Source organism: Panthera onca, chromosome A3 (assembly GCF_046562875.1).
Source record: "Panthera onca isolate mPanOnc1 chromosome A3, mPanOnc1 haplotype 2, whole genome shotgun sequence".
NCBI lineage: Eukaryota > Metazoa > Chordata > Mammalia > Carnivora > Felidae > Panthera > Panthera onca.
Window position 1 is genome coordinate 108,763,698 of NC_138341.1, and position 121,896 is coordinate 108,885,593.

Below are 121,896 nucleotides of genomic sequence, written 5' to 3' on the forward strand. Positions count from 1 at the left end.
TAGATGCCTTAATGCCCCTTACCCATTTAGCCTATCCCCCCTCCCACAACCCCTCCAGTAACCCTCAGTTTGTTCTCCATATTTATGAGTCTCTTCTGTTTTGTCCCCCTCCCTGTTTTTATATTATTTTTGTTTCCCTTCCCTTATGTTCATCTGTTTTGTCGCTTAAAGTCCTCATATGAGTGAAGTCATTTGATTTTTGTCTTTCTCTGACTAATTTTACTTAGCCTAATACCCTCCAGTTCCATCCACGTCGCTGCAAATGGCAAGATTTCCTTCTTTGTGATTGCCGAGTAATACTCCATTGTATATATATACCACATCTTCTTTATCCACTCATCCATCGATGGACATTTGGGCTCTTTCCACACTTTGGCTATTGTTGATAGTGCTGCTATAAACTTGGGGGTGCATGTGTCCCTTCGAAACAGCACACCTGTATCCTGTGGATAAATGCCTACTAGTGCAATCGCTGGGTCGTAGGGTAGTTCTATTTTGAGTTTTTCGAGGAACCTCCATGCTGTTTTCCAAAGTGGCTGCACCAGCTTGCATTCCCATGATCGGCTCCTTTTAATGACAGCACAATATTCATCAGTGCGATTCTGTCATATTCAAGCATGCCTCCATTTGTGAGCATTTTCTGTATCCCCAGTTTCTTCTGGCAATAACCAACAACGTTGTGATAAACACCTCTGTTTTGTATGGACTGGTGGCTTTAGTTCATGGAACAGACTTCTAGGAGAGTGTTACTGGGTGAAAGCAGATGTATTTCAGTGAAGTGCATAACTCTTCAGGGCATGACTCAATGAATTTTTAAAGGATAAATACTTTTTAATTGTAATAGATGTTGCCAGATGGCTGTTTATAATGCACATGTCCACAGCAATGAGTGAAAGTGCCTTTTGCCCTCACATCCCTGCCAGTAATGGGTTTTTTTCCCAGTCCGATGGATACAAAGTGATACTTTTTACCTTAATTTGTATTTCCCTGGCTGCTGGTGAGTTTGAGCATCTTGTCACATGCAAATTGACCATCTAAATTTGCTGCTCTGTGAATCATCTCTTTAAATCATTGTCCAAAGCATAAGAGACTGTTAAAAACTGAGAACAAACTGAGGGTTGATGGGGGGTGGGAGGGAGGGGAGGGTGGGTGATGGGTATTGAGGAGGGCACCTTTTGGGATGAGCACTGGGTGTTGTATGGAAACCAATTTGACAGTAAATTTCATATATTAAAAAATAAAAAAATAAAAAAAATAAAAAATAAAAAATAAAAAAAATAAATCATTGTCCATTCTTTTCTGGTGAGTGCTTGATCTTTTCCTCGTGAATTGTAAGACCTCTTTGAATTTTAATGAATATTAATATTAAATATCATTATTGACATTTTTCCCAATCTATCATTTATCCACTAACATTTTTTGTGGTTCCTCCTTTCCATATTAGTCTGTTAACAGCAATTAAGGCGGGGGAGAAGAGGGATGTGGATAAAGATCTGAGAAAGAAGAAGGGAAGGGGCAAGTAAAAAGAAGGAAAAAAGACTGCGTTTGAAATAAACTTTGTACATTTATGTAAAATTATGTATACGTTTAAAGAAATTAAATACAGGGGCGCCTGGGTGGCTCAGTCGGTTGAGCGTCCGACTTCAGCTCAGGTCATGATCTCACGGTCTGTGAGTTCAAGCCCCGGTCGGTCTCTGTGCTGACAGCTCAGAGCCTGGAGCCTACTTCCGATTCTGCGTCTCCCTCTCTCTGACCCTCCCCTGCTCATGCTCTGTCTCTCTCTGTCTCAAAAATAAATAAAAACTTTTTTAAAAAATTTAAAAAAAAGAAATTAAATACAAAGGTAAAAAGACATGAGACTGTTTTTTTTTTTTTTCTTTTTAGAGAGAGAAAGAGAGAGAGCAAATGAGCATGAGTGGGGGAGAGGCAGGTGTGACCCAGGGATCCCTGACCCAGGGATCATGACCTGAGCCAAAATCAAGAGTTGGAAGCTCAATCAACTGAACCACCCACATGCCCCAGAGAGACTGCTTTACTTTTTAATTAAAATTTTTTATTTGAGATCATTGTGGATTCACATGCAGTTACAAAAAGTTCAATATACCCTTTTATCCTGTTTACCCCAATGATAACATTTGGCAAAACTATAGTAAAATGTCACAAGCAGGGGAGCCTGGGTGGGTCAGTCGCCTAAGTGTCTGACTTCGGCTCAGGTCATGATCTCGTGGTTTGTGGGTTTGAGCCCTGCATCAGGCTCTGTGCTGACAGCTCAGAGCCTGGAGCCTGCTTCGGATTCTGTGTCTCCCTCTCTCCCTGCCCCTCCCCGACTCACACTCCGTTTCTCTCTCTCAACAATAAATATTTTTTTTAAATGTATCACAACCAAGACATTGACATTGATACAGTCAAGATACAGAACGTTCCCATCACCTAGGATGTTACCCTTTTATTTTATTTTTTTAAATTTTTTTTTTTAATTTATTTTTGAGACAGAGAGAGACAGAGCATGAACGGGGGAGGGGCAGAGAGAGAGGGAGACACAGAATCTGAAACAGGCTCCAGGCTCTGAGCTGTCAGCACGGAGCCCGATGCGGGGCTCGAACCCACAGACTGTGAGGTCACGACCTGAGCCGAAGTCGGACGCTCAACCGACGGAGCCACCCAGGCGCCCCGGATGTTACCCTTTTAGAGTCACACCTGCTCCCCTCCCATCCTTATCCCTTCCTCGGCCCTTGGCAACCTCTCCATTTCCATAATTTTGTCCTTCCAAGAATGCTACGTAAATGGAATTATACCGTATAGGAAGCGGGGTTTACTTTAGGATTGCGGCGTTGTCTGGAGATTCCTCCAGATTGTTGCCTCTGCTGCCTGTCGACCCTTCTTAGAGCTCAGTAGCATTCCCCAACACGGATGCACCGTGGTTTAGTCAACCAGTGAAGGGCATCTGGGCTATTCCATTTTCAGAGTATTACAAGAACAGCTGCCAGGAACATTCATGAGCAGCTTCCTGTGTGAACACGTTTTCATTTCTCTGAGATAAATGTCCAGGAGTGCAATAGCTGGATGCTACAGTAATCGCATAGTTCTCGTAGTTTAAGAAACTACCACACTGTTTTCCAGGACGGCCATACCATTTTACATTCCCGGCAGCAGTGGAGGAACGATCTAATTTTCCTGAATTCTCAGCAGTATTTTGTGCCATCACAAATTATTTTAAGTATTCTGATAGGTGTATAGTGAAATCTCATTGTGGTTTAGGCATAATTTGGGAATAGGGATCCCAGGCTGTCGTTGACTCACGAATCTCCATCAACCCAGCCAGCCTCCCCGCTCTGCCCCGCATTCACAGGGTCCCTCACTCAGGCCAGAGACACACGGAGCTCTGTACATCATGGTGGCCAGGAATTGCAGGTGCCTGTCCTGACTCTCCCGGGGACTGGGGATGGGGAGGGGAGTGCCCTCACCTTTCAACACCTTCTTTCTCCTGCACACGTGGTGATGAGGTGGGTCACACTAGACTTAATTCCAGCCAAAAAGAGCTCCTTCAAGATTAAATAAAATGGAAATCCCAAAGACACGTTACACACTTCCCTGCTTTTAACATTTTATGGAAGACTCAGGATCGCTTTGTGTGCTCATCCATGCCACAAATATTTCTTTTATACAAAACTAAGGTCCTAGTGTGGAGCATAGTATAATGTAATGGTTAAGATTACACTGGAATGCCAAAAGGAAGCCAGTCTGCTTAGGTTGAAAGCCTCAATTCCAACCTTCCAGTATATTGCCTTGGACAAAGTACCTAACTTCTCAGTGTCTCCATTTCCCCGTGACTCACAGGATTGCCGCTGGCAGTAAGTTGGGACAATTCTTATGAATTTAGTGCAGTGCATGGCACGTAGTAAGACTCAATAAATGTTCACTATTATGATGACCATTTAAGGCCACTTCCTCTATGCAAAGCATGGCTCTTGTAGATTTATTTAAATCATCTCTCAATTCTCAGAGTGACCTCATGGAGTAAAGGGCAAATTTTCATAGAAGATGGAACTCAATCTTGGGGAGACCCTTCTATGTGCTGGACATTGTGTTAGGTGACGCAAAGAGGGAAAATTAGACACTCTCTCAGCATTGACAAGTTTGTGGAAGAGACAGTAAGAGAACAAAGCAGCGATCATCCGAGTGATGGACAAGTGTGTTTCCAGAGAACCGGTTCCAAACTAAGATTAGCCTGCTTGCAGATTGAAAATCAACACTTGCGAGACAAGCGATGGTGGAAAGAGCAGGGTTGCTTTATTCAGGAGGCCGGAAACCTGGGGAGATGCTGGACTGATGTCTCAAAGACCACCTTCCTCATCCAAGGGAAGCTGGAAGGTTTCAAAGGGGAAGGCGCAGGGAAAGGGCAGGGAGCTATGTGCAGAAGAAGCAAGTGCCCGGGTCGTTAGTCATATGCGGACATGACCCTGAACAGACTTGCTGGCATCCGTGGCAGCTGTTTTTGCATGCAGTCAGGCCTTATCTTCTGGGAACATTTGGTCCTTCGCTCCTCAAGGTCAGTGGGCTGCAAATCGCAGTAAGTTAGTTCTGCTACAGATCAAGGGACTTAGGTTAGCAATCGAGGAGAGCATAAACGTGACGCCAGTTAACCCTCGAGACTGGGTGCACTGCTGTTGCAGGTGTGGCAGTGAAAGCATAGAGCACCAAGTCTTTCGTGGGGTCATGGAGCCATGTGTCAACCGATCTATCCCTTCCTCCTCCTGCGATGGCCCCTCGTGGCACGTCTCCGGTTTCCACAGACTTGTGTTCCTGTTTCCGGCCCTTCCGTCGCGTCTCATGTCTAGTCGTCTCTCCTGTGACAATATCACAGTGCCTTAATGACTCCGACTCTTTAATAAGTCTTGACAGGCAGTAGAGCAGGACCTCCCCACCACCTTGCCCTTCCTCTGTCGAGAGTGTCTTAACTATGGTTGGCTCTTGACTCTTCCACGCAAATTTTCAAATCAGCTTTTTGGGTTCCAGGATGACTTTATTGGAATTTTGCATGGAATTACATGGTATCCATAGCTCCACTCTGGGGAAATGGACACATGTGTGGCATTGCATCTTCCTAGTCATAAACATATGCAATTATTTAAATATTCCTGAACATCTTTCAGTAAAATGTCATCATTTTTCCCATAATAAATCTTGCCTTGACAAATGAAAAATCTGAGTCTACACGGAAATCCTCCTTATCTTAATTTCCAAAATGCTCGCATAGTTAGCACTGATTTTCATTAGTAAATTGGGTGCTGCTAAAAACTCTCTAGAAGAGCTCTTCAGTCTAAGTTCTCATCAGTGAGGAGCAAAGATGGGGAGGTAACATCGTGCCCAGGAAGTTTTTAATCAGTTAATTTTCTCATCCGCTTTGTTCAAGGGGAAAAGAAAATGCTCACTGCTTAGGCAGTGCTCCAGGACTTAAATAGGTTTTCAAAAGTTATATCCTTTCACTTTTCCAACAGACTCTTATACTCCATGTACTTGGCACCATGCTGGAAACTACCGGGACGCAGGCGGGAAATATATCGTACTTGGTCCCTGTCCCCCAAGAATTTACAATGTCCCGAGAGACAACTCACCCCTGAGTTGTTCTAAACTCACAGCCCAGAGCTGCTTCCAGTTTGTTCTTCCCATTTAGCCCAAGGCAAAGTGATGATGATGCCTGAAAATATGGTTCTTCTTTATCCCCACCATATACATTGAAAAAACACTATTGTCATTTGCACCCCTTTTTCTTATTTTAGAGAGAAAGAGAAGGGGAGAGGGGCAAAGGGGGAGAGAAAGAGAGAGAATCTCAAACAGGCTCCAGGCTCAGTGCAGAGCCTGACAAGGGGCTCGATCCCACAACCCTGGGATCATGACCTGAGCCAAAATCAAGAGCCAGGGGCGCCTGGGTGGCTCAGTCGGTTAAGCGTCCGACTTCAGCTCAGGTCATGATCTCACGGTCCGTGGGTTCGAGCCCCGCGTCAGGCTCTGTGCTGACAGCTCAGAGCCTGGAGCCTGTTTCAGATTCTGTGTCTCCTTCTCTCTGTGACCCTCCCCCGTTCATGCTCTGTCTCTCTCTGTCTCAAAAATAAATAAAACGTTAAAAAAAATTTTTTTAAAGAAAAAATCAAGAGCCAGACGCTCCACTGACTAAGCCACCCAGGCGTCCCTGCACCCTTTTTTAAACGGAGCTAATGGTTTCCCTTTTCAGTCCACCTCTCCTTCGTAGGGAAGGAGCTGAGGGCCTCCTCAATTCACTGATTGAATTTTTTTCTTAGCATGTGTGTTTCTTGTATGATGGCAGGTAGTATTTCTATCATACACCTTTATCTCTAATTGGGGAACAAAAGATTTTGCTTGCTGTTAAAGGAACTTTATATTAGCATCTAAGGAGATATCTTTCAGAGGAGGAAGTTTAACAAAGGGGCAGAGAGAACTTGAAATCTAGTGGCCATCTACAGCCCTGAAGAGAGGAAGACTGAAGTTCCTCCATTTGCACTGATGAAATTATGAGCCCAGAGTATGGGGTAAAGGAGAAGAGGCACATGTCCCCCCACCTGCAACTTTGCAAAGGAAAAATAATTTGAGGGGCGCCTGGGTGGCTCACTGGTTAAGCATTCGACTTCAGCTCGGGTCATGATCTCGAAGTTCACAAATTCAAGCCCCGCATCGGGCTCTGTGCTGACAGCTCCGAGCTTGGATCAGATTCTATACCTCCTTCCGTCTCTGCCCCTTCCCTGCTCTCTCTCTCTCTCAAAAATAAATAAAACATTAAAAAAATAATTTGAAACTATGAGATATGATTAAAGCGACAAAAAGTGTATCACACACACATTTCGTAGGCAGGTAAGTTGTGACACATAAGTTATATTTCCATTCTGTAACAATACAGAAATTGTAAATCTTTCCTCAAGGTAAAAAAGAAAACGGAAGAGCCCTTTGGTATGACTCAGCCACCTACATCATTCAGATTATGCCATCTCTACATCCCGGCACCAGCTTACGTCTTCACGTTGACATGTGTGCAGCTCTCCATTGCCAGGCTCCCACATTTCGTATTTCCCTTCAGTCACTAAATATTTAAGGCATGTTCGGTCGTGGGTTCTTTCTAGCACTGCAATGTCCAATACAGTAGCCATTAGCCATATGTGACCATTTAAATTTTAATTAAACAGAATGTTTAAATGTTTATTTTTTCTTTATTTTGAGAGAGAGAGAGAGGGAGAGAGAGGATGAATGGGGGAAAGGCAGAGAGAATCCCAAGCAGGTTCCGTGCCATCAGCGTGGAGCCCAACGTGGGGCTCCATCTCACAAACCATGACATCGTGACCTGAACCGAAATCAAGGGTCAGATACTTAATGAACTGAGTCACCCAGGCACCCCTCAATTAAACAAAATTTTAAATCCAGTTCCTCGGGGGGCGCCTGGATAGCTCAGTTTGTTAAGCATCTAACTCGTGCTGTGAGATGGGGCCCTGCATTAGGCTCTGAGCTGAGGGTAGAGCCTGTTTGGGATTCTCCCTCCTCTTTCTCTCTCTTTCTCTCTCTCTCTCTCTCTCTCTCTCTCTCTCTCTGCCCCTCCCCCACTTGCACATGCATGCACACACTTTCTCTCTCTTTCTCAAAATAAATTAATTAATTTAAACAATTCCATTCCTCAGTCACCATAACTACATTTCAAGTGCTCAGTAGCTACATATGGCTAGTGGCTACTGTATCAGACAGCATAGACCTAGAACATTCCTTCATTATGGAAAGCTCTATAGTGTTGTTCTTAATAATTGGAAGAGTTTGAAAATCAGATTAAAACCAAACTCATTCTCTTTCCTCCCAGACTCCTCTCCTCTTTTCTCTCTCCCTCCTCTTCTACCACAGCCTATTCTTACATCTGGTTCAGAATTCCTGGAAGAGACTGGGCAGAAATCTCCAGGATTTGTGAATATTAATAAATTCCTGAACTTTCCAGCAATGACCCCAAAGTTGTTATACATCAGTAAAAATACAGGAACTGTAACAAAAAAAAAATTTTTAAGAATGAACTAAACAGGAAATAAATACTTAATAAATATTTTAGAAATTTAGTAATAGGTCAGGAGCCTGGGTGGTTCAGTTGGTTGAGCGTCAGACTTCAGCTCAGGTCATGATCTCATGGTTCGTGGGTTCAAGCCCAGCATCAGGCTCTCTGCTGTCAGCACAGAGCCTGCTTCAAATCCTGTCTCCCTCTCTCTCGGCCCCTCCCCTGCAGGTGGTCTCTCTCAAAAATAAATAAAAAACATGAAAAAAAAGAAGTGTATCCATAGGCCAATTGTTTATTATAATGAATAGTTCTGATTAAAATATTTGTATTAGTAGTACTTTGAATTATACATAACTCAATTCACTTTAATTTTTTTAAATGTTGACTCAACATTTTGTGTAACATAATTTGAAGGTAAGTCTGTTTCTTTTATTTTGTAATTTTTTTTTAAGTTTACTTATTTATTTTGAGAGAGTGAGCGAGAGCTGGGTAGGGGCAGAGAGAGAGACGGGAAGAGAGAGAATCCCAAGCAGGTTCCAGGCTCTGAGCTGTCAGTACACCGTCTGATGCAGGGCCCGAACCCATGAACCTTTAGATCATGACCTGAGCCGAAGTCAGACACTTAACTGACTGAGCCATCCAGACTCCTGTCCTCGCCTCCCCGGCCCCCGAGACCTTCTTTGTTAGGTCTGTTTCTTTTAACACTTGCTTTTGATATATCTTGTAATTGAAAAATATTCCTCATAAGAAGTAAATGTAGTAAGGACATCATTGGGTATGCTCTCCTAAATTGTGATACTTCTTTTTCTCTCTTCCACCAACAATTATGCAAAGACTCTTGTTGACATGTAGACAGTAAATCACTATGTTCCCTGATGTTTTTGCAGACTAATCAGAGGGTGCCATATTCTTATATAATAACAAAGTATTTCATTTCAAAACCTACTGAAATACTTCATTTGGAAGATCTTAAACAGCCCAACCATTCTGTTCCCAAGTTTTTCCCCCAATTTTTTATTGTGGTAAAAAACACATAACATGAAATTTACCATGTTAACCGTTCTTAAGTATATTATTCAGGAGTATTAAGTTTATTCACATTGTTGTGAATGGATCTCCAGAATTTTTTATCTTGTAGATATGAAACTCTATACTCATTAACTCTTCTTTTCCCCTCTCCCCTACTCCTGGGAATGACCTTTCTACTTTCTGTCTCTGAATTTGACTACTCTAGATACCCCATGTAAGTAAAATCATGCAGTATTTGTCTTTTATGACTTGCATAAAGTCCTCAAGGTATATCCTTGTTGTAGCATGTGATAGGATTTATTTCCTTTAAAAAAAATTTTTTTGTTATTGTTTATTTTTGAGAGAGAGACAGAGAGACAGAATGTGAGCGGGGAGGGACAGAGTGAGAGGGAGACACAGGATCCAAAGCAGGCTCCAGGCTCTGAACTGTCAGAACAGAGCCCGATGTGAGTCTCGAACTCACAAACCATGAGATCATGACCTAAGCCAAAGTCAGACGCTTAACCAGCTGAACCATCCAGGTGTCCCAGGATTTCTTTCCTTCCTAAGACTGAATAATGTGTGTGTGTGTGTGTGTGTGTGTGTGTGTGTGTGTATGTGTGTGTATCTCACATTTTGTTTATCCATTCAATTGTCATTGGATGTTTGGGTTGCTTCTGTCTCTTACTATTGTGAACAGTGCTGCTGTGAACATGAGTGTGCAAATATCTCTTCAAGATTCTGATTTCAATTATTCTAGATATATACACTCAGAAATGGGGTTGCTACCTCATATGATAGTTCTGTGTTTAATTTTCCGAGGTATCTCCAGACTGTTCTCCATAGCAGTGGGACTAGCTTACAATCGCATCCACTGTGCACTAGGGTTCTAATTTTTCCACATCCTCACCAACACTTACTACTTTCTAGTGTTGTTTTTCATAGTGGACATCTGAATGGGGGTGAGGTGATACTTCATTGTGGTTTTGATTCATGTTTCTCTGATGATTTGTGATATTGGCATCTTTTAATATGCCTGTTGACCATCTCTATATTATCTTTAGAGAAATATTTATTCTCAGTTGGCTGATTTGAATTTTTGTTGTTGAGTTGGAAGCGTTCTTTATATATTCTGAATATTAGCCCCTTATCAAGTATATGTTTTGCATATATTTCCTCTCATTCCATAGGCTGCCTTTTCAGTCTGTTGACTGTGTCCTTTGATGCACAAAAGTTTTTAAGGTTGATGTAGTCACATTTGTCTATTTTTGCTTCTGTTGTCTGTGTTTTTGGTGTCATAACCAAGAAATAATTGCCAATCTCATGAGCTTTTCATCTATGTTTTCTTCCAGGAGTTTTACAGTTTTTGGTCTTAAATTTAGATATTTAATCAATTTTGAGTTAATTTTTGTCTATGGTGTAAGCCAAAGTCCAACTTTATACTTTTACATGTGGATATCCAGTTTTCCCGACACCATTTGTTGCAAAGACTGTCTTTCCCCCATTGAGTGGTCCTGGCATCTTCGTTGAACATCATTTGACCATATACACAAAGGCTTATTTCTTGGCTTTCTATTCTATTCCATTCTTCTATTTGTGTTAATGCCGATACTACACTGTTTTGATTATTGTAGCTTTGTAATGTGTTTTGAAATCAAGAAGTGTGAGTCCTCCAACTTTGTTCCTTTTCAAAATTGTTTCGGCTATGCTGAGTTTCTTGAGATTCTATATGAATTTAGAATGTATTTTTCTATTTCTATGAGAAATGTCATTGGGATTTTGATAGGGAGTGCACTGAATTTGTAGGTTGCTTTGGGTAGAATTGATATCTTAACAATGTCAAGTCTTCTATACATGAATACAAGATCTTTTTCCACTTATTCATCTTCTTTAATTTTTTTCAATAAGTTTTATGGGGCACCTGGGTGGCTCAGTTAAGTGTCCAACTCTTGGTTTCAGCTCAGGTCATGATCTCATGGTTTGTGAGCTCGAGCCCCGTGTTGGACTCTGTACTCCAGTGCAGAGTCTGCCTGGGATTCTCTCTCTCCCTTTGTCTCTACCCCTCCCCTGCTCTCTCTCTGTCTAAAAAATAAATAAATTGTAAAAAATAAAAAATAATAATGTGTTGTAGTCTTCAGGATAGGAGGCTTTCACCTCCTTGGTTAAGTTTATTCCTAAGTATTTTCTTCTTTTTATTGCTATTGTAAATGAAATTATTTTCTCAATTTCCTTTTTGGGTTGGTCAATTGTTTTTCCCCCAATTTTAAAAAGTAAGGCAGGAAGTAGACGACCCACTTGTTTTTCTTTGATCAGTAAAATATAAACTTTCAAAATGTTCTCTCCATATATTTTATTCCAAAAAAATATTTGCTTTCTTTCTCAATGCTGAACCATCATTTTCACCTTGGTGGTAGATGTTTTGTTTTGTTTTGTTTTGTTTTTTTACTAATTTTGTTTATTATAAAATTTTTATTACGAACATTTTCAAACATACGGAAAAATAGAAAAAAATAGTGTAATGACCTCCCATATGTGCATTACCTAAACTTAACCATTCTTAACATTTTGCCAGATTTGCTTCCTATTTTTTGCCAAAGCATTTATAATAAATTACAGACATGACATTTTACTTCATAACACTTTCATATTTCTATTTTCTAAAAATAAGGACTTTTCTTCCATAACCCTATACCACTCTACCTAACAAAATGAACAATAATTCTTTCATGTCACCTGGTACCCGATCCGTATTCAGATCTCTCCAATTGTTGCCATAACGTCTTTTGCAGCTGGTCCATCTGAGCCAAGATCCACACAAGGACCACACATTGCATTTGGTTAGTAGGTCTCTCAAGTCCCTCTTAATCCAAAGACAGCTGGACAGCACTAGGTTCAGGAATGTGTCTGGACAAGGCTGTTAGTCTGGAGAAGCAAAGGGGACACAGAAGGCTGTGTTCATGGCGGAGGGTATTGGGACCTATAATAATATTTCATATCATAAACTCCAAGAGTGATGAAGTGCCTCTGGCTCCAGTGCAAAATTATGGAAGTCTGGAGCCAAAGAGGCTTCCAGAAGGTCTGTTGGAATCCTTACTTGATCAGATTCTGTCATCTGACAATGTGTATCTCTGGGAGAAGATTTCGTGCACAATTTTACTTCTCTGTACGGCTCAGTTAATGTTTCTAATCTCTTTGCAGTGAATTCTGACGACACCAACTTCTTTCCCCATCCACGAGATAAGCGAGTCTTGCTGATTTACTCTTGTCCTTCTGCCAGTCTGACCCTCCACCATCACTTGTCAATGCTATCGATAGTTACTTGTCTTCCCAGAATAGGCTCCCAAATTTGAAACACTCGCCTTGTTTTAGAGGAAAACTGTGTAACTTTTAAATTAGATGCCCTTTAACAAACGTTTCCACCAGATAACCCATGAATTCTCGTGTGGTCAAATGATTTTTATGCCCATCCTCTTAGAAACTTCCTTATTCAGCAAGCTATGTCAGTGGAGCACTTCTGATTTCCACCTCTTTGCTGCAATACCTGGACTCTGAAACAATGGTGGATGTGTTTTTTATGGGATGTTCAAGACCCTCACACCAAAATCCTTTCTGATCCCTTCTTAAAACAAAGCAGACGATCCTTGCTGGCTACAGGTTTTTTGGGCTTTCCTTTTCATCAAACACTGGTTTTATTCAAAAACTCATTGCTGCTGAGGCTCTGTCTAGTCCATCTTTTCTTTCATGGCTCATTAAAAACATCTCTTGCATTTTATTACTGCCAGAACCTAACAAGCACTATATACCCTGGGACACGTTAGGAAGAGCTCTCTGTACTTGTACCAAACTGCACTGCCAACTTCCCACCTGAGCCCTTTGTTTTCACATTCTCCAAATCTCCAGACGCATTTTCTAGGTGTCCTCCATTGATTTTCTGACCAAGGACCGCACCGTAATTTTGCTACCATCTTGTTTTTGTTTATTCTTTCAATCGTTTTTATTCCAGGAGGATGAGACGTTTTACACAACGGCATGGAGCCTGCCATCTTTACACTCCTAGATGGGAAATATTAAAAGTGATAGAAAATATTAAAAGTGGCTTTCCATTTGTCAGGAAGTTTCACAATATTTTGTCGAGTTCTGAACCCCGTTGCCCATGATTTCAAAAACAAAGCAATGAAAAAGTGGAGAGCTTTGGATTAGGACACACCCTACTCCAGTGTTACTTCATCCTAATTACAACGACCCTATTTCCATGTAAGGCCATCTTCTGAGGTCTCAGGGGTTATGATTTCAACATATTTCGGGGGGGGGGGCACAATCCAACCCACCACAGAGCTCTAAATAGATGTTAGAGGAATGACTACAGACCCTCCCAGCACTAACAGCCTATGTATCTAAAAATGAGATGAACAAGGGGCACCTGGGCGGCTCAGTCAGTTAAGCATCCAACTTCAGCTCTGGTCACGATCTCATGGTTCATGAGTTTGAGCCCCACATCGGGCTCCATGATGACAGTATGGAGCCTGCTTGGGATTCTCTCTCTCTCTCCCCTTCTTTCTCTCTGCCCCTCCCCCCCTCACGTGCACACATGCTCTCTCCCTCTCTCTCGAAATAAATAAACCAAAAAAAAAAATGAGATGATCAATGGGAAGTGCTGTCCAAGCAAGAAGCACCAGTTGGGAGAGTGATGACCACGCTTTGTGATGGTTGGTGTGGACGATGCCAACCAGAGACATCATTCTGATCTCTGCCTCTGCCATCAGATCTGGCTTTATTTGGATCTAGCCAGATTGCGTTCTGGCTGCTGTTAAATCAAAATGTGTAATTGCACGTGCTAGCCATAAGGGTGCTCTATTCAGGGATATTTCCTCCCACCTGTAGAAATAATCGATGTTCCTAATAAGAGTCAAGTGACCCTGCATGGTCAGGGAGTATCTTCTGAATCATCAAAGAACAACTAAATTGTCTTCTGAAGAATGTTCCTGTTAAATGCATTTGAGTGCTTTCTTTGAAATTCAGTCTCAAGATAAGTCCCTTAAAAGCAGAGGTTGAGGGGCGCCTGGATGGCTCAGTTGGCTAAGAGTCTGCCTCTTGGTTTTGGTTCAAGTGTGATCTCACCCTCAGATCGAGCCCTGTGTGAAGTCTGCTTAGGATTCTCTCTCTCTCTCTCTCTCTCTCTCTCTCCTCTCCCTGGCCCCTCCCCTGCTCTCACGCATGCAGGCACTCTTTCAAAAAATAAAATAAAATAAAATAATAAAATAAAATAAAATAAAATAAAATAACAGAGGCTAAGACAGGATTCAGGTGCACGTGATTTATTGAGGGTGAATGGAGAAGAGGAGTAAGAGAAGAAGGAGGGGGCAGGGGAAGGAGCTGAGCAGGGATGTGGTCTCAGCTGGAGTCTAGCGTCAGCCTGGTCCACAGAGAGCTCTAGAGTGTGAATGCACCACGTGATCAGTCCCACCTTAAGGCAAGGGGACTGGCCTTTTGTACCCCTTATCAGTCGTCATTTGCTGTGGGCTGCCGGAGGGGGGGGGGGTGCGTAACTTCTCCCAAGGGAGTTCCCAGACAAGGAAAATTCTGTGCAGGAGGGGGCGACTGTGAGCCACTATCTGCCAACAGTCGCAGCAAACGAGAGATGGGTACACCGGCTGGTAAAGGCTGTCTGGCATTTCTGTACACTCGGTGATGTGTATATGGGCTACAGTCACTATTGTGGGGTGAACTGTGTTACCACCACCACCACCAAATTCATATGTTGAGGTCCTAGGTTCCAGTACCTCAGAATGGAATTGTATTTGGAGATAGGGTATTTGCAAAAAGTCAGCTTAAATGAGGTCTTTAGGTGGGCCTTAATCCAATACGACTGGTGTCGTTGTAAGAGGAGATTAGGACTAGACACTCACGGATGAAAGGCAATGTGAAGACACAGGGAGAGTCTGCAAGCCAAGGACAGAGGCCTCAGGATAATTATACTCTGGTGACGCTTTGACCTTGGACTTCTGGCCTCCAGAACTGTGAAAACACAAATTTCTGTCAGTTAAGCCACCCAGTCTGTGGTACTTTGCGATGGCAAACAAATAGTCTTATATGGCAAAAACAGTCACTCATTTATCTTCGCCAGCTCCAAAGGCCAGGATGTTGGATTCGCTTGGAAATCTCCTCTCCCAATCCTGCTAGAAACCCCTACCATAGTGTTTCATTATTCCCAGTGCCCCGAGGCCACCAATAAAGACAACTTCATCTAACGGCTCTACCTCTGTGGAAACATACTTACATTCAGGCATCTCCTCCGTGTATTTTCCCACACCCGTAAAAGTGGTTTCTACAGCCAGCAAGCAGGCTTTGTTTTGCTAAAAAATTATAAATGTGAGAGTTCCCGCATTAGGGTGGTTTGAATAACAGTGGGAGAGAAAAGCTATTAGACCAGGCACGCTCTCTGTCTTCTGTTCTGTAATGGTGTCAGGGGATATTAAAACGTCCTTGATAGACAAAGGCTTTATAACAACACCATCTTACCCAAAGGCTTATGGGTGGCTGAATTATGATGGAGAAGTTACTCAAATAGCCATCAATCTCTGCTGTGTTGTCTGGGAGAAAACATTTAGTGCTCTGATTTTACCATCTTCTCCTAAAACTTTTTGGTAAGGATTGCTGCCGGCCTGGGTATATGTCACTATTTGGAAATAAAGCTACTTCCTAATTACCTTTTCCATAAGAGGACAATGGCTAAGGAAACTGAAATTCCCACAAAAGCAATTTTGGTTCCTTCCCTCTCCCTTCCTCACACCCTTAAAGCAAATAACAATGTTGGCTCCCCGGAGTTTCTTCAGTCTTTCTTTCCTCTGTCCGTTGACTGGTGGAAATACTGATGAAGAGGTGAAGTGGCAGGCTCGAGGAGGCAGGAAAGAGAGATGCATATCACGGACGAGATCCTTCAATTCTCACTCTACCCTAGAGCTGAGCTTCAGAGCTCTGTTAGGGCCAGTGGCTCAATGACTCTGGCATTCGGCCCCAGAAGCACCAGCCAGCCTTCCTGACCTCTTGGTGCTGTTCATGGGTCCTTGGACGAAGCTGTCTGAGGCGGCTGCCCCCTACTACCCAGATGTAACCTCCAGAGCCACTTAGAATCTTCTCCTGTAACTCGGTGGGGATGGGGGGTGGTGATTTTGCTCCCCAGGGGACATGTGACAATGTGTGTAGGCATTACTGGTTGTCACACTGTGGGGATCGGGGGATTGCTATTAGTATCTAGTGTATAGAGGGCAGGGGTGCTGTTAAATATCCTATAATGCACAGGACATCCCCCCCTCCCCCACCATCCAACACGCACCTAAAAAACAATTATCTGGACCAAAATGTCAATAACGCTAAGTTTGAGAAACCCTGTTCTAACTATTTTTCATCAGAACCCCCACCCCCGCTCCAGCCTTTCATCCTGCCTTGACCTACGTCACCCATCTATGCATCTATCATTCAGCCTATAAACATTCACCATGAGCCTTGTCTCAGCCTGGAACTGTACCATTTGCTTTCAAACACACATGGAACAGGAATGATAAAGATTTAAACTATAGATTGGCAGCTAATAAGGGCAATCATTCAGATGGTGATTTTACTTGAAGATATGGAGAAATGTGGCCTGTGATAGATGGGCTGGGCCAGTGGGATGGCTGCTCAGCGTGGTGTTGGCAGGGCTCCCTCGTGCACTAGAGTCAACTCATGGCCGATGACCTCACTCGCACATCTGCCGGGTGTCTGCCTGTTGGCAGGGACAATAACAGTCTGTTTATCATCCTGCAGTGGGCTCATTCACAGAGCAGTAGTAGGGTTCCCAAGAGCACCATGAAAGGGCAAGCTCCACTGTGCTAGCACATTCCAAGCCTCTGTTTGCAACACAGAGCAAGTCACATGGCCCTGCACCAATTTCCAGGAGTGAAAAATAAACTCCACCTCTTGATGGAAGAAACCAACAAGTCACATCTCCTAGGGGTGTGGATACAAGGAGAGGAAGACCTGGAGCTATTTTGCAATCAGTTTTGCAATGAGAGTGACTCCTTAATCTTTCTTTCTGGTTCCTCTCCATGGCCAGATACTGAATTCTTCCCCTTGGCTTTGGCTAATGACCATTTCTCATTTTCACTTTACTGAATCCTCACCCCAACCCCATGCGGGTTGGCCAGGCAGGTTCAGTTTTCCTTGTCGCTGTTTTTACTTTATACGTGCAAACCTTGAGTCCTTGCAAGACAGAGTTCTAGCCTAGGTCAAAAGCTAGTAAGTGACAGAAGTAGACCATAATAATGACCATCATGTGTTGACTGACCACCAGATGTCAGGCGATGGACTTTCTTAATCCTCACAATAACCCTTTCACGGATCCTATTTTACAGATGGGCAAAGTGAAGGTCAGAGAAGTTAAGTAATTTGCCCAAAGTCACACAGCACATAGGGTTGAAACTCTAACCTAGGACTTAAATCCAGATTTTTCTGCTGCCAAGTTGTATCTCCATGTAACAGGGTCGTTATAAAAACAGCCTGAGCCCTTGCTGAAGCAGCAGGTAACCTCACCTCTGTAGTAAAACAGGGCAATACTATAGTTAGCTGGGGTCATCTCTGTCCTAAAATCAATTTCCCCACCATCTAAGCTGATACACAGGACAATGAAGAGCTTATAACCACGGTCAACGATGTGGTCTGATGAGACTTCTACGGGATGTCGCTGTTTCTTCATGGTGACAGAGGCCCCATGGGTGAGGAGCCTGTGCTCACTCAGGTCTATTGACCTTTTTTGTTTTTGTTTTTTTTTTAAGTTTATTTATTTATTTTGAGAGAGAGAGCGCGCACACACGCATGGGGGAGAGGTAGAAAGAAAGAGGGAGAGAGAGAATCCCAAGCAGGCTCTGCAGTGTCAGCACAGAGCCTGATGCGGGCGGGGTTCAAATCCATGAACCACGAGATCATGACCTGAGCTGAAGTCAAGAGTTAGACGCTTAACTGACTGAGCCACCCAGGTGCCCCTCAGGTCTACTGACGTTTGACCAGCACGCCAGCCCAGGTAAACCCTGTTAGTATGAATGACAGCGCCACACCTGAGGTTGGAAGGCAACCGCGAGGTGTAGTTCTGCTCAAACTATCTGCATTAACAGGATCAAAGACAATATTCTTTTTCTTGATATATTTTTCTCCTTGCAAAAAGAATATGGTCAACATAAAACACTGTGAAAACGCCAATAGTATCTTTCCCCAAATTCCAAACCACCCCTCCTTCCAATGTACCCATTATGAATACAGTCTTGTCTACTCTCCCTGTGGGTCTGTATATGTGATTTATGTGTGTAAGTAACTTACATGTACAATATAAGCATGTGTCTTGTGTATGGGGGTAATTTACAAATGTACCTATAATTTTTATTTGCCTGTGCAATTTATCAAAATGAGGAGTTCCTGTACATTCTGCCTTGTAGTTTGTAATCTGTTGTGAGCACTTACCCTTGTATGTCAATATTCTTTAGAACATGACTATAAGGGCTATGACATGTCATCACACCTTGATCATCTATCTAGCTGGATCCCGGGGTTGGATGTCTAGAGGGACAGACTTATACCCAGTTGAGTTTTGGGATTTTGGGCCCCTTATCATTGAGGCAAAGAGGTCTGGGGTGACCAAATGGAGACGAGGATGAGAAAATAGGCAAAAGCCTCTCTCCACGCCTCCTTCTCCCACAACCCCACACAGGGGCCCACAGTCCTTGAGCTCATTAGAAATGCCTGGGGGAAGCACAAGTGATAGAAGCACATTACATCTCTCAGGGCTCCGTGAAGCATGATGTTGCGTGGGATTGTGGAAGGCATTATTTATTTTCAAATGCACCTTGCCTCCAGGAGGCAGCCCATTCAGTATTTCCAGTGTGTCCATGGTGCTAGTCTAGTTAAGGACTTGGAGGTTAACGTTTGTATGCTAGATATTCAAGAGAAATTATCGGCTCAAGCGTATGCTTGAGGCTGGTTGGCAATTTGAGGCTGTATGCCAATTTTAAAAATAATAATACCCAGAGTCCTCATCGTTCCTCTTTAGAGAGATTCCAGGAAGAAGGAACATTATTTTCTTGTACAATTTGTCTGTATCTCTGCTGGTTATTCATGTGACCAACAGAGACTATGTCTTAACCCTGAACGCTCTGTGAACAAACAGGACTTTCCATCTGTGGCTTTAAGCCTCCTTGGTGTACCTGGACCTCACTTTTTCTCATAGTGCCAGATGTAACGAGGAAAATATATTGTTTTAAACTGCTTGCAGTGTGAGCAACAGCCAACACTCAGAAGTAAGCAAAATGTGCAGGGCGAGACCTCCTCCTTTGTTTAGCCAAGACTCTCGATAGGTAGGGTTACTAGAGGAAGTAAAGATCCCTTGGGCATAGCTTGGGTGAGAGAGAGAAGGATAAAGAACAGTTAAATCGCTCTGCATAATAATTTGGGATGTGTCTGCTGGGGCCTGGAGAAAAGGGGTGAGATCGTAGAAGGGAAAGTGAGACCAGAGGGGTCCTAGCAATATGGTGGGAGGGAGGGACCCTAGTGGGAGGATGAGGCCAGTACTGCCATCAATCCCAGAGAAAGGGGGACCCATGGAGGCAGCAGGTGCATTGGGTCACTGAACAGAAGTCAGGGAGCAGCATCTTAGGTGGTTCCCCAGAAGCTGACCTGAGACAGGATTTGAGTGCAACCAGACAATTAGGGAGGTGATCCCTGAAATGCTGGTAAGGGGAGTAGGGTGAGAGATAAAGGGATGGCAGGAAGTGGCAACAAGCAGGACATCACTCTGGGCAGGTGGGGCTCAGTCTTGCCGGGCAGCTCTGGCAGACAGCACAGAACACACCTGAGTTAGCCCACCGCTGGGGCAAAGGGGCTGGATTGTTTATCTACCAACCCCTCCACATCACCCGCTGATAGGCCCCTCCCCGGGATGCTTACTCCCCAGAATTCCAGCCTCCTCAGTGCGGAGAGGGAAGCCTTGGGCAGGAAGGTACAGGGGCTCGCAGTGGAATGAGGTCTACATGTCCTCGAATGGTGAGTGCCAAGAGCTGGCCGGTCACTGGTGAGGTCTGCTGTCGGCAGCCAAGACTGGGACTCACCGGAAGGACTCATGAATTACCCTGCTACTACAGTTTGGTTGAAGGCTGGCCACATGAAGGTAGAAATGGCATAAATAAATAAAATTAAAAATCTAATATTCGGGAGCCCCAGGGTCATCCAGTTCAAACCCATTATTTTACAGGCAGCCATAGCCCAGAGGATTTCAGGGCATCTTTGTCTATACAGCCAGATAGAAGCAGGGGATTAGGAGGGGAAGGCCAAAACATTTAACCTTTCACACCCCTGGGAATCCAGGAAGGAAGTGATCCAAGTGGCCAGGTGAGATGGTTGCTGATAAATTCATAGAACAAACACTGCTAGGTTCCCAATGTTCACATCTAATCTGTATTGCAGGGAACTTACCATGGCCCAGCACTGTTCTAGAAGATTAGGACACAACAGGGAACAAAGGGGCAAAATTTTGGCCCTCAGGAATCTCACCCTTGAGAGGGAGAGATAGACAATAAACAAATAAGTAAAATACGTAGTATGTTGGTGACAAGCATATGGGGAAAAAAAGTCATGAATGGGGAAGGAGGTTATCTGGGGTGTAGGTGTGTGTGCTGTTAGATGAGTGGCCTGATGAAAACCCACTAAGGAGGAGACATTCGTGTAAAGATCTGAAGGAGCTATGTGGACATCTGCGGTAAGGGCAATCCAAAACAGAGGGAACAGTAGGGGCACCTGGGTGGCTCAGTCAGTTAAGTGACTGACTTCGGCTCAGGTCATGATCTCACGGTTCGTGAATTCGAGCCCCGCATCAGGCTCTGTGCTGATAGCTAGGCCTGGAGCCTGCTTTGGATTCTATGTCTCCTTCTCTCTCTGTTCCTTCGCCACTCACTGTCTCTCAAAAATAAATAAACATTAAAAAAATTTTAAAAACAAAACAGAGGGAACAGCAAGTGCAAAGGCCCTGAGGTGGGCTGTGCTTTCCCAAGGGGCCAGTGTGGTTGGTACAGATCATAAGGGCTCTGTCTTTTACTGAGTGAGAAGAAAGTTCCTGTAGACTTCTGGGCAGAGGAGGGAGAGGATCTGAGTGGGCTGGATCACTCTGGAAGCTGTGTTGATACTAGAGTGAAGGAAGGGACAGAGAAAGAGAGACCAGTACCAGTTAGGAGGGTGGCTAATCTAGGTATGACATGACAGTGACCCACTCCAAGGTGATAGGAAGGGGCAAGAAGTGATTGGATGCAAAGTGCATCATTTTTAAGGGAAAGTATAAGTAAAATACACATTTGTGCCAGAAGTGACGTCCCAGATATCCATGCCATACAAACCTAAGAGGCCAGGAAGAAGGCCAGACGTGGACACTGCCTGTGTGCGGTATGGGCTTAGAGAGGCGAAGGGTGGCATCCAGTGACTTGGCCAGCACCCCCCTCCTTCCTCCTTGTTCCTTTCCTTATGGCAAAGACCCTCTTTGAACTTTCCCTACTTTCCCCATGGAAGGTCTGTCCCATAAGGGGCCCAAAGCAGGAGTTCGGGCTGCAACTTTCCTATTTCATTATTTAAGGTAACTAACTCACTCTTGTCACCAGATATTGAATTGCAGGGGACTCTGAAGTCAGCATGGTCTTGTTACTGCCACACACCTCCTGAAACTGGTTAATATTGTGGACTTTGTGAGGCCCAAACTGGTAGGCTCCTGTGTTTCTTTCTGCCCTTTTTTGGAAAGTGGGGGTGAGTGGTTATTTGGTATGTGTTAACGTTTGTTTGTTTGTTTAGAGAGCGAGCATGAAGCCGGGGAGGGGTGGGGAGAGAGAGAATCCCAAGCAGGCTGCACACCCATGCAGGGCTCGATCTCACTACCATGAGCCAAAATCAAGAGTTGGACGCTTAACCAACTGAGCTACCTACCCAGCCTTCCCTTGCTACTGTTTGGAAGTAAAAGCTGTTCTTAAAGACAGCTGATATGACTTTCCACTTACCCCTTTTCAAGTTAAATGTCCTCAGAAGGGTCGGTGTGCGTTTGGACTGATGTAGGAAGAAACGTGGCAGCTCCCCGAACTAATTATGACTCGTCTTCACGTCCACACAGAACATCAATACTGTGCCTTCATCATGCCCAACAGTTGACTTAATGACACATCCTGGATATAAATCATTGTTTTCTAAACTCACTTTTCCCAGATAGTACTTCCATTAACGTTGACTCATATGGCAAATTTGTATAAATTAGAACAAGATACATCCTCCAGGCAGGTTGCAGATTCCTTGTGTCCAGATGTATCCGGACTGGATACAACTCCTTACTGGATATTGGAGACTAGGTGAGTGTAGCTGTTATGCATTTTGGCCCCCCTCACCCAGCACCCTTGTGCAGCAGGGGTCCGCCCTACAGTATCCAGACTGAGCCCATGTGAGCGAGGCCTCCAAACGTCAAAGCCAGCTAATTACCTAGGTATTATATGCATGAATTCCTGGAAAAGATCTGCCATGACCAGCCCATACTTAATGCCAGTTGCATGGGCTCCATGCAAGCTGGCTATTTTAAAGAACAAAATCGTTGGAGGAAGTATCAAACATGGGTGGAATATTTTGGGATGGAACTATCATGGAAATTATTTTGCTGTTGCTTATAATTTGTTGTGAGGTTCTCCAACTATGGAAGTGCCACAGGCGCCCATGGCATCCTTTGTGTTATGCTTGGGAAGACTGTCTGCCTGCCCTCCCGGCCAGGGCTTGAGGTCCAACAGCCAGCTTTTCCCTGAAAGCTGCAGCAGCCGAGGACATCAGTGCCCACCCATGTCCCCTTGGCCCTCACCGTCCCCAAGCGTGCAATGGCTCCCGATAGCAAGTGCTGGGGACTCATCGCCTGAGAGGTCCCTCTGGCTGCAGAAATGTTCTTGGTCCACTGCACCACGGGTACGGTCTGCTGGAGGATTTGATGTCCCCCGAAGCTCTCCTCGACTGGTGACAAAGCAGGTTGGAGGCCCTTCCTCACCTCTTGGGGGTGACAACTCTGAAGAATGTGCTTTTCATAGTGTCACAAGTTCCTGCAGGGGGACTGAGCCCCAGATGCCCCTGGCAGGAGCTTCTCATTAATACACATCTCTCGGTCTGTTCTCCACACCACCCTGCAGGCTCGTCCTGAACGTACTTCCAAACAACCTCCTTGTCTCGGGGTCTGCTCCTGGAGAAGCCCAGTTGCAAGCAGCTGTTTAAAGGACTAAGTATATTGATTCTTCCTTCAGCTCTTCTAATTCTTTCAGACTCCAGTGTAGACGGGGAGTAATTTTCACAGAGGAATTGAACGTACACAATGACAGTCAAATCAATCCCGCTCAGTGGGCAGAATAAGAACCGCTGTTATTTCTGCAAACCTAAATATGCTGACGCCCGCAAAATACCAGAAAGAGAGAGGCTGTCAAAACAAAGATAACAGATACGAACGCACCAAAGCAGTCAGCCCTGGCTAGCGCCATCGACTCCCAGGTGAACGCGACTTCACCATGAGAAGTCCCGATTTGGAAAGTGTTTCAGGTGTTTCTCCTCGGAAACATCCTTCACAACCTTTACCCAGTTATGTTCCCACTCCCTCGGATCTCTCCCCATCTCCGTAACCACCTCTGTCCTATACTAAGTAGTGAGACTCTTACCAGGAAACAGTGGGACCCCGTCCACAATTACGGACAAGCCCATCCTTTCCCTGCTGCACTAACCTTGGTCGTAAACCAAGTGGTCATATATGTGCAGGTCTGTTTCCCTGCTCTTAATTCTTTCCCTTTATTCACCAGTTTCTACCTAGGCTGCTAGTTGGTTCGTCTTCATGCGTCGTCAGGTATTTATTCAGATATAAAAAATTGGTACAGTTTATTTAGAAAAGGCAGGATGAATGCTTGATTTTGCCCCTTTGTTTATAAGTTTCATTTATTTTTAATTTTTTAAAAAATGTGTTTATTTATGGGGCGCCTGGGTGGCTCAGTCAGTTAAGTGGTCAACTTGGCCTCAGATCATGATCTCAAAGGTTCATGAGTTCAAGCCCCGCATCGGGCTCTGTGCTGACAGCTCAGAGCCTGGAGCCTGCTTCAGATTCTGTGTCTCCCTCTCTCTCTGCCCCTCTCCCACTCTCTCTCAAACATAAATAAACATTTAAAAAATGTTTTTAAATGTTTTTATTTATTTTTCAGAGAGAGGCAGACAGAGAGGGAGATGCAGAACCCAAAGCAGGCTGCAGGCTCTGAGCAGTCAGCACAGAGCCCGAGGCGAGGCTCGAACTCATGAATCGTGAGATCATAATCTGTGCCGAACTCAGACGCTTAACCGACTGAGCCACCCAGGCACCACTGTTTATAAGTTTTAGAAATAGTTTTAATTTACCAGCATCCTTCAGTGGTGATCCATTGACTTTAAGTATCATCCAGAATTCATGTATTTAAACCTAATTGATACATTTCAGTCAATTGCAGTTATTAATCCCAACCGATGTTCAGAATGTCCTATCTTTGGGAGACTTTTCTTGTTGAGTCATTTGGACGTGGCCCTATTGTTTTTTATAGCTTCCTTGCTCTCTAATACGTTTGCAGCAATAGGTAATGGGCAGGTAGGGAGCCCTTGGGCAGCTTAAAATCTCACAAGCCTGACTGGGGGCTATGGGGAGTTCAGTGTGAGCAGCCATTTACATACAACAGGTATGTTAGAGAGAGGGCGGCCCAGACCCAACACTAACTCCTCCACTCCCATAGGGTCGTCTCCAGGGTGATATGAAAAGGCCAAGCATACAGATCAGGAAGCAAGGGGGGGGTGGGGAGGGAAACACTAAAATAACAATAGCTAATATTTATGAAAATTTACTGTGTGCCAGAAGCTGGTCTAAGGTCTCTCCAAGTCCTAACTCATTTAACCTTCATAACGACACCGCGGGGTGGGCACTGTCGTTACCCCCATTTTACAGATAAGGAAACGGAAGCACAGAAAGGTTAAATAACTAGGTGGAAGCTACCAGGTCATATCAGGTCATGCCAGAAAATGATGGAGCCAGGAGACAAAGTCAGGGGCACTCTCCCAACCAAATGGAAGAGAAGACCAGCACTCCTCCTTTGTGGATCATTAAGGATTCTGTGGAGGGAGGGTGGGGGGTTGCAGCACACATGGGAATCTGCGCAGTCAGCATCCAATGAGAGTTTTCGACCTAACTGACCTTGGGATGCCCAAGGTAAGTGATCCAGCCGCTAACCTCAGTTCCCCCTGCCTCCCTCCCCAGCAGTGTCCCTCCTAGTCTGTGCACCAGCCTCAGTGTCTGGCCCTGCTCCCACCTTCCCTGGAGCATGGTGCTAGCTCCTTCCTTCCCCAGCATCCCCCAGAAATTCACTTCTCAGACCAAGGTGGGAATAGCACAAATAAGTTTCTGATGGGGGATTAGGAGGTGCTTTGCACATTTCCTCGAGAATCGCTATTTTGTAGAGGAGGAAGCTGAGTGGTTGAGTGTTTTGTTCAAGCCATGAAGCTAGCGACCTCTGGACCAGATTTCTGCTCAGTTCTATCTCTCACACCACAGCCCTGTGCCTCACTTGTGCCCCACGGCTGCCCTCTGCTGGGCTCATGAGAGCACCTCCCTGATGTGCTGTAACCACGTGTTACCTATGCTTCCAGAACACGGTGTCCAGAGTGATCCCACCTGAGGAGGACCTGGGGGGGGGGGTGGGGGGAGGGGGGCGGGGAACAGGGATGATATTTCTCATTCTCAAAGCCACTGGCAACGCTCCTCAAATCGCATCAGTAGAAACTATATTATTTTGCTATGAAGAACAGTATTAGGATAATTGGTGACGTTTGAATAAGGTTACATACGAGTAAAGGGACATCACGTCTATAACTTTCAAGCAATTTGGAAAAGTGTGTGTGCGGAGAGAGAGAGAGAGAATACTTGGGAAAATGTTAGCATTTGGGGGATTTGGGGGAAGTATGTAGGGAATTCTTTACTATTCTTACTCTTCTGTTCGTCTGAAATTATTTCAAATAAACTGTACTTTCAGGAAGCCACCCACCACAGCTCCCCTGAGAGTAGTCTCTAGCTACTGATGGAGTCTGTAGGAGACTACAAATTTCTGAGCCACGGGGCTCCCTCCTCGGCCCTTCTTCATGACAATAAGCACAACCACCACGGTAGGTCCGGAGTACAGGGACCCTTGAGAGGAGGAAGAAGCTACCTCTTGGGCAGTAGCTACTAGGGGTCTTCACTTCCCACAGGACCCCATGTGCAGCCCTACTAAGGCACATGCGAATTTGTCACTGTAGGCAACGAGGGGAGACCCTCAAAAAGGATAAGCCTGTGTGTGTCCGGATACCGGTCAGCATAGTGAAGGGGCCAGAAGGCATTTCTCGTGAGGTAGAATGAAGGGCATAAGATGGGGCGCTTGGGAAGAGTAGAGCTGGGTGACAAGGAAAGGAGCTACCTGGGGGCACATAGGGAACACTATGGATCTCTGTCCAGCAAAATAGAAGCAGAATCAGTCTGTGAGATGTGAGAAGACACTATGAGCACTGAGTGGAGGTGCTGGGAGGCACAGGTCACTCTACACCGGGGCCATGGTGCAGAATGCCATCCAATGATTAATCCAGAAAGCTCACTTCAGGGCACCCTGGGGTGCCCACTGGGGACGCTCCCCCAAGAAGGTGCTGACCATCTACAGGGGGAGGGGGTGTCTGAGAGGGGATGTACTCATTGCAGGGAGTACCAACCACTGCTTCTCAACCTTGGCCGTACATTGGAATCACCCGGGAATTTCTTTAAACCACCCATGCCTGAGTCCCACCCCCAGAGATTCTGATGTAATTGGTCCAAGGTGTTGCCTGGGCATTGAGTTTTTGTTTTTTGTTTTTTAAGTTCCGCAGGTGATTCTAATGTACAGGCAAGCTTGAGAATCACTGGTTTAGAAGGCACTACCTTCCAAGGCTCTTTGAATCTCAGAGAAATCAGGACCACATGAACAAGATCAGAGAGCCCATCTTTGCTGTAGGAATAACAGCTTCAATCACCTCAAAGAGAAATCAGAATGAACCCTGAACCTAGTCTCTGATGGATGTGCATCTGAGCCTGAAAATGCGCTTAGGTGTCTTGTTAAAGTTGAGAAGAGACATTAAGGGAAGGGCGGCATGGTTTTATTGCATTTGAGAGCAACCTGGGTTTGGGTTGATTTTGGAACTGGTACTGTCTTCTGGCAAATATGGGGAAGTAATGGCTTGTGGTTATGTCACCGTGAGGCCATCAGTCCATTCTCTGGGGCTTTCTACTCCAACTGCCAGTCCTCTGAACATCCAAATATGGAAGTCACTCTGGGTTTGTTTCCCTCTGCCACCTTCCCCCGGGAGACCAAAAAGGTAATGGCACCCTTCCTTCTCAAGGAAGGGGCACCCAAGCCTACAAAATTCTGGCCCCCTTCTCCAGAAGGAAGTTAGCAGCCACGGCTGCTGTGGCTGTCGGGTGGGAGTGGGACCACCTGAAGACAAACTCCATCTAGGCCTTTGTCCCATCCGAATAGCTGGATGGTCTGAGGCTCCCTGAGAAAGGAGACACTGTCTCATTGAAGGGATGAGGGGAGAGGCCCTAGGTGAAAAGCAGATCCCCAAGTCCAGAACAACGAACAGAGGGCTTAGCTTTGGACTTCAGCTCTTCCCCATCAATGGTCTCATCCTGGCTCCTGGCGCAGAATATTATCTACATCTTGGCCACCCCCCTGGACTGGACAACCCCACATGGGTATTTCACAGGCACATCAGTCCTATTGTGTCCAAAACCAAATGCCTGATCTTCCCTCTCTGCTCCACCCCCCAACCCAAATCTGTTCTCCCTCAGCCTTCTTCAGCCCCCCAAAATGGCAACACCATCCTTCTGGTTGCCCAGGTCAACAGCGTCATAGCCACACTTCACTCCTCTCTTCTCTCCCATGCCACATAGAATCCTTCAGTCCCACGACACCACCCACACTGAGCCACCATCTCCTGCCTGGACTGCCACTGGGTCCCCCTCTCTGGTCGTCCTCCTTCCAACCCCTCTGAAATCTGTTCTCAGCACAGCAGCTGAATGACTTTGAAAACATCCGATCAAGTTACTCCTTGGCTCCAAGCCCTCCAACAACTTCTCATCTCTCACAGAGTAAAAGCCCATGGCCTTGGCCTCCATAATTACCCCCTATCTCTGGACCTCATTTCCCACCACCACCCCCTCCCCATTCACCCTGCTCCACCCCCACTGCAGTTCCTCGAGGACGCGTTGCTGTGCACCTGCCCAAACACATCCCCCACACCCTTCAGTGCATCCAGTTGCCCAAACATCCCTTTGGTAGCAAGGTCTTCCCGAGGGCCCTATTTAAAGCTGTAATCTCTCCCCACCAGCCCTCCCCTCTCCTGGCTATGTTTTCTCCAACTAACATACTACCTTTTCCAGGTGTCTGCCACCCACTCCTAAAATGAACTCCACAAGGACAGGGACTTTGTTGGCTCTGTGGCTGCATCCCCAGTGTCCGGACAGGCCAACCACAGAGCAGATATCCCATGAGCGTGTGCTGAATGCGTGGAGATCATCAAGACCAGAGCACAGGGGCTCTGAGGTCGAAGGACACCAGGTGCAGACAACTGCAGGGGGTGTCATGGGGGATGGGCCCTGATACCACTGACTGGGGACCTCCTCAGAGCAAGCAGAAGGACCTCGTGGGCCTGGACGACAAGAGCCTTCAGCACATAGATTGGGGACCGGGGGCCCCACCATTTCTCCAGCACCACATGAGCCTTGGCTCCCAGTACAACAGGGGGGCAGGCAGCCAGGGAAAACAACCAACGCTGGGCTTCTCAATAACCTTGGAAACCCACAGCTTGCAGTGAGATTTTGTTGGATTAAGAAAGGTAAGTAAATACGGGCTATTTTGCACCTTGACTATTGGGCAGCAGTTCCTACCAGAAGATCCCCACTGAGGGTCCCTGTGGGCAAGAAAGGCAGAGGCCCCTTGCAAAATGCAAACACTGATGGTCCCTCCCGCGGGGCCGAGGTGCTAGCCTGGGGGTGGGGGGCGCTGGCCCACGTGCTCCCAGGGCTGCAGACTCGGGGTGTCCTCCACCCTCCCACCAGGCCGACAGTCTTGCTGAGACAGCAGAATCTTAGGGTGGGACGGTAAGTAGGGGTTAGGCAGGCAGGGGTAGCCGGGGGAGGAGGAAAAGAAATCTGGCAGAGGATACAGCATGGAGGCAAGGAAGTGAGTGCCTGGGACAAAGCGGGGACATGCACGGAGCACGGTTATGAGAGAGCAGGGCCCAGGTGTGGGGTCAGAGGGCATGGCCTTGGGAACACACCAACAAGCCTCAACTTGGACCTAAGGCCGCAGGAAAGCACCCACCTGAGAAAGCTTGTCCCTGCCGGAGTGGGCTGGTAGAGCCTGACTGGTGGAGGTGGCCAGACTGCAGGAAGCTGGCTGGCAGGCAGGGTGGAGGTAGGATGGGCAGCTGTGGTTACTGAAAACAGAACACTAGTTACCGGCTGGGGAACAGAACACTGGACTGGGGCAGGTGTGGGAAAGGGGCCAGGGTCTGGGTTTGGTCGTGCGAAGTCCACATGAAGGGGCCTCACAGCCCATGTGGGCTAGCGATGTGGACTTGGGAATTGTGGAGATGAGTGTGGTAATGGGAGCCGTGGGAGTGGGGGAGAATACCCAGGACGGAGTTCAGTTGGAGGGGAAGAGGGCCTGGGGCAGAATGCCACCATCTGAGGGACGGGCAGAAGCAGGTACTCAGAAAAGTGGCTGAGGAGGGGCACCTGGGTGGCTCGGTTGGTTAGGCGACTGACTCTTGGTTTCGGCTCAGTCATAACCCCCACAGTTCATGGGATCATGCCCCGCGTTGGGCTCTGCGCCGACAAGCCCGTTTGGGATTCTCTCTCACCTTCTCTTTTTGCCTCTCCCCTGTTCACTGTTTCTCTCTCGAAATAAACAAACATTAAAAAAAAAAAAAAAAAGGTGGCGTGGAGGAGAAGCTGAGGAAGCCCGAGGAAAGCCAGGAGAGCAGGTTGTGAAGGCCAAGGGCAGAGTGTCTCTAGAAGCAGGCAGTTGTTGGCAGCATCCTGGGAAGGGACGCTGGTTCCACACAACCAGCCCCCCCAAGCTCGAGCCAAGTGCATCCGCCCCTGCTGCACCCCTGGTCTTCAACAGGCACTCCTCCCCCAACAGAAACCACAAGTGACACAGAATTTAATAGATGTTTATTTGTGTAACAGGAACACTCAGGTATATAAATAAGGTAAATACTTCCCAATGGACAATATATCATGTTGTGGAACCGTGCTGGAAAAGAATCTACGTGTATTGTTCAACAGGGATCAGACAGCACGCGGAGAAAGGTCAGCGGTGGCTAACACACATGGACTGTGAACCACTAAGTTGGGTAAAGGGCACGGCGGCAGCACATGGGCTCACACCTATTGGGGGAGGCCCTAGGACTGTCGGGTGGGCTCCACACACGCCCAAGAGCTGCTCCAAGGTCACCCGTGTTTGAGGTCAAGAAAACCGAATGTCAATACCCTGTATATCCATGCAAGAATACCAAATCTCACCCACACAAGAGGAGAGGCAGAGAAAGTGACCCTGAGGGGGCAGGGTATATATGGGCTAACCTCTGCGTGGCTCAGACACAGGCAGTGATAGGCAACATGTGACTGCCTGGCACTCCCCAAGGGAGGCCACTTCTGTTTGGGGGAACTTTACCCTTAAACAGATCCTCAGAATAGACAGAATTGAGGAGGAGGCCCATAGCTGTGCCCAACTCACCCAACGGCACAGGGCTCCCAGGGCTTCAACAGAGGGGACTCTTTCCTCTACCACTTTGATCTCCCCCTCCTCTCCTGGAAAGTATAAACATCAATAAAAATTAAAATTTGGTATCAGCATCAGCTCCAGAAGGTAGTCCACAATCCATGAGCTTTGCCTCTCCCCGGATGGGCTTCTGAGCCCTGTTCCTGACCCCTGCACCCACAAAACACACAGCCGGCCTCTGTCAGTCTGCCCTCAGCTGCAGGACTCCTGGCCTCTCCTTGGCTCCTGTGGTCTCTCGGCTGTCCTCTGGCTGGACAACAGCAGCTCTCTGTGTCCTGTCCCTCACCTGTTGTCTTGGCTCCAAGTCCTCTAGTTTTATTGGCCCTGATGTCTGCTCAGCTCTTCCCCTTTCTAACCAGTCCCCAGGCACCCAGCTAGTGTGACTTAAGGCAGGAACACGGTGCTCTGTGTATGGAGGATTTAAACGAAACAGCACACGAAGGGCGTCTTTTAAGAACAGGTATGCACGTTCTGCCCGCTAGAACTCCCTTCCTATTCTGGCGTTTCTAGGCACAAAGGCGGCAAGCCCAGTACATGAACCTAATGGAGATGTGAAATAGACGTGTTCCAGGAGCCAAGGACAAAGACAGTGATGCGGACGATATCAGATACAATTTCTCCCGGAACAGAATCACCAGGGGACTAAGCCCAGCTAATCCGTCTGAGCGCTACATATAGGTAAAGCCCCCAGGAGGCTGTAAGGAGCTAGGCCCTGCCTAATGCCTGGAGACCGACACAGAGGCATCTTCAGCCTAATGTCCAGAGGGCCCTTCTCCCCAGTTTAGACCCCACTTCTCTACAGAAAAAAGCAGCCTGGGTCCATCCAATGCAACAATGAGGGAGGAAGTGCCAGGTCTGGCAAACACAGGTCCGGGAGGGCGTGAGGGCAAGCCAGGATCAGCAGCTGTCACAGCAGCTGCTTACTAAACACTTCCACAACCTTGTTCTCCTGATTCCTGTCATAATCACTCCTTCTTTGGGTAACTGAAGGGGAGAGGCCATTATTTAAATACAACGGGCCTTTGAGTCTGGTCTCCATTCCCCTCCAACACCCAGGAAACAGACAAAGGTCAATTGGTAGTCCTGTTACCATCATTCCCTTGGCTCGAGAATTTCACAGATCCTTGATCCTTCAGGCCTTCACAGATCCTCCAGGGCCTTCACAGATCCTTCACAGATCCTTCAGGGCCCAGAAGAGACCTTTCACTCACCACCACTTGGTCCAAACTGCAGCACCCTCTGTAGATTAGGCCATCAGGCCCTCCCTCAACAAGGGAAACCTAGTCAGGCAGTGGGAGTGGCAAATCTCTTCAAAAACTGGAAACTGGTCAACTGGAGATCGATCGAGGGAAAGGGAAGTTTGTTTTCACCAAGACAAGGACAGAATAACGAGACTGCCCAAGAATTAGCCCCTCTCTGCAGGGAGTGGGAGGTCTGTTCTGGCTGCTGTCACAGCTCCTGTTGCAGACAAGCACAGTGAGTGTGTCCACGCTTATTTTCTTGTGATGTGTCTAGACAGCCACCTGGACATCCTCCTCTAGCCTTTCCTCCCCACCCTGACTTTGGAGGAACAGGAACCCTGGGACCAGGTGAAACCAAACCCCTCCCCACTCCACCCTTACTCAGCACATCATCACAATGCGCAAGCAAGGCGGGCACAGACGGCTACTCCGAAAGACTGACAGTGCCTAAGATATGATGAGCACAGGAAGAGGTTCCAGCAAGGACGGATCACATCTGGCAGAGAAACAAAATTCTACTTGCCTAGAAACTGACCTAAGGCAGGCTCCTTATGGAGCAAGGCCATTGTTAATTTTCCAAGCAGTGCCGCTCTTTGCCCTGAGCCATTCACATCCTCCCCTGCCCACCGCCATCAACATCCAGGGTGCTTCTGAGCCTGCTGGGACCTCACGGACACACTGAAGATCTGAATTCAAGGATCCATTCGGATCAGCCTCTGGCCAACTCAGCAACTCGCTTAGACTCAAATCACAGGGTCTGTTTAATCGCCTTTAAAATATATCATACAGGAAGATTCCAAAAATATGAATCAAGTTACAGGAGAAGAAGCCCACTGGGGAAAAATAAATACCATAAGAGTGACTTCAAAGTCCACCTGGGCAAAGTTAAATGTTACATTTCACCCCTTCTACAAGTAAAAGAGACACTAATTTCAAACATACACTGTAGAATTAGAAACCCAGAAAACACTATGGAAAACACTAAGAGTAATATGTTTTAAATATGATTACACAATAGCTACTAATATGCTCAGAACATGAAACAGGCAAATAATAATAAACATAAACAGGACCCAGGCTGCCGTGGACTTTCCCCGTGCTGAGGGCAGTTAGGGGTGGCAGTTAGGTGCGCCCGCTCGTAAAGGGGAAAGACCCAGGTGTCCCGTGAGCGGTCACAAGTAGGGCTCACAGGGAGGCGGCTCAGGCCCGGCCCTCTGCAGATGCGCCCTGCTCTCCTTGACAGCGTGTCCGTCAGCTCCCTGGGGAAGCTCCAACTTGGTGCACAGGCTGACCTCCTCGGCTTGAGGAACGAATATTCCAGAATTCTTGGAATTTCAGGCACACCTACACCACTTTCACAAAAGCAAGTGGAACTAGGGCTGATTCCTGTCCTGGCAAGCTGGAGTGAGGTCTGCCTCTGCCCCACGACCCTGGGGAAGCGCTCCACGTGCTCTTGCCCTCAGCGTCCTCACAGGCAAGGCGCTCAGGACTCTTGCCCGAGGTCCCTCAGGAGGCTGCTGTGAGAACCTATAAGATTCAGAGCAGAAAACAAAAACCTTGGGGCACCTGGGCGGTTCAGTCGGTTGAGCATCTGACTTTGGCTCAGGTTGTGATCTCATGGTTTGTGAGTTTGAGCCCTGCATCAGGCTCTGTGCTGACACCTCGGAGCCTGGAGCCTGCTTTCGATTCTGTCTCCCTCTCTCTCTCTGCCCCTCCCCTGCTCATGCTCTGTTTCTCTCTCTTTCTCTCTCTCAAAAATAAATAAACATTAAGAAAGAAAGAAAGAAAGAAAGAAAGAAAGAAAGAAAGAAGAAAAGAAAAGAAAAGAAAAATCTTGACATCAGGACTGCATGATATTTATGAAGCAAAACAAGTAGGAAACACATCCACACACAGAAGTAAGAAACTGAAGTCACAAGGGAGAGCATACAGTTTCAGCCACATTTTATTTCTCACACAAAAAATGGATCTGAAGCAAGTTATACCATTCATTAAGAATGCACAGGTATATGTTAAAATAGTCTTTTGAATCTCGTCTGTACAGTGAAATATCTTCAATAAATGGGAGAAAGAAAAACAATGTGCATATATATAGATATAGATAAATACACACAAGGTGGTGTCGCTTTCCCAGCTACTAGGCTAGGAAGCTCCTCTTACTTGACCTGAAAGCACGTGGGGAAATCAGAAGATAAAACCCGAGCTGACCCTCTGGGCTTCTTGCTGAGAGCTCTCATGAGCACCCAGCTTCAGCTTCCTGGGATGCCAGGACCCTCCCCACTTGGTGACCACTTCCACAAAGGAATGTGCCAGTCACCTCGATCCCAAAGATGGCCTTATTCAGGAGTTGCTAGGCCCCAGCCACCAAGCACCCCGCCATATGCCCACAATAAGGCAACAGAGACTACCCCTTCTGTCTCTGGTCTCAGGAACCAAGTTCATTCTTCAATGTGAAAACTGGACTTGTTACTAATTACCTCCACTAAGATTTGTGGGTGAGATACTGACTCATCTCAAGGACCAGCATTTAGAAATGGCCTGAAAGCTGTTGCTTTTTGGGTGCCCAGGACATCACTCGATACCCATAAGTAGCCTCTGGTGACAAGAACTTGCTCAGCCAGAAATCACAGAATACTGGACTTAGGAGAGAGCTCCGAAAACGAGGCCCCGGAGAGTGCTATGTCCTGCCCAGGGTCACAGAGCCACAACAGAAACCCCAAGCAAAAACACATTTTGTTTTTAAGGGGGCCTTGGACCTTTAAAAGAAAAGCCATGTGCTGAAACAGAAGTACACGCTCAGAAGAAAAAGTCACGTAGTGACTGAGAGCTGCAATGTTGAGGGAGGCCTGCCCTGTGCTGCACATGGCAGCCATCTGGGCGGACTGTGAGCTTTCAGGGAAGCAGGAGGGCTGATTTAAACAGAAACAGAATGAACCGGCCGCAGACCAAGGTGCTGAAGCGGGTCTCTGCACTGCATTTGGCAATGAGAACAGCCGTGGCACAGAATAAGCAAACACATTTGGGCACCAAGTTCTCTCTCCCATTCTCCCCTGCTTGCTGTCCTAACAAAGAACTTGTCTTCCCAAAGTCAACCTCACTCCTATAATCAGGCAGGGGAAAAAAAAATAAATCACAGTTTAAAAGGAAAAAGATCCCTCAACGAAATACACACTACATTTAAACTGGTCACATTATATTAAAAAAAAAAAAAAAAAATGTGCACTGAATCTTCAGAAGAGTCAAACCTCTAATCGGATTAGGTTTCCAGAGCTGTAAGCAGGATTCTGTGGTTTCAGTGGAGAAGTCATGGTACAACTGAAATCACCGCAAGGGATAAGTGATTTTTAAACCACACACACACACAGATACACATTTGCCTTAAGAGTAGTATATACACAACACAGCAGCTACGTGGGTGGTCGGTCAGGCTAAGGGTGCGTGAACAGGAAGCCCCCCTGCTCCCTAACAGGAAAGCCCCCAGAAAGGATTCAGCAGCAACAAGTCTACAGCCCAAACGTGAACAGCATCGTCCCTGAACAGACACAGCTAGTCGGAGCCACCAGAGCCTACAGCCTGTGGGAGAGGGCTCAGTTACAGTACATTCTACTGCGTACACTTGAGATATTACAGTGTATTTTTTCAGACTATTATAAATAATTTCTCGTGCTTTCTGGAAAAAAAAAAAATCAAACGAAGCCTTCTTTCATTCAGTCTGTGATGAAGTAAGGTGAATCCTTCTCGTAAAGCACAGCTCAGGCTCCCCAGGGCTTTGTGGGCAGGATGCTCCTCTGATTAATAAGCTTGTGTCCCTCCAGCCTACAGAAGGCAACCGTCCCATCACTCCAGCGCAGGTGTTTTCAAGACGCCCATGTGAAAGCTCTTGGGTAGCAAAGGCATCCAAGCTATGCACCTCTTCCCTGCTGGGGGGGGGCAGCTACAAGGCAGGCAGGGGGTCCTCTGAACCGGTCAGACACAGACGAACGTCTCCACTCTCTGATGGAGCACCGAAACAGAAGCTCTGGCTTGGGAGCTAGAAGTACCCAGTAGACCCACCCCAGGTGGGCACAACACTGCCTTCCAGGTTAAAACTTTTGTATAAAAGACCCAAATGGTCTTACCCTTGTGACTTCTTTCCAACTCAAAGCTATGGTTTACCCACAACCCAAATCATAAGCACATAGACTGTATATATACAGATTGTTTTTAAATCCCACAAATAAAAAACACTCTACAAAAAAACAAAAAAAAACCAAAAACAAAACACCAGTGAGTTGAAGCCTTGTCATAGTCTGAGACACACCAGTGGGGCTTGCCTTGGGGCCCTGCCCCTCGCTCTGCTCACTCTTGCTCTCTCGGCCCTGGGGCCCCTACTCATCCTCCGTGCCGGCTGTCAGCATCCCCTTGTCAGCCAGGTGAGATCTGAGGGTGTTGAAGATGTGCAGTTGTTGATCTGGACGCAAGGTCAGGAACTGCTGAATGAGCTTGCTTGGGTTCGGGCCCCTGGAGGAGAACGTGAGGAAACAGCTCTGAGTGGGGGGACTCAGCAGCTTCTAGGGCCTGATTATACAAATAGCTGCTGTTCCCTGTGGATTCTCTACTCATGGAGGGCAGGGGGCCTCAAAGAATCCATTAAGAGCAGCAACTGAAAACTGCATTCATATTTGGGATGCTTTTCACTTCAACTGAGGTGTAGTAGCTAAAATCCCAGATGTTCACCACACTCAAAAATCCAACAACTGGCTTCAGATGGAAAGGCATCGTACCTGATAAAACTGGCAATGTACACGTTGACAAAGGTGGCCATCAGATACTGGCAGTCAAAGCGATCCATGATGCCGCCATGGCCGGGAATAGTATTGGCAAAGTCCTGTTAGAGGCAGGGGAAGGACTGGTAAGCATGGGCTAGGCCAAGATCAAACCCTGCCCTGTGGTCCCACCTCAGTGTCCAGCTACTATCCTGAGTAGCTGAGGGCAACAGAAAGTAAGAAGTATGGACCCAAATGCTGAGGGTATGATACCAACAATCTTACTATAAAATGTTTCTTTTGAAGAAAGATACAAGGTATATTAACAAATAAACTGAAAATCCAACTACAGTTGACTCTTGAACAACAGGGGTCTGAACTACAAGGGTCCACTTACACATCATTTTCTTCAGTAAATATAGTACAGGAATATAAATGTATTCTCTCTTCCTTACGATTTTCTTAATCACATTTTCTTTTCTCTGGCTTGCTTTATTGTACGAATACAGTATATAATACATATAACATACAAAACAGGTGTGAATCAACCAATAATTCTTCTGGTCAACAGTTACATGTGAGTTTTCTAGTACATGGGAGGATGTGGTAGGGGGGAATGTCAGTGCCTCTAACCCCTGCATTATTCAAGGGTCAAAACTATACTGAATTTTCTTGGAAAGCAATGTATTTTTATTTAACCTACCTAAATCTCATGCACGAGTGAAGGAAAGCACACATTAACAGTCAGGGTTTATAGCCTGGTATTTTGAAGGGGCGGTGGTTGATGGGGTGGGACAGGAGACTGGGCTGGGAGACAGAAGAATAGGGAAGACGATTTTCCTACTTTGATTTTAAAGGCTCGTTTGAATCCACTTGCAAAGAATCCTCCAAAGGGGCCGATGAGCGAGGCAAAAGTGGACAGGGCGATGCTGTGGATCTGGAAGGGGTACATCCAGACTGTTGTCTGAGAAGAACAAGGGAAAATCAGTCAAGATGCCTTGTTGACATAAATAACTCTTTATCAAATGAACTATATTTTCCCTCCAAAATCAAAATGAGTAAGAAAAGTGGATTTTGTGTTTGTAAATCTCGAATATTTGACTTAATGGAGGACATTAAGTATCATACATTCAGTCTGTTGCAATATGTTTTGGCTGACATATGCGGAGAAAGTCCGGCCTTACACAAATTAGGTAGTTGAAAAAAAGGAAGAGTAGGGGCGCCTGGGTGGCTCAGTTGGTTGAGCGTCCAACTTTGGCTCAGGTCATGATCTCACAGTTTGTGAGTTTGAACCCCATGTCAGGCTCTGTGCTGACAGCTCAGAGCCTGGAGCCTGCTTCGGATTCTGTCTCCCTCTCTCTCTGCCCTCCCCCACTCTCTCTCTCTCTCTCTCTCTCTCTCAAAAATAAAGACATTAAATTTTTTTTTAAATAAGAAAAAAAAAGGAAAAAAGGAAGAGTATTTTAGCACTGTCTTTCAGATGCTTATGGGTATTCTCCTCTGATACTGCACCAAAACTTGACAAATGGTAGTTTCTTAAAAATTTGTCGAATTTGAGATCCAGGAATGAAATTTTTGTACTCTTAGCATTAGAATCCATTGGTCTGTCTTGAACTTTGAATGGACCTTTTACCCACACGTGACTGCTATAATACCATGCACTGACTATTTAGGAAATAATAGTTCACTAAGTTATGTAAATCTTCCAAATGTGGACACATTTTGCTATATATAATGTCAAAACATCATTATGTTAAAGTCATCATATGTTAAAATCACTATAAAAATCTTACAAAGAATCACCACAACTCTCATCAGCAAAGCTATGAAGTGTTAAGAGCTCTGGTGGAAACCCTATTACACTTTCCAAAATACTAATTTTCACTTGGCAGGTGAATTTTATCATTGGTAACAATCACCGTTAGGTGTTTTCCTTCGAGTGACAGACTCACTTTCGTCATCTTCAAGGAAAATGTTTGTCAAATACACAGGTCTCAAAAACCATAGCTTGTCGGACTTTTCAAGTAAAAATGATGTCCCTATAAAACAGCAGCTAGTTGAGCTCATATCTCAAACAGGCGCACGCGTGCTTTCCTTTAGGTAAACGCTGTACTTCAGTACTTACCAGAAATCTTTTATGCATCCTTTTCATACACAAGAGTATTAGAAAGATATGTATTCAAGGGTCAGGATTTAATAAAATGAATAGTTTTACTGTTTCATCAAAGACACTCTTCGGAGGAACTCTCTTATTCTCACTGCGTGTGTGTGGCACGAAGAATCCAATGACTCGGTCCAGTTCGGGGCCAGAGCCCCCACTCATACTAATGCACCAGGCGAGTTTACCCATCACTGCTTGTGTACCCTACCATTCACAGCAAATTTCAACAACGTAAACAGGCAAATAATGTCATTATATTGTTATGGAAATAATCGTGACTTCACGGGCCCCCTGAAAGGATCTCAGGGTCCCCCAAGGATCCACAGAGCACAGTTTGAGAACCACTGGTCTAAATGAATAGAAGTCAGATGAAGTGTCTCCTTCTGCTTTCAGCCTGAACTGACCTGAACAATTCTCTGTCCTGGGGCTTGCAGCGTTGTGGAGGGAGGAAGCTAGGTTGTTGTTGTTGCTGTTGTTGTTGTTGTTGTTTTGAGGGAGTGGTCACTATCTAACCAGGGATAGCTTGCCCCATGTGAATGGCACGTACCAAGCCAATGACCGACCGGATCACCTCAGGAATGTTGTACTCCTGCAGACGGAAGAGGTCCGAGGGCTCACAGTCCACAGTGAAGCTGTTGGTGTCATTGTTGTACTCCACGGGGCAGACAAAGCATCTGTACCCGGACATCACATAGGACAGCTGAGGATGAAGAGCAGAGACGGGCAGAGGAGACCAGTCCCAGTCATCCTGCCTGGGTGGCAGACACGGGGCCTGGCTGTGTCCCTCACAGCGCCTAGCCTGCTCGCTGCAAGCTGTGCACTAAATCAGAGGTTCATATTTCCCCACGTGAGTATTTTGCCAGAATCTGGGAAAAAATTTTAAAAGAGGTTCACGGCCTGCTGAGGCTTCACACATACTTACCCCAACATCCAGGCCAAAATCCAGGACAGACCTGAAGGAATCTGGGCAAAGAACTACAAGAAGATTCCCCCCATTCAGGGAAGCTACGGTCCCTTTTTCTCAGCATCTCTTAATTTAATTCAAACGGGAGGCAGGTTGGCAGGGAGCGATATAGTGAGAGACAGCCAGTCCAGAGGAAAAAGGAAGAAGAATAATGAAGTAAGGGAATCAGTACTGGAGGATGGCTGGACACCTCTGAAGAAAGGAGAGAGGCTGGCCTGATGGTCAGAAGCAGGGAATGCTCCAGAAAGGGTGGGAAGATCAACCACCCACAGGCAGGGCACAAATGGGAGAGAACCTTGGCCAGAGTGGCATGGCTCGCCTCACCTCCTACTCTTAGCCGCCAATCACTTGATCTTGAAATATCAAGTGACAAGAACACTACCTGCTGAGTGTCACCGTGCCTTGACATGGGGGGAGTACAGGTTCACACGGCCCTGCTCAACTGCCGAGACCCTGTTTGGAATCTGGCAGATAAAGGACAGCTGGCTCTGCCCGGGCCACTTACGGAGCATGCCAGGCTCATGCCCCTTGCAGGGCAAGGTTACCATTCAGTGGGACAGGGTCCTTGGCCTCGGGAGACAAGCTCTCTAGCCCTGGACAAGCTTTGAAGGTGGGCTGAGGTCTCTGTGCCCTCTCCCACCCAGCGGGAAACCACCACCTACCAGAAGGCCAAACACCACTGTAGCAAAGAAGCCCCCAATGAAGCCTTCCCAGGTCTTCTTCGGGGACAGCTACGGACAGAGAGCAAATCTTAACAAAGGTCATTTTGATAACTGGCTTTGGAACAATGATTACTTGTTTAAAACCTCCCTACTGTTAAAACAAACAAACAAAAAATAAACAAAAAAACCTTCATTCTGTTAACCACTTCCCTTTCTAAAAATAACCCCAAGCTTGGTTTCCTTGTTCCCAGCCTGATATCCCTCAGTTTCCTTTCTGTCCCAATTAGTCACTCAAATAATTTAATTATATTATAAAATAGTATACTAATTAAATAACAACACTCAAATTCAGATCAGAGCCCCCAAAGTGTGCCTGTATAGTCTATACAATTATCTTCTCTAGGAACTTGTTCTTCCTTTCTGAATAGTTGTCAAATGTCTTAGTCTGGCTTTTCTCTTGAGACTAAACTATTGCAAGACTTTCTCCAAGATGACACGAAGAAATACACGCTAGTGAGATTTCTTCTGTGCCAAGCTGATCCTCACCATTGCCTCACAGTGGTGTTTCATGTTAGGGTGACCCACTTACCTTAATGAGTGGGGTCCGACCAAAGAAGAAGCCAAACATGTAGGCCATAATGTCATTACAGATGACGCAAGAGATGGGGACAATGAACCTAGGGAATAAACCAAAGTAGAAATCAACCTCCTAAGATGACAATACCTCAGATGTCTATAAAACACTGCCATTCATCACTTCTGGCACCAAAATAACCCCTAAGTACTTGTTCTCCACTAACTAATAAGCTAAAAGAAATTAAACAGCAGATAAGCCATACCTAGTACCTGGCACACAGCAGACATTCAAGTGTTTACTGAACGACTCCCGAGTAAACGGAGGTGGTGTTCTCTAAAATGCCATTTGTTCTTTTTATCCTTACAAAGTAATATAGGCACACAATACTACAAATTTAAACTGTAAAGAAAAGAAAGTTTTCCTTGTTTCTCCCATCCCTATCTCCATTCCCCAAAATAACTGCTTTTAATGACTTCTGACTTCTCTTCTTCTAGAGGTCATCTCCATAATTCTATGCAATATGTTTCATAATTTACCTATTTTTTTTTTTAACTATTTATGACCAGCTCTGATGAGGCCTACATTTCCTAGTGCTCGGCTGAGTGCACAACCACACCCCATATAGCTGGCTACCTTCTCGACAGCTGCCCCCCCTCCCACCAGCCCCACCATGAAACAGGAGGCTGTTCCCACACTTGTAACATCTTTCTGCCCTCCTCACTCTCCACTCTCTGGCCAGCACTTTTTTAAAATTTCCCCTATTTAAATTTCTGAATTTCACATACAGAAATCTCTGACTTCCTGGCCCCTAAACTACAGGCAGTATTTTCTGACTTCCTGTTTGTTAAGGGAGCATCTGTATCCTCTCAACACCACGCGATATTATTTACTTCGTCGAGGCTTCTAGCACATATTCTCTGCTCAACATATTTTCTACATCTACAATTAAATCTTGTAGTTTGAGTGTGAAAACCAACAACCAGAGATTTTAATATAATTCACTGTAGAACCGAGTGGCACGTTTGGCCCTAAAGATAAGGACTTATCGGGGCGCCTGGGTGGCGCAGTCGGTTAAGCGTCCGACTTCAGCCAGGTCACGATCTCGCGGTCTGTGAGTTCGAGCCCCGCGTCAGGCTCTGGGCTGATGGCTCGGAGCCTGGAGCCTGTTTCCGATTCTGTGTCTCCCTCTCTCTCTGCCCCTCCCCCGTTCATGCTCTGTCTCTCTCTGTCCCAAAAATAAATAAAAAACGTTGAAAAAAAAAAAAATTTTTAAAAAAGATAAGGACTTATCGTGAGCCATTCCTCGAAATTACCTGAAACTCTGAAATGGAAAGATTGTGTGTCTCCCCAGGCCATTGCTATCATTGTTTTAAACGTAATAATGCCTAAGGCTGCCAATTATCTGAGCTAGTCTCTGGTCTAAGCATTTACATATATTTACTAACTTGGAGGTGGGTACTATTATACCCTCATTCTGAGATCTGGAAACAGACACAGTCTGGGATCTTAACCACAACTCCTCAACACTTCTAATATAAACTAGGATATGCCTTACCTTTTCACTAAGATCATCCAGTTTCCTTAGCCAGCCTGCAGACTTCTATAAATGCTGATAGATTTCCTGCTGAAACCACTGCATTTCTGGAATAATGTCTACTAAGTAACAACTATATCATTCTTTTGACACATTGCCAGATTCTATGTGCTAATAGTTTATTTATAACGGCTTATCTGTAATCATTAAAGAAATCAGCTTAACATTCTTTCTACCTCCCCATGCTTATTAGCTTTAGTATGAAGGGTTAGATAAAACTCTGAGATTATCATTGGTTGTTTTTTTTTTCCTTCCAGGTGTGGATTCTTAGGCAATCAAAAGTTCTTCTATAGTTATTGATCTTTTCAGGTTTTCTTCTTCATGACTTTTGGTAGCTTCCATTTTGCCAAATCATGCAAGTTTCCTTTTGTTTTCAAACCTGTTGCTATACAATTGCATTATCTTTTATTCTTTAAATATCCATGTATAGGGGCACCTGGGTGGCTCAGTTGGTTGAGTGTCTAACTCTTGATTTTGGCTCAGGTCATGATCTCATGATTTGTGGGTTCAAGCCTGGCGTTGGGCTCTGTACTGACAGTGTGGAACCTGCTTGGGATTCTCTCTCTCTCCCTCTCTCTTTCTCTCTCTCTGCCCCTCCCCTACTCATGTGCACTCCGTCTCAAAATAAATAAACTTTAAAAAAGAAAACTTTTAAAAATTAATTAATTAATTTAAAATATCCATATGCTAACAAGCACATGTCTAATGTCTACAACATTAGTTTTGGGGGAACCTGAGTGGTTCCGTCGGTTGAGCGTCTGACTTCAGCTCAGGTCATGATCTCACAGCTCATGAATTTGAGCCCCGCATTGGGCTCTGTGCTGGCAGCTTGGAGCCTAGAGCCTGCTTCAGATTCTGTCTCCATCTCTCTCTGCTCTCCCCTGCTTGCACTTGCTCTCTCTCTCTCAAATGTAAATAAACATTAAAAAAAAATTTTTTTTAAATAGAACATTAGTTCTCAAAACATAGATCCTGACCAACAGTATCAGCATCACCTGGGAGTGTATTAGAAATCAAATTCTTAGTACTGAATCTACTGAAGTAGAAACTCAGAAGTGAGGCCCAGTGATCTGTGCTGTACCCAGCCCAGCAGGGGATTCTGATGCAGTTCAAGGTGAGAACCCCTGGCTTAGACTGTAAGCGGGGGTTCTCAGCCTACCTGTACATGAGAAAACCCACAAAATAAAAGGGAAAACCTCCCTCACTGACATCACTCACCAGATCATTCCTTCAAACAGGTTGTGGATAACAAGGTGTGACTGGGTTACAACAATCAGTAATGTTACATGTGTCCAGCCAAACTGCAAAAGAAGATATAGATTACATTTTACCTGTATGTTTACCTTGAAAGGAACTTCAAATAACTGCCAGTAACAAATAGAAAACTGCCAGCAACAATAACAGAAACACGTAGAAAAAATGTCTGCTTCTGTACCCGTCTTATTGGAAGTAAAAAGATACAGAACAGGCATTTGGGAGTAACTTTGTCCCCCAGCTACAATCCCCACCAAAAGTAGAAACCACAGGGCCCACTTAGTGAGCAAGTCTTTCTACGCTCCAAAAGCCTGGGTATGTCTCATTTTCTCAATAAGTGTTTACTAGGTGCTTGGGACATTCAGTGAGGGGATGTTTTCAAGTTGAGGGAGCGATGTAGCTGGTAGGATATTCGTGAGCATTGCCTGAAGCTTCACCCTGAGCCTTACTTGGAGGCCACCTTCAGGTCCTGGTGGAGAGGTTGCTTGGGGTGTATTAAGTAACAGTGATTGGGTCTAGGTAGAAGCAGAGCCACCTAACTTAAATGGGGACACTCCTTCGTGCTCTAGGTTCTAGATGCAAACACAACAGCCTGCATTCCAGACTGTTGATTTGTCACAGAAAGCATAAAAGGCCTGCCGAGTTTCTGCAGAACTTCCCTTAAGCCAAGAATTCTGACACACATATACATTTTCCTTACCATGTAGAACTGCAGTCGATAATGCTTCTTGACCAGACTCAGTACAAACATGCAGAATCCTAGTTTGAGGAGCAGGAAGAGAAGAAGGGGCAAAATGAATCACACTCTGCATTATCTTTGTCCTAGTCATTTCCTTTAGACGCATGAAGTGGTCCTCTGGCCAATCCCCTGGCAGCGGTTAACCCGGGTACAACTCCAAAGCCAAGGGGGATAATCCTAGTCATTCCAATGACAGCAGGGATAATGGACTCCCTCAAGACAGTCAGAGGAAGGCAATATTTTTAAATCTTGCAGACTACACTCAATTTAGAACACTGTTCACCAGATAGGAATGTTTTGATCCTAGAGCAAGGGTCAACAAACAAAGGTCAAGCCAGCTGCTTGTTTTTACAAATCAAATTTTTTTGGAACACAGTCATGCCCATTTGTTTACATGTCGTCTGGGCTTCTCCTTTCATGCTCAAGGCCAGAACAGAGGAGGTGCAATGAAGACCCTTTGGCCTCCAAAGCCTAAAATATTATCTGGACCTTTAAGAAAAGGTTTGCTGAAGGGAGCCTGGGTGGCTCAGTCGGTTAAGCGTCTGATTTCGGCTCAGGTCATGATCTCACAGCTTGTGGGTTCGAGCCCCTCGTTGGGCTCGGTGCTGACAGCTTGGAGCCTGGAACCTGTTTCAGATTCTGTGTCTCCCTCTCTCTCTCTCTGCCCCTCCCCCACTCACGCTCGCTCGCTCTCTCTCTCTCAAAAATAAATAAATATTAAAACAAATTTTTTTTTTAAAAAAGAGAAAAAATTTGCTGACTCCTCCTGTCCAAAGTTATAGGTCTGGCTAAGGGAGACCCACCTGGTGTGGAGTCAAGGCCACCCCTGCATCTCTCACACTGACCCAAATGGTGGCAAAAGAGTCTGCAGCTGCCCTCCCCCTCCTCCTTCAGGAAGGAAAGAGACTTTTACCCACGAGAGTGCTGGGCCCCTCAAACACAGCCCTGCCCAGAAGAAAGCATGTGGCTATTCTAGACCCCTGACCTGGCTCTGTGAGGGGTCACTCTCAGGGTCTGAGGCATGCTCTCTGACTGTGCTCAATCCCAGCAGACCTCTTGGCAGTGGATTTTCTATTTTACAGCCAGGTGTCATTCACAGAGACAAGTATTGCTATAAGCTGATCAAAAATAGATCAGACGGAAATTTAGGTCAGAACAAATTTCTCATGTGCCTCAAACTGGCTTTGAGGGCAACTATGAAAAAACAGGAGCATGAACACTTAACACTCAGATAAGACTGAGGTTAGATGGACACAGTGTTTGACTGTTTGTCAACTTCTAATGTATCTGACTAAACCCTCACAGTACCCCTGCTGTTTTAGCTCCAGATTATGAAAGGGATTCAAAGATTAAGCTCCCAGCTCCTATGAAGTCACAGAGTCTTTTTAAACCCAGGTCGGTAAAATTTCCACTACACTGCAATGTCCCCCATGCGGCCACGCCCCTAGCGATAGCCGCTTGTTTTTATACCCAACTTCCTGGACAGTTTTTGTTTTGATCACACCGCAGAATCTCTGCCAACAAGAGAGTCAGGACAGGACCGTGTTATGCTGTCCTCTGACGGAGGCTGGGACACAAGGTCAGATGGCACAGACTGAAGTCCCCACAACTACACAAGGCCCTCGGTCCCATTTCTTAGGCAAGAGCTGCTACAGGGCCCTCAGCTCTGCTGCCCTGAACAGAGTTAACACCATCGAAACTGCGTGAACCAAGAAATTCCCCAACCTCTCCTCCACGGACATACAAACACAAGACAAACACAAGAACCGGTAAACCACTGAATGCCTACCTATTAGATAGAGAGTAAAGGAAATGAACCGGTGGTATTTACTGAGAATCCGCAAAGGCTCCTCTCTCTGGACCAGAGTGAAGAAGTAATCCGTCACGGTTTCACCATAGAAGAAATAATTTACACACAGTAGAAAGTACCTGTAAAGGAAGACAGGTCACTGCTGTGAGGGGCACATGTGTCCGCTCCTTTACAGTGAGGCCGTGAAAAAGTTCCCAGGATCAGAGCGGCAGTCCACCTGCCCCTCGAGACCCTGGTGGCAGCTTGCAGAGGGACAAGCAGACCAGGGTTCCCTGTTTACTGGTGACCCTGTAGGTGAGAAGTTTATCTGGGAATTTGTGGCAGCTTTCACTCCCTCTCCATGTATCACAAATTGGGGGCTCAGTTTTTGCTCCTTTTGTCCAGTTTCCACGCCTAATGTAAGAACACTCAAACCATAACACGACCTTCCAGAGTGTGCCTCAGCCTGCCTCCCCATCCTATTTCCACTCTTCCAGGAACCCTGTGCACCTATCACAATGGTTGACTCTGGCTTTGCCACCGTCTGCTTTGTTCCTGTCTTTCCCAGCCTGGAATATCCTCTTTGCTTACCCATTTTTTTCACTTGTTGCTCAAATACCATTTTCTTCATAAAACCTTTATATAACCTAACATGTATCTGTCTCCCCCACATTTATTTCCATAGTATATAGTATTTCATCATTTCACTAAGCAATTAATTACGCTCTGTCTCAGAACCTTCCTCTGGCCCCTGGTTGGGCTCTGAGCCTGCTTGGGATTCTCTCTCCTTCTCTCTCTGCCCCTCCCCCACTCGTGTGCACATGTGTGTAAGCTCTATCTCAGAATAAATAAAGATTTAAAAAAATATATGCTAGTCTAAAAGTGGGGGGGTCACTGTGCAAAGTCTGACGGATCCAAATACCAAGGCCAACGTGTTCATGGATACAGCCAGTGCGGAAGTTTCCAGATCCCAGGTAACTATTATAAACACTCCTCATAGGCCAACCACATAAAATACCTGGGTCTCAAAGGTACTGTGTGAGCTGGTGGCCATCCCTCCCCGCCCACCCAACCACCATGCCTGTAAATACCCACTACAAAACACTTTTCATCCAAATCTGTGGGGCCCCTGTGGGGCTAGACGGCTTACCAGCTGAGGGTTCTAAACCAGGGCAGGTCATAGGAGTGGTAGACGTTGTAGCCAATAGTGATAATCTCATGGAAACACTTAATCTGAACACACATCACCTGCAAGACACAAAAGAATCCAAATACTTGCTGATTCCCCAGTTCTTACCATCTTTGGAAACAGAAACCCACACACAGGTCATGGGCCTTCAAGAAAAACTATCATATTTAAGAATGTCAGTCCTACAGGGCGCCTGGGTGGCTCAGTCAGTTAAGCGTGCGACTTTGGCTCAGGTCATGATCTCGCGGTCTGTGAGTTCAAGCCCTGCATCAGGCTCTGTGCTGACAGCTCAGAGCCTGGAGCCTGCTTCGGATTCTGTGTCTCCCTCCCTCTCTGCCTGTCCCCCACTCATGCTCTCTCTGTCAAAAATAAATAAACATTAAAAAAATTTTTTTTAAAAAGAATGTCAGGACTCCGCTCTCCTCCTCACTCTCACTCACACCGCAGGACTTGGCAATGTAGTCCTTTATGTCACACAGAGTAGATGCAATAGAAACAAACCCCTGAAGCTTCAATTAACTTTTTATTGTTGCACCTCCCTGGATTCAATCCCTTCCCTTTGACTTTGAATAGGAATACCTGAAAAGCCCCAACTGCTTTGCTCAGCAGTCAGCTGCTAGTCATCTGACCCTGTCCATGACAGTGGGAAGACTGCAAGAGCAGTGCTGTGGACTGGGATTTTTAAATGAAAGTCCTAAGCCCCAGAGTGAGGCCTTAGGAAAACCAGAAACAAACCCGAGAGTCACAGAGAGTCACAGCTGGGGTCACAGTTTCATCAAATGGCTGAAATAATATCATCAAATTTTTAAGTGAAGGGAGATCTTTAACCACATACTACTGGCCTATCCCACTGCCCCTCTGGTTGGCTCCTGACAGGGGAGAAGTCACAGATACTGGAAGGCAGATGTGGTCTGAGGAGCCAGGCCCGCTGCTGATTCCCAGAACCAACCACAAACCCCATACTCAAGATTAAATTAGACAAAATTAAAACAGCATGCAAATGGCACTTACAATGATCATTAAAACCATTGGTCCCAAGTAAATGATGATGAAGAAAAATGCAATCATGGCCAAAGTCAGGATGCCTCTCACCCACCAGTTCTTCCATCTAAGTTAGAGAAGACAGAAAGGAGAAAACATGTTAGGAGCCCAGAAAGAAGCAAAGCACAAACCCAAGGGGGAGGGCTCTTTCTGGCAGGAGAGGTCAATCCCTTCTAGGAACACCTCCTTCACCTTGACAGAGGTACTAGCCACAGGCTGGCAGAAGCAGGGCCAATAGAGCCATCACCTCACTGCCACCAGACTCAGCAGGTGCTCACGGCCTACAGAAAAATACACCCAGCTTCTATCTTAACGAAGGAATCAGGCAAAAATCCTGAGGGAAATGTGGTGCCTACTTCTGTATCTACTTGGATGGCTTCTATCCAAAGAAAAAACTCCATATTTATCCTGCAGCACAATCCTACATCACTCTGCCCCTGCATCATTATGGTGATAACAATATTAACCAGTGATTAATAGCTATCACAAATATGCATCTGGCACACTTATAAGGATTTTGCATATATTAATTCATTTAACACTCAACACTACTAGCCTTTACAGTGGAAGAATTGGACAAATCATATAGTTGTGATGTGGTTAAACGGATATCTGAATCCTGGGAGTGTAGCTCTAGAACCCATGCCCTTGACCACAACAGAACCTTTCAAAGAGAGACGTGCATGGGACACACACATAGAAACACTTTTAGATAATGTCTTGGGGTCTTAGTTTGTGTTTTTAGTCTACACACATAGCTGGTGTTGGAGGACCAGAGTCTCAAGGGACCAACACTTTAACCCTGGATTCACTCAAGTTGAGATTTCTTAATTCTTCCAGAAGAATCTCAGGAATGTCCACAATGGATGTGTGGGAGAGGGAAAACTAAACTTTGACCATGAAACTTGGGTTCCTCTGTGGAAAGCAGTCTGCCCATCAGTCACAAAGCCCTACACATGCTACGTCAGCAATCTTGCCCACCACCACCCCTTTGTTTTTTGGGGTTTTTTCCATCTTATTTTATATTTTATTTTTTATTTTTTACAGTTTACATTCAAATTAGTTAGCATATAGTGCAACAATTTCAGGAGTAGATTCCTTAGTGCCCCTTACCCATTTAGCCCATCCCCCCCCACAACCCCTCCAGCAACCCTCAGTTTGTTCTCCATATTTATGAGTTTCTTCTGTTTTGTCCCCCTCCCTGTTTTTATATTATTTTTGTTTCCCTTCCCTTTTGTTCATCTGTTTTGTCTCTTAAAGTCCTCATATAAGTGAAGTCATATGATTTTTGTCTTTCTCTAATTTTACTTAGCCTAATACCCTCCAGTTCCATCCACGTCGTTGCAAATGGCAAGATTTCATTCTTTTTGATTGCCGAGTAACACTCCATGGTATATATATACCACATCTTCTTTATCCATTCATCCATCGATGGACATTTGGGCTCTTTCCATACTTTGGCTATTGTTGATAGTGCTGCTATAAACATGGGGGTTCATGTGTCCCTTCGAAACAGCACAGCTGTATCCCTTGGATAATGCCTAGCAGTGCAATTGCTGGGTCGTAGGGTAGTTCTATTTTTAGCTTTTTGAGGACCCTCCATACTGTTTTCCAGAGTGGCTGCACCAGATTGCATTCCCACCACCACCACCCCTTTGTCCACACTTTCCTCCTCCTTGGGCTACTGCACCTCCCAGCCCAACCTGCAGCACCCTTCAAGGGCCAGATGTAGTTGCTGTTAAGCCCTAGATTACACTCAGTGGAGCCCTGAGCAGAAGCAGGGAGACTGTGGCCAATGCAAGTGAACAGGCCCACCCTGCACATTTTAACATTAGTGGGTTCGTGCCACAGGACTGCAGGCTGTCTGAGGGCTCCGGGTCTTCCACGGCACTTGGACCCGATGCGAAGCCCCCATGGGCATCTGCAACATTAAGCCAGGTTACCTTGAAGACAAGTTGGAAAGGGCCCTGTTGAGGACCTCTGGGGTATCGTCTGCAGAGGTGGATAAAGGAACAGCTTCCACTCGGCTCTCAGTGTCCGATGCAGTCTCTCCATCTACCTTTACTTCTGACTCCGATTCCTACATGGCAGAAAAACAGATGAAAGGTTAGAAAAAGAAAAAAAATGCCTAGTAGCACGCCGAGAAGTACATGCATATCATAGGAGATCTGTGGGAAAAGACCCCCAACAGGGCTCAGGGACATAGCACAGTCAGGTGACAGAACAGATGGGACTCACAGTGATCCCAACACTGTTCCGGCATGTGCTGAGGTGGCCGTCTCTGCTGGAAGTAAGGCATGCGTCTGCACCACGGGGTGGGGGATGAGTGACAGCCACAACCTGCTCAATTTCCCTTGCCTTACTGGGGGCAGGGGAGGGAACAGTCCAGAACAGGGAGAAAGGGGTTCTTTTGCATCCACAGAAGGCAAACGGGAGTCAGGCCTGAATTTCATCAGGACCTCATTCCTGACCCTGCCCTTAATGCCAGGCTCATTACCTATAAGGGCTCGGCTGCTGGCACCCAGGAAAACATATCCACCTCTGAAAACCCCTCTCCCCCAACACCTGAATCATGCAGGGAACAGTCCCTGCTCTGCCACAACATGCCGTGAACTCTCAGAGCCACCGGAGTGGCCCCAGAACCAGGCTCTCTCAGAGAAAGGCTGGATGCGCAGGCTGTTGCTCCCCGCTGGACTCCCCAAAGTCCACAATGTTACTTCCAGACTTCACAAGAGCACCCCAAGAGGCGGCCAGCCCCAACGAGTGTAGAGGCCGCACAGTATTGCTCACCAGGACGGGCATGTTGCTGTCTTTTCCCTGTCACCCGGTCCTGGGCATCAGCAGACCCTGCGATGTCACTCACAGAGTTGCCATCCAGGCTCCGGCCAAGTCAGGCAGTCACCCTGCTCGCCAGCCCCTGTGAGGGGACCAGAGCCATGCCAGCAATAGGCTCTCTATCCGAAGTACCAAGGAGCAGGCTGCTCTGAATCCTAGGGACCCTACTGCTACTCAGAGCATTTCTCTCTTACAGAAATTTAGAATCATTGCCGTGAGGAGAGGCGGAAGAGAAATCAAATCACTTAGAATTAGACAGAGTCTAACAACACTGCTCCGTATTTGCAGGGCCCTCAACAGTTGTAAGAATGTTTCCCATACCTGCGAACCTCAGAGTTCTGGAAGGAAGGGAAAGGAGACAGGAAGATCCCTACTTACAAATGAAGAAACAGGAGCTCTGAGAAGTCCAATGGCTGGCCCCAAATCCCCTATTAATCCTGGTCTTCTGACTTCTAGGTGTTCATCCCACTAGACTTCCTTTTATTTAAGTATCTTGGAATCCATTTTTTTCCTGACACCCGACACTTTATGGGTGAGGAGCCTTGGTTTGGGGATGGGGGGAACTGGGATGGACAAGAATCACCCATCTCAGGGGATTTTCCTGGACAAAAAATTTTTAACTTAAAAAAAAAAAAAAAAGACAGCTGACTTTGGTAAAGGACGTAGAGATGGTCTCCTCAGTAGGATGTGAGGGACAGAGCCACAGCTTCTGACGACAGGGTCACTGTTCCTTACTCTGCCACAGCTGAGCCTGGTGGCACTCAGTAAGTCACACTGGTGCCTCTGTACTTCAGTGTCCTCACCTTATAAAAGGGGGCCAGGAAAGGTCCTCCTTGTGAGGGTTCCCTAAAGAGATCCAGACAAACTCCACCCAGGGCTATGTCCTATTCCACCATCTGAGGTTCCGAAACAGGGCAGTGCCTCCGGGATTACCCCTCTCCAGTTAGACTGAAGACCGAGGCATTCAGAAAAGCTTCCCATTCTTTATGTTAACATTAACACCCACGTCCCAGCAGCAACCATCAATGATACGAAGTAACATCTAGATCTGACCCCCAAGCCCAGGAGCTTCAGCACGTGACCACCTGGGCTCTACAAAGGCCTCCCACAGATGCTCACCAGGAGCATCCAGAAGCCACGGGGACTGAGCTGGAGCCCAGCATGGGAAAGGGCATGTATCCAGGCACAAGCGCATGTGCAAACACACATGCCCCAGCACAAGGCTATTTTTAACTTATCCATCCTGTTGTCAAGGAGATTCACAAAGGCTGCTGGTCTCCCCAGGCGAGGAAGGGCAGGAAGGAGCTTAGGCAGAGCCTCTGCAGGGGAGGGTAGAGAGACTTGGGTGCCGAGTCTCTCTGGACCTTCCATGCCCTTTTATGAGCATCAGCCCAGCACTGTGTACTGCAATATAGCCCTGACTCCCCTCCTTCCTTGCTAGAAGGGGTGAGGTGCAGAGAGATACCCTGAGATGGGAAGTAGAACAGGAGATAGCTGTTAACTGTCAGGACAAAAAGGGCAAATCCTGTGCAAGGGGCAAGGGCACAACCCAGAAAGACACGGACAGAGAGGGAGCAAGAGAGCCGGCTCTGTGGGCTCCTGAACCCTAGTCCCCATCCCACCCACTCCCTGAGGTATAGATGTCACAAGAGAGCAGGCCAAGGGAACAGAAGCTTAAGACAACTTGGAAGTTACAGTGTTCTGGCTCCTCCCCACCCCATGGGCAAAAGCCTTTTGCTTGAACCGCTAAGACCACCTCTTTGGCTGCTTATACCTCTAAGTCAAAGAAGCCCAGTGCTGGTGGTGGCTCCCATAGTGGACAGGGAGGCCGAGGAGGCAGGAACCTGGAGCTCGAGTTCTTGCCCAGGAGAAAAGTGGCACATGTTGGACCAAGAGTCAGAGGTGCTGAGAGGTACACTGCCTTGCTCCTCCAGGGGATGGCAAGATAGGCAGATGGAGAGGAAGACTTTCTGCAGGAGGAGGCGGCAGCCAGTCAGGGAGAAGGGGCCCAGGACCTAGCTGCGATGCTCATTACACTCCTCAGATCTCTGGTATTCCAGTGGAGAGAGGATCCCTTATCCTGAACAACTTAGAATGATCAAATGTCATACCGATGAAAGTCATGAAAACTATAAAGGGACTGAAGAGCAACACCACCCCCACCCCGCCCCACAGTATCCTGACCATGGCTTACAGGACAGGAGCACAAGAACCTTAAACACCTAACTCAGGCGACCTGGGTACCCTGGCCGAGGAGGGTAGAGTGGAAAGCACAAGAGCCATCAGGCCGTGCTGGGGCCTGTGTGTGACCAATTACGTGAGCTCAGCACCAGCCTGCCTTGTTTCCTCTTTCGCACCCTCCACTCATCCAATTAGGCGGCCCCTCAACTCAAAAATGATCCACTTCCCAAAGCTACCGTGTTAGGGGGTGGCCTGGCACACGGAGGCAGCAGTACATACTAGTGCTCTCTGAAGTGGGATGTGTGCGACACAATCCACTGAAGCGTGAGAAGAAATATTAGGACTTCCTTCTATCTCCTTTGTATTTTTCTTTCTTGTGCATGCTTTATGATGGACCCAGCAGCACACGTATGTAACTCAGTAAGTCCGTGCAAGCTGGCACACGTGGCTAAAACCTCACACACTGTCAGACAAAAGTGTCTCAGCGGCCACAGGCTCGTTTCCCACTGTGCTGAGCAGTGCCTGGATCATAGCAGGCACCCAAAGATTTGTTGACCCAATGAGCTAATGAAGTCTACTTGACCCACCACAGGCCAAGGCATCCGGACTGCACTGAGAGTGTGCAAGAACCCCCCTGCCTCCCAATGGCCCTCACAGCAGGACCAGACTTGCCCAGTCCCATTCTGGCCTTCTCCCTGCAAGGAGGGCAGCAGGGGGAGACCGCTTTGTTGCTTCAGACTGTCTCAGCCTAGCTCCCAGGCGGCCTCTCCTTCCTTTTCAACCCAAGGGCCCAGAACAAAGGCTAAGTGGAGGATAGCCTATCTCTCCAATTTGATCTCAATCAACAGCCATCCTCCACAGTCCCTTAGCCATTCCCCAAGGGGCCTTTGATGCTGAGGTAAACAGGAAGCAAAAGAATGTTTCAAAAGGAAAGAAAAAAGCTCCCTCCTAGGCCCTTCTGATTCACTTAGACCCTGAAGGGAAAGCAGAAAGTCTGTCTAATGACGGACAGAGGTAATGTCCTGGGTACCAAGGGCTCAGCTAAGACCTGTTGACATTTTTGGAGAAATAGACGCTCAAAAGGCTTCCCTACCAGCCTTCCAGCACCCACAACTGCTCAAAAGCAACCCCAGCCCTGACCTAAGGCTCAAAACAGCACAGCACAGAACCTTCTTTCAACAAAGGACAAGGCAGTGAGGGAGGGCCTATGGGGAGCTGTGGGGTGGGAGGTGAAGCTCCTTGGGGCGGAGGCCTGGTGTTTCCTGGCCTGGGGAAGGACCAGCACTCAAAACACTCATTCTCATTGTTATTCTCTAAGTAGACAACCCTACCTCTTCCCACTCCCTCCTAATTCCCAGTATTTCCTGAAGGCCTGCCTTGGGCTTACAAAAGCTTACTAGGCAGTGTCCTTTTGAGGCTCCTTTTTGGTGGTCAGTTAGTGTCAGTGCCCACCCTCTGACGTTGCTATTCCTCAAGACTCCACAGTGACACCCACAAGTGGTGATGGTCAGAGCTTGACCAAAAAAAAAAAAAGTGTGGCTGTGGCCAAGCTAAACAGGAGCCCTTGGCATTGTATCGACCAGGCTCCAGGCAGAGGGTAGTCACCCCACCTCATACCCCATTTCTTTACCAGATGCCAACTCGGGTTTGTACCTTGCTAAAGAAAATATATTAATATTCTGTTCACATTTGCCCATGAGGAGCAAAAAACTAAGGAAAGAAAATAAGTGGTACCATCCACTAGGCCCTTTCTCCTCTCTTTCATTTTCAGAGAAATTTCATTAAAAGGTAGTGCTCAGTGCACTGGCTGGTTATGCTTCCAACAACCCTGCCCTTTCCACTGGCAATGCATTCAGATTCATAAGTTTCATTTACTAGGTGACTCCAAACTCACACAAACTATGTTTTGCACTACTTTAGATGCAAATCGCAAACCTTGCCCTAGAAGAAAGTCATCAGGCTGAGCCTAACTTTTCTGCTAAATATTGGGCTTGCCATCGTTTTCAACCCTGTGGCAGCTGCCAGGGCAATCCACTCCCCCACTTACAGACCCATCCCCGGGGAAAGAAACTATCAGAGACAGGTTATCCTTAATATCAGAGACCTAAGTGTCCCTCTCACTGAGAAAGCCAAGTAGCTGTGGGGGGGTGGGGGTGGGGGGGTGGGGGGTGGGGAGGTGTTAGGAAAAGCAAATATTTCTAGCTTTTTCTAATGTTAATCCTATTTGACAAGTTCAATTGTTTGAACAAAAGATCAAGAAAGAGAAGTCCTACTCTGCAAGTTCACGATCATCCCCAATATGGCTATCCCCTGTCCTCCAAAAGCCTATCAATAATATGATCTACAGGGGCGCCTGGGTGGCTCAGTCGGTTGGGCGGCCGACTTCGGCTCAGGTCATGATCTCGCGGTCCGTGAGTTCGAGCCCCGCATCAGGCTCTGTGCTGACAGCTCAGAGCCTGGAGCCTGTTTCAGATTCTGTGTCTCCCTCTCGCTGACCCTCCCCTGTTCATGCTCTGTCTCTGTCTCAAAAATAAATAAAACGTTAAAAAAATTAAAAAAAAAAATAATAATAATATGATCTACAGAAAATGCATTCAGCTACTCCAGATGGACTGCTTCACCTAAACTACCTCTACAGGTGACTGCACCCCAGACCAAAGACCTCAGAGAAAGGACATGGAACAACGTGTATGTGAGAGACTCAGCTTTTTAAAACCTGACTCTGGCTATGAACCATTTCACCTCCAGACAACACTTCTTACAAGGAGCTCCAGGGACCTTTGCAGAGAACACATCCCTTGAAGGACAGTCGTTCCCAGGACAGCTGCACACACGCCCAAGTATGCAACATCCCTTTTGCTACGGCCTCCTCTGAGACCTCACACCACTGACCTCTCTCCCTCCCTCTTGAGTCCTCTCCTCCCCCTCATCACAGGCCCTTACTTACAACCAGGTGAGCAGGCTCAACAATAAAAAGCTTTTGACAGCTCATCCACCCAATGCACTCTTTCCTAGTTCACAAATGAACCTTTGGCAAGAGCTGCGGACACCCCATCCCCCTCTCTGACCGCATGATTCTTCAACCATGGCAAGCCACCTGTCTTGCCTGCCCAGCCACTCTGCTGAAGCGCTCTCCCCTCACCAATGACCTAATCACTAAACCCTGCACTCTCTGTCCTCTGCCCAGTCCCTCCCTTCCATCAGCGAATGCAAGAGACACACCCCTTCTTTGCTTCCAGCACATCCTTCCTGTTTCTCAGCTGCCTCTCTAGCCAGGCTTCCTTTAGGCAGTCTTCTCCTTGGCAGCTTCCTCTTCCTGGCTCTTAATTTGGGGGTTCTGCCAGGTTTCTTCTGAGGCTCTCATTCTTGTACTACCCACTCTCCATGAGTAGCCTCGTTCACTCTGATGCCTCCAACTGCCTCTCCTTGGGCTTCACATTCATTCATCCAAATGTACTAGATGTCTCCCCTTGGATGTCCCCACCACACCTAAAATCCTCCACGTGTCCAAAGCCAAACTACTTCCTTTCTCCTGAATTCTCAAGTGAGAAATGCGACCTTCATCCTTCATGGCTCCCCCCTCAGCCCCTAGAACTATCTATCACCCAGTCTGTTAATGCCAGCTCCAAAAAGGCTTTCTGCTGCATCTACTTCCTGTTGAAAGGAACAGCTTTGAATCCAAATGACAGCCCTGCCTTAGTTTAAAGCTAGGTTCTCTCTTCTGCTTATTATGGATCTTTGATAAGAAATACAATTGCTGAGAAGTCTGTTTTGCTTGCTGTTTGCTATGAGCATTGTGAGACCTTTCCTGATTGTAACCCACTGCAGAATGGGCTGTAAAACTTCCTAAATGTAGTCTGATATGTAATGGAATGAGTGATTGTATACAAACTAACCGGCATTTCTCGCTTCTGTAAACCTGCCTGCTTAGCACATTCCTCACCTACCCCCTTCCCCCTTTCTTCCTCCTGCCACAAGTAAAAAACCTCCCCTGTGCTATTTGTCTCTGTCTATAAAAACGCTATACCAACCCTATTCGTGGCCTCTTGTGTCACCGGCGACGAGTGCGCAGAGGACCAGGTTCGAACTTGCAATAAACGACCCTTGCCGCTTGGCTTTGACTTACGACTCTGGTGGTCTTTTGTGGGAGGTTTTGGAACTTCAGGCATTACACTGTCGCCTCTGGCACTCCCTTAATTCAAGCCAGTACCATCTCTGCTGAGTACCTGCAGCAGCTCAACTGGCCACCTCACCCTCAGTCTTTAGTCCACTCCTACCTCCCCTCTACTCTTTACGCTGCACCAAGAAAATCTGATCATGTCGCTCCCTATTGTGAACTCCCTCTGGAGCACCGGTATAAATGGAGCAATTGCCACTTCTGGTAATCTAAAGGATAGACTGAACTATGGAACAGATCTACACTTTTTTGAGATGGTTGTACCAGCCACTTTGAGATCCGGGTCTTATCCACCCTTCCAGCCTCATTCCTTGCGGCCATTCTGAAGTACAGTCAGCTGTACTTTGTCACCTTTACGTCTTTTGTTCATTCTGCTCCTACCCAGAGCAGTCTACAAATCACTTCTATGGACACCTATTTCTCTTCTTTTTGGTCAATTATAACTTAGCCTTTGAATCTCGGCTAAGAGATCCCTTTCTCTCCAAACCTTCCCTAACTGCCTATGTGCCCCAGTGGCCCCCTGTCATTTCTCAAGAGCACACCATACAGCGTGGTCTCCTGTGGACTTCCTCAACACAGTATCCCAATATCTGGCATGGGGCCCGCAACAGAGAAGACAGTAAGCAGGTCTTACCACATCTGCATAAGGTGTCAGAGAGGATCTGGGGTTTACTGAATTGGCAAATAGCTGGGTGACTCAGCAACTCATTTCCTGTGCTCTTAACAAGCACTACATGAAGTATCACCGGGTTGTAGCCCCACTGTCCATCTTCTCTTCTTTCCTAAGACATTGTAACAGAGGCCCTGATTTTTAGCTGGGCTTAGAACCAGGACTACATTTTCCAATTCTGGCCAATGAGTCATTAGCAGTTGTGTGCACTTCTACTATTCTTCCTTCATGCTGGCTAGAATACAGACAGGCTAGGGGCGCCTGCGTGGCTCAGTCGGTCAAACGTCCCACTTCAGCTCAGGTCATGATCTTGCACTGCTGGGTTCGAGCTCCTCATCAGGCTCTGTGCTGACAGCTCGGAGCCTGAAGCCTGCTTCAGATTCTGTGTCTCCCTCTCTCTGTGCCACTCCCTTATTCACGATCTGTCTCTCTCTCTCAAAAAAAAAGTTTTTGTGTTTTTTTTTTTTAATTTTTTTTTAACATTTATTTATTTTTGAGACAGAGAGAGACAGAGCATGAACGGGGGAGAGTCAGAGAGAGAGGGAGACACAGAATCTGAAACAGGCTCCAGGCTCTGAGCGGTCAGCACAGAGCCCAATGCAGGGCTCGAACTCACGGACCACGAGATCATGACCTGAGCCGAAGTCGGACGCTTAACCGACCGAGCCACCCAGGCGCCCCCCCAAAAAAAAAAAAGTTTTTTTAATTAAATTAAATTTTTAAAAAAAAAGGTCACCGCTGAACTGCAAGTGACGTTGAGATATCCAGTACCTCAGCAGAGAAAAGCAACACGGCCTCAATTTCTAACACATGAAGTAAATAGCTTCTATGCTGCCAAATTGGATGGACTTTCCAGTATTAATCTTGCTGTACCTCTTGGCAATATTAAATATTAGATCTAGTTGACCATTTCCTCCTTGAAACATTTCTCTCTTAGCTTCCACGATCATTACCTTCTGGGTTCTCATTCCATCTGACTGGCTGCTCTTTCTCAGTCTCTGTGCTATTTTCCCTCCACATGACCTCTAAATGTTGGACCAATTCTGGTCCAATTCTAGACCCATTACATTCTCTCCCTAAATATTACCACCCAACCCCTTAGCTTTAATTACTAATTCCATGCCAAACATTCTGACATTTATATTGCCAACCTCAACCCCTCCCCCACTGCCAGACCCAACTATTGTTTCCAAATACTTCATGGCATTTCCACCAAAAAGTTCTCATAAGCATCTCAAACGTAACTAGCTGAACAGAACTACAGATGTTGTCCTCAAAACTGTTGATCCTGAGGCCTCACCTTGCTGACAAGTTGATGACACCACAATCTGTATCCTGCATAAGCCAGAAACTTGGGAGTCATGCTTAATTTCTCTCTCCTCAGCCTCCCCAACTGAACACAGCAGTTGGCTCCCTCTGAAAATCCATTCCACTCCTCCTCGATGGCACACAGTAGCCTGTACAAGCTAATTATTTTAATTGCACCCCCCCCTTTTCACAGTGACAGGTTCCTGAAGAGGCATTTTTACCCCCAGCCTAAGCCATGGCTATTTTATTAGAGTGGGCACTTGGCCTCAGATGGTACAGTCGAATTATAGCTCCAGAATCTGGTAAGAAGACCATGGAGAGCCACTTGAGCTTTCTTTCCCTCCCTAGCCTGAGGAAAAAGGAAATCAGGTGCTACCAGCACTGGCTTGCATCTCCGTGAGAGCCTTGGGATGACCATACACCTGAAAGGCACAGAGAAGCGAGGACAGAGAATGATTTAAGCTAATGAATTTCATGATTATTTGCAACTGAAAGACAATGAACCCAAATCCTGCTGACTCCACAGCCAAAACAGATCTCAAATCTATCCTTCATATCTCAGCAGTCACTCAGAGCCAGGGATCTTTCTAAGTAAGATGCCTATCAGTTTGCGAAAACTAATGAAAGGAAACCTTGTTCACAAGGAAGTCAGGAGGCCAGGAGAAGCTCTCATGCGCTACCACTCCTGGTCAAGGGCAGACCCAATAAGAAGAGACTACTTTGCAAGTCAGCAAGTCAAATCACTACTACTTTACTACCTCAGCAGGAGGAAAAAAGGTTCTCTTCCTCCCCGGCAACAGCCCAGCCAATGAGAAAAAGTCCCAACTCAGTCAATGAAAAGCCACCATATTTTGAATCCCCAGTTTACTCCAATGGCCTTTTTGTTTGTAACAGCCTTCCCACCTTCCCTCCATCTCCTCTATAAGAGACCATTCCTCTGGTTTGTTCTGTGGACTTGTCTGTGGTTTTGCCAGTAGCTTGCTTATGTCTGACTGCATGTCTCTGTTATTCCCAAGTAAACCCATTTCTACTGGTAAAATGACTTTTATTTTTAATGTTAACATTACTTGGTGGTAAGAAGTGGGATCCAGAAAAGATCCCCCAAAACTCCAAGGCTGGTGGGTAGAAGATGCCGGTACCCACAGAGCCAAAGGGGCTCGCTGCTCTCTTGCTGACTCTGGAGTGTGAAGGTAAGTTTTTCCTAGATTTCAAGCTCCACTTTGTGTCCAAGCTCTCCAGGCTTTATTTGAGATCAGTTTTAAGGCCTGTTTCTTATGAGAATACTCTTTTGGCCTTCAGTCTGACTCCTTTTCAGAGTCAGACTTCTTGTTGGAACTGTGCTGGCCTCTGGTCTGATTCCTTCTGGAACAAAGCTGTTCCTGTTGAAACTGTGCTTTTAGGAATTTTTTTCTGTGCTCTAGAGAAAAACCTCTAAGAAATGGGATTCCAGTCATCAAAATGCTTTGAGGGTGCCCCCTTTCTGGGACCCCAGTGAGTTTCATATTTAAAAACTATGGTCCCTGCATATGCACATTTATAACCAAATGGACTGACTTAATGGGAAGTAATTTAGGGCACCAATGGCCACTATGAGGAACTTCCAATCTCCCCAAACTCGTTTTTCTTGAATTAAACTAGAAAACTGTGGCTCCCTGGCACAAAAACAGACACTCAGATCAATGGAACAGAATAGAGAACCCAGAAATGGACCCACAAACATATGGCCAACTAATCTTTGACAAAGCAGGAAAGAATATCCAATGGAATAAAGACAGTCTCTTCAGCAAGTGGTGCTGGGAAAACTGGACAGCAACATGCAGAAAAATGAACCTGGACCACTTTCTTATACACAAAAATAAACCCCAAATGGATGAAAGACCTAAAAGTAAGACAAGAAGCTATCAAAATCCTCGAGGAGAAAGCAGGCAAAAACCTCTTTGACCTTGGCCACAGCAACTTCTTACTCAACACGTCTCTGGAGACAAGGGAAAGAAAAGCAAAAGTGAACTCATCAAGATAAAAAGCTTCTGCACAGCAAAGGAAACAATCAGCAAAACTAAAAGGCCACCGACAGAATGGGAAAAGATCTTTGCAAACGACCTATCAGATAAAGGGTTAGTATCCAAAATCTATAAAGAACTTATCAGACTCAACATGCAAAAAACAAATAATCCAGTGAAGAAATGGGCAAAAGACATGAATAGACACTTCTCCAAGGAAGACATCCAGATGGCCAACCGGAACATGAAAAAATGCTCAACATCACTCATCATCAGGGAAATACAAATCAAAACAACAATGAGATACCAACTCACACCTGTCAAAATGCTAACATTAACAACTCAAGCAACAACAGATGTTGGCAAGGATGTGGAGAAAGAGGATCTCTTTTGCACTGCTGGTGGGAATGCAAACTGATACAACCACTCTGGAAAACAGTATGGAGGTTCCTCAAAAAAACTGAAAATATAACTACCCTACGACCCAGCCATTGCACTACTAGTTATTTATCCAAGAGATACAAGTGTGCTGTTTCGAAGGGGCACATGAACCCCCATGTTTATAGCAGCACTATCAACAATAACCAAAGTATGGAAAGAGCCCAAATGTCCATCGATGGATGAATGGATAAAGAAGATGTGGTGTGTGTGTGTGTGTGTGTGTGTGTGTGTGTGTGTACACATACATATATACACACACACACATACATACATATACACACAATGGAGTATTACTCGGCAATCAAAAAGAATGAAATCTTGCCATTTGCAACTACGTGGATGGAACTAGAGGGTATTATGCTAAGCGAAATTAGTCAGAGAAAGACAAATATCATATGACTTCACTCATATGAGGACTTTAAGAGACAAAACAGATGAACATAAGGGAAGGGAAGCAAAAGTAATATAAAAACAGGGAGGGGGACAAAACAGAAGAAACTCTTAAATATGGAGAACAGAGGGTTACTGGAGGGGTTGTGGGACGGGGGGTGGGCTAAATGGGTAAGGGACATTAAGGAATCTACTCTTGAAATCACTGTTGCACTATATGCTAACTTGGATGTAAATTAAAAAAATAAAATAAAATTTAAAAATCTTTTAAAAAAGATATTCAGATATTAAAAAAAGAAGAAAACAGTGGCTCCTTAGAGACAGAACTCAATGGGATGCTTATTTTATTTTATTTTATTTTTATTTTTAAGTAGGCTTCATACCCAGCACAGAGCCTAACATGGGGCTTGAACTCATGACTCTGAGGTCAAGACTGGAGCTGAGATCAAGAGTGGGATGCTTAATCGACTGAGCTACCCAGGCACCCTGGGATGCCTATTTTAATTGGCATCCCCCAAGCATTTTCAAGATTCTTGAGATCTCCAAACATTTTCAAGATTCTAAGTTTGCCTTTCTGCAAAAACACTATTTCTAAATTAACTGAGGCAACCAAATCATCTAAAGAAGTCAAAATGATTTCTGAGGCTTCTTTTTCTAACTAAATGGACCAACTTAAAAGTAATTTAGAACTTCAATGGCCATCATCTTTCAATCTCCCTAAGCTTACTTTCTCAAAACTGAATTGGATAGCCATGGCTCTAAAATTGTCAAAACTGAATAGGCTTTTGGGATTTTGAAGCTTCCAAACATTACCAGGAGTCCCAAATTGCTGCTCTGCAAAATACAATTTCTAGACTAGTGGAAGAAAGCAAAGGGGGTGGAGGGGAAGGGCTTCTGTGGCTTCCTTTTTCCCTTCCTGTCTTTTGTGTCTCAGGATGTGTCTTATGTTCAGTCCCTACCTTCTCTATATCACCCCCCTCCCATACTAACCCTTTTACTGAACTTCCCTGAACTTCTCCCCACTCCCTCCTTTCCTGAACCTAATAAAACCTGCTTCTTTAAAGTTAGGTCTTCTTGCTTTGGATTCTGTGTTTTCCCCTTGCTGCCCTTCCCATGCTTATACTCTGTCTCTGTCTCTCTCAAAAATAAATAAACATTAAAAAAATTAAAATTTAAAAAACAGGGCACCTGGGTGGCTCAGTTGGTTGAGTGCCTGACTTTGGCTCAGGTCATGATCTTACCCTTGGTGAGTTCAAGCCCCACACGGGGCTCTGTGCTAACAGCTCAGAGCCTGGAGCCTCCTTCGAATTCTGTGTCTTCCCCTCTCTCTGCCCCTCTCTCACTCACACTCTGTCTCTCAAAAATAAACAAACATTAAAAAAGATTAAAATTTAAAGTTAAGTCTTCTGAAGATCTGAATAAACCCCAGATTTCTTATGCTGCCTGGACCAAGGCCAAACTGCAAGCCAGAGTTAGAGTTTCCTAAAGTGACTCAGGACCCATGTTTGCTAGAGAATTTAACATAGTTACTCCAACTTACCACCCTGCTTTCTCAGATTTGTATCAGTCAGGCCATGTGCTTGTTGGTGAGAACCAGGCCTAATGTGGGATGAAACTAACCCCATGAGAACATCCTAAAGGATTTAGAGAAATAAACCCCTAACTTTTGGCAAGATGCTAGAACAGTCACTGGAAATCTTCACTGGGAAATTACAGTAGCTTTTTCCAAGCCTGCTGATTGAGGAACAAAACTCAGGCTTGCACACAAAAGCCTGATGAACCTATTCATGACCATTATAATCAGCTTGTCTATAAAGAAGATTCTGGTCTTCCTTTAGAGGCTGAATCCACCTGTGTAGTTTAACTCTGTTTACTGAGATCTTTTAGTTAAAGGACCAGCATGAAATGGGAAATTGTGTCCACTCCAGAATTAGCTAGCTTGGCAAACCAGCTCTCTCACACGCTAGAGGAGTCACCTCAAAGAATAACCACTAGGGGCGCCTGGGTGGCTCAGTCGGTTAAGCGTCCGACTTCAGCTCAGGTCACGATCTCGCAGTCTGTGAATTCGAGCCCCGCGTCGGGCTCTGGGCTGATGGCTCAGAGCCTGGAGCCTGCTTCCAATTCTGTGTCTCCCTCTCTCTCTGCCCCTCCCCCATTCATGCTCTGTCTCTCTCTGTCTCAAAAATAAATAAACGTTAAAAAAATTAAAAAAAAATAACCACTAATTTTCTCAATTTTCTTTTTTTTTAATGTTTTTTTTTTTATGTTTTTATTTATTTTTGAGACAGAGAGAGACAGAGCATGAGCAGGGGAGGGGCAGAGAGAGAGAGGGAGACAGAGAATCTGAAGCAGGCTCCAGGCTCTGAGCTGTCAGCACAGAGCCAGACGCGGGGCTCAAACTCACAAAGTGTGAGATCATGACCTGAGCTGAAGCTGGATGTTTAACCGACTGAGCCACCCAGGTGCCCCGTCTCAATTTTCTACTCTGGCAAATGAAGGGCCTAACAGACCAAAACCCCCTGGCTTTCTGCTATCACTGCAAAGGGCCAGGGCACTGGAAAAAAGATCGTTACAAATGTAAGCATTTCAGAAGCCTTCAGCCCTCTAGCCAGCTTTTCCAATGTCTTCTTAATTCCCAGTGACGGGGCTCTGAGGACCTACAGGGGCTCCTCCCAGTCCTCCCTCTTTTTTTTCCCCCCCCCAGTTCTCCCTCTTAATCAGCTTGGAAAAACCACTCTCCAGACTAAGAATGAATCTCTTTGTCTTAGTGACCCCAGAGCTGCATTCTCGGGGCTCAACAGCACTGCTATAAAGTAGGTCCTGTCTCACAGCATGAAAACAGTTCAAATAGTGGGGGTCTCTCATAAACCTCAACAGGTCCCTGTCTCTGCACCTGTTCCCGTTTAGGCCCTTTGAGATTCCCATCCTTTTTTCCTTAATTTCTCTACCCCATTCATTTACTAGGCCAAGATTTCTTAGGAAAGTATCATGCCAGAATTTCTCCCAAAAGAAAAATAATTCTAGAATCAAAATCACCACGAGGCATCTATGTGGCTCAGTAGGTTAAGGAACTGACTCTTGATTTCAACTCAGGTCATGATCTCATGGTCTGTGGGACTGAGCCCCACATTGGGGTCTGCACTGATAGCATGGAGCCTGCCTGGGTGTCTGTCTGTCTGTCTGTCTGTCTCTCTCTCTCTCTCTCTCCGCCTCTCACCCTCTCATACTCTCTCTCTTTAAAAATAAATAAACTTAAAAACAAATTGCCAACCAGGTGAATTAAATGACCCTTCAACATCTTTTATTTGCTCCATCCCTAATGTCACTATAAAGGAGTCTGGGAACGCTGAGCACTTATCCCTATTGGATCAGTAGGGATAGATTCCTTTATGGGCAGATTCCTCAACTGATACTGGCAAAATTCACAGTGCACCTCCCATCAATATTCAAACAGATCCCTCGACACCTCTCCCCAAAAGTATATTAAAAAGAGAAACCCTTTAAGGCATCAAGCCCATAATACGGCACCATGGACTCAGGGCCTTATTATCCCCTGCACTAGTCCCTGTGATACCCCAATTTTATCTGTGAGAAGACCCAGTAGCCAAGAATGGAGGTTAGTCCAGGACCTCAGAGCAATAAATAACAACATTATCCCTCGGTGCCCTGTTGTTCCTAACCCCCACACACTGACATCTGTTTACACTGAAAGCAAATTCTTTACTATAACTGTTCTATACAGTGCATTTTTAGTCTCCAGTTGATAAGGACAGCCAGTATCTTCTTGTTTTCATTTGGGAAGAACAGTACTATACCTGAACAGTAATGCTCCAGGGTTATACAGATAATCCTTCTTAACTTTTTACAAACCTTAAAAACTGATTTGGAAGATATAAAGTTTTCTGCAAGCTCTGGTTGGTTACAACATGTACATGACTTGCTTCTCTGCTCCCTTTCTCAAACCTCTTCACAGGAGACAGCATTCACCTGTTCAAACTTTTGGCCTTAGGGGCACCTGGCTGGCTCAGTCGGTGGAGCATGTGGCTCTTGATCTCGGGGTTGTGTTCAAGCCCCACACTAGGTGTAGCAATTACTTAAAAATAATAATGTCTTTTAAAAAATACAAAAAAAAACACAACACTTTGGCCTTAAAGAGACATAAAGTCTCTCTCTCTTTTTTTTTTTTTTTTTTTTCGGTTTGCTCAAACTCCAGTTCCATTCCAAAACTACATTTTGCATTCAGATGAAACTCCTCATGACTGCTTAACACTGACAGATTTACCTTTTGATTTCCGTGAAATTTACAGGAAACTCCTCTAACCGATGCAAATTTTTCATGGCTTGCTGATAGTTCTTATTTATAGGGTGAAAATGGTAAATCCTGTGCTGGGAATGCTAGTGCGACTCCTTCTGAAGCCACTGAAACAGCGCCTTCACCTTTAGCTACTTTAGCCCAAAGGGCAGAGTTATAAACCCTTACTTGAGCTTATGCCTTAGCCCAAGGTAAAACAGTAAATGTTTATATTGATAGTTGCTATGCCTTTGGGGTAACTCGTGACTTTGGAATGTTACGGAAATAACTAGGTGTCCCTACCTGCAATGGGGACAAAATCAAGTATGGTTCCTATGTCCAAAATTTATCAGATGCCATACTTCTGCTGGTTGCTCTGGCTACTGTTAAGATTACCGTGCATTCCAGATTCACTCCCTGAAGGCCAAATTAAACACCTTGCTGGTATTTCCACCAAAAACACTGTTCTCAAGGAAACTAATGGCCTAACCTCTGTCATGTTCCAAAAGGATGTTCTCCCAAACGATAATTTGGGAAAAGTGACCGGAGATACCCAACAATTGGCCCCAGAGAGGGGAAAAACAATATTGGAAATCTAATAATTGTTGGCTCAATACAAAGAGAACCCTGGTTTGGACAAAATAATCATCCATCCCTACCAGCAATTCTCAAATTCCTACTACTTACCACTGTACATGCCTTAAACCATTAGTCTACTGACAAAATGATCTCATTCAAGAGCCAGTATGTTTTGATAATATTGATAAATATGTTCGGGTCATGGTTTGTATGTTTTTCACTGGGCACGCAAACTAATCACAGTGATTTCCTGTACTTCTTCTGGAGCCCCAAGGAAGAAGGCATGACTTTGTCCATGGGACTTCCATCTGCTGGGAAATCTTGCAATCATGTGAAGCCTCAAAACAAAAGTAATGTGAAAGACAGCAACCAAGGCTTGGTGACATCTGAGACCCCAGATTAAATTAGACCTGAAGCTAGAATTCCCTTGGTCTTTAAGTTTACATGAGCCAATGGATTCCTTTTTCCATTTTAATCAAATTTGAGCAGCTTCCTGCATTTATAACTAAAACCATCTTAGTGTTCTTCCCCTCCGATCACACCTTTTCTGTTCTTCCTCCCCACACTTCCTAAATGCGGGTTGTATTTCTACACCATATCCTTAATGATCACTCCACTGCCATCAGCCTCTCTTCTATGGACTCATCCTCCATAACACTAGTTGTGTCCCCTCCCCCAAGCTACAGCACTACACTTCAGCCTTCATGTCTGACCAGCACCCCAAACTCAATAGGTCCAAACTTATCACCTCCTTTCCAACCCACACAAGCTCTTCTGTCTTCCTTCAATACCCTAATCAACCTGAGATGTACTCCATGGGAAGCACATCCTCATCACTGTCTCCAACCCCCTGGTGAAAACTACAGACCCCAAATGGTGTCACTTACACCAAGTTCCCATACCAGAGCTTAATACCTAATCTAATTGCAGTTTCAACCTCCCCCAGAAATGTAGTCTTAACTGTGCAGTCAGGAAGTTCTGGTCAGTGGCAGTAAGTATGCCACATGGCCCTCTTCATCCCCCAAATGAAGAAAAGTAATCTGCATGAGAAGACCTTCAGCTTCTCCCCACTTGCCTGGAACAATCCTTTTCTTTAGCTAGTAACTTTCTCCCCCGCACCCCTTCCCAAAAAAAACCTTCCATTCTATACAACTCCTCAGAGCTCCCCTCTATTTGCTAGATGGGATGCTGCCTGATTCATGAATCATTTAAGAAAAGCCAATTCAGTCTTTAAAATTCACTTAGTTGAACTGTTGTTGTGTAACAACCCCCACCCACCCTTCACCTCATCAATTCTCAAACCGTGTGACCTTCTCACTTACAGGGTCTTCCCTTATTCCCATTCCCACTGCTAGTACCCTTGCTGAAGTCTGCACGTCAACCTCTCTCTACTATGCTGGTCTCTCAATTGCTTTCTCCACCAATTCCTCCTTTCTCTAATTTATTCTGCACACACTCCCAGATTAATATTCATGAAGCACAGTTCTGATCACACCCCGCCTCCACTCATCTTTGCCTAGTGAATTAAAGACCAACTGCCTCCCTTTCCGGGGCCTCCACACTGCACACACCACATGCTCCCACCAAACACAACTAACTACACTTTGGCCCTGATTACATCCCACTCTTCCTTCTTTCCCTCGCTCCTTGCCTTTTCTCCTCCCTGCTCATCCCTTAAATCCCATCTTAGAAGCCACCGAGACTCCAGGAAGGTCTTCCCTGATTCTCATCTGTAGTAGGAATAAAAAAATGCTCCCTCCCTCAATATAAATTGACTTCCTAGGAACCTGTGGATATTACCTTACGTTGCAGAAGAGTAAATATTCCCTCATATGGCAAACGGCGTGACTGAATTAAGGATCTTGAAAGGAGGTGTATTCTGGCCCCTAAATGCAGTCACTTGTACCCTTATAAGAGGGGGGCAGAGAAAAATCTGAGAGAGGAGGGGCAATGTGGCCAAAAGCCAAGGAACGCCAATAGTCACCAGAAGCAGGGCAGAGGCAAGGCACAGGATCCCCCCTAGATCTGAAAGGGGTGCAGGCCAGCCAACACTTTCATTTCAGCCTGCTGGCCTCCAGAAGTGAGAGAATAAACTTCTGTTGTTTCAGATCACCCAGTTTGTGGTAATTTGTTAGAAGAGCCCCAGGAAATAAACAGCCCATCCTTCCCACCAGCTTTATCTCCTACAAATAAAGTTCCCACAGGATGTTACTTACACCTCTCTCACACCATTTGTTGCCCAAGTGTATTTATGTCAAGAGGGAACTTTCCATAATCTGATTTGATTTCGAACTCCTGAAAAATCAGGACTGCACTATTCATCTTTATCTTGAATGCTCCTTGCCTTGAATTTGGTAAAAGCTACATAAGTGTTTTTTTAAAAACTCACTGAATTTTAATCAAATTCATCAATCTTTATCTACAAAGCCTAGAATCATGGCAGGCCAGCATTTCTTTGGGGAAGACCACCCTAGAGCTACAGCGCTACAAATCCAACTGGTGACTAAAAGGGTTGCATTTTCACCCTTCCCAAAGGTTAAAATGACTGGAAGGCCCCAGGAGGCGCCCATAAAACCCAGGGTGGCAATGAGCTATATTTCCAGACAGTCATAATGTTGCCAGGAATAATGAATAAATGGGCAGAGTAAAACCTTTTAGGGCCCTGAATGGTTCAGACCTGCCCTACAAAAGGTAGGTCTGTGCACATTTCCCTTGAACAATGGGAAATGCTCCAGGAAGAGTAAGAACACATTTGTCCTTTGAGCTGATCGGACTAATTAGTGGAAGGGCCCTTCCAACACTAACACTTCAAAATGCTACCCTCCTATTAAAAAAATACCCACTTTGTTCTTCATAACACTACTACCACCTGAAATTATTACACATTTGTCTGCCTCCGCTGGAGCACAAACTCCAGGTAGAAGGGACTTTGGGGGGCGCCTGGGGGGCTCAATCGATTAAGCCTCCGACTTCAGCTCAGGTCACGATCTCATGGTTCATGGGTTCGAGCCTTTCATAGGGCTCTCTGCTCTCAGCACAGAGCCTGCTTCAAATCCTGTCTCCCTCTCTCTCTGCCCTTCCCCCATTCACTCTCCCCCCAAAAAAACAAAAGTTAAAATAAACATTAAAAAAAAAGAAGGGACATTGGTTATTCACTGCTACATCCCCATGGCCTACAACACTGTCTGATATATCTGAGGTCCCCAGCACAGGTTTCTTCAGAAAGGGAGGAAGAGTGGGAAGATGACAAGTTAAGGAACAATTAAACAGTTCTCCGTTTCTGACTCTGTAGGTTAAAACAGCAAGCATAACTTCTCACATAACCAGCCGCTCTGCACGAAATGGTCCCGTCTCACTGTGTTCCCCCAGATTTGCACATTCCCTAAGTAGAAGGAATGGGAAATTTTTAAGAATGTCCTAAGGATGAGGCATCAAACATCCAAGAGAATAAAGGTGGTAGGAGAATGAGAAAATAATCTCCAGCAGCTACTGACTGCTTTCCTGTCCAGCAATCTTGCAAAAGGGAAATACCTGCTTCCTGCAGCTCGGGCTTCTAGAAGCTAAGCCCCTGTCCAACTGGTTGTTGCCCCAGACAGATGCAACAACCAAGAAAATCACTCACCATCTTTGCAACAGGTGCAGCTGTGATGGCCACTCCAGTCTCTGCACTGTGGACAGGCTGGCTCTTGTGCCCACCCAATTCTGTCTCAGCTGACAGTTGAGGTTTGATGAAAAAACTCTAACACCTCAGTAATCTGGCATTAAGGAGAAATCTGCGAATCCACAGTGAAACTTCTCAATAACCAAAATGTACCTACTTCATCAACAAAAAATGGCTTTTTATGTTCAGGATTGTAAATCTTCTACCCAAAGATTATTATGCACTTCTGCAACGAGGACACTTATTTAACAGGGCATCATTCTAGGTTTCCTTCGTTAAAAAAAAAAAAAAAAAAAAAAAAATTCAGCTGAGTAAATTTTAAAGCTCTCATTGGCTTTTTTGAATGATTCTTGAATAGGGCGGCATCCCTCTAGAAGACAGAAAGGAGCTCTGACTAGCTGTACAAAATGAAAGACTTTTATAGGCAGAAGGGAGTAGGAATAAGGAAGTCCCGCTAGGCCCAAGCAGATTGGTTACTGTGAGGTCGTTTTCCTTTAGGGGACAACAGGGGTCTATAAGGCAGATTACCTAACCGGTGCTATCAGATGAGTTCTGACTGGTTTAAGATTCCATTTCTGCCAGAGCCAAAACTAAGTTTCAGTTTGGTGATGTAATGCTTAGCAAAAGTGACTCCATTTTTGGGCCAGCTATGTTGTTTTCAACACCTGAAATCTCTACTGTTCTTTTGGCTGGGCAGGACTCAGGGGCTAGTGAATAAAGATGCCGCGTGCCCCAATAGTACAGACCCTGTGCTTCGTGCTTAAGTTTGAATCCCAGAGTATCCTCCCTCATTATCAGGCCACTGGCTAGCTGCAGACCTGTCTTGAGAGAGTTTCCAAGCTGCCTCTCTCCCAGAGAACTCTATCAAGGATGGAGAACTCAGATGGCCCAGGTTCTTAGAACTAGGCCTGACCTGAGAATGGACACAGGGCGTGAGTAATTCACAGCTCAAGAGGGTCCTCAGGCTCAGTGCCCAATCAAGGACTTCTAGGCACGCGCTGTTAGACACCAGCCCCTGCTGCTCTCAGAGCATTTACTCCAAGAGGTCGTGGCTGGGAGCAATAATCTCTCAATCAGAAAGGCTTGAGAATGACAGGACCACATGACACTTAGGCCCTGCAGGTAGGCTTCCTGCAGCCTGAGGGAGACATGGGGTGAGAAGAATTATCTATCTGTAGGCTTCTACACAGAGAGAAGGAAATGCAGGTCAGCACAGTGCTTTGTGGCAGGTGACAGGGAGGAGCTGTCTACACCTAGTCCAATTCATCTGTCATACCTGCATGCTATTATACACCAGCAGAGTTTCATTCTATTAGGGGGAGGCAGAGGATGAAAGCCATGACAGCCTCCAAACCACACAACCTCCAAAACAGTGAGCAAATGTATACCATTCATATTCACAAAAACATTTGCGGTACTTAAGAATACTGGAATTCACTAAGGCTACATTAATAATGAATATCAATCCTGTAAACACAAGTAAGAGGGAGTGATAAACTAGACAAAAACAAAAAGGCTGCAACCGACTTTCCAAAGAAACAAGTCTATCTCAAGAAGAGATCTCAGAGGCATGGGGAAAGGGGGAACCAGTATATGCTGTGTGATCTTAGAAGAAATAACGTCACCTTCTGGGCCTCAGCTTTTTCACCTATAAGAAAGAAACAATTCTTGTCTCAGGGGTATTGAGGAGATAAAATAAGGTAGGTGTTTTTCAGACTGTGGATTGAAACTTACTGGGTCTTAAAATCAGTTCAGTGGATCACAACTAGCAAAAAATAAAATCAAATATGGCACCAGAAGTCAAGCTACTCCTAAAAGGGGTACACGTCATGTTAACATAATGTGGCACTTCAGTATTAGAAATAAATCCTGACATGCCAATATTTTCTTTTTGCTCTACAACAACTCTAGTCACTACGCTCAACAAATTCTTCCTGCAACCAGAGCCCTGGTTCTCACTGCCTGGCCAGTTGCTAATCTTCACAGCTGACTTAACACCACTCCACCTTCTGACAACCATATGTGCTAGGGACAGCTAAGTCTGACAGCAACCAAGGAGCTTATGACCAAGTCGGCAGGAGAGCTGTGCCTTTACTGAATCTCATGGGACCTGCACAAATCTAAGACAAGGAGTCCAACTCCAGAGACTTTCTTTGCTGATGAGACAGCACCTACCCAGAATTTGAACAATCTCCATAGGAGACTGGAGAAGGAAGGAAGATGAAGAAATGGGGTGCAGGAATAGAGAGGGTGCCACAGAGGAGCTGGGGCTGAGGTGGGCATCAGGGGATGAGGGCTCTATGCCACGCGTGCTTCACATTGCTCGAGCCTCCTTGCAGCCTGCAGAGCCTGTGCTGAGATGCCCCTGTTTCCAGCATGCAGGCCCCAAGGAACTCTGGGGCCACTGCCCCCACTTCCTCTCTCCAAGACTGTTGCAGAGTGAGGCAAGTACTCTCCCACCCCCATGGGGCCCTGTTGGCCAACGCTGAGACACTCACAGGTCTTCCTGTGTTAGGGCCAATTTGGCCAAACGACGGAAGAAAATGACTGGGGAGACCAGGAAGCCAGGAAGGCAGAATGGCAAAACAAAGTGCATGGAACTCAGATTCAGCCTCCCTGGGTTCAAATTCTCACTGAATTTCAGGCCTTTTAGCTCATCCCTGTAAAATCGGAGTCAATACTTTTTTTTTTTTTTTTTTTAAGTTTATTTATTTATTTTGAGAGAGGGAGAGAGAGTACGTGTGTGTGAGCAGGGGAGGGGCAGAGAGAGTGGGAGAGAGAGAGTCCCAAGCAGGCTCCATGCTGTCAGTACAGAGCCGGACGCAGGGCTTGATTCCACGAACTGTGAGATCATGACCTGAGCCGAAATCAAGAATCAGACACTTAACCAACTGAGCCACCCAGGCATCCTGCAACCAATACTTATAATCCAGGAAGCCTGCCTTTAGATATACATACAAGTGGCCAGCTGGTGGCTGCATGATCAGTCAGGCCGTATAATAACATCACAGCCCTACTGAACAGCGCCCCCTGGCCCTCAAATACCTGCCAGGTGATCACTGCACCATGTCTATGAAAAACAAATCATCATTGTAAAAAAAAAAAAATCCTTTAGGAACAATATCACTTTGGCTCTTTCAGCTCCCTTAACTATTAAAAAAAAAAAACTCTTATAATACGGCCATGCCAACAGAAAAAAATCAGGAGAGACAATTTGCCAAATACAAATAACCTGTATACTTATTTAACCTCACTAATAATCAATGACATAAAAAAGAAAGTGGCCATAGAAGCCATCTTCTCACATCAGGGTGAATAAATAGATAAAGAGAATATTCACTGTGAACGAGGCTTGGAGAAAACCAGTACACTCACATAGGGCTCACACAAATATAGATTAGTACCACCTTTCTGAAAGGCAATTTGGAAAGACGTATTAAGAGCCTTTAAATGATTCACATCTCCTCTGATCTAGCCATTCCTTGATGAGAAATATATCCAAAATGAGTATCTGGAGAAATGTATCATTTACATGAGGATGTGCATCACACCATTATAAGAAGAAACAATTTATATGATCTACTTAACAAAAATAGGGAAAAACACCAAGCAGCCATAGAAAAAAGATCAGCAGGACGTGATAAAAATGTTCGCAGCAGCTACATTCTGGGTAGTAAAATTAAAGGTAATTTAAATTTTTTAATACTTTCTCATCACCTCCACATTTTCCACCAAACAAGTATTGCTTCCGTAATTTAAAAAAAGTACTAAATGGATACATCTAAGCCTCTCAATTCCTCTGTGCTGACATCTCTACTGGCTTCCCCCTAAACTCTCTGGTCTGGCCCTCAAGGCCTTCCCATTGGGACCCCTGACTCATTCTTGGTGCATCTTTCCAGACACATTCCTGCTCCTCCAGCTCAAATGTCACCACCCCACAAGACTTTCCTCCACCCCCGCCCAGGCAGTGCTGAACACTTCAGAATGATGAGCGAGCCCTAGAATCCCACACAGATGACCATAGGAGGCAACATAAGATTCTTCAAAAGTAACCAAAACAACCAGCCCCTGAGGTCAGATTCCACAACCACATCACCTATACTGAACTCATCAAAGCTAAGAGAGATCTGTGATGAATGAAGATGGACATCCCAGGCCAAATTTCCCTGGAAAAAAGGGGAGCCCTGAAAAATCTCAAACCATCCTGGTTTCCCATCCCCTTTTTGGTCCCCTGGACACTAAAAGTCTTTGTTTTCAACTTCAAATAGTGGCTCATTCTCGTACTTTGGACATTTTTTTTTTAAATCTTATTAATACAGTATTTATTTGTCTTTCTTCTGTCAAACCCTGAGCCAACCACTTTCCACAGGCTGCCTGGGGAGGTATAGGAAAAGGAACATACAGGGCAGATGAGACTCAGGAGAAAGATCTATGGGAGGTGGAGACGGCTACTTCACATGGCAAAGGAGGTGAGAAAGGCCACCATCAGGAAAAAGAGCCCCTTGGCCTCCAAGAAGGCAAAGCCCAGGACGACACAGAAGAAGAGCTGTTGCTTCAGAGAAGGGTTCCTGACATAACCAACGATGGAAGTACCAAACACTGTCCCAATTCCAGCCCCAGAGCCAGCCACCCCTCCTGCGGCAGCCCCAGCCCCAATGAACTTGGCTACTGTGTGGACGTCCCTTGAAATGGCACTGGTTTGGAAGATGTGGCTGGAATAAGTAAGGCATGGGACTGCCAAAGCTGATAAGGCTCTCAACTTTCAGTGGTTTTAACACCGCTGCTCAACAGCTGAGAAGTGCTCCTGACAAAGAAGGGGTGGAGACAAACTCTGCCCAGGTGTACATTTTCAGGGGACGAGGGGCTGTGGCAGGAGAGCTGTGCCCAGTGCAGAGAAGACAGAGAGCTCCTATTTTAGATACTTTAAGACCAATGAGAAATGTAAGAGTCGTGTTAGAATGCCAAACCCAACACTCCAGATAATTCTTCCTGAGATCCAGGAAACAGGATGTCTAATCATTTCTCCTAGGACTCAAGCAAGACCCTCAAGCAGAACGATGAGATGCCACCTGTCTGATAAAAAGCCTCTAGGAAAGGCGAATATCTCTGGAAGAAATGGCCCTTTGTCAGAAGTGCTCAAAATAGCTACTCTGCCATGGCGTGTTTTCAGCAGACCACTATGTGAAAACTGAAAATTCTCTGTACAGAGAACTCTATGGAACAGACAGAAGATAGAAATGGCAACTGTTCTGGAAAACTGAGAGTCCGGCTGACATCCCTGTAAGAAAACAAAGCCCATGTGGCTCTTGTTCGCCCAACACTATAGGAGATGACAGACATCAGTCTCAACACAGCACAGAGCAGATTGTAGTGGGAGATTCTATTTAAACTAGCCAGTGAAGAAGGTCCTTGGGCTTCTACAACTACCCTCATACTCAGAGTAGGATGGGACACTATACACCTACAGTGGAAGGGAACAGAAAAGATTCATGATTTATGCCTTTGGAGGTAAGCCCCTGGAAAAAAACTGGCTAGAGGCAATCAGAATGCAGGCTGGCTGGTCAGTCCCCCTGAGCCTGCTTACACATGCGACATAATGGGACCCTTTCTCAACTGATTATGTTTCCACCAATGACCTCTTATTTAGAAGACTATTATTATTTTGAAGACTGAACTTATTAGTAACTGATTCATTTCTCCAAAGAAAACTGCCATGTCGCACTAAGACCCTAACCATGGCATGCTTGTTAGGCCCTTCAGGTAGCAAGACAGCCCTGCCAGGATTTCCAGCAATTGACTGTTCCAACATCTAGGGAACATACATTTCCGCTGCAATGGTGGAAAGAGGCTACATGTGCGATAATCATTTTTCTCTGAAACCATCTTGTTAAAGCAGCACCACCGCTGGCTATCTTGAACAGGTACAATTTCATAAGAATTAAGATCATCATTTTAGGGGCACCTGGCTGGCTCAGTCGGTAGAGCATGCAACTCTTGATCTGGGGTCGTGAGGTCAAGCCTCACGTTGAGGAGAGAGATAACTTAAAAAAAGAACAAGAAGATTGTCATTTTAGGTAACATTTACTGCTCTTCCCTAGAGAGAGATCACAAGATATAAATTAGAGGAGGGATATGAAACTGAGAGCCTGTTTTTTTTCCTCTACCTTTAGAAAAAATGTTGCTGGACATAGTTGGGAACTACTGGGATGCAGGGAGTTTTCTGGATATTACTCTTGTTTGCCAGACATTTATGGACCACTCACCAATAAATACCCAAGGCCTGTGCCTGGACGGTTCTCCCACTAAGCAGCAGGCAGCTCCTTGTGCTTGATCCCCTGGCCCTTCTTTCCCATTCCCACACCTGTGAAACAGCCCCTCTTTTCTCCTTGTCTGGCTGTCAGTGACTCGGCTGTCTACCACCACCAGAGGAGACCCTGAGCCACCAAAACTGGACTTTTCTACTCTCTACCTTCGTCCTCCCACAGCTTTGCTTCTTCACTGCTATGCCAATTTTTCATAGGCATCTTCAGGTCCATGGAAGTGCTCACAGTTCTCCGTTTGTCCCAACATCCATTCTCCTTTCCTTCCATTGTAAATAGGAACCCCAAGGTTTAGTCAAGCACACAACCACCAAGAGGGGGCGTTTCCCAGTTTCCCTTGCAGCCAGACAAGGACATGTGAGAGTTCTGGCCAATGGGATAGATGCAGAAATAGTGCATTTCCTAGAAAGAGTCCTTACAGGAAAGGACTCTCTCCTTCCCTTCTTCCTCTTGGAATATGAATGTGATGGCTGGAATTCCAGCAGCCATCCTGTACCAGGGGTGGAAGTCACCCGACTCATGATGGTAAACAGCAAGATGAGAAGAAACCTGAATCCTTGACACTGTGAAGCTGCTGGAATGCCCACCTCCAGACTTCTGTTGTGTGAGGAAGAAGTGTATCTATACTTCTGTCTTGTTTAAGCCACTATCATTTTTGGTTTTCAGTCACGTGTAGCTTAACAGGGCAGCAACTACTTTTTGGTACAGAAGCCAGAGACTTTGTGGTAATGCTTAAAGAAATAGGTTATAAACACACACAGTATTGGTTATTTCATAAGATGACAGAAGCTAATAAATATTATAAAAGTTTAACAAAATCCATTAAATGGGCCACGTATAAAGCTTTTATATTTGTATACATGTATACAAGTTTGCAGTTCAGAAAAATTTAGGCCCCATCACCTTCTGAGATACCATCTTCCATGAAAGGATTTTTGGACCATTGTGGGAAACAATGGTGGCAAGGTAAAACCTTGTCTACTACTCATTCTACTTGATCTACTTGAAAAGCTGTGTTTCTTTTTTCTCAAAAACTTGTTCTTTCAGGATCTGGTAGCACACCTCTCTCCTGACTCTTCCTTGGTCCCCTGCCCAGTCTCATCTCCTCCACCAGCCAACTCCAGTCAAACACAGGCCCTTCCTAGGGTCGCTCGTCAGCTCTTGCCCTTCTTAATGTCAAGAGCAGAAGCCCGGAATTCACAGGTGTCATCAGTCAAGAGCAACCATTTTTATCCTTCGCCCCCAACACAGAACAACAAAGGGTTGCAACAGCCTGCTTCTAATGTAAGATCAACTCAGTCTCTCAAAACTGAAAACTTCCTGTTGGTAAAAGCAGACAGAGCACATGCGTTTTGACCTCAATATCCCACTGCAATGAATGTCATTAAGCACAGTAAGGAATAAAACCATGGCCTTTTAGGCAGAAATAGTAGGGGACTGGGACCATCCATGGATGTGAGATTTTAACAAATTTCTGGATAACAAAGTAAACTGAAGAACAAAGATGGAGGAAATGAAACAAAGTGTAGACAAGAGTATACACTTCAGGAAGGCTGCAGAGAAAGTAGAAGCCCTCTGCCCTCCACCACCCTGGAGGGTTCTGGATTGAGATCTGACATATGGGATGGTGGATGGCATCTAGGAGGTCCCACTCCCTAACCGCTCAACCTAAAATGAAGTCTATCGCGCAACAGGCCCCATCTAAGCACAACAGAGTCTCAGACAAATTCCCAGTCTGGAGAGAGGTGAGCCAAGACATTGCTATGTGTCCTCCTCATCCTCTCCTTGTCCAAATGGGAAAACTTATTTGGATTATCCTGCCTCCTTCCTCCTGTCCCAGCTGTCCTTGAAGAAGAGAGGGATGGAAGATAACCTTTAGTTCATAGTCACCAGACCCAGTGAGACCATTGGACATAAAATGGTGACACGGAACTCTGGGCTGCGTAGAAGGACTAACAACTGGATGGGCTTGGTGCCGCCTGTCTTGGGAGGAAGTGAGGTGTTCTGCAGGCCGGAAGAAGAGACTGTATCAAGCAAGCACACCCTGCGAACCCTCCCCAGTTGGTGTTTGCCTGGGAACATAGGCACAGATTGTTAATATGCAAACTTCAAACAATGCACATGATCTTCAACATGAGGTTTTCAGTCAATGTTTATGTAAGAAACAAATGTATATTTATGTCTCAGAAATCCATTTGGCATTTAAAAAAATATTTTTAATGTTTATTTATTCTTGAGAGAGAGAGCGCACACAAGCGGGAGAGGGGCAGAGAGAGAGAGGGAGACACAGAATCCAAAGGAGGCTCCAGGCTCTGAACTGTCAGCACAGAGCCGAACGTGGGGCTCAAACCCATGAACTGCAAGATCATGACCTGAGCTGAAGTAGGAAACAAAACAATGCATGGGGAAATGTTCAAGTTACATTCCAAATAACACTGGGAGGAGGTCAGAATCATTAGATAAATTTCAAGTCATTAGTCAAAATTCAAAAGGAATGTACAGTCTCCAGAATTACTGGAATTTTGAGAGTCGCACTGGCAACATATGCTTTGTGAATATATAAGAGGTTTTCCTTTAGAAAAAAAAAAATGACATGATGTCTTACAGCATCATACAAAGAAATTTTTAATGTAACAACCAGGAATGTAATGTAGCTACATTCTGTAGTTTTTTCATCCTAAAGCACGGTCCACAAGAAGATGAAAGCTGGCCAGTTTAGGAAGCTCCGCTACAACACCAGGCAAAGGTGAGTGGGTTGCCCAGTTTGACCATCCACCTAATAATGGATCCCGTCATTAGGGTGACCATATAACGTATCCTCCAAACTGGGACACTGGAGGGCAAAGGAGAATGTCACCCACCTCATCTACATCCATTAGCAAAGACTGCTTCAATCCTTCTCTTCCTTGGTGAGTAATAATGCAGTTCATTAAAGCCGCAGTTCTTGATTTTTTTTTTTGCTTTTTTTTTTTTTAATTCTCAAGACCTCTTTACACTCTTAATTACTGAGGACCTCAATAGTTCTCTATGTAGGTTATATGCATCAATATTTGCCATTATTGGAAATTAAAACAGAAATCCCTAGAATACAAGAATACACCAATGTGGCGGTTCCTAAAAATATTAAACACGGAATTACAATATGATCCGGCAATTCCACTTTGGGGTCTCTGCCCAAAATAACTGAAAGCAGAGATCCCAACAGATATTTGTACACCCATGTTTATGGCAGCATTATTCCCAATTTGGGTGGTTTGCAGGCTGGGGCTACTACCAAGAACACTGCTTTCAATATTCTAGAACTTATCTTTTAGTGAACATTATATACAGATTTCTATCAGGTAATCACCTAGGATCTATCCTAGGTCGTAAGATTTGTGTATAAAATAGGCATTAGTAAATATCTGCCAAACAGTTTCCCAGAGTAATTGTACCAGTTTATACTATCCCAAACAGTATATGAACTCCACGTACGTGCCGTCCCTTAGTATTATCAGTCTTCTTAATCCCAGCCATGCTGGTGGGTGTGCAGTGGAAATCTCATTGTGGCTAATGATGTTGGGCACATTTTCATATATTTATTGACCGTCTAAAGAGCCTTTTTAAAACTGAGTTGTCTTTTTTACATGTTCGTTTTGTAGAAATTATTTATATAGATTCTGGATATGAGTCTTGTGTCAAGTATCTTTTTTATAAATATCTTCTCATCTGTAGACTTCCTTTTCATTTAGTTTAATAAACAGAAGTTCTTAATTTTAAGGTAGCTCTATTTATAGATTGTTTCTTTTATAGTTAGTGTTTTCATTAGGGACTTTTAAATATCACTATACCATTATCATACCTATAAAAATTCATAATTCCTTTATATTAAATCTCCAATATTCATATTTACACAAAATTTTCAATTCTTTTCTTTTCATAGCAGTTTCATTAAATCAGGATCCAATTAAGGCATTAACATGCCTTAAGTCTTTTAATCTGTAGGTTTTATCGTATCTATTGCTCACACACACACACCCTTTTTTTAAGTGGGTCAAGATGTCTCTTGCCATGTATTTTTTAAAGTAACCAGGTCATTTGTCCAGTGGTGTTTTTCAACGTGTTCTCCTGTCCTTTGAATTTCCTGTCAACTTGCACTTAGAACTAAAGTCTTGATCAGGCTCAGGTATGATTTTTGGACAAGATTCCTCCATCAGTAGTACTGTGTACTTCCATCAGGAGATCCACAATGTCTGGCTGTCTCTGTCATGGTAGCAGCATTGATGGTTATGGTCTTATTCTATCAATTCAATGGGGAGTTGAATATATTAATATTCTATAACTCCTTTTCCATTTATTTATCCAATAAAAAGAAACTTTTTTTTTTTTTTAATGCTTATTTATTTTTGAGAGAGAGAGCACGTGCCAACAGGGAAGGGGCACAGAGAGAGGAAGACAGAATCTGAAGCAGGCTCCAGGCTCTGAGCTGTCAGCACAGAGCCTGACACAGGGCTTCAACTCACAAAGCAATGAGATCATGACCTGAGCCAAGTCGGAGGCTTAACTGAGCCACCTGGGGGGGGGCCTGTAAAGAGAAACTTCTAACCAACTATTTGGTTACTCTAAGGTACAGTTCCTATGGGAAAAGCATGATAATGCCTCAAACCCCATTCTAAGCCCCATTATCCAGATGAGAAAACTGAGTCAAATTATTGGGGGAGCCAAGTTATAAACCAAGCAGTCCAACTAGGAGTCAGTGCTTATAATCACTAGGCTATAATGCCTCTTCTAAGATCAAGAAACAAATAAATACTCCGTATGTCTCTGTGGGAGAGGAGAGACCACAAAGATAGACACTCTCATGAAGTTAGGGTGCTACAAATTTACTGCAGGAAGGAAACATTGTGTCAAAAGCTTAGACAACGTACATCCCTTTTTGAATCAGCAGTTCTAAACATAGAACTTATCTAAGTGCAGAAAGGGTTTTTTGTGTTGTTTTGTTTTAACAAGGGTACTTCCTGCAGCATGCTTACAATAGCAAAAACACTTAAAACAACTTAAGAGCCTGATTGGTTGGATAAGTTAAGGTACAGCCACACAGTGAAATGACACATAGCCAAAGAAAGGACACTGGTTCATTGTTTAAAGACTTGTACAATGTTTACGGCATATTCTTAAGTAAAACGGAGTTATAAAACAGTAGCATATATAATACAGGAAGGTGCAATGTGTATAAAAAGAAAGGCTATACACCAAAACACCAACAGTGGTTGGTTATCTCTGAATGGCAGGCTGAAGGTGATTTCTTTTCTTTTTGGTGCTTCTACAATGAATATCTTTTTATTTCCATCTGTTTCTTTCATAATGAGAAAAAGTTTGATATATTGTTTACAAAGAACTTAATGAACCTTAACGATGTGGGAAAATGCTTCTGACAGCATAAAAAGGGAAGCTATCAGATCATACATGGTAACTACAATTACAGCCATGTGTAGCAACATGCATTTGAACAATGGTTGTTTCTCTGCATTACAGGATTACAGATGGATTTTGTTCTCCTATGTATACATTTCTGTGATTTCTACAATAAATATATGCCTGGTAAAGTATTGAGATGGAGAAGATCCAAAATGGATTTTGAGAAAATAAGATTTAAATAGGTAGAGTGTAGAGAAAGAGCACAATTCAGGGGTTGGAGACAGCAAGAGCCAAGACTGCTACCATAGGGTCACCAAGCAAGAGGAGGGACCAGTTAAGAGAGAAGGCTATGAAGGACCAAGTTTAAGAGATCTGAAAAAGGGGCCAGAATTCTTTTTTCCCCTGTAATTTACAGGATGGTTTCAGAGCTGTCAGAGGACAGAAAGGACAGATGGACTAGAACCGACCATGCAAATTCTGAAAGAACGGAGCTCAATTAGAAGGGTTCACAATAGTGCTGAATTATGTGAAATGCACAAGAGCAACAGGTAAGGAATCTGGGTAACACGTGGGTAGAACCTGTGACCTAGATGCGGTGAGGGAGCAGAGACACAGGGACCAACGGATTTTAAGCTGGAGCAACTCAGAGATAGGATTCTACTTGCACAGGAGACAGAAAGAGGGTCAATGTCTAGAACAAGACAAGTCAGATTTGAGATAGTCACTGATTAAGGGATATGCACTGGGGAATGTCCTCTAAGCCCCTGGAACCACCAGGACTAGCAGGACACAGATTGTGGGGAGGAGGCTCTGAGAATCACCCACTGAGGAATCTGGGGTCAATGACAGAGATCCTCTCAACATCAGAGACCCAGGAGCAGAGAGCATTGTCAGGAAATCCTAGACTCAAGGGCTCTTTCAAAAACACAGCGGAGTCTCCAGAGAAGCCCCAGGCTGGCCCTGTGGTGACCCTAATACAAAGGACATCCGACTTTGGAAAGACCGATCAGGTCCCGCACCAACAACAGGCATTCAGGAGCCCCACAACCTGGCTCGAGAGGCTGCCTCTGCAGAGAACTGGGTAGGAGCGAAGCTGCAAGTCACAGTGTACCCTTTGCACCTTTTGAATTCTGAACCATGCACTGTCCAGTCAAAATGACACAATAAGGTCTTGAAAAGGTCACTCAACTGAATGGGCCCTATGCCATCCCCACTGCTGGGGCAAACAGCAGAAGAACAAAGATCAGGGACCAGCAGGGCGAGCTGCCTAGTGGAACCAGCCTACCATCACTGGCACTGCACCACCACGTGACAAGGCTTGGAAGGCAAGAACTCTGCCCAATGTCGGGAACAAATTCGTATTTTTCCAAAAAGACCCTGGCAAAAATACCAGTCAAGAGTCAGGGTCTCTATGTCTCTTTCACAAACCAGAGGCAGTACAGCACATGAAAGGCCATGCTTTCTCACACCCAGCAGCCTCCAGCAGCAGTCAGGAAAGTCAGGGAGGCTGTCAGAGCACAGGGAACAAGAAGCTGTGTGCAGGAAGTTACTCTGCAAGTCTGCAAACAAGTTCAACATACTCCACCTGTGTGGATCCGAGAACGGATGGAAGGGCGCACAAATCAGAAACACAGTAGTCCCCTAGTCTGCAGTTTTGCCTTCCCAGGTCCCAGTTACCGGCAGTCAACCAGGGTCTGGAAGCAGGCGATCCTCCTGAGGTATCGTCAAAAGGTCAACAGTAGCCAACTGCCAAGTCACAGTGCCTACATCGTTCACCTCACTGTGCCTCATCACGTTGACGTTTTATCATCTCACATTGTCAAAAGAAGGGCAAGTACAGAACAGTATTTTGAGAGAAAGAACACACGTAACTTTTATTATAGTACATGGCTATAATTATTCTATTTTAACACTGTTGTTAATCTCTTACTGCACCTAATGTACAAATTAAGCTTTAGCATAGGTACGTACGTATAGTAAAAAACACAGTATATACAGGGTTCGGTGAGATCTGCAGTTGTGGGCATCCACTAGGGTCCTGAAACACGTCCCCTGCAGATAGGGGGTGGGGGGCTACTGTACTGATGCTCACATTCTTTCCAACAGTTTAAAGGAGGATCATTTGCATCCTTTTGCAACTGTGAAATTAGTTACAAGATTCATTTGGGGGCAAAGTAAGATTTCTCCAAATATTTGGAGCCCGAACCGGTATAAAATCCTGAACATTTTCTTCACGAACACAGACACCAGCCATCCTCCCTCGGAGACAACAAAGACTGAACACAGCAGACCCTGGATTCAGGGGATGTTCTAAGGAGAAGGTATGTTGAATACTGAGTGACTGATTACTGCTGGAACAGACAGTTCCGATACTATGAGTCATCATCCGGAAAGCAGACTCATAGACAGCTCAGAGGGAGAAGCCCGCACCACGCCGGGAGCTCCTTCCAAGGATACCCAAATGGCTCCCCCAAAGGATGGGCTTCAAAAATCTAGAAATCACGGGGCGCCCGGGTGGCTCAGTCGGTTAAGCGGCCAACTTCGGCTAGGTCATGATCTCGCGGTCTGTGAGTTCAAGCCCCGCGTCGGGCTCTGTGCTGACAGCTCAGAGCCTGGAGCCTGTTTCAGATTCTGTGTCTCCCTCTCTCTGACCCTCCCCTGTTCATGCTCTGTCTCTCTCTGTCTCAAAAATAAATAAACGTTAAAAAAAAAAAAATTAAAAAAAAAAAATCTAGAAATCACCAGTCATCCAGTAACGGGGAAAACTAGGCCTAATCAACTTTTTCTGTCAATTTTTTTCCCTCAGAATCTCCACATTTGAGAATTTTCATACATATATATACATATACACACACACATTGAAAAATGTTGCCATTTTTCTGATTTTTATAGCCACATAAGAAAAACAGGTGATATCTGGGCATGTTTCATATCAAAGCCAATCTGTATTGGAGCTTTTAAAGTCTGTAAATTAAGTCTATACCTGTGAAGGCAGCATATGCAACATGAGAAAAAAACCTTCATACTAGGACCCATTCTGCCTCTAACGAGCAGTGTGCTCTTCAGCAAGTAAACCCCCTGGGATGTGGTATCCTCTTGTATAAAATAATGACCCCTGAGATCCTTCTAGTTCTAACACCCAATGAGAGTAATTTAAACTTTTTAAAAGATATAAATTCTTCTAATGAAATATCACAAATGTGTGCAAACACAAAACATTTCAAACAAAATTAGCTATTTTTTTTAAATGTTTATTTATTTTTGAGAGAGAGACAGACAGAGCGTGAGTGGGGGAGGAGCAGAGAGAGAGATAGAGTGTGAGTGGGGGAGGAGCAGTGAGAGAACCCAAAGCAGGGTCCAGGATCTGAGCTGTCAGCACAGAGCCCGACTTGGGGCTCGAACCCACCAATGGTGAGATCATGACCTGAGCCGAAGTCGGACGCTTAACCGACTGAGCCACCCAGGCGCCCCCAAAATTAGCTTTTTAAACAAAAAAAGATTTTAAGTAAATTTCTACACCAAGAGTAGGGCTCAAACTTAACAACTCTGAGATTAAGAGTCACACGCTCTACCTACTGAGCCAGCTAAGTGCCTCAAAATTAGCTTTTTAAAAAAAATTAATATTGAGTAGTCATAAAATGGGAGGTAATTGAGCTTTTAAAATTACAGTTTGATCAACATAAATAAGAAACTTAAAATGGCAGGTTATATGACAAATCTTGCACCTTCTCTCCCTGTTTAAGAGCCATAGTCGAGGGGCACCTTGGTGGCTTAGTCAGTTAAGTGTCTGACTTCGGCTCAGGTCGTGATCTCACGGCTTGTGAGTTCGAGCCCCGCACTGGGCTTTGTGCTGACAGCTCAGAGCCTGGAACCTGCTTAGGTTCTGTGTCTCCTTCCCTCTCTGCCCCTCCCCCACTTGTGCTCTGTCTCTGTCTCTCAGAAATGAACGTAAAAAAAAAAAAAAACAAAAAAAGAAGAACCATAGTTAAAGTTTACTGATTTTTCAATACCAAAGTATTTCTCAATGTTAAAAAAAAGAAAGTTGAAATACAGCATTTCTCCTACATCTGTAGTTTTATAGCTCTTAAAATAAGATATTATTTCAGTAGTTCACTCTTAAAAATCAGAAAAACAGGGGAGCCTGCATGCCAGCTAAGCATCTGACTCTTGATTTTGTTCAGGTCATGATCTCACGGTTTGTAGGATCGAGCCCAGTATCAGGAACTGTGCTGACAACGCAGAGCCTGCTTGGGATTCTCTCTCTCTCCCTCTCTCTGACCCTCCTTCCTTCACCTCCACCCCCACTCAAGGGCGCTTGCGTGCTCTCTCTCTCAAAATAAATAAACATTTTTTTAAAAATCAATAAAACATTTTTAATTACTAACCACTGTCCTAAAACATATTATAGTTAGTGCAGTAAAGGGAAGATAATTGCATATAGCAATGCTGCTTCTACAGCCTGTGTTTCTGAGCACTGAAAAATTCAGCAAGAAAATGAAGTCAAAAGATAGGTCAAGGAAGGCCAAGCCCTGTCTGTAACACTTTCCTTAAAAAGTGATGAATAGGGAAAGACTACTCCAAAAACTCATAACTTGATGGTTTAATTATCTTACAAGAGTGGAAGGTGAAGATTATTTTTTCTATAAAACTGTATTTTAGCCAAAGACAACATTAGCTAACCCATTATCACAATGTGACAATTCCTGCCCTACCCTACGTAACATGCATATTCATTTAATCCACAGGAATATCCTATGAAGCACATACTAATTTTATCACCCCCATTTTAGGAATGGACAAACTGAGGTGTTCATACAAGTGCCTTGCTCAGAATTACCCTGCTGTGCTCAAAGTGGCACAGCCCCTTTCCAAATGATGTCACTATTTCCTCCCCATTCTGGTTTCATCCATCAAAGGAAGCTTTGAAACAAGTAAAGCTCTAATTTAAGTAGCACTCTAGCACCTAAATACAGCAGCCTTCACTCTAACCTTCAAAACAAAGTCTCCTGAAATGTCAACCCAAACATAAATTGTAAGATGCCAATCTTTTGGCCCACGTTTCATCCTTTTCTTTTCTAACCTCCATTGGAAAAACGTGGTTGGGCGGAAAGAGGATCATTCCCAAAGCTTAAATTCCAAGTTTCTTAAATTTGGCAACAATACTGTGCTTTTGGGACTTTAAAATTATAAGCACGGCTCCCAGAGGAAAACATTTCCTTTATTAGCAATTGGCTTTGAAAATTCCATTCTAGGATGCTAAATATAACAAAATACCTTCTGACTTCTAATAAACACATTCTCCAGATTATTTTGAAACTAATGATTGCTTATTTACAAAACAATTTTGCCACAACCGTTAAGCAACTGGAACATTTTAAAGAGCCTTTTAAATTTGTTCCAGTTCTTTTAATGAATTGACCTGGTATTATTTTCTGGATTCTTCTACCATGAAATAAGAAAGTCCTCATTTCACAATTCAATTTTTTTTAAAGAGATATACTTGTTTTATTACTTCTAATTTTGTTTTAACACAAGAATGTCAGCAAAGCCAGAGTCACGGAAATAGGTGTTTCAAACTCTGAAATAGAGTAAATATTATTAAAGACTCTACTATATGCATTCATCAAAGGCAAAGAAAACATTTCACGGTTGTTAAACTGTACCTTTATTATTAAAAATACCATACGTGATAGTTCAGAAATACTGAGCGACTGGGTGAGGAGCTGAGTGCCCTGTTCTGGGCTAATGGACTACATCAATCAGCTTTTAACTGAATGCAGTAGCCTCTGTGATTTAGGAACAAGCACTTAGTGGAGCTCACCACCCCAGGCATTGTCATTGTATAAGTGGCTTAAGTGCAGCTGTGAAAATTTAAGGTATCTTTAGCTGGACAGCTCCTCCTGTCCTCCCTACCTAAAAACACGGAAGGAGAAAGTAATTAAGACTCAACCAGCACTTTTTCTCTGGGAGGTGGACCCAAGGAGTTGGGTGGGGAGGCTAAAAACTTTCACCTCATAATCCCAAGGGTCGTGTGTAGGCGGTTTTGTTTTCACCAGTAAGTATGTCTATTACAAATAGCTTTTCAAAAATTATAACCCACTGGCTATCATGCCTTCTTTTTATCTCCCTCTCTTCTCACCTTTTAGGCCACAAAGTCCCATTAACATGAGGTCTGATCTCTCACCCTTAAACAGGGCTACACACCTACAAACATTTGAATATTCACCAACTAGCAGGGTAGCACAGAGTTCTTTTAGGCCCAACCAGAACATTTAATGGGAAGGTAAAGAGACTTCAAAGTACCGTTTCTCTGCAAGTGACTCCTAAACTTCTGATAAAGCCCTAAATTTTCTCCAAAATCTGCCCTTGGACGATCCACTGTCAAGAACAAAAAACTTGTTTAACACCCTATTATCTTTCACCCAAAACACTGCTCCTAGTGTAACTGCTCTGTTAACACTGTCACCAAATCTTGTGTTTTCTTCCTTCCTGGCGTCTCCCTAATGCCCCTTTCCTCCAGTTACCAGGCAAGCAACATACATAAGTGGGTGCTGTAGGCATGGTGTAGGGCAACAGGGATTGGTGGGAACTGCTGTTTCTCAGCTCCAGCCCCACGTTAATCAGGTGGGAATATGACGGCAGACCCTCCAACTCTCCACATAGGCCCGAAGTTCAGAAAGTTGGGAGAAACCTTCTGGTTTTTAAAATAGCACGTCAACCAAAGCAAACATGTGCAGGTCACACACTGGCAACCTCCACGTTAACCAGTGTCTTCGATTCCGGCCCAGGCTCCCTCGGTCCATTCTACACATCACTGCCAGATGAATTTACCAAATACACTGCTCCTGAAGCTCGAAATACTACCGCGAAGTCCCAATCCTTAGGCTGTCATTCCACCTCCACAGAACAAACCACTCTCCACCTTCCTCAGCTCCCCTACACAAATCTTGCACTTCAGTCGGAGGTGTCTACTCCCCTCATCCCTCACCCCCCAACCAGCTGCATCCCCACCAAGATGGCCTCTTTTTTTACCTTCCTGCTCTAACCCATCAATGCCCACTCTCGAAGGAAGGAAGATATACGGGGAGTATACCTTCCATCACCTGCTGAAGACGAGTCAAGAGACTTCTCTGCTTAATTGAAAGCCACGGGATTCAACTTTCAAGAAAGGATTTAAATCTCCTAAGAAGCAAAGCCCATGGCCTTGTCTTGATAGCCGCCTCCCTGCCCAAATAACATTTTAAAGGAGAGGAGAGAGCCTCAGACTCCTGCCAAAGAAGGCTTTATGGGGTCTTGACGTCTCCACACCAGGAAGGCCTCGGGGAGGTGAGAGACTGGAGGGGAACCCCAACCAACCCTGCGAGGCAGGTGGCCGCGCGCAACCTCCCGCGCGCTCCCTCCTGCGCCCGGGAGATGCCACCCCCCAACCAGATCCCGGGGCCCGGACATTCCGCCCCCTGATGCGCGCTCCGCCGGGGCCCCTACCCAAAGACCCTGGGCGCTACCCAGGCCCGGGGCCGCCGTGGGCCACGACAAAGGGTCAGAGAGCCAGACGACCCCCAGCGCGCCCCCCCGCCCCGCGAACCTGCGGGGGAAGCCGCTGCCCATCGCGCCCACTCCGACGCCGCCGCTACCTTGTCCTCTGGCGGTGCGTCCGGTTCGCGGACCGCTCTCTGCCTCAGCTCGGTCATGCTTGGAGACCCCGGCGCGACGCCGCAGCAGGCGAGCAGCGCAGCCGCCGGAGCGGGCAGCTCAGTGCGGGCGCGCGCGGACTCCGCTGGGCCGGCCCCGCCCCGCCTGAGCCGCTTGCAGGACCCACCACAGCCCTGCCGCCCGCCGTGGAACTCTGCCCCGCCCAGTGCTGCCGCCGCCCTTTCACCCAGGCGAAGCACGGTCAGCCTGCTCCACCACCCGCCCGCTAGCTCCTCTCGAGAGGGCGGCCCTGGAGCGAGCGCGCACGCGCACCGCCGCCATCACGGCCCCAGAGACCCACCAATGGCGTGAATCCGCCAGGGAGGCGGGGCGGTAGGGGCGGGGCCGAGAGGACCGGAGAGGAGCGGAGAGGCGTGCATTGGACTATCAACGTGAGGAAGCGGGAAAAGGCGTGTGTTTCCGAAGGAGACTAGCCAATGGCAGCTCGGGCCTGACCTTGGTCGACTGGCGCTGGCGCCCAGGATCCTAGAGGTAAAACTGGTAGCCGGGGGCTAGGGGTGGGAGCCTCGAGGTTCTTGTGTGGGTGGTGTTTTGCTGATCTTAGTTTCGCGTCCTCTGTAACCGGGGCGCGTCCCTCACACGTGTAAGCAGATACTTGTTAGGCCCTGAGTGGAAAGGCCTGCGGAGCCCACCTGTGTAGGAGAGACTCACGTGATAAGGAAGTGAAACCCAAACTTAAGTCGGCTTTGCCTCTCCAAGCTGTCTCTAGTACTTATTGAGTGTTAATTATGCTAGGCACTGAACTAAGTAATCGCCTTATCTATCTCAATCTGCTTGGAAGTGGATATGATTTTCGTTTTACAGAGTTCTTACACGGCTTTTCAAACTTCTGTCTTCTGGACTGTTGAAAGACCTTTTCTTGGACGGGAATGCTGCCTTCTTCGTTCACAGTGCATCTCCGAAGTACCTGACACATCCTTGGTACTTGAATGGATTTAAAAGTTCTAGAGAAAAATGATTTAACCAAGGTCTCAACAGCTAGAAAGTGCCCACTAGGAATTAGAACATAGATCTATTTGTTACCAAAGTCCACGATAACCATTGTACATACTGCCTGTCTTCCTAAATTCATTCATACCTGTGTGGTTCAAACATTTCTTTCAGCGGTTCCTATTTTCTGCTTTGTAAGTGATGTAAAACAAGTATGAAATGGGATGCCTTCCCATAAATATACTGTAATTTAGCGAGAGAAACTTGCACACGTAGGAGTTGCAATTTCGTATTAGCAATTTTGACCTTAGTTTTGGATGAAGTAGCCAAAATTCTGAGAAAGGCGTTGTTTCCTTGATTTGTATAAGTATATTCCCAAGCTCCTGTTAACAGTGCTTGAGAGTGACAGTAAAATAGGTATGGAGGAACACTGAATCCGGGTGTGTTTTTTTTTTTTTTTTTTTAATATTTATTTTTGAGAGACAGCGTGAGCAGGGGAGAGGCAGAGAGAGACACAGAATCCGAAGCAGGCTCCAGGCTCTGAGCTGTCAGCACAGGGCCCAACTCGGGGCTCGAGCTCACCAACCACGAGATCATGACCTGAGCTAAAGTTGGTCGCTTAACCGACTGAGCCACCCAGGCGCTCCTAGGTGTGCTTTGTTTTCTACCAACAGTGTTGCACAAATACTTGGTGGGTTTTTTTTTGGGGGGGGGGGGGGGGAAGGGGAGAAACAGACCACTCCTTTTAAGCCATACTTTATAGAAAGCTTTGCTTGGGGCGCCTGGGTGTCTCAGTCGGTTAAGCCTCCGACTTCAGCTCAGGTCATGATCTCATGGTCCGTGGGTTCGAGCCCCGCGTCAGGCTCTCAGAGCCTGGAGCCTGCTTCGGATTCTGTGTCTCCCTCTCTCTCCGCCCCTCCCCTGCTCATACTCTTGTCTCTCTGTCTCAAAAAAATAATAATAAATAAATAAATAAAAACATTAAAAAAAATTTGCTTTTGTATTTTGTCTTTTATTACTTATAAAAGTAAATAACATACTAATGGTAATTTTAAAACTCTTTTAATCTGTTGAGGACTGTGTGACCACCATTTTGACCAATGTCAGCGGTTACTTCTTCATCTAAACACCAGACACGTATTGAGTAAATTAACCAAGGTTTATTATCTAAAGGATGTAGAAGGATGTCAACACAGAGAGCCAACAAGGTCATCCTCTGAGACAGCAGGTGTTTGTATCCAGATCATTACTGTTAGGGTACTTACATAATTGAAAGGTCACAACTGAGAAGTAAGCATCACAGCAGTCCTTCCAGCTCAGCTGTTGCCTTTCAAACCCAGCCTAATATAAAGGAGGCTGGAGAGCTGTGCATACAAATCAGAGTTTCAGAATGGACAGTATGATTACTAGGGTAGATAAGCCCCTACAATTTGGCCTGAACAAACTTCTCAGCCATTGCTCTCAGCCCTGCCGGGCTAACTGATCTTAGACCAAGTACATTAATGAAATCAGTGCTGTAGAGAGCAGGGAACAGGTACTCAGACCTCTGAAAGTCATACTAATAGGCCTTTAGGCAAGCTTTAGGGTCTAGCTCTCTCTTAACTGTAGAAAGAAATTTTTAGGGGCGCCTGGGTGGCTCAGTCGGTTGAGCGGCCGACTTCGGCTCAGGTCATGATCTCACGATCTGTGAGTTCGAGCCCCGCGTCGGGCTCTGTGCTGACAGCTCAGAGCCTGGGGCCTGTTTCAGATTCTGTGTCTCCCTCTCTCTGACCCTCCCCTGTTCATGCTCTGTCTCTGTCTCAAAAATAAATAAACGTTAAAAAAAAAAAAAAATTTAAAAAAAATTTAATAAAAAAGAAAGAAATTTTTAAAAATCTCCCCTTATCTCCAGCCTGAAGAAAGATTTTGTTCCTTTACATTACCTTACACCTCCTCCTCTATTCCTGATTTTTCTTTTCTAATCCTCATAATAGCTCTTTCCCTAGGGTCATTTCTTCTGGGCTTGTAGCATATCTTGTTTACAGTGACTTTTTCATTGCATTCCTTCATTAGTTCCATTATTTTTAGATGTTACTTAGATTAGTTGAGGTCACTAACAAGAGATTCTTAAACCGCCCCCCCCCCCGAATATTCAGGCTGACTGTGAACTCAGTGTAAGTGGACAGCTATTGCTATAATTATTATTCTACGATAAAAACACCTCCCCCCTTTCTGATATTTGAAAACTACATTGGTACAAGCAAGATAATTCTTCAGTTACCTGAAGAATTTTCTTCTATTACATCGGAAGAATTAATAATTCTTTAAACAGTAACTTCTTTTAAAAATTGTCAATAAACAAATACAGGCTTTATCTGCTTTTTATCTTGCCCTCCATGTCGCCTTTCTAGTTCTTAGCCTGACGAGTGTTTTCAGGGAAACCTTACTCAGTATAATGAGGCAACATGCAAAATGGAATTACGAGTGCACTCTGCAGAATTGTCAAACTTCTTAAAGCTTCAAAAATGCAAATCCTGCCCTCCCACAAACTTAGTCAATCATTAGTCCATTTAAACTATAATGTCAGTTTCCTCTCGGCAAATTGTAGGTCTGATTTTTTTCAAACCAACAGTCTACATGGAGGAGCTTTAAGCTTTAAGCAAATATTCATCTATTGATCACACATGGTGAGAGACAGTACTACTCAGGCCTCATTATTTATTAGAATTACCTGGAGAGCTTCTAAAAGATACGAATGGAGGGCCCACCCTGGACCAACTAAATAAGAATCTCTGAGATGGAGCCTAGAGGAAATAGGCTTTTTGGTTGTTGTTAAGCTCCCTAGGTGTTTCTAATGGGCAGCTAGAATCGAGAATCACTCACACATGATACCACCTTGTAAAGAAATTTGCCAGAAATTATATAAAATAGTTTACAGCATTTTTCTCTCCCAACATTCATTAACATTTTCTGATCAACAATACATATCTGATGAAGAATGCAGAAAAATAAAATGGAAAATGCAGAGACATATAATGGAAAACATTACAATCATTTATGGTATCACCAGCCACACATAATTGTTGTTATTATTTACATTATTGCATTTTCATTCTATTTTCTGTGCACTTATACCTCGATATAACAATTTTAGAAAATTGGAATACTACTATTTATACCATTTCATAATCTGACTTTTCTCTTTATCATTATATGCCCTTTGAGAATGGTATTTCAAAGACCGTTTAGTATTCTTACAGATTTACCATAACAGCATTTTGTTACTTAACGGTATTTTGTTAGACCTCAAGGTTATTTCCACTTTCAGAGGAATTTTTTTTTTTTTTATAATTTGTTTTTAATGTTTGTTTATTTTTGAGCGTGAGTGAGCAGGGGACGGGCAGAGAGAGAGGGAGACAGAATCGGAAGCAGGCTCCCCATAGCGCAAAGCCAGATGTGGGGCTCAAACTCATCAATGTGATATCATGACCTGAGCCCACATCTGATGTTCAACCTACTGAGCCACCCAGGCGCCCCTCAGAGGAATTTTTAATAATTCTACAAGAAATAAACATGCTTCATCTTGGTAAGTACCCCCATTACTTCTTCAGGAAAAAATCCTGGAGTTTGAATTTGTGTGTCAAAGAATAAATAAAATTTGAAGGCTTTCTGTACACATTACCTAATTCCTACGAGAAAAAGTAAACCATTTATACTCCTATTTTCAATGCATGAAAGTGCCCACTTCCTTGATTTCTTCCTATCAACAAATATTAACACAATTTTCATTAATTGGTAGGTTATAATTCTGTCTCCCTTTAATTAACTTTCCTTTGTTTATTAATGTGGGTAACCATTTTTTCCATACTTACTAAGACTGAGCCTTGGACACTGGAAACTACCTACTTCGGCTTTTGTTTTGATAAAGTCACCTTTTCTCTTGAAAAGTGAAAAGTTTGAATTAGGTTCTCTGCGTGGAAACCAACACAGTGCTCTCACGCATACTGAAGTTTTAAAACTTATGTTTTAAAAAAACATTTTTAAAAATTAAAAAAAAACACATTAAAAACATTAAAAATTTTTTTTAAAAAGGGGGGCACCAAAAAAAAAAAAAAAAAAAAAGGGGGGCACCTGGGGGGCTCAGTTGGTTAAGCATCTGACTTCGGCTCAGGTCATGATCTCATGATCCATGAGTTCGAGCCCCGCATCGGGCTCTGTGCTGACAGCTCAGAGCCTGGGGCCTTCTTCAGATTTTGTGTCTCCCTCTCTCTCTCTGCCCCTCTCCCACTCATGCTCTGTCTCTCAAAAATAAATAAACATTAAAAAAATTGTTTTTAAATTTATGTAGCCATTTCTTATGTTTTATGAGGTTTTTCCTTTTATATCTAGAAACCCATAGCAGGATCTCATAATCACCAGAAGAATCACCAGAAGACTTCTACACATCTTTTTGGGTTTACATTTATTTGATTTTATTTTATTTTATTTATTTTTTTTTTTTTTTTAGATTTTATTTTTATTTATTTTTTTTTTTAATTTTTTTTAACGTTTATTTATTTTTGAGACAGGGAGAGACAGAGCATGAACAGGGGAGGGTCAGAGAGAGGGAAACACAGAATCTGAAGCAGGCTCCAGGCTCTGAGCTGTCAGCACAGAGCCCGACGCGGGGCTAGAACTCACGGACCGCGAGATCATGACCTGAGCCGAAGTCGGCCGCTTAACCGACTGAGCCACCCAGGCGCCCCTAGATTTTATTTTTAAGTAATCTCTACACCCAATGTGGGGCTCAAACTTTACAACCCTGAGGTCAGGAGTCACAGGCTGTACCAACTCACCAGACAGGCACCTCCATTCATTTGAATTTTAATTCTTTAATCTATTTATTTTGGAATCTATTTTGGTGAAGAGTTATTAGGAAGAGTCTATAGCTTTATTATTTCCTAGACATTTAATGAGTTTGATAATCAATACATTGTTTCTCTCGCTGATTGGAATAGCATCTTTACCAGATGTTGAAGTGATCCTCTAAAAACAAATTAGATCTTGTCAGTGACCTTCTGATAATTTTCCCTTGCACTTGCAAAGTCTCCAAGCTCTCATTTCTGCTTCCCTTTGCAGCTTCATCTTGTACCACACTCCCCTTTTCTCAATGTGTTCTAGACATATCAATCTTTGAGTTCTATTATATGTCAATTATATCTCAATAAAACTGGGGGAAATTGCCCATAAAAAAAAATCTTTGAATTCTAAAACAAACTACTATGTGAACAATCTTCTAAGTGTGCTGTCCTTTTCAACATACTATTCTTTCAGCCTAGAATGCTTTTTTTTTTTAATGTTTATTTTTTGAGAGACAGAGAGAGAGAGTGTGTGTGAGTGGGGGAAGGGCAGAGAGAGAGGGAGACACAGAATCTGAAGCAAGCTCCAGGTTCTGAGCTGTCAGCACAGAGCCCAACGGGGGCCTCAAACCCACAAACCCCAAGATTATGACCTGAGCTGAAGTCGCTTAGCCACCCAGGCGCCCCAGCCGAATATACTCTTTCTTCCACTCTCCAAACAGCTAGATTTTGTGTAAAATTCTACTACCTTGGAGGGCCTTCTCTGACCACAGATCGTAGTCATTCATATGTCTTCATTTCATCTGATCACCTGCACTGTGGGTGCGACATGGGTGGAATTTAATTGCCATTTAAAATGCCTTCAAATCCATTACACTTAGATCTAGCATTAAACCAAATGTTACTATGTAAGCAAAAGGCAAAGAAACAGAGTAGCCGAGTTCCTGGAGGGAACACATTCCCCATTTTGCAAAGAATTCCCCATTTTGCAAACAGAATAAGAAAGGAAAATACAAATGAATGAAACTATTACGTTTTGATATTAAAATATATGCAAAAGAATAGTTGATCATACATAAAGTAAGAAGGTGCCAGTATCAAAATTTACAAATGCGAAACCATCAACAAAATGAAAAGGCAACCTACTGAATGGGAGAAAATACTTGCAAATCATGTAACAGATAAAGGACTATCTTACACAACTCAATAGCAAAAAACAATCCAATTTAAAAACTGGGCAGAAAATCTGAATAGACATTTTCCCAAAGAAGACATACAGATGGCCAACAGGCATATGAAAAGATGCTCAACATCATTAACCATCAGGGAAATGCAACTCAAAACTACAATGAGATATCATCTCACACCTATTATCAAAAAGAGAAAAAATAACAAGTATTGGCAAGGATATGAATAAAAGGAACCCTTCCACATTGTTGGAGAGAATGTAAATTGGTGCAGCCACAATGGAAAACAGTATGGACGTTCCTCAAAATGTTAAAAACAGAATTGCCAGGGGTACCTGGGTGGCTTAGTCGGTTAAGTGTCTGACTTTGGCATAGGTCATGATCTCATGGCTCGTAGGTTCAAGCTCCATTGTCAGCTCAGAGCCTGGAGCCTGCTTCAGATTCTGTCTCCCTCTCTTCCTGCCCCTCCCCTGCTCGCACTATGTCTCTGTCTCTCTGTGTCTCTCTCTCAAAATATAAATATTAAAAAATAATAAAAAATATAAATAGAACTACCATATAATCTAGCAAGTCCACTTCTGGATATTAATCCAAAGAAAATGAAAATATTAACTTGAAAAGATGGAGACAACCTAAGTATTCATTGATGAATTTATATAGAAATTATGATACATATATATGTGTATTTACACAATGGAATATTATTCACCCATAGAAAAGAATGGAATCTTGCTGTTTGCAACAGTATGGTTGGATCTTGAGGGCTTTTATACTAAGTGAATAAGTCAGACAGAGAAAGACAAATACCATATGATCTCTGCATGGAACCTAAAACAAAAACAAAACCAAGCTCACAAATAGAGAACAGATTGGTGGTTGCTAGAGGTCGGGGGTGGGGGTGGGAGAAATGGGTGAACTGTTTCCTTATTTGTTTTACTTTAAATAAATTGACTTAAACATTTTTATGGGGTGCCTGAGTGGCTCAGTTGGTTAAGCATCTGACTTTGGCTCAGGTCATGATCTTGTGGTTCTTGAGTTTGAGCCCCACATCAAGCTCTCCACTATCAGCACAGAGCCTGCCTGGAATCCTCTGTCACCCTCTCTCTCTGCCCCTCTCCCACGCATGCTCACCTATGTGCGTGTTCTCTCAAAAATAAAGAAACATTAAAATATATATATATTGGGGCACCTGGGTGGCTCAGTCGGTTGAGCACTGACTTTGGCTCAGGTCATGATCTCACAGCTGGTGAGTTCCAGCCCCGCGTCCAGCTCTGTGCTGACAGCTCGGAGCCTGAGGCCTGCTTCAGATTCTGTGTCTTCCTCTCTCGGCCCCTAACCCACTTGCATTCTGTCTCTGTCTCTCTCAAAAATAAACATTGAAAAAAAATTTTAAATATATATATATTAAAAACTTTAAAAATTTTTTTCTTTAATTTACAAACGGGTGGCAGAGACTTGGAAGAGATTCCAGAGACCAGAGAGTAGCACTCTTGAGAATGCTGCATCATCAACACCTGTGATAACAGAGTATGCTAGCATATGGAAAAACAGCAGTATTAGCAACTGTGAGAAACTAAATGTGGAGAAATATTAAGAATGTCTTAATTTATTTTGTATTTTTATGTATGCACAGAGTAATATACAACACAAATATTTTAAATAAACCAAAATTTCTTTCAAAAATTGCAAAATAGAAATTCTAAATGATAAAGTATTGTGTGACCAGTTAACATTTTATATTTTTTTCTTGTGCTACACAAAATAATGGTGCATTATACTTCGAGGTATCTTACTTTCCATGAAATAGATTCATCCAATAGAATTGCCAGAGGGAGAGAATAGTGTAGGGAAAGGCAATATGTGAAGCCCTAAGAGTTGAGAATATTCTAGATATGATGCAATACATAAATCTTCTGATTCAGGACACAAAACTCCCTGGACAGCATAAATAAAACTAAATCCACATCAAGATATGTAGTAGAAAAACATTCTACAGACCAAGATAGCAAACACAACTAAAGAGAAATGCTATAAGCAAAGCAAAAGAAACATGACAAAATGGGGGAGAATATATGAAATGGGGAAATGATTAATATATAAAGTGCTCCCTATAATCAATAGGAAAAAGAACTTATTTTTTAAAATATTTATTTATTTTTGAAAGAGAGAGAGAAAACAAGCAGGGGAGGGAGAGGCAGAACCTGCAACAGCTCCGGGCCCAGGCTCTGAGCGCTCAGCACGGGAGCCCAGGTGAGGCTCAAACCCACAAACTCTGACATTAGGACCTGAGCTAAAGTCAGACGCTTAACCCACTGAGCCACCCAGGTGCCTCAGGAAAAAGAGTTTAATAGAAAAGATATAAACATACAATGGTCAAGAAATATATATGAAAGATGTCCAATCTATAACAAATTTTTTAATTTAGAAATTGGAATTTTCACAAAAATGAGCATAGACTTTAAAACAAGATTGCTAATATCCACTGTTAGGAAAATATGGAGAAAAGAGCATGCTCACAGTCTTGGTTGGAAGGTAAACTGCAGTCTTTCAGTGGTCAATTTAGTAACATTTATCAAAACTTTAATGTGTATGCTACTTCAAGGAGTCGATCTCATAAAAATCAGCTAAATGCTCAAAGGTGTTTGTAATTACAAGAAATTGGTAAATTAGGTTACATGCATAGGATATTATGCCATCTTTTAAAGAAATGCTGACATAAATATGTTCGTGGCATAAAATTAAATATATCTTACCAAGTACATTGCAGAAGTTTCCTGTATAAATCCACTATTGTTTTTTAAAAATGTGTATTTGTATAGAAAAAAAAAGCCTAGAAAAGTTGTATACAGTAAATGACACGAGCTTGGTGTGCGTGTGTACGGGGCGGGGGGAGCGAGATGATTTTGTAGTCATAACTGTATACCTCTTTACTGACTTTTAGGAGCATATCACCTCGATAATAGCAAAAATAAAATGCACATTTAAAACAACTAATTCCTCAGGCTGCAAGGCGCCCTTTACTCCTGGTAGGCTGGATTTATGTCTTGCTTTCACTTTCGCGGCTAAATTCTTTCTACTCCTGAAGCGGGAGGTTGAGGAGGCAACATAAAACTAACTCAAAGCCCACCCCACCCCCGAATTGGGCCTGGCCTTCACAGAGGCCTACACTAGCCAAGCGTCCGGGTTTCCAGAACAGGGGAAAAACGCAAGTGGTTCTAGAGGAGGTGGAGGCTCCGCGCTCCTGCTCCGACCCCGCACCCAATCCTCCAATGGGTGTTCGGGGAGGGCGGGCTACCTGCAGACTTGGGGCACTATTGGCCCTGGAGTCTCTCCGCCCGGGCAGTGGGCGGAGCAGCGTGGTGACGTGTCCATACGGGCGCCGAGGCGGAGAGCGCGCGCTCGCAGACGCGGCTGTATTAAACGGTTGCTGGCGCAGCAGGCTGGTTGTTATCTTCCTGGGTCTCGGGCTTGTGCGTCTGCAGGCTCGCTCTTACCCTGTGACGCCCAAGCAGGCTACAACTTCCTCCTTATTTTCGCCTGTAGCCGCGTCGTTGCGACTCTGCCACCATGTTCGAGGCGCGCCTGGTCCAGGGCTCCATCCTGAAGAAGGTGCTGGAGGCACTTAAGGATCTCATCAACGAGGCCTGCTGGGACATAAGCTCGAGCGGCGTAAACCTGCAGAGCATGGACTCCTCCCATGTCTCCCTGGTGCAGCTCACCCTGCGTTCCGAGGGCTTCGACACATACCGCTGCGACCGCAACTTGGCCATGGGTGTGAACCTCACCAGGTGAGCCCTGGGGTTGCCGAGAGCCGGGCTCTGGTGCACCCCCATCTCCTGCTCTTGGCGGGAGCGCCTGCGTGAGCCGGGCCTTCATTGGCCCACATGGACCATCTGCGCCATCTCATTGGCCTGCGACACCGAGGGGCGGGATCTAGCAGAGCGCGCGGTTCGGAAAGCCCGCGCTGGCAGCAGCGCGAACCGGCTCTTTCCGCGCCAAAGTCACAAAGCGGGTGGTGGCGGGAAAATGACGGCTTCTCTGCGGTGGCAGGAAGAGACTTGCACAGTTCTTTGGCCATTTGGTCCTGGCGGCCTTGGATGAGAAATCTATGGCTTGATTGACTTAGAGCGTGCCCTAGTTCTGTCACTCTACCTAGGGACAATTGGTTGGTTCCGGTCTTTTATTCTTACAAAGTTTCAGTGAGCACCCCAAGTTTCTGGACTTAAAATTTCTCCAGGGCAGTGGCTTGCAACTTTTTGGTCGTTACCTGTCTAGTACATAACCATGTTTAAATCTTAAGGCTTAGGAGAAATACCCGGACTACATGCAGTGTGTTTTAATGGGTATCTTAGATTTTTAATGATCGTAACGACCCAATAATTTGCTTCACCTACCAAAAGGATTTGCAGTTCATAAAATACTGCTCTTTTATGTCCAGAATTGAAATTGCTACTGGTAGGGTGTGTGCTTGTTAAAGTATAAATACTGCCAAATTGCACTCCAAAATGGCTGGACGGCCTAATGGGTATAAATGGCAACTCCTTGTTTTAATTGCGTCAGAAATTAACGATCTTGAGAACGTGGTGTCAGTTTTAAATCCTGTGTCTTCTGTGCTCTAGCATGTCCAAAATACTAAAATGTGCTGGCAATGAAGACATCATTACACTAAGGGCGGAAGATAATGCAGACACCCTGGCACTAGTATTCGAAGCTCCAAGTAAGTCATACTCTTCTACAAAGTTAGAGGAAATTTAAATGCAGTGTTAAGTATTTCTCAAAGTTGTGAGAAATTTAAGGTAATGTTTGTAAAACTTTACATCACTGCTATAAACTTACATGCTTTTCTTCAATCTGCTTTCTTTTGGTAGACCAAGAAAAGGTTTCAGACTATGAAATGAAGTTAATGGATTTAGATGTTGAACAACTTGGAATTCCAGTGAGTATGAAATTTCCTGAGTGTACTGTACACAAGTCATAATAGTTATATTTGTTAATACAATTTAAAGCCCAGTTCCCAACAACTATATGTCTGCTGATACATGTTCCAAAGTGGGGTTTTTAGTACTTAGTCATTTGTAATTTCATTAAACTACAGTACTCTAAAATGGATCATTTCATTCCCGCTAAATGAATATTTGCATTAACCTCCATGCTTTTTTTTTTTTTTTTTTTAAGTTTATTTAATTTGAGAGAGAGAAAATGGGGGCGCGGGACAGAGAGGGAGGGAAAGAACCCCATGAGCCAAAGTTGGACACTTAACCAGCTGAGCCACCCAGGCACCTGTCCCCCTTTTTTTTTTAAAGACTTTTTTTTTTAATATTTTATTTATTTTTTGAGAGAGAAAGCAGGGGAGGGGCGGGGTTGGGTAGAGGAACCGAAGTGGGCTCTGTGCTGACTGGCTGACCGCAGTGAGCTTGATGTGGGGCTCAAGCTCAGGAACCACAAGATTATGACCTGAGCTGAAGTCAGACGGTTACCAACTGGGTGATCCAGGTGCCCCTGCACCACCCCCCTTTTTTAAAGAGTATACTTTAGGGCTATACTAACAAATTCATTAAGGTTAGGTTTATCAAAATCAAAAGAGAGAAGAGATGTTGGGATGTTGAAAATGCTTAATATTTTTTATCTTGTTTTGGAAAGTAGTTGGGCCTGCTTACAACATCCATCATTGTTTATATGTCATGGGCTAATGCCCTCTTGATTTAGCCTTGGAGGGTGATTAGGGGAGGCTCTTTTCCCTGGATAGCGCATTTATTATTACAGGTCTAAACTCTAATTTTAGTTTTCTTATGATTATTCTTACTATATACTTGTTTTATATCTGCATTTATTTTTTTGAGTATTAGAGTGTGTTAAGAAATCACACAATGAGTAATATTTCAAAGTAATCAGGAAATCTTAAATTCTGAATTCTTGTCTACATGCTGAGTCTTCAGAAAGTGAGGATGCCAAATCTTTAATTTCCAGCAACTGACCTTTAAGTTTGTTTGTTTTTTTTTAAATAGGAACAAGAGTATAGCTGTGTAGTAAAGATGCCTTCTGGTGAATTTGCACGTATATGCCGAGATCTCAGTCATATTGGAGATGCTGTTGTAATTTCCTGTGCAAAAGATGGAGTGAAGTTTTCTGCAAGTGGAGAACTAGGAAATGGAAATATTAAGTTGTCACAAACAAGTAATGTCGATAAAGAGGAGGAAGCTGTAAGTTTTTAAGTAAACAAAATACTTTGAAGAGAATTATAACCCTGCTTAACATTAGTCGGTTTGGGCTGCTATAGCAAATACATTGACAATGGCTTATAAACAACTGAAATTGACTTCTCACAGTTCTGGAGGCTGGGAAACTGGCAGATTCAGTGTCTGGTGAGGACCTGCTTCTTGGTTCACGGAAGGGTCAGAGGAGCTGGCCTCTTTTATATAAGGGTACTAGCACAAAGCACCTCCCAAAGGCCCCACCTCCAAGTTCCAACACATTGGTGATTTGGTTTTAACATGAATGAGTGGGGGGGGGGGGCACACAAACATTCAGTTTATAGCAAGGTAATTGTAAATCAACAGAAGTATCTACTTGGAGGTAAAAATCTACCTTTTAGGAGCTCTTTATGTGATCTTTATATTAACTTTCTGCATGGAAGGCCCAATAGGGGGCCTAGAGAACTCCCCCCATTTAGCAATAACACTCTAATTACTAAATATCCTTAAATTAAGGTTTTCCTATAAATTGGGTGCTTTTTTAAGATCCTTAGAGTATTTATAAACTAATATTTTGTAATTTACTAAAAAAAAACTTGCCTTTGAACCAAAGCATCAGTTAACTCTGTAAATGAAAGGACCATCGAAGGTTCTAGAAATCTCCATAGGATTATTAGGATTAAATATGGTAACGTATTCAAAGTGGTTAACACAGTGTCTGACAATGTAAGTTTATAGTAAATATTAGATACTATTTTCTAGTCCCTTGCATGAGTAGTCAACCTTCAGTTTAAATGAAGGTAAAACTCAAGTTTAAATGAAGACTTAAAACTATTACTAACAAAAGTCCAGGGGCTAATTCTGAATTAATAACTCCCCTGCCAATCTGGATTTTTTTTTTTTTTGTTTTAATCTCAAACATTAGTTCTTCTATAAATATGTTTTATATCTGAAGCATAAACATTTTATGACATTCTTTGATATTAAGGAATTTTTCAGTGTTTCCTATTTCCTTGATTATTTCAGGGTTTTTGTGTGTGTGTGTGTGTGTGTGTGTGTGTGTGTGTGTGTGTGTGTGTTTATGTTTATTTGAGAGTGCAAGCATGCCAGAGAGTGTGTGGTGTGGGGGAAGGGCGGGGGGGGGGGTGGGGAAAAATCCCAAGCAGGATCCATCCATGTTCAGTACATCAGCTCTATGTCTTGAACTGTGAGATCAAGCTGAAATCAGGAGTCGACCACTTAACCAATTGAGCCATCCAGGTGCCCCTAGAAGTTTGTTTGAATCAAGATTTTATAGGCTGTACACATTATAGTTTGGTTGATGGGCCCACAAATTTATTTTAATCTATTGGTTCTCCATTCAGTCTCTGTGCACCCCCCCATTACAATTTGTTGAAGCAAGTCCTTTGTCATTGAGTTTTCCCAAACTCTGGATTTTGCCCATTGTATCCCTTATGTCAATTAATATGCTCCTCTAACCTGTATTTCCTATAAACTGGTAGTTCCAGCTCTAGAGGCTTAATATTCAGTGTTTGGGAGTAAGAATACTTTATAGATGGTGGTGTGCCTCCCTCTAGTAGGCATGAGGTGTCTAGATACATTGTTTTAGCAACCATAATAATTGTTTAGAATCCTTGTCATTAGGGTTGTAATGTATTAACACATTCCATTCTTCATTTATTAGAAATATTCCCATGAAGAGCAGCTTTCTCTTAACACATAATTGGATTACCTGAGGTACAGTTAATACGAGAAAGGCAGACTAAATACTTGATTCTTTTGCTTTATTTATCAGTCTTAATTAGTTTCATACCACTCTCCAAAGTAACCAATAAAAGTTTTGGTTTTGGGGGCACCTGGGTGGCTCAGTCGGTTGAGCATCCGACTTTGGCTTAGGTCATGATCTTGTGGGTTGTGAGTTCAAGCCCCGAGTCGGGCTCTGTGCTGACAGCTTAGAGCCTGGAGCCTGCTTCTGATTCTGTCTCCCTCTCTCTCTGCCCCTCCCCTGCTCATTCTCACTCTCTCTCTCTCTCTCTCTCTCTCTTTCTCTCTCAAAAATAAATAAACATTAAAAAAAAAAAGTTTTGGGGGTGCCTGGGTGGCTCGGTTGGGCATCTGACTTCGGCTCAGGTCATGATCTCACGGTCTGCGGGCTCGAGCCCTGCATCGGGCTCTGTGCTGACAGCTCAGAGCCTGGAGCCTGTTTCAGATTCTGTGTCTCCCTCTTTTTCTGACCCTCCCCTGTTCATGCTTTCTCTCTCTCAAAAATAAACGTTAAAAAAAAATTTTTTTTTAAAGTTTTGGTTTTGGTTTGTTTTTAAATGTATATTCTAAACATGCGTGCAATTTTTCTTGATGTTTTTCAATAGGATTAATCTTTTGTTTTCTCTTAGGTTACCATAGAGATGAATGAGCCTGTTCAGCTAACTTTTGCACTGAGATACCTGAACTTCTTTACAAAAGCCACTCCACTCTCTCCTACAGTAACACTCAGTATGTCTGCAGATGTACCCCTTGGTAAGATAAGTTTTTTTGTAGGTAAAACAAGGTACCTTGTTTTGTAGGTAGTATATGTAGTCCTTCCCAATAATTAACTATGTTCCTGTCTTCTTTCAGTTGTAGAGTATAAAATTGCAGATATGGGACATTTAAAGTACTATTTGGCTCCCAAGATCGAGGATGAAGAAGGATCTTAGGCATTCTTAAAATCCAAGAAAATAAAATTAAGCTCTTCGAGAACTGCTTCTGAGATGCCAGCATGTACTTAAGTCTCTTCTGTCACCAAATCTGTACCTCTCAGTACATATGTAGATATTTTATGTAAATAACCTATTTTTTCCTCCATTCTTTACAATTTGTTTAAAGAATAAAGTCCAAAGTCAAATCTGGTCTTGTTAACCTAGAAATATCTCTGCCTTAACCTAGAAATACCCATGATTTTCATAACAAAAGGGTTTTGACTATAAATGCAGTTTTAATTTTTTCAATTTAAATAAACGTTATTTGAATTTCAAACATCACAAGACAGTGCCTTCATTTGGACCATGACTGTTGCAGGTATCCTAGGGAATTCACTTCAAGCTACTGTTTTCTAGAAATGTGTTTATTTTTTCAGTCCAGGGGAGCCTGATAAATAATACATTGATACAGCAATAAAAGTATTCCAAGTACAGTAGCTGACAAGGTATTTGGGGGGAGAGGATTTATTTGCCAAAATTACTTTGGTATTCTTCTACCTTTAACTCAAGAAATGAACAGAAGTATAGACCAAATCCTATATATTTAGTTATTTTGCCAATTTTGTTAGCAAAACTAACACTTTAAGAAGCTTTATGAACCCAAAGCCATGTGTGCTTTAGAAGACTAGCAGTGCTATAGGGAAGTGTTTCTTTAGCCTATGGAGCCTTTTGAAAGAATCTTGAAAGATTCAGTAGATACGAGTTAAGGCCCAAGGAGTGTGTTTGTGCAAAAATAATTTTTCTAGTGTAAGTAGCCTTTTTGGGGACTTAATCCCAGCACTTGTGAAACAGACTGTTGAAATGTACCTACTAATGGTGCCACAAGGCCACAAACTGGCTTTCTACATATTGAGAATTGTTTCACTAAAGTCCTTTTTCCCGGTGTATTTTGGGCTTGGCGGTTTAAATGACTGATTTCTTTGGTGTAATACCTGGAAGAACTCACAATCCAGTAGGTTACTGTTCATTACCTTCTGTGTGCCTGCGGGGTGGGGAAGACGGAAAAGGGGCCTGATGGGAGTTGGGAGTGATGTGACTAACTTATCTAGAATGTGGTGATGATTCCAAGCCTATGCACTTGTCAAACTCCTCCAATTGTACTTTATTGTATGTAAATTATACTTTAATAAATCTGACTTTTGAAAAGCTTCATGTGCTGCAAAATGTCCCTTGTCGGCGGGCTTCTTACCTGGGCAAGACCTGATAGGCGAGGAGAGGGAAACTGAAGCACAAGAATGTGGGGGCACTCGAGTAGTGTTGGGGTATTGACTAGCAAAACCGCTGCGCGCCCTGAAGGAAGGCCCGCAGTCCTGGGCAGTGGATAGGCGACCAAACAGTTCCGGTTATCCGGTGCCTCACCGGCTCGGCTTTCGTCTCCCGGGGGGCGCCACCACCACCGCCCGAGGGATCACGGAAAGAAACACGTAGCCTGCTTACCCGGGTCTGACTGTGACCCAGGCGGCCGGTCACCCTAGGCACCCGCACAACCCTGTGGAGGTGGCCAGCAGCAAGCCCAGGCCGCAGCGACTGCCGCCAACCCACAGGGAGGTACTTGCCGCCGGAGAGTTCCGCCTGCAGCACACTCCCACTAGCGTAGAGCTAACGCGAGACGTTCCCGAGCTTGGGATGAGAAGGCGTCGCTCTCGGTGACGCAACTTCCGGCGCGCCGCCTCTCGACGCGCCACTTCCGCCGCCGAGCTGGACGGGAGGGGCGGGTGGCCGTTGGGTGAGGCGTGCCATGAGGCCTCGGGCGCCTCCGCTGCCAACCGTGAGCGAGCTGTCGGCGCGCGGGCGGCCTGGCGCGACGCTCCGGTAAGGCGTGCGTGCGGCGGGACGGGAGCAGAAAGCGCCCCCGCTCAGGCGCTCGGTGGGACCGAGACTGCGCTCCCCGCCGAAACCTAGCTTCGCGCCCTGGGTGTGCAGCGTTCGCCCGCCGCGGCCACGGCTGGCCTCTTTCCAGAAACCGGTTTTGTGTGTTCACCGTCTAAATTCGCGTCGGCTTTTAGTTCTCTTCCCGCCTAGGTCTGGAGACGGGCAGGAAGGTAGTGTCTTTGGATGTGCGTAGTGCCAGGCACTGCGCAAAGGGCTTTGCTGGTGCTTTTCAAGTCTCGCAGCCTTCGGATGCTGACGGAGGTTGGGGGTCTCGGTGCAGCCCGTTAAAAAGAGCCTGTTGGGAACTTGGACTGGTACTTTGAAAGCCTCGGGTTACGTTTTTCCTTCCTCTTACCCTTTGCATCAGTGAGCATTCGTGTCCCTCTTCCTCGCTTCCTGCTCTCTTTTATGTTTCGATGCAGGTGTATGAATAGGTATTGGCAGAGTACGTAAACTTTTTTCAAGAAGACGGTACAAATCAGAGGTGATTAAATGCCCTCAACCTCCACCCCCAAACCCGTAGTTTGGACTTTAAATTTCATAGAATTAAGTTTAGGTTATCGTGTAATCGGGATCGCAACACTTGAAACCTAGTATTTAATGCAGTGTGAGCTCATTTTAGAAAAGCATATAAATTAGCATACTTGATTCAGTACTTGATTTCTGCACTGGTATGTAATTGTTAAAAAGTGACATTTGCAGTTAGCGCAACCAATTCCATCATAATGCTGGTTGTTTTAGGTTGACTGTGGACCTCTTAAAACAGATCATCAATATTTGGGATTAAGTATATAGAAAGCACTTAGAGTAGTACTTGGCACCTAACCAACACTGGGTAATTATTAATTGATATTATTATAATGATGATGGTTATTTGCAAAGTGTCATACCAGAGGAATGCAAAGTCTTTATGGTTTCTGGGTTTTTTGTTGTTGTTGCTGCCCTTATTGTGAAATACTTCGCTTTCTCTTTTTACAGATACATTTCCCCTTTAGAAATAGCTTCACAGTCAAAATAGATTTACTTGTTTTATTCATATAAATTTGATTTTATGGAGGAAAAGCACACAAATTAGAGACGTTTTCCAATTAAAGTGTCATTGTTTTTAATCTTATCTGCTATCTCTTAAACTAGTGACAAAATAGTCATGATTTCATTACTGAAGTTGGTTTTGAATATTTTGGAAAAAACAAGTTTTTGTTTGTTTAAGGGAGCTAGAGAAGTAATTTGGGAAATGAAATCACTACTTTTAGTGCTAGGGGTGGGGCAGAAGGACAGGCAAATCAGAAGGCACTGGTACAGTGCTGATAACCAGAACCCATACCCATAGTGCTGATAGCCACATTTACAAGAAGCTCTACAGATCTTTGCATTAAAAGAATAATATCCGGGGCTCCTGGGTGGCCCATTGGGTTAAACGTGGACTTCAGCTCAGGTCATGATCTCATGGTTTGTAAGTTCAGGCCCAAAGTCGGTTCTGTGCGGACAATGCGGAGCCTGCTTGGGAGTCAGTCTCTGTCTCTCCCTCTCCCCCTCTCCCCCTCTCCCCCTCTCCCCCTCTCCCCCTCTGCCCCTCCCTCTCTCTGCCCCTCCCTCACTTGTACATGCACTGTCTCCCCCTTCTCAATATAAATAAACTTAAAAAAAAAAAAAAAGAATGATACCCATCAGGGGGAATCAGCAAAATGCTAATGTGAGTGTATTCCATATTCCACATTCCACCCTCTCTCCCTTCCTGGCAAATAGGAGTATCCCTAGAATATATGCTCCTCTTGCTTTTTCCTGAAGCAGGGACAGGGCCAGGCAGTACAATAGCAGAATGACTGAAAATGTGGACTTTGGTGTCAGATTTAGATTTAAGTCACCACTCTTCCACCTACTCTCTGTGAATTTGGAAAAATTAGGAGTCAGGGGGACATTGGTGACAAGGTAAACATGAGGTCTGCTTCTTGGTAAATGTCTTGGCTCTCATTCCACCAGGACAAACCAAAGTAGATGCATAATGAGAATGTTTTCACTTTGTCAAAGGAATATCAGATTTTAAGTGCAGTGGAGCAGAAATTGCCAGTTGCTTTGTGTGACATCACAGCCCCAAACGCCAGTATATCCAGTATACGTAACACAGTGTTGTCATTTGCAGACAATAACAGTTTTCTTTGTTTTCAGACTGTAGCTGTGTCGGCGTGGGCGTGTTATGATGCCGTCTCGTACCAACCTGGCTACTGGAATCCCCAGTAGTAAAGTGAAATACTCAAGGCTCTCCAGCACAGACGATGGTTACATTGACCTTCAGGTAAATGCAGAAGGGAGCTGATCAGACCAGCTGGCTCTGTTTCTGTTGAGTTAGCAGGAAGGCCTTGCAGGTGGAGGTTTTGCTAAGCCCCTGGGGATTAGAAGGAGCAGCAAGAAAGAAACTAAGCCCTGAGATCCTTTCAGCCATAGTTTGCAGAAGGAAGGACCTTGGTAGAGCAGTTTCAAACCAATATAAATATTGTTCATTTCTAAGAATTTTTAGTTGTGACACATGACACCAGAGCCCAGTAGTTGCAAATTTTATCTAGTGTATCTGGAAAATACTCAGATTATGTTTTGTTAAGTAGAATTTTTCTAAGGACTGTGTCATTGGTTCATTTACACTTTAGTCAAAGCCAGTTCATCTTTTAAGGGAGAAACTAACTGCTAAAGCCAGCAGATTGTGGGAATCTTCCTTCTTTCCTGATGTCATGAGATCCAATTTATTAAAGGTATTTTTTTGTGGCAAACAGTAAGTAAAACAGAATATTTATTAAGTTTGTATCCTACCCTGATCGTTGTTTATAAAATACTTAATGGTGTAACATCTTCTTTTGTCCACTTCCCCTCAGAATACCTTAGGTGGGACCAGGGCCAAGGAGGAAGTAGCAGGAACCCATCCCTTTAAATATAAAAAAATCAATTATTCTTGGCATTCTTTGGACCCACACTTGAAGGAGAGAGATTTTGTTTTGTTTTGTTTTGTTTTAAAGTATACATCTGGGAAGCTTCCAGCCAGTTAGGTCAGATGAAGCACACCTTAGAAAGCTTGTCTCTGATCTTAACTTTGAATCAAACTTATTAAATACAAGTCAGGTTACTTCATGGGGCAGGCAAGTAATGCTTGAGAAAAAGCTATTTTTAAAACCTTTTGACTATATGCTGACTTAACTTTGAATGCCAGACGTTACTTTTTTTTTTTTTACTTCTCCAGAGCATGATGTTCACTCTCGAATCCCTGTAGGTTAGTACAGCCTTCCATGTGCCAGGCACCTAATAAACCTATGTCTAATCAGTGAATGACCATGAAGTGTCTTTTGTTTTTGTAAGAAAATATTTTCTTATGGTACAGTGAATGGTATGTGGAATGAGATTAGAAGTGGAAAGAGTAACGTTTTGCCGGGATTCCTTTGAGTGACTGTTAGAGCGATAAGTAGAGCTTCACCTCCTGCTTGTCCCTTTCCTTTCTGTCCCAGAGCTGTACTGAGTAGTAGGACTTCTTCAAGGCACACAAAGCATCCAGATGGGTTCTTATTATCTTCCCTGTTTTAAAGTGTCTGAGTCCTGGTGTTTTCATAACGCTCTGCCTTTTTTTGTTTCTCTTCCAGTTTAAGAAGAGCCCTCCTAAGATCCCATATAAGGCCATTGCACTTGCTACGGTGCTGTTCTTGATTGGCGCTTTTCTCATTATCATAGGCTCCCTCCTGTTGGCAGGCTATATCAGCAAAGGGGTAAGCAGAAGCATTTGTGGGAATGTGCCGTGAAATCTTTAAAGTGTGAGCCTGGGCTCTGTTTTATATTCATATCTAGTACAGCAGATTCCAGCAGTAAGAAGAAAACTATTTTCTTCTAGATTTTGTTCTCTGACCACAAAACACGTGTATCTTTGTTTTGAGCAACAACAAGCTTGTCCCACGGTTTCTATGAGGTGGGTGGGAGCAGGTAGGCAAATTTTCCCTCTGAGATGTTGGGCAGTTTTCCGACTGTCATAATTTGGAACAGCAAAGCCAAGCCTGGCATCGAGGACTCCTGATGGATAAAGGCTGTAACTGGAGTAGAATGTGTTATTATAATTTTGCAGTGCCAGGGTTTGGGGAGAAGCAGTGAGGCTTGTATAGGTCTGGGGCCACTGACCAAGCCAGGACTTGTGACTCGTGAGTCTTATCCTTCTTACACTGGGTTTGGTTGGAGTTCCTGTTACGATTCAGTATTTTATCTTCAAAACCTAAAGTGATATTTGGTGTTTCTTTCTCTCAGGCTACATACAAACACTAATACAGAGTGTCCAGGTTGTTCTGAAGTAATGGTGATCATAAGTTATGTCTACTTTTTTTTTAAGAATTTATTTACTTTGAGAGAGTGTGTGTGTGAGTAGGGGAGGGGCAGAGAGCGAGGGAGAGAGAGAGAATTCCAAGCAGGCTCTGCACTGTCAATACAGAGCCTGTATTGACAGAGCCCAATGCAGGGCTTGAACTCACAAACCCCTGATCTGAGCTGAAACCAAGAGCCAGGTGCTCCAGATTATGTCTGTTCATCATTTTTTTTTTAATTTTTATTTTTTTATTTTTTTATTTTTAACGTTTATTTATTTTTGAGACAGAGAGAGACAGAGCATGAATTGGGGAGGGGCAGAGAGAGAGGGAGACACAGAATCGGAAGCAGGCTCCAGGCTCTGAGCCATCAGCCCAGAGCCCGATGCGGGGCTCGAACTCACGGACCGCGAGATCGTGACCTGAGCTGAAGTCGGACGCTTAACGGACTGAGCCACCCAGGCGCCCCTATGTCTGTTCTTCAACACGCACCAGGCCAGGGGATGATGGTCCTATTACTCTGCAGAGGGAACACAGCCAAGAGCTGAAACCGTGGGCATTAGAGAAATGAGTAATAGCATGTTGCAATAAAGTGGCTGCATGTGGCTTTTTTTTTGGGGGGGGGGGGGAGACAGAGCAAGGGGGAGGGGCAGAAGGAGACAGAATCTTAAGCAGGCTCCACACTCATACTCAGCACAGAGCCCGATTCAGGGCTTGATCCCATGATCCTGGGATCATGACCTGAGCCCCTGCATGTGGCTTTTAAAAAATGTATCTTGAGTGCCTGGGCGGCTCAGTTGGTTAAGCAGCTGACTCTTGATTTCACCTCAGGTCATGGTCTCATGATTTGTGAGATCAAGCCCCAGTCAGGCTCTACAATGAGCATGGAGCCTGCTTAAGATATTTCTCTCTCTCTCTCTCTCTCTCTCTCTCTCTCTCTCTCTCCTTCTCTCCTTCTCTGTCGCTCTCTGTCTGTCTCTCCCCCTCCTCTCCCTCTCTCCCTCCTTCTCTCTCCCTCTCCCCCCGCCTCTGTCCTTCTCCCTTCCTTGTGCGCGCTCTCTCTCTCTAAAATTAAAGAAAAATAAATGTATCTGATCTGTTTTTGGTTCTTAATCTATTTAAAATTATTAAATGGCTGCCAGATGCTTACTTGCTGCAATCTGCGTTTGAACACTTCACTTCAAGACTGTGCCTTCGGTTAACTTTCATTGCAACATGCAGTATCAGTTTAATTATAAAATTTGAGGTTGGAGGTGAGATCCACATGCAGCAAATATCATTTTACCTTGGATAATTTGTTTGCCTTGTGTGGTTTTTCAAAAGACTGCTTTATAAGTAAGGGTAAAAATGGGTTTGGTTTCTTTTTCAAGTTTGTTCATTTATTTCGAGAGAGGGAGAAAGTGGGGAAGGAGCGGATAGAGAGGAAAAGAGAGAGAATCCCAAGCAGGCTCCACACTGTCTGCACAGAGCCCAACCTGGGGCTCGATCTTGTGAATCATGAGATCGTGACCTAAGCTGAATTCAAGAGTTGAAGTCTTAACTGACTGAGCCAACCAGGCACCCCACATTTTGCTGGTATTCCTGAGTGTGCATCTTCAGTATACATCTGTAACAGTTTTTACATAAATCCAAGGGCGCTATCTTATTATCTTTGACCTTGTTCTTCTTCATATTTTTGTTAGCTTTTGGGGTTTGTGTAGATTCGTGTTTAGTTTTGTTTGAGGAAGACTATTTTGTAAGGAGGTGCTGTGTATTTACTATGGCAGATTGGTTCTGAAACTTCAGTATTAGTCAGAATCAACTGGCAGACTTGTTAACACATGGATTCCTTGGTTCCACTCCCAGAGATTCCAGTTCTGTAGGTAGGTTGTCAGAATCTGCATTTCTAACAAGTTCCCAGTGTTGCTGGTATTGCGTCGACCTCATTTTGAGAACCATTGCATTGCATTAGGAAGCACATAATGGTTATCCTGATTTTTAGTTGCTATTAAGATAAATTGGTGTGTTTGAATGTCTTCAGCCTAATTCATTTATTATAAACTTCTCTATCACCCTTTGTACTAATGAATCCAGTTTGGTCATTTTCTGCATTTATCAGCTGAAATTCTGCTATAAAGAACTTTTCAAATCTATCTGATTACCCCAGAATATAATATGTGTAGTGAAGGTAGGAAGAATGTTTATTCCTCTTCCACAACTTTTATAAAAACATACCTTGCAACTTCAACAGGTGATCAAATGGTTAGAATCATTATAAACTCATGTTTTTTACATATTTGTCTCAGTCCTAGTCCATATTCTTTTTAATATCTAAACTGTCCCGTATTTGGCCAGTAGGACCTCTGTGTGTTACTCTTGTGTCTTTTAAACCTGACCCACGTAGTCTTTGATAGCTTTTTTGCTTTCTGGCACAGCAGGTTATCCTAGGCCCATCTGTACATTGCCTGTCCCCCAACTAATAAACAACCAATTCTCTGAGGAGCCCTGGTTTCTTTATAGGAGGTAGATTTAGAGAGGTCACAAATTGGTCATTAATGGTACTCATGCTTTGGTTTTCATAGTTTCTGGGCCTTTTCAGTGACAGAATTAGGAAATAGATTTTTAAAAAAATTTTTTCAATGTTTATTTATTTATTCTTTTTAATTATTATTATTTTTTTTAACATTCGTTTATTTTTGAGACAGAGCATGAACAGGGGAGGGTCAGAGAAAGAGGGAGACACAGAATCTGAAACAGGCTCCAGGCTCTGAGCGGTCAGCACAGAGCCCAATGTGGGGCTTGAACCCACGAACCATGAGATCATGACCTGAGCCGAAGTTGGACGCTTAACCGACTGAGCCACCCAGGCGCCCCAATGTTTATTTTTGAGAGAGAGGCAGAATGCGAATGGGGCAGGGGCAGAGAGAGAGGGAGACACAGAATCTGAGGCAGGCTCCATACTCTGAGCTATCAGCACTGAGCCCAGTTGTGGCTCAAACTCTCGAACTCAGGTCATGACCTGAGCTGAAATCGGATGCTTAATCGACTGAGCCACCCAGACACCGTGATACCTTTTTTTTTTCATGTTTATTTGTATTTGAGAGAGAGAGAGAGAGCGAGCCTGAGTACACATGGGAGAGGGGCAGAAGAGAGGGAGACTGAGGATCCCAAGCAGGCTCCACGCTGACAGCAGAGCCCGGCATAGGGCTTGAACTCAGGAACTGCAAGTTCCTGAGCCAAAGTCAGACACTTGACTGACTGAGCCACCCAGGCGCCCCAGGAAATAGATATCTTTTAGACAATAATTTCAAGTGCAAATTTAAGATTAGAGTTGAACTCAATTTCTTTGATTTTTATATGTATGCCTGTCCTGATGATCACGATATCTTGCCTTCCTTACCTTAGTGTATGTTACACATATAATAGCTTTAAAATAAGTGTGAATGTTAATGCTAAGTATAAAAAGGCTGAATGCGCTGTAAGTTTTCTTTGTAATTCTTTTAATCCTTAGGATATGTCCTTTTAGGGTTGTACAGTCAATATCCTGCAAAAGATAAAAGAAGCAGGAAAAACAAGAAAACAAAAGTAGCACCAAGTATGTCAATTGTGAGAGTTGTAGACTTTATTGTTGTTGATGTTCACATAGTCCCATCTTTGGCCTGAGAGAGCCCCTTCAAGTTCTCTTTTCTTGTTTTGTTTGTTTTTTTCCTTCCTGGGTTTTAAGCTTGTTGAGTCATTGTGTGCAGCTGAGGCTGCTTGCCTTACATGTATTACCTCCTTTCGTTTTTCTGTAGCCATAGGAGGCAAATACTCCTGTTGCTGTTTTTGAATGAAGCAACCAAAATTATACTGAGTAGCTAACCTGTCAGTGTACATTGTGTAAGTAGCCCTGTTTAAATGAGATTTTTAGATTGAGTTTAAATCTTTAGATGAGGGAAAGCCTACAAATAATGGGAAAAATCACAAAAGAAAAAGAGGATAGGTTTAACTGTATAAACGTTTAAAACTATACATAAAGACAAGACACAGAGCAGTTTTATAAAGGTGGATTCATTCAATACACTTATATGTTGGGTGCAGCTGGGAATACAGGGATGAACAAAGTCCTTGCCTTCAGGGAACTCCCCAAATATTTGAAGCCCTGCTGATAAAGAGACTAAACGTCATTCCTTCCTCTTTGACCTGGGAATTGTGCTCATGGGAATATACACTAAAGAAATACTCTGAAAAATGCAGATGAAGTTTATTGTGGTATTCTGTGCAGTCGGCCGTGTGTGTGTGTGTGTGTGTGTGTGTGTGTGTGTGTGAGAGAGAGAGAGAGAGAGAGAGAGAGAGGTGTGGTTGAGTAAAATTGCGGTGTATCCATTACAGTGGAATGATAGACCCCATTAGTTGACATATAATGTATCAGCTTCAGGTGTACAACATGATTCAATATATGTATAGATTGGGAGATAATCATCACCACACATAGTTACAGGTTTTTTTTTTTGTGATAAGAACTTTTAAGATCTGTGTCAGCAACTTTCTGACATAAAACACAGTATTGTTAATTGTGGTCACATGCTGTACATTGCATCTCCAGAACTTACTTATTTTGTAACTGGAAGTTTGTACCTTCTGACTGTTTTCACCGTTTTGCATATCTCCCAATGAAGAGCTTTTCATAATATTTTGGCAATTGCTTGTGAAAATAGGGCACAGGGTATGGTGTGTTTACAACTGAAAACTAGAATGGAGAAACTAGAAATAAGTTCTTTCTTTATAATATTTAGTGCTTTGCAGTTTTTCTACATTTTATAATAAGGAGGAAAAGAGATGTAAACCTGTTCCCTTTGGTATATTTGGGTATTCTACCCAAAGGAAATACCCTGAAGAGTAAAATACTGATATGTGGATTGAACCCATGGCTTTATTTAAAATTTACGATTTGTGTGGTGCTAATGTGTTTGCCTCCTTCTGCCACCAGGGGGCAGACCGGGCTGTTCCCGTCCTGATCATTGGCATCCTGGTGTTCCTGCCAGGATTTTACCACCTGCGCATCGCCTACTATGCATCCAAAGGCTACCGGGGTTACTCCTACGATGACATTCCAGATTTTGATGACTAGCACCTGCCCTCAACCCTGAGGAGAAGAGTCACAGATGGGACTGAGACCAGCTTTAAGATACGGAGCAGAAACTGTGGTTAAGGGCTAAAGAATTCTGCAAGTTGCAGACGTTCAACAAAAGAATGGCCAGATTTTATGGGTCCATCCTCAGGATGTCAACTGAGCTTACAGTTACCAATTAACTAATTAGAGCATGCTCTGTTTTTCGTCTCCTGGCCCTAGCAAAAGCTGACAAGTTTTTCCACACGAATATGTGTCTTGGAAGGGTAGCAGTGTTCGTGGTGTGGGAAAGCAGGAGGTTATTCTGTAGTGGGAAGTGTTACTGCTACCATCCTTTTTAGCTTTCAGCATTTCTTTTACATAGTCTTCATTGTCGGTTTGTTCTGGTGGCAAATGGAAGAATTCAGTGTCTCAGACTTCCTGTTCCTAGTAATTTATTTTGAAAACATTGAAGTATCTTATCCCTACACTCATCTCTAACTTTGTGTTCTAGTGGAAGATCTTGGCAAAATCAAGTGTCAGCGTGGGTGCAGTTTTACTTGGTTTCTTATGAGCAGCAGCCAGGACTTTTTAAAATCTCAGATCAAGTTTCCAAAAGGTAGACACTTGCTCTGTTCATCCATCCTTAGCTCTGATTTGGCCTACCAGTAAGCTGGCCAGCATATAATTTGGGTCATTCTGTTCTTTGTAGATCAAGGTGTTCTGTATACCATGCCTTTAAGGACTGAACTTTTGGCTGTTTCCTAAGGAAGAGGTACAGATAAGTGGTTATCATTTAGAGATTTTAAGCCTGTTGTTAGCACCTTATATTATGATGTCATTCTGCTGAAGATCCCAAGACTCGACCTGGATCCCTAGAGGACTATAGACTGCCTTAGTTTGATTCTGTTTCCTAGCTTGCAAAAAGTGACATAATCAAAAGAAATTAAAATGCCAATATCTAAATCCTAGACTTAAAACGTGTTACTTTTAAGTGTGTTTCAGAAAACATTTAAAAAAGAATTGTTTTTAATGTATATTTCCTGAGAGAGAGACAGTGCAAGCAGGGGAGGGGCAGAGAGAAAGGGAGACCCAGAATCCAAAGCAGGCTCCAGGCTCTAGGCTCTGAGCTGTCAGCACAGAGCCTGACACAGGGCTCAGACCCACAAGCCTTGAGATCATGACCTGAGCTGAAGTCTGACACCCAACTGACTGAGCCACCCAGGCACCCCTTACTTCAGAAAACAGTTTAATGATTGTATGTCCCCCTTTTTTTCTTTCTTCTTTCTTTCTTTCTTTCTTTCTTTCTTTCTTTCTTTCTTTCTTTCTTTCTTTCTTCTTTCCACGTGTAAAATTTAGTGATTCATCACTTATGTATAACAACCAGCACTCATCCCAGCAAGTGCCCTTCTTAATGGCCATCACCCATTTAGCCCATCCCCCCAACTACCTCCCCTCCAGCAACCCTCAGTTTGTTCTCTGTATTTAAGAGTCTCTTATGGTTTGCCTCCCTGTCTGTTTTTATCTTATTTTCCCCTTCCCTTCCCCCATGTTCATCTGTTTTTTTTCTTAAATCCTACATGAGTGAAATCATCTGATATTTGCCTTTCTCTGACTGACTGATTTTGCTTAGCATAATACCCTTTAGTTCAGTGATTATATATTTTTGATCCCAGTACCCAGGGCCATCTTCATTTTTAGATAACTGGCATTGTGGGTCGGACTGCTTCTCAGTTGTCCTTTTACCATAAGCTTATGGACGTGGGTGACTAGCAGCCTGGAAGTGCCATCAACTGAGATTTGGAGGGCTGTGGGTGGAACAGGTCTATTGGGGAAGATGAATTCAGTTTGGGATGTGTTCAATTTTACATGTGTACTCTCCATCCACATGGAACTGTTGAATAGGCAATTGCAAAGCATGGATCTGGAGTTCAGGAGGGAGACTAGGCCAGAGACAGAAAGTGGGTAGTCACTGTTGGAACAGTATCTAAAAGCTGGGTGATACTATCCACAGAGCAAAGTGCACATGGGGAAGAAGAAAAAAAAAAAAAAACCTAGGGCACAGAAAACGGACAAAGCAGGGGGTGGCCTGAAGCAGCCTCCAAAGTTAGATGCATTTGGTAATAGGAGAGGAGGCTGGGGAGCCCGCTACTCTAATTGAAGTTCCTGGGCCTTGACACTGGAGACTTTGAGATCTATTACACTTTATCCTCGGAACTGTTTGCAAAGCAAAGCTCAGACCAGAAGGTTTTGGGCAGACCAAATTATTTGGTCCTTTTAATAAGGGTAATGATGCTGCTAGTAAGGGGAAAACACTCAAAATGGAACAGAAGGGTATAAAATGAGAACTAAGCATTTTGTGGTAGAAGGTAAATATTGTTCCCCAGAATATTGTTCCCCAGTCTCTAAGGTTGTCTAATACACCTTTCCAGAAGTGTTCTAAGCACATGAACGTACATATCCTTTTTTAAAACTCAAGTTCTCATTGTATAGGTCTATAATTTCCTACACCCCCCCCCCCCCACTTACTTTGTTTGGCAGATATTTCCATATCCATGGAGATCAGCCATGCTCTTTTAAAAAATCTACACTAGGGGGCGCCTGGGTGGCTCAGTCGGTTAAGCGTCCGACTTCGGCTCAGGTCACGATCTCGCGGTCCGTGAGTTCGAGCCCCGCGTCGGGCTCTGGGCGGATGGCTCAGAGTCTGGAGCCTGCTTCCGATTCTGTGTCTCCCTCTCTCTCTGCCCCTCCCCCATTCATGCTATGTCTCTGTCTCAAAAATAAATAAAACATTAAAAAAAAAATCTACACTAGGGGCACCTGGGTGGCTCATTCAGTTCATGTCCGACTTTGGCTCAGGTCATGATCTTTGGCTCAGGTCAGGTTCATGAGATCGAGCCCCAAGTCAGGCTCTGTGCTGACAGCACGGAGCCTGTTTAGGATTCTCTCCCCTCGCTTGTGCTCCCTCGTTTGCGCGCTCACTCTCTCAAAAAAGAAAACATCAGGGCGCCTGGGTGGCTCAGTCGGTTGAGCGACCGACTTCGGCTCAGGTCATGATCTCACGGTTTGTGAGTTCGAGCCCTGCATCAGGCTCTGTGCGGACAGCTCAGAGCCTGGAGCCTGCTTCAGATTCTGTGTCTCCCTCTCTCTCTGCTCCTCCCCCACTCATGCTGTCTGTCTCGGAAATAAATAAACATAAAAAAAAAATCTCATAAAAAAGAAAACATCTAAACCTTCATAATAGTGAATGTTTCTTGAACACTTTGCCAGATGTTGTGCCAAGCACTTTTATTACATACCCTGTTTCATTTTAATCCTTGGAAAAAACACTTGCATTGGATAATGTTCTTAGCTAATAGGTTGGACATTTGGTACTCATGAAGGCAAAGTCTGAATTCCCCTTACCAAGTATGAAAGCCAGATAGATGCCTTCAAGGCCTGGACAAGTAAAGAAGTGGGGTATGGGGGGTGGGCAGAGCTATAGACAGCAGCAGTGGGGACCAAGGTCAATTGTACACTTTACCTAAAAGCAGCCTTCCTCTCCCCGCTTACAGTGCTGGCCAAACCATGTGCTCTAGCTTTATGAGGATTTTCTTATCTACAACAACTGTTAGGCCTCTCTCTTTAGTCACTTCCAATGCTAAAAATCCTCCCGGATTGGATCAGCTGTTCTACGTCTAATGCAGGTTCAGACCCATTGCCTCTGGATGAGCTTCACCTGGGCACGTGGCAGATGCATATTGACTGCTTGCTTTCTGCCAGGGTTTGTTAGATGCTGGAGGCAGTGGAGCAGAAGTTGCAAACTAGTGGCCGCAGGTGTTGGCCTGCATTTTGTTTTCAAAAATGGGAAGGTTCACACGATCTTGCTTTGGGGCTCTTCTTG

The 121,896-nt window shown here is 44.5% G+C and overlaps 3 protein-coding genes, 2 long non-coding RNA genes and 1 pseudogene across 5 annotated transcripts; 3 read left to right on the plus strand and 3 right to left on the minus strand.

Moving 5' to 3' along the window:
* Window positions 1–30,342: 30,342 nt before the first annotated feature.
* Window positions 30,343–91,009, minus strand: CDS2 (CDP-diacylglycerol synthase 2). Its single transcript, XM_060612829.3, has 13 exons — window positions 90,810–91,009; window positions 50,869–51,005; window positions 48,896–48,992; window positions 47,846–47,943; window positions 46,696–46,835; window positions 44,868–44,926; window positions 44,132–44,214; window positions 41,332–41,419; window positions 40,743–40,811; window positions 39,664–39,816; window positions 37,800–37,919; window positions 36,974–37,077; window positions 30,343–36,710 (listed from the first exon to the last, which is right to left on the minus strand). The coding sequence occupies exons 1-13, from the start codon at window positions 90,864–90,866 to the stop codon at window positions 36,578–36,580; spliced, it is 1,338 nt and encodes a 445-aa protein (XP_060468812.1). The 5' UTR covers window positions 90,867–91,009; the 3' UTR covers window positions 30,343–36,577.
* On the minus strand, window positions 74,180–84,745 carry LOC132665608 (uncharacterized; annotated as a pseudogene).
* Window positions 91,010–91,140: 131 nt separating the features above from the next.
* Window positions 91,141–100,979, plus strand: LOC145715371 (uncharacterized). The gene is made up of 3 exons (XR_014137433.1): window positions 91,141–91,368; window positions 99,276–99,387; window positions 100,764–100,979. It is a non-coding gene; the product is annotated as an uncharacterized LOC145715371 (long non-coding RNA).
* A 203-nt stretch (window positions 100,980–101,182) lies between these two features.
* PCNA (proliferating cell nuclear antigen) lies at window positions 101,183–107,901 on the plus strand. The gene is made up of 6 exons (XM_078444244.2): window positions 101,183–101,610; window positions 102,442–102,539; window positions 102,691–102,758; window positions 103,828–104,022; window positions 106,407–106,530; window positions 106,630–107,901. Exons 1-6 carry the CDS (start codon window positions 101,390–101,392, stop codon window positions 106,707–106,709), a joined length of 786 nt encoding a protein of 261 aa, XP_078300370.1. The 5' UTR covers window positions 101,183–101,389; the 3' UTR covers window positions 106,710–107,901.
* A 459-nt stretch (window positions 107,902–108,360) lies between these two features.
* TMEM230 (transmembrane protein 230) lies at window positions 108,361–120,073 on the plus strand. The gene is made up of 4 exons (XM_060612873.3): window positions 108,361–108,563; window positions 110,790–110,916; window positions 112,244–112,366; window positions 117,894–120,073. The coding sequence occupies exons 2-4, from the start codon at window positions 110,818–110,820 to the stop codon at window positions 118,032–118,034; spliced, it is 363 nt and encodes a 120-aa protein (XP_060468856.1). The 5' UTR covers window positions 108,361–108,563; window positions 110,790–110,817; the 3' UTR covers window positions 118,035–120,073.
* Window positions 120,074–120,504: 431 nt separating this feature from the next.
* On the minus strand, window positions 120,505–120,924 carry LOC145715370 (uncharacterized). The gene is made up of 2 exons (XR_014137432.1): window positions 120,805–120,924; window positions 120,505–120,584 (listed from the first exon to the last, which is right to left on the minus strand). It is a non-coding gene; the product is annotated as an uncharacterized LOC145715370 (long non-coding RNA).
* Window positions 120,925–121,896: the final 972 nt, after the last annotated feature.

Coding starts and splice junctions, on each gene's coding strand:
- PCNA (XM_078444244.2), top strand. CDS start 101,390: ATGTTCGAGGCGCGCCTGGTCCAGGGCTCCATCCTGAAGAAGGTGCTG. Junction 104,023..106,406: donor TCGATAAAGAGGAGGAAGCT/GTAAGTTTTTAA, acceptor GTTTTCTCTTAG/GTTACCATAGAGATGAATGA. Junction 106,531..106,629: donor GTCTGCAGATGTACCCCTTG/GTAAGATAAGTT, acceptor GTCTTCTTTCAG/TTGTAGAGTATAAAATTGCA.
- CDS2 (XM_060612829.3), bottom strand. CDS start 90,866: ATGACCGAGCTGAGGCAGAGAGCGGTCCGCGAACCGGACGCACCGCCA. Junction 39,817..40,742: donor CAGTGGTGTTTGGCCTTCTG/GTAGGTGGTGGT, acceptor CTTCATCCTCAG/CTGTCCTATGTGATGTCCGG. Junction 37,078..37,799: donor AACGAGCCTTTAAAATCAAA/GTAGGAAAATCG, acceptor TGCCTCTAACAG/GACTTTGCCAATACTATTCC.
- TMEM230 (XM_060612873.3), top strand. CDS start 110,818: ATGATGCCGTCTCGTACCAACCTGGCTACTGGAATCCCCAGTAGTAAA. Junction 110,917..112,243: donor ATGGTTACATTGACCTTCAG/GTAAATGCAGAA, acceptor TTTCTCTTCCAG/TTTAAGAAGAGCCCTCCTAA. Junction 112,367..117,893: donor CAGGCTATATCAGCAAAGGG/GTAAGCAGAAGC, acceptor TTCTGCCACCAG/GGGGCAGACCGGGCTGTTCC.